This window comes from Prosopis cineraria, unplaced genomic scaffold, assembly GCF_029017545.1.
Source record: "Prosopis cineraria cultivar Desert tree isolate PC_DT_omini unplaced genomic scaffold, ASM2901754v1 PC4, whole genome shotgun sequence".
In the NCBI taxonomy this organism is placed as follows: Eukaryota; Viridiplantae; Streptophyta; class Magnoliopsida; order Fabales; family Fabaceae; genus Prosopis; species Prosopis cineraria.
This window is the reverse complement of record NW_026555335.1, coordinates 8,095,911-8,240,089: the sequence shown is the minus strand read 5'-3', so window position 1 is coordinate 8,240,089 and position 144,179 is coordinate 8,095,911. Positions and strand designations below refer to the sequence as shown.

The following is a 144,179-nucleotide window of genomic DNA, read 5'->3' as shown; positions in this document are numbered from 1 at the left end:
TTATAAGGATGTTAAAAATTGAAAGTAAAATGAAATATAACTGATACCCCGTTCTTAGCTTCCACAGGATGCTCCTCATCAATGTGACAGCAAAGCCCAACTACGTCATAATCCTCGGCACAGAAAGGACAGAGAAACTCCGCCCGTGAATCATCGTCTCCCTCCATATCATCGTATCCACCAAGGTACAGATCTGCGCCAACACGATTCCAACTCGTTCAATAAATCAAGACAACCATAATTCCCTAAGAGTTTCCCGCAATTTCTCGGGAAACAAACAGACGAAGACGAACAACACGGAACCGAATATTTCCAAGAAACAAAATAAAATAAACCAAAAGGAAAACAAACCAGATCGAGATTGATAGCGGCGTGAGGCAGCTGAGAGACGGGCAGAAATCCAGGAATCGGAGTCCATTATAACACGATTCGATCGTAAAGGGAAGAGCTGGAAATGATCCTTGCTGGACGCGACAGGGGCAGTTGGATAAGTTTGGTGGAGAACCGAGACTGGAAGAGAGCGTCAACGATAAAACCCTAATGAAGTCAAAGAGCAGAGAGAGGAAGGAGCCAACCAGATATTTACGAACAGGGAGAGAGGGGAGAGATACTCTCTACCGACCTTCTGGTCATGGCTGCCTCGATGTCCTCTCTTTTAAAGAACACGCAGGTTCCGTCAAATACCCACGTTTTTCTTTTAAATTACCAGCATGCCCTTGGCTACCTCTTCTTTCCCGGAGCCTATAGAAGGAAACCTCCATCCAGGTTGGGCGAGCTACGCGGTAATTCCCTTTCAGTCATAGTCATTTCTTTAAAGTTACAATTCCACCGCGTTGCTCTCGTAGCTCAGTTGGTTAGAGCACCCGTTTAGTAAGCGGGAGGTCTTGAGTTCGACTCTCAACGAGAGCATTTTTTTCCCCCCGGAAATTTAGATGGCCAGCCTTCAACTGTTTTTCATGGAATGAGCAAATTGACGCACAATTTCTTCTTGTTTTACAGCTTCCGTGTAGCTTATTTAACTCTGAGGGCCCAATGGCTCTCTGCAGAAGGTCACGAAGAGAAAGCTTCAAGTCGAACGCTAGTCGCCCAAACATTTGTGATGGCAAGTTCACATCTATGATCTAACATGACTTTATGATTCGAACTTGCTTGTGGAATTTTGTCATGTTCTCCATTCAAAAAAAAAAATTCTGAGAGACCTTTGGTCCTGTAAATAAAAATCGTGAATACAATTGTCTCAAAAAAAAATTATATAAGAAGATCTCAAAATGCAATTTCAGTTATGTGCACTGTCTCAATGTGGAGTCCAGTGGTTTCAACATGAAAAACAAAAACTTCAACACTATGTCCCAAGTATTGATTTTCCTGAATTTTATGAACATCATCAGGAGTATGCTATGCTCGTAAAATTGGCAGATGTTGAACAAGTATTGATGCTTCACCCGTCAATTGAATGCAACAATTCTTGGCTTGCATTACTTCGTTTCCTGCATCTAACAGCAACTCCTCTGGTTCTACATTCAGCTCCAGCTGCTATATATAGTAATAAATCATATATGTTGCAAAGACCTCCACAATAAGGCTCGTCAACATTGGGTCCAAGCAACTGAGTTTACAGCTACTCGAATTGAAGAATCTTGACATGCTAGAGTTCCCTTTTTAAAACATGCCTTGGACTGTGGATCCAGGGGAAGATAAATTACCCATTCTGCAACTGGCTAAGTGCAACTTGGAAAAGCTTGTCCTCACTTTAGTTTAAGTGAAATGGAAGTAAAGAGAGTCCACCTACTCTATGCGACTTTAGCGAATGATTTAAAATGAATGCACGGAACCCTTTGGTGAAAACCATCAACCTGATAGTTATCCAAAAAAATAATAATCATCCTAATACTTTGAGTGTTGAAATTTTTTTCGAAGAAACGCATATTGGTTTGTGATATTTTATGACTATGAGTGTCATAATTGAAATTAATCACAATTAAATTTATTTGCATAGAAAAAAGGAGTGAAGGACTTTATATGGTGTTAAAATTTTATTGGAAATATGAGAAGGCTTTGCATACCTTGTTTTGTACTGGGCTGTTTGTGCATGTGTTGATATGTTTGTAGTAAATTTAAAATTATGAGAAATTCTAATTTAATTAAAATGGAAGGAGATTATATGGTGAGATTCTGATTTAATTAGAATTATTGAAAACATTTTTCATATCATTGAAATATTTGAAAGTGTTTGAAAGTGTGGTACCTAATGTGGACGTGGAGTATCTTGGAAAAAATAATTTTGCTTTACTAAAAAATGTGCTGTGCCAAAATATTAACCTCATTTTATAAATGCCAAAATATTATTTTGTGTTGTGATTTAGAGGAAAATTAATTAAGAGGAGGCTATTATTTGCATGATGGTAAAATTTATTAATTATGCAATTTTTGTGGCTTAGCTTGAAACAGGCGTTGTGATGATAATGCAAAATTTAGTTGTTTATCTAGTGTTGATAAATTTCTTTTAAATAGGTGTATGATCTATTTATTTTGGCATAAATATTTATTATTGTTGACAATAATTTATTTATATGTGTTATGGTCTGTACGAGAAAAATAAAATATTTTTTAAATTATGGGATTGTGAATAATAGATCTGTTGCTCACGCAAGTGCACAGGTCGTAGCAAGTAATATAATGAAAGTAAAGTATCGTTCCCTCGAGGATTTGTTCAAAAACAATGATCAAGCAAAAGACTAAATAAATTCGATCAAGTTGAGCTACAAAAAGTTAGGTGAAAATAATTTTTCAAATGAAACTAATACTAAAAAATAAAGAAAAGTGAGTGATTCACAAACTTCTAACACAATTTAGGACCTAAGATTATTTATCTCCCTTTGCATTTCATAATACCAAAATTATTTCCTCTCATAAATGCTTTTAATGAAAATAAGTGTTAACCTAGGGTTCTAAAAATACTTGGACAAGCTCTCTTAAGTCATGAACAAGTGTTTAGTTAAATTGATTGCACAATCTCTTATTACAATTAATAAAACTCAATTTTAAATATCAATCTTAATGTGGCTATGTAAGGTTAGCAAGTATATCTCTATCTTACTAGCAAAACCATCCATTCAACATGCAAATATCAAGTTCTTACACAATTTTACCCAAGTTATACACTCAATCTAGCCCTCTCAAGCATCAATTAAGTGAACTCAATATCTAAATGGTGGCCAATCAAGTAAAAGCATTAAGGAAAGAGTAAAATAAACACATATATATCATTAATCACAAAAAGAGAGGAGAAATATAGTGTTAATCCATACAAGGGTTCTAAATAATCTTAGAACAAAGGGTTTAGCTACTCATAATCATCCACAAGCTACAAATATACAAAATAAGTGGACCCATTTCAGATTACAAGAGAGGAAAGGGAAGAGGAATAGAAAAACCAAAGAAAATGAGCTCCAAATGTCTTCAAAGCTTCAATCTCTTGATCCCAACTCTTCCAATGCCCAAACCCTAGCACAACCAAGCTCTAAAAGTGTCTAAAAGTTTGAAGAATGTGTTCTGGGTTGAGCTCTTAGCTTATATGTGTCCTAGCCAACTAATTTCTGATAAATGAAAAACAGCATTTTTCTGACAGCGACGAAAGTCGCGAACGAAAGTCACGACTTTGGCAGTTTTGCACTGTTTTTATAGCTAACAAAAATCATTCATTTTGCTCTTGATTTCTTCATCCAAAAGTCTTCCAAAAACATCCACAAAGCTCCAGAAATGCTTCTAATCAAAATAACATGAAATTAGGCTAAAAATATCAAATTAAAGCCAAGAACACAAGCCGAAAACAAAATGTATATTTTCCTAATTTTGGCAATAAAAATATATACAATTGAACTAAAATGGATTAGAATCTAAGGAAAATGTGATGAAATAACATGAACTTCTAGATGTTAACAAGATCCCTATTGTATAAAATATATTGATGTTAATTGAATTATATATTTGTATGAGAAGATCAACTAATGATTATCCACCTTTAGTGGTGATGGAAAAAAATTTAATAACAAGATCATAAAATTTATTACTCTGAAATTGGAGGCTACATTGTAAAAAATCTCCATAACAATAATTTTGGTGTAAATATGACATTCATTGTTGATGAGCATCCATGATATAGTTATGTTATATAGAAATTGAGCACATCAAATAGTTTCATGAGAGGATGAAACAAACAAGCATTTGAGAGATACCATAAATGTTGGTATCACATAAAATGGATTTCCATTGTATTAAAACAATACAATGATGTAGATTCAATTTTATATTCATAAGGAAAAATCCATTTATAGCCAAATAAAATATTATGCGAGCCAAAGTATATTACTCTGAAGTTGGTTAGAAATGAGGCTACGTAGTTGAGAAACTTCTTAGTGAATAATATTGCATTGAAAGTAAAACCGACACACATTATGTCGATGATTTCTGTAATTGCCAAATAACGATAATCATTGCAAAGAGAATAATGGCCAAGTGGTGATAGTCATTGTAAAGAGAACAGTGGTATAGGTAAATAACGTTTGAGATACAATTAAGCATGTTAAAAGAGGGAGCTATCTCAGTTGATTATGTGAGAACAAATGTAAATTTGACGGATTCATTAACTAACCCTTGGGAAAGAATTTTAATTGTTTAAATGTCAAGGAGAATGGGACTTGAGCCTATTTAAAATATTTAAAATTAATGGTGATGGATTGAAGATTCCATGACGAAAGTTCAATAGGTAAGAACAAGTCACTTATTAGTTTTGCTGGCACTAAATATTCTGCCCCTTCCTATGACTTGAGAAAGTGTTAGAATGCATTGATTGAAGGCTGAGCAAAAGCTCTTAATGTTTTTCATAGTTCTTATGGATAGTGCATTCATTGCAGATACACTTGATGAAACCACCTATATGAATGTAAAGTGGGGTCGCTCCTATGAAATCGTGACGAAATCTCTAGAACATTTGTTAAAACCAGGTGCACGTATGATCGATAACGTGTAAAACGACGTTAACAACAGAAATTGTGGGGGTATAATCCGACCAATAAGACTTCTAATACACGATCAAAATCTGTTAGTTCAATAACAAAGTTACACTGACTGTTATGTGCGCTAAGTGTTATTGGTCTAGGTTTGGTTCAAGTCGAAAGACATCAAATTCAAAGTGATTATCTTCCATGTGAATAACTCAAATGGTAATGGTCCTTTTGACACATGTGGGGGATTGTTGCAATTGTGTCAAAAAGGAAAGTCCCATATTGCTCAAATGAATGGAAGCCTTAATACATATATACCAAGATATAAGCTTGGGCAAATAAATAGGCTTAAAGGAGAAGTGGGCTTATGCAAATGCACTTACTCACACGTGAGCCAAATATGATATCAAACAGACTGGGCAATTTTTTTAAAGTTTTGAAAACAATTATGTGGAGTTACAAATTAGTTGTATAAAATAGTTTTTAAGAAAAATTTTTCTTCCTTTTGAAGTATGTGGGGGATTGTTGGATATTATAGAATATCTTTAGTATTTCAAAAAGAGTTACTATGAATTAAATTAATATTAATTACCATAACCCCCTTAAATATATTTATTTAACCTTTTTATTTTTTTAACCATTTTTTAATTGATATTAAGGTGGTTTTATTGCCTAGCATTATGAGATCTGCCTATAAAAGGCTGTGTTTGCCACATATTCAAAAAGAGCTTTAGTACTCTTAAACTCTGCCTTCTCTTCTATCATATTGATTCATTATTGAGTTGCCTGAATATATTTTTTTGTGTCCCTACTTTTAGTAAAAAGAGTCTGTTTAATTTTAGGGTGCTGCCCCACGATCAACTCGGTGTCGCGAAATAGCTCTTAAGGACAGTATCTTTGAACACAACTCAAATTATATTTTTACTTATTAGTGACAACACTTTATATGCCCCGTACTTCTCAATAGTTCAAACCTGCCACAGCATGAACGACAATTTTATTTTCTTGGGAACTAAATGTATATATTGGCTTTATGCTCTGTATTGTTCTTGGATCATGCATCCTTAAATATATCGTTCAATTTTGCACCGCAAAGCAATTGTGTAAATGGAAAATAAGGATATCAGAGAATCACTCTTTGAAGTCTCACCTTCCCCTCTTCTATATTCTCTCTTTTCCAGCAAGTGTTTTCTCATCGGTCCAGGTCCCGAGGTCATCAACTAAGCACAATTACTGCAAAACAGGAAGGGAAGTAATTTCAAATTTAGTCCACTACAAGTAAAAAAGCACTTTAGAGAGAAGTCAGAAAACAAATCATAGCCCTCAACTCCAATGTGGCAGTGACCAGTAAGGTGGAAATGTACACTACAAAGTACAAACCCACTAATTGAACGTGGCAGTGACAAAAAATGTAGAATGAACGCTAGATTACGCATTCAATGACACGAAATGGAGAAAGCAAATACGGACAAAAATTATTACTGAATTAGCAAAAGCGAAGAAAAAAACACACTGAATAAGAACAGGGCACCGATGAAATTATCAATTTAATAATCAATTTCAAGTTGCCAATTCGGTAATGTTGGAGCTAGAATCGAAGGGAGATTGAAGAGGCCGTGGAAACTGCGACATTGTCTACAAATACTCGAGGACATGGGCTTTTCAAAAATTGACAGATGGAATATTCTGCATGAGAAAGAACTGGAGAAGGGAACGATAGAAATTGAAAAAGAGAGAGGGAATCTAATTAGGCAAAATGGTGGAGTGAAACAGTATTGAATCCCACTGAGTTCATCTCGTCGCCCATGGTTGTGGGTGGCCACTGTCGAAGCTGGAGCTGGTAACCGTAATACCCACCGCGGGCTGGCGGGTGGGGTTGGGAAAGTTGGTTTCTTGGTGGGGAGGTATTTTCCTAATCTTTAGTTAAAATTCTCCCTTAGTTGTATTTGAAATTTTGACTGAGTTTTAATAATTTAAAAGGATTTTTATTGTTATTTTGATAATTAATTTTTTAAAAAATTTGATTTTATTTACCATAATAAAAATAATAATAAATTATTAATAAGTCTTATAACATACAATTGATATTAGTAATTAGTAAATTAATAAATAATAAATAAAGTTAGTTAATTAATAACTGATGTTGTTACTTGTCAAAAATTAATTAAATAATCAATGTTCAATTAATATTTAAGTCTTATGTAATTATTGATAGATCAAATTATATAATTTACAACTTATATTAGTAAATTAATAAATAAAGTAAAGAAATCAGCAGCTAATAATCCTGCATCTTAGATAAAATTAATAAGTAAATGATGTTTTGATCTTTTCATTATTAAAATTATTTTTATTTCAGTCCTATTAAACTAAATTAAAGTTTTAAATTTTTTTAGAACCCGTTAACAATTAAGTTACATTCCAAATTCTTAGTTAAAATTTTCCCTACAATCAAATATTTGCCACTTAATTCATACACATAACGAAAAGTTTAATCTAAACTCCACATATCACATAATGCAAGATTTGTTGTTTACTCTAAAGTCCCAAACTTATTTTTATTATTTCGGATAAATTTGGAACAAATCACCCCTGTTCACCAGGTTTTATTTTTTATTTTATATTATTTTCTTTTTATAATTTGTATCGATTAAAAGTTATTTTTTAATTGGAAAAACATGTAAACTTAATAAATCTAAAGTAAAGTATAAACTGAACTTGTTCAAATTTAGAGAAGTATTGGAATTTTCATAGATAAAAAATAAGCTCAATGTTTATTTGGTTTTAATAACTAACAACCATAGAAGATGAGAAGGAGTACAAAGAAAATCTAAGATAAAAAAAAAAAAAAGAATAGGCAGGCTAAATGAGCCGTGGATTAACCCACAAGGAGTCTGGGTTATGCAAGCATCTAAATGAGCGTCGTTTTTATTAACACAACTAGCTCTAGTCGAACCCTATTGTTTTCTTGCAAACATTTAAAGGCCTAGTGAAAAAGATATTTGCATAAATTGGACTCGTCGAAGAATACCAGTCCGTTAGATCCTGAAAATCAATCTCATACTCTTTTTTTTTTTTTTTTTAACTTCCGTTCTCACTTGAACTATATTTTTTCCCCTCCTTTTGTTGAGGCCATCGGTCGAATTATTATACTTAATCGCTAATTTTTGATCCCAGAAAGTTGAACGATCTTGATAATTAACAGTCAGTTCTTGATTTATTTGGACAAAAAGAAAACCTCAATTTATATTCTTGTGCGCTCTCATTATCTATAATTATACTGTGTATCTAGATATTTATAAATCTCTATGTAACATAAAAATTTAAAAACCTTATATTATTTATAAATTATACAAAGTGCAACTTATGTTGAGCCCCGCAGAAAGCCCAGTATCCCAAAAAACCAACTTATTACTAATAATACAACTTTTCTTTTTTGAACGAATACTAATAATTCAACTATTACCATTATTATTTGGGAGAATTTCAACATCGGCTCAAGGATGTGACATAATAATAAAGAATTATCATTAAGATCAGAAATTTCGATTCAGTCTAACAGAACTGAAATGAAATTGAGAGAATAAATGATTAATTAATTTAAGTTATGTTTTAAATGTTAAATTTTAAAAATTTATAATTCAATTTTTTAATTTTATAATTTTATTGTGATAAATTTTTAACTTATATTTTAAATTTTAACAGAAAAATAAATTTCATGTCAAAATTTGATAAATAATTTATAAATTCATCATAATACAGTTGTAAAATTGAGAGTTTAAGTTATAAATTTATAAAGTTTGGCATTTGAATTTAACTTAAATTAATTGATCCTTTTGAGATCTCTTTATTATTCTTTCAATGAAATTAACTTGAATGATAAAGGTACCAAAAATAGCCTTTATATAAATATTAAAAAAATAGCTGTTAAATTTACATGTAATGTTTGAAAATTTACAACTAAAGTTGCTTCATGGGTTACTTGTTCAATCAATTTATCTGAACTTATAAAGCAATATTAATTGTTAATTTTTCAACTTTACTTATTAATTTCTCAACATCACTTGTAAATTATTTTACTTGACTGGAATGATAAAAGTACCAAAATAACCTCTATATAAACATTAAAAAATAGCTATCAGATTTACATATAACGTTTGAAAATTAACAATTAAAATTGAAAAATTAACAACTAAAATTGCTTCATAAACTACCCGTTTAATCAATTTATCTAAACTCATGAAGCAACATTAGTTAATTTTTTAATTTTACTTGTTAATTTTTTAACAATACTTGTAAATTATTTTACTTGACTTAACAGTCATTGATATGTTCAATTAATTTATTTGGACTTATGAAGTAACGCAAGTTGTTAATATTTCAACTTTACTTATTAATTCTTCAACATTACTTGTCAATTATTTTACTTGACTTGTTATCTTTGAGAAAATAAGAAGATTTGTTTAATCAATTTATCTGAATTTATGAAATAACCTCAGTTGTTAATTCCCTTGCTCTATTTATTAATTCTTCAATGTTACATATAAATCTAACCACTTTTTTAATGTTTAAATTGAGGCTATTTTGATCTTTTATCATTTAAATTAATTTCATTTCAATTCTCTTGGGTTAAACTAAAATTTTAAATTTTAATGGGTCTTCTTTATTATTGTGTCACATCCATGGTGGTTTAATTTTTTGAAATTCTCCCTACCTATTTCATCATTATTAGTATAATGTCCACCATGGACCAACCAGCTCAAAGAAAATGAATCAAATTTGTCTGAACAAAAATAAAAATAAAGTTTACTTATGATAACAATAATAATAAGGATAATGATAATATTAATTAATTTCTTAGTTTTTTATTATAAAATCCAGTAATATTTAATTTCCAGATTCAAATAAATGACTTTCTATATTTTTTTTCCTGAACACATGACTTCACTCGATGTGCATCAAGTGTCTTCTACTTAATGAACTTTTTTTAAGTACCTTTCAAGATATATATATATATATATATATAGCTAGTCTTAGCTTAAAGTTGTTAATTAAAACAACCCAAAATCATTAAATTAATGCGTTTAAGTTAATTACCAAAAATTGATTATTTTATGTTTACCCTTTAAATCAACTGTGTGGACATATCTCTATGTGTGTGCGCGTGTGTGTTGGATCACCGTTTTCAACCCAGTATCAAATAACCTAGTTGTTACCAAAGTTGTGTAAGCTAACTTATATGTGTATATATTTAATAACCTGACTCTTACACGGTCTCATGTCTTTAACTTTGTTCTTTGAATTGCAAACACAAGATATTAATAGTCATTTACTTTGACTTCAACTTTGTATACTAGAACCATGCATGTATCCTCTCAGGCCTCGGCCTCTCATGCGGTCGCTTATTATGAAGTCTCTGGAATAATAAGAATCTATGTTATACGTGCAGCTCCTAGATATGATGTTTTGCAGGAACCAGTACCATTTATTAAGTCACGGGACTGTACTGATGGAAGATTGTGAGGGTAAAAAGCTGGAGCTGAGGAGCAATTAATATATATATACGAATACGGGTTTGACTTTTTGGCAATGATATGCGTGCCTGTGCAGACGCCATGATTGAAGCCACCACCTCACATTCCAACTCCACTCCACACTCTCACACTCACAGTCATTGCGAACAACACTATAATTCTCTTGCCCTGTTTACAGAACATTATTAAAAAAATTTAAAATTTATTAACTGTGCCTAGATTTCAATAAGTTTTCAGATTTCGTTTTTATTAAATAATATATATATATATATATATATTTTAATAACATATTTTCTTTCTCCCACATTAAATGAAGGATATTTTTTAAGGAGAATTTCAATAAATGATCCTTAACCAATTTTATTTATATTCTAGGAGTATTAATTTAATATTAATTTTTTTAAAAAAATAAAATAATAAAATTGCCCCTCATTTGAATTAATATCAAAACTTCTCTACTTCACTTGTAAAATATTATTAATTATCCTATTTAACTTATTTTCATTTTATGTGTTTAATTTATTTTAAGATAACTTATTAATTTTCATACAGTATGTTGTTCATGTACACTATTAAAAAATGTAAATTAGCGAGGAAATTTAGCAAGAGATCATCTATCCCTCTCTAAATATCAAATTAGTGAGGGATGTTGATTTTATAGCTTGACTTAAAATTAGTAAGGAAAATAAGAGGGACTGTCAATCCCTCTCTAAAATAAAACAATTGGTGAGAAAAATAGTGAGGGATTGATAATCTCTCTCTAAAATAAGACAACTGTCAATCCTGATAATCTCTCTCTAAAATAAGACAACTGTCAATCCCTCTCTAAAATGAGATAATTAGCAAGAAATTCTATTCCTAGCTAATTATTGCAAAAAAAAAATTAACTTTTGACAATGACTTTAAATTATATATTCAATTATTTTTATTTAAAAATAAAATTAAATTTAAAAATTAAATAAAATATTCATAGTAAAATTATTTAATATTTGATATTTTCTTTATTTTAAGTTGATTTTCATTAATAAAATAATATTTTATTAAAAATATAATATAAAAAATAATTTAAATAAAATATAAATATTTTTAATATATTAATAATTAGAAATAAAATTTAATATGTATATATGTGTGTATTTTTATAATATATTATTTGATATACTTATGCAGCTAAATAATATACATTTAATTTTTTTATATAATGACTGCAGGTACCTTTCAATTCAACTAACAAAAAAGAAGAGTATGAGACTTGAAAGGTATGAGGTCAAGAGTTCAAATGTTGGCTTTTGGTTTAAGTTTTGGATTTTGGCATGAACATAATAAATATATGACATGGTAAGAAGCAAGTGGCATGGTATAAGATGGACAATGACATGTCATGAGTTGTCGCACATGTGGTGGGTGATGGGATGTGAGATAGTAGGTGACATGATGGTTGATGAGGCATGAGGTTGTTAGTGACATGTCACAAGTTAACGCACACATGGTAGCGGCGGGTGATGCACCGTTGCTATTTTTAAATATAGGTATATTTAGCGATGGATTAGTAAGGGACCAATCTCTCACTAAATTTAGTAAATTTTAAATAGTATTAGCTAGAGATTCAATTCCAAATGAAATTGAGTGATGGATTTAATCCCTCACTAATTACTGAGGTAAATATGATTCCTCGTTAAATTTAGCAAGTCCTTTTTTAGCTATGAATTTGTCCCTTGCTAAAATGAAATTTAGTTAGAAAAAATGACATTTAGCAAAAAATTTGTCCCTTGATAAATTCTATTTTTCTAGTAGTGTTACTTAGGAACAATTGTTAATTTTCCTACTTCGTTTGTTTATTGTCAAACTTTCACTTGATTTTATTTTAAAAAAATAAACAAGTAAAATAGGGCAATTAACAACATTAGATAAGTAAGTGAATAAATGAAGCAAGACAGTCTAGGTTTTAATTTAAATAAAGGCTAATTTTATCATTTCCTCATATATTTTTTTGGTAAAAATCGGGGCAAAATGCCCAAAAACATATAGATTACAACTTCACATCTCTTGGGTACCTAGCACCCAAGGCATCTCTGTGTAATATCTCCATACAATCATTAGGAACAATCTCTAAAAAAATAGCATTAACATTATAAGCCAAGCTCATATTAACTAATCTATCTGCACATTGATTGCCTTTTTTATAAACATGAGAAAAACAAACTTTATTAAATCGCCTTAGCTCCTCGATCAACAATGTTTGAAGCTGATTCACAAGTTCCCTACCATCAAACAAATTCTTCAAAATACCAATTACAGCAACCGAATCTCCTTCTACGTCCAAATTCAACACCCTATAATTACTAGCTAGCCTTAAACCCCAAAAAGCCCCCAATAATTCAACAATAATAGCATCGCACATACCAATCTTCCTCACAAAACCACCTCTCCAACTTGCCTTCTCATTTCTCAATACCCACCACATCTAGCTAAATCAAAACTCTTTACAACCCCAACAAAATTTAACTTCCACCAACCACCCTTTGATCTTTCCCAGTGAACCAACATAAATTGCTTATACAATCCATCAGATCTAAAACAATTGGTTAGGTTAATCATATACTCAACATATTTACAAATAACCAAATCAGGCCTATTAGGGGAAAAAAAAAACATCTTCAAAACACCTATTCCTCCAATTCCACATAAATCAACAACAAATGTCAAAAATAATATGCTAGCTGTCACTAATATTTATAAGATTCTGCATTATCTAGTCCACATGATCTACACTAAGAAGGCACCACAAACTTCCTTCCGACCCAAAGCATGCCAAATTTTAAAAATTTAATATCAAATCAGTACTCCTAAACTATAGTGAAATTTCAAAAATTTAAGGATTTTGAATATAATTAAGTATGATCAAAGGATCTTTATTAAAATTCTCCTTATTTTCTAATAATAAAAAACATTTAATGGAGAGTAAGGGAGAAATTTTAAAATTTTGTGATGTGATTTATAAATGGGAATATTTTTACAAATATTTTTATATTTTTGAGCCGTAAAATATTTTTTTATATTATTATTGAGGTCTATTGTCTAAGATTTGCTTCATACGGTAGACGTTTCTTCTCTACTTCTGTGTTTCGAGTGTGCTTTTATTAAAAATTGATGTAATTTGTCCTTATTAGAAAAGAAAAAGATAAAAAAATTATGAAAGAAAAAGGAGAAAAAAGAACTACTAAGAGCTGGGTCTAGCAAAAAGTTTCTCATAATATAATGGATTAAGGTTCAAATTATGAATGAGAGAGCTATACACAATATTTAATCCCTTAACCGTATTTTTAATATAATTTTTTAATAAAAATATCTATATTGGGGAATTAAAAAAGAAAAAAGAAGAAGAAGATGAGAAGAGGAGGTGTTGGTATGAAAGGAGCATGTGCAATGAATGGGGATGCATGAGAAAGGGCATGCAAAAATTGGTGTTACTTGGCCAATCCCTGCCGCTCCCAACCGTACCTCTTCCTTAGCTAATTAGCTTCCCCTCTTCCCCACATTATTCAATCAAATCATAACTCCTTCATGCCCCTCTCTCCATTCAATAATCTTGCTCTGCTCTTCTTTCACTTTTATATACACCACGGTCAAAACTATATTTTTTCTGTTTTAATTAAAAGTAGCACTCATCACACTCTTAATTATGAATTTTTTTAAAAATATCATTAATTACATTTCAAAACATCTTATATTTTTTACCCATGATATTTCAGAAAAGGTATCTTATGATACTATGATACTGAATATAAAAGGTATAAATTCCCTTGCAAAAGTTTCATTTAATTTGTAAAGTGTTAGTCATTAGGGATAGAGATAAAATCATATATAATTTTAATGATGTAATTGTTTTTTTATGATTTGAATGAAATGATTAGAAATGACTTACGCTAACAGTGCCCGGCCAGCTCATGATCAGAAGCAGAAGGTGTTATCTAGTGAAGGCTTCACAACTCTGTCGGTCATCAACTCTCTTCCGATCTCCCTCATCATCACCAACGATCCAATTACTTTCTCATCAAATCAACCAATTCCATTCTGCTCCTACTTCAGTTACTTCACTTCCATAAAACCCACCAAAATATCTCGCTCCATGATCTCTTACTCTCAGACATATGAGTATATGAGTACACCCTCTAGTTTAAAACCAGATCCGTCATCATTAAAAAGCAGAGGTGAAAGGCGACACTACACACATGGCCATGCACCTTAATTAGAAACCTCTATATAATGCAGAATGGACTTGCGTGCCCATACTCTTTCATTATTTTTGACAAGTGTACTTGTGTTGGAGTCCCAGACGACCCGTGAAAAGGAATACATCACGTACCCACTGAATTAATGTGACCCAGATTAATTAATGTCGTGACATGTGAGTAAATTAGAAGAATAAAATTATAAGGAACGCATCATGTGCGCATGAGGGAAGGCTTAATTAAAGCTCAGCTTCGTCTATGTATTGTTTAATTTTATATGTGTGTCTCCTTTTAGGTTCCAAGTTGTCAAGCTGAAGAATGATGCTTTATGCAGCATGTTAATCGGCGGCACGCATGTGCGTGCTCTGATCTCTCCACCACCAATTAACTGTTAATTAAGCACTTGCTTCTGTGTCATTCCCTTGGCTTGGTTGCTGCACTGTTTCCCTTTCACTTCATCATTTGCGCCTAACGCCTCCTTTGCTTCATTTTAAAAGAAACCCTTTTGTTTCTTTCCCCTTTAATATTTCTTTCACTGTATATGTTTAATTCTACCTTTTTTTTTTTTGGATTGTGCACACTGTATCCTTTGTCTCATGTCAAATTGAGACGACTTAACAAGATTACAAACTAATTCGGAATGAACATTGACGGACCATCTCTACTATTGAGTTTTAATGCGATATCACTAATTAAAACATAAATATATTCTCATATTTAAGTAACATTGATTACCTTTTTAATTTCATTTTCTCCTAATTCCTTCTTGATTGAACTACAGGGCATGCATGCATACACATACATACGTGTATCTATAATGATTGCCCTTAATTTATATGGTAATAGTGTTTCGTGTTTTATCTCATGGATATTGTAATATCTTAAATGCCTTTGTATTTTTTCAATATAAGTCAAATTTATGTTAAGATAAAATGATTAGTATACATATATGAAAACCTAAGATATCTAGAGACATGAGAGAAGAGACACAACAAACAAATCAAAACCCACAAACACTGGGATGTATAAACCAACACATCATGACTAGATCAACACCGTCATAAAGAAGTTGCTAAGGAAATCAACACGAGCTCGTCTCATAAGAATAATTTTTTACAGTGATTATCTACGATTCTGAGCAGCAGGAAGATGTAACATGTTGAATTAACACGAGCATTCTCAATTGCATACAACAAAAACAAAAAAGAGCCATCATCAATATTTATTTAATTTTTTGTAATTTATTTTAAATTATAATTGAGTTGAATTTTAATTTAAGTTTGGTCCAAAATATTTATTTATAGATAATAAATTGTACTCTAAGTGTATGTCAATTCGCCCCCCCCCTTTCTTTTTCATATTCAATGGTTTTTGCTTGGACAACTTTTTTTACGGATGAAACTAGGTAATTAGTTCAAGTTTATAGTGTTGAACCAATTTACAAATTAAAATTAATTCAATTGATAAGAATTTGACTTATAATTTATAAAATTAAAAGATTAAATTATGTTTTTAATGTGAGAATCTTATTAATAAGTAATACGTGTCTATTAATAAAGGTCCACGCTTCAAAGCAGATAATTGGATAGTTGTCAGCAACTTTTAAATTTAGGAGCAGATAATTATGGGATATGTTGCTGTGCTATGTGCCGGGTTGAGAAATATTAATGTCCGCGAGAAGTTCACCAAAGTGGATATAATGACCACGTGCATCAGCTCTTTTCATGCAGATTCAAAATCATTATCAATGACTAATGATAAATTGTAGGCCAAAAACAAAAAAGACTAATGATAAATTGATAACAATTATTTATGTCTTACTCTCGTAGAAAAAAGTCTAGTTTAACTGGTAAAAAAACAAAAGGAAAGAAATAACGTGCAAACTAAACAAGGAAATCAAAATGCTAGCTAGAGCATTATTGGCTAAAGAGAAAGATCTGGTAAAGTAGGTTTTGAGTGTGTCTGCAAAATAGCCCTCTTCAAGCTACAAGTTGGCGTGGTTTAGTTGCAGTGGCGCACAATAGCAGGTACATCTTCAATTTTGACACGTGTTAATTATCTTGTTATTTAACCTCCTAGTCTTAGATTGAAGTATTTCAACTAAAATTCGTTGGATGCAGTGGATATATGATTAGCCGAAAATTATCAACAATTAACCCTGTGATAATGATTTTTTACCTTAAAATTATAAAGAGTCAAATGCATGGATATATGAGTTGTGAAGCTGTCGCGAGAGCCTTAGACTAATTCAAAGAGAAGCTCATCTTATGGTTAAAAAATACTCCATCTGTCTTCAAATATTATTATTATAAGTAAATTTTAACTGTTTCATGCCAAATAAAAAAGTTATTTATCTTAATAATTATGCTTCGGATTAAATATTTTAAACTAAAATATACTCATTTTGTTAAAAAATATAAAACATTTTTAACCAAATATTATCCCCAATAAAATAGTTACTTATTTTTAAAATAATTTTATTTTTTTATATTTATCCTTATTTGATAGAGTGACTCACCTTAAAATAAATATAAAGTGATTTATTTAATAAGGATACTTTTAAAAAATAATAATTATATTTTAAAAAAATAAAAATATTTTATATTTTTTAACGTTCAACCTCTTAAAAAATATAAAATATTTTTTAACTGAGAAGAAGAAAAGTCTGCCCCAGTGGAAACACAAAGATTTCAAATGAGCTAGGGGCATGTTTGAAAACATTTATTTGATGAATCTATAAATAGTTTTTGCTTATAAAAAACAGAAAATCAATTATAATTAAAGAGGGAGAGAGTATTATCCAGGGTCACTTTTTATTTGGATCAAAATTTCAGATGAGATATGGATGAATTCAATTTTTTTAACTAGATTTTGATAATTTTATCTTGAATGAAGTAACTAATAATATCAATTTTGTAATTGTTCTGATATAAATAATAATTCAATTTAAAAATGAACATCCTGATTCAAATAAACGGTGCCGTGCCGTGGCGAGAGCGGGGCTCGTGTGAGCTGGTTTCTGAAGGAGGGCAAGCCAGCCTCCAATCCTGCACGTAAAAAGTGGCTGATTTTCAGTCATCACTGTCCCACATCAGCTTTGTGGGACCCCCTCCAACGTGTCATTCACGGTTTCAGGCTTTCCGCTGATGTTGATGTTGACCCTTTCTAATATGGTCCCCATCACACCACTCCCTCTAATCATCAGTCTCGGCGTTAGCGTGGCTAGTGAGAACCAGCTACTCCTAATATTATTCTTGTAATTATTTTACAAGTTGTATGCTTTTGTACAGAGAGAGAGAGAGAGTGTGTGTATTACTCACTAATTAATATTGTTATTGATGATGATGAGATGAAATTAAAAAAAAAAATTCCTATTAAGAATATACATGCTTGTGTCTTTATTTTTATAAAATGTTTTGATATCACGGGCACTTTTGCCTGTTCTTAATTTTTATTACTTGACAGATTTATTTTCAAAAATCCATACATTATCATGCCATTCATATTTTTAATGAAAAGCATCAATATAAAGAAAATGCAGGAAGAAAAAATCGTTGTTAATTGATAAATCTTATCATGTAATACACTAAAATGTAAAGCTTTTCACCAATCAGATTATTATCAAGTCACAAATCATGCTTAGCTTTCATATTATTTATTATATGTATTTAATTATAATTATATAATTATAATTATAATTATTAGTTGATGAAGAAATTTGACATTTCGCGCCTTTTGGCTTTTCTTAATTGGATGCGAGATAAATCATACACGTATTGATTCTTTCTGTATGCAGCAAGGTTATTATAATGGAAGAACAAAAAGCTAAAAAGTCACACAAGCCTCTGATGCACGTGACAAATGAGCCTTTCAACCCCATTTGTAGATCGAGGAGCATATATTTTAAAATAGTTGCCCTATCAAATTTCTATGTGTTTCTCTTTTTTTTCTCCCCAATGGCATGAACGAAGGAAGTAAACAATGAAAATGAAAATTATATTAAAATCTATGATTTCATTAAATAATTAATATATCATTCACTCATTACTGATGGAATCTATTAAATAAAGAGTTTTATTGATGCATCAATTGAGCACGTTATTCACCTTGTCGATTACGGGCTTTTTCAATAATGACTGTTCCTTTCTTTAATTTATCTAGTCTAACATTTGCTATCCAAATATTGTAATTTTTTAATGAAATAGTTTTAAAAAGTCAAAACAGTTGAATATAACTAGAAAAAATTAAAAAAATATTTAATTTTATTTAATCAATAATTTCAGTGAGATTCTGCATAATCAAATTTTTGTTTGTTGATCCCAATGGATCCATGGGCAAGTTCTTAATTTTAACTATGTTTACCATTAAAGCACAAAATTTAAAGACGTACAATCCAGCATGAATTATTGCCGACCCTTCTTAAAATAATTATTTATGATTTATTTATATGATTATAATTGTGTTACATCCTAGTACTGCTGAGTCCAATTAATATTTAAGAGTAATTCTCCTAAAAACTTATTTATGTTTTTTTACCACTTGCGAAATGTTTTGTTGTATATAGGAGCTTCTCCCCTTAGCTTTCTAACATAACAAAACACATACTTTTTCTAACATTATTTATAAGTCTTTTCAATATGTTTCATTAAAAATAAAGAAGACTATCATTATTGGCCCAAAAAAAAAAAGACTATCATTAAATCGCTAAAAATATAATAACTTTCAGATTTAACCTATACTAATTATTCATATTTTAAGTAAATACTTTTTCTTACCAATATTTAATGAGAAAAAAAAACTTGTATTAATAAGTCAATGATATATCTTATAAATAGAATAAAAAATAAAAAAACTTTTTCTCTATGATATAAATAGAAATGAAGGGAATAACATGACATATGCATGTGCATAAAGTGAAAGAGGGTAAGTAAAAGGGAGAATGACAATAAAGTCTTAAAACAATGAATTTATAATAATTAGGTCCTTGATAAATTTTTTTATAAAATTACTTATAAATGTTAATTCATATAGTTTCAAATTCAGGAGCTTTAATTATAAATAAAATATTCAAAATTTTAAATATAACTCAATTTGTAATTAGCATTTTTGTTTACAATTATTTGAATTAATATTTATAATTATTTTTTTAAAAAAAATTTCGGAGGCCGAGTCATAAATTCTCTATTTCTTGGACTTTATTATCATTTTCTCTAAATAAAATCCAATTTGTGTGGGTGATGTAGGGCATGTTCGAATTTGCAAGAAGGATATCGGTAAAGAAATTGAATTGCTTTCCGGAGAAATGGAAATTGCAGTGATGTGGGGATGATATTGAAAGTTATATGAGGAATTAATGAAATGATTTAGCCCGAGCTTGACAATCATAAATTATTATGTTATGTTAAGAAGGGAAAATATAACCTAATTAAGAATCACTTTAGCTTTTAAATTGCAAAGAAGTACCTTCTAATTTTGAAATATCATTGCTGTTAGGGAGAAAATGCCTTATTATTCCTGTTAAGTGAATGGGAGAGAAAGCTAAATGTATATTCACTTGTGACTAATGTTTGGTTAATTCTCTATACCCAAATGATTGCTTGCTTATTCAGAAGCGACACTTGTATAATTATTACTTCTTCCTATTAGTTTTTCTAAATTGCTTACGAATGAATAGGTACTTATTTTTTTATGTATAGTTACTTGTTAAAATGTAAATGATTGTTTATTTATTTAGAACTAATATTTATGTAATTAAAGTCGTCTTATGAGTTTTCTAAGCTATTCATTGAATGAATGATGCTTGTTGCTTTTGTATGGTTATAAATGTTGGTCCCAAATAAATAAATAATTGTTCAAATATTGATGAGTAACTATATATTAGTGATAAGCGAACATTCATTTAATTGTGCTTTTATTTACTTAAAAGTTGAAAGGGCTAATCAAGTCTTTTCTTCCTAAATCTTATTATGAGCTAGGCCTTCGGTAGGATAGCTAGTAATATTTTAAAATTATAGGACACATCTTTACTATTAAAAAGCTAAAGTGATCCTTCATTAGGTGATATTTTCCCTACTAAGAATAATGTATAGGAATAGCAGGAGAAAATAGGCTGTGAAATAATGGAGAGATAATGCAGGTTTTGTAACGTTGCAAGAGTGTAATGAAGAAGCAGGTGTGCATGGCAATGTCAAATGAGTGCTTAGAGGGTCATTATTAGGTCTAATCATGAACTGGCTGTCACCATTTTCTTTTCATTATTCCCCCATTCACCCCTAACCTCCGCCTCTCCTCGTTTTCACCTCGCTTACTTGCATGATCCCTCATTTTCACACACTTCCTAATAATTTCTTTTCAATTTAAAATTAAAATATATGATATTTTCATCGGGTGGTGTCAGTTTAAAGTATTTTAAAATAATTAAAATGTATTAATGACTTTAATCAAAGCATTTTTACAGAACATATGGAAGGAAATGTGTCATTTACAAATAGTGTACTCTATTTAGTATAATGATGTCTTTTGCTTATAAATCCCTTGAAATTAGCACCCGTAAAATTTTTATACTCCTTTCATTTTTTTTTAAATATAAACAAGACTTTCATATGTTTTTTTTTATTTTTTTATAAGCAAAATAGTAATTTTCAAAAAGCATTTATGACATCCTTAGTCTTTAATTGTTTATTATTAAATGACAGTATAATTAAATTAAAAAAATCATTAATTACAAAACATTTTAATCTAAATTTTTTAATTTTAGACATAATTATTATATATAATTAACTAATTTTTAAACAATATAAGTTAATTAAAACTTACTTATATTTGTTATAAAAAAAATTTACTTACATTTAATGACGGAAAGAGTATATTATAACGTAGCCGCACAAGACAGAAGTAGGGTGAGAATTACATAATATCTAATACATTATTTTGTATTCATTTCTTTTAATTTCAAATCTGTGCCTGCATAAGCTGACAAGATTAGATCTAATTACTTAATTAAAAAATAATGAGCTAATCAGTGTATATGTGCAGGTCTAGTTCAATTTCCTGGAAAAAAGAGTTCAATTGACATTAAATATTGATTGAACAAAAAATCTTTAGAAATGCATTTTCATATCATGCTATTAATATACACTCCTCTATATATATATATATATATATTAATTATTAATATATAATAAATTTCTTTCATGCTCATCACAACACAGAGCAATAAACATTATAGAAATATATTATCCTGATGAATTATTGTGCAAGTTGAACTATATATTGTCTTAACTATAAATATAAAAATTATATGAAACTGTATTATTTATAAATTGTTAATAGTATGGTTTATCTTAATTTTGTTCTAAGTAACCACTCCAATTTTCTTCAAAATGGAATTAGTTAAAATTTCTATAAAAAAATCATAAGAAATTATTTAATTAAGTACAAGAAAAACAATTAAAAGACGATCAGTGATCAGTTAAGAGCAGTTTTATACTGACAGTGAGGTGAGTAAATTCACTGAATTTTACTAGTACCTATAAAGGAGGAGAAAAAAGGGGAAGTTTATAACAGTCGTGGCTAAAACTGAATTAACGATGGAGTAGATTTAGATGTTCGTTCGTTTGTTAATCCAATCAATGAGCTGGATACACTCTTTTAGGAGGAAGAGCGACCCAACTTTAAGTATTATATCCAGTGACAGCACTCAAACATTAAAAATAATCCACTAATTTATTTCTTAAATATTATTATAATCCCCCTCCAGAAATGCAGCCTCCAGCGTATACATGCCAAGTTTCTAAGCATTTCAAAGTTCAAAGCTTTACACATTCTGAACAACTCAATTTTTCTCTATACTAACAATTCTCCTTTATTGTTTTTTTTTCTCCCTTTTTTTTTTTGTAAATCCAACTCCCACCTCCCTTCTTCGTCGATTCCTGCGGTTTTTAGTTCGATTTGCTTCGAATTCTGAACTCACCTATATAAAACATCATTCACTTTTATCCCAAATTCGACTACGCCAAAACAATCAGCGTTCTGCTTCATGTTTTATGCGCCGTGATTCTTGAGGTGGGTTTTGGATCTCTGAAGGATGAATCTGAGCAACGCCAAGGGATCCATGTCAACGGCCTGTTCTAGCACCGCTAGGAAATCCGGTGGGGACGGCGCCGGTGGTGACCAGTTCCCGGCTGGGTTGCGAGTGCTGGTGGTCGACGATGATCCCACGTGCCTCATGATCCTCGAGAGGATGCTTCGTACTTGCCTCTACGAAGGTAATTAGTCAGTTTTTGTTCAATTGGGATTCAGCCCCCTGTCAGTCTCTTTGATTTTATTTGAGTAATAAATTGGTAATAGAAGAAGCAGGACTTCAACTTCCTTTATACGCTCATGTGGAAAACGAATAGTATTCGATGACGTTTAAATTTGAAATCTGTGGCATGAAAGCGTATTGCAGAAGTCCCTCAATCCATGCTCTTGGCTTTGGCTGCAGTGAAGTGAATCAATTCTGTGCGTTTTGTTTACCGTTGCGATTCACCTTGAGCTGTCAGATTTGTCTTTATTTGGTCTAAATTTTGATGCATGATTGGATGTCAGATTTGTGTGTTTCTTCCGAGTTTTCAGTTGGCTCTAAATTTTGAGAATTGATTGTAATTGCTTGATGAATCATTTGCAGTAACCAAATGCAATCGAGCTGAAGTAGCGTTGTCTCTTCTGAGGGAGAACAAAAACGGGTTCGACATAGTTATAAGTGATGTTCATATGCCAGACATGGATGGCTTTAAGCTTTTAGAGCACATAGGATTGGAGATGGACCTTCCAGTTATTAGTAAGTATCTCGTTTTACAGTATAGATGATTAGATCCGTTGATAAATTTCATTTTCATGGAGACTGACGTGTTTATTATATTTACAGTGATGTCAGCAGATGATGGAAAAAATGTTGTTATGAAAGGTGTAACACACGGTGCTTGTGATTATCTAATAAAACCTGTACGCATTGAGGCTTTGAAGAATATATGGCAGCACGTGGTTCGAAAAAGAAAGAATGAGTGGAAGGATTTGGAGCAATCCTATAGTGCAGAAGAAGGAGATCGACAGCAAAAGGCATCAGACGAAGCTGATTACTCGTCCTCAGCAAATGAAGGAAATTGGAGAAATGTTAAGAAGAAGAGAGATGAGGAGGAAGAAGAAGAGGAGAAGGATGATACTTCCACATTAAAGAAGCCACGCGTTGTTTGGTCTGTTGAGCTCCATCAACAGTTTGTGGCAGCTGTGAATCAACTGGGAATTGACAGTATGTATTCTTCATCGACACCCTTGAATGAATTTGTACTTCCAAGACTACGTTTCTACTGTTGAATTGTCATGCTAGAGCCATGGAAGCCTCAAAACAAGCTAGTTTTTCATGATACTTGCTAATGCGTGAAATTTAATATTTTGGCTACATTGGTCAGTAGCTAGGTTGCATAGATACGGATACGAGTATTTAATACAATAAGGCATAATATGGCGATATGATAAATTTTCAAAATTTTACAATATGGGTACTGTGATATTGATAATATACATTTCAACATTTTATGATATAGATATATGTATTTTGATTTTTAAATCAGAATTTCTGAAGTAATATGAGGATATTTATAACAATCAGTCAAAATATTAAGTTTTTTTTCAAGTTTTTAAGTGATATATTAAAAAAATTATTAGAAAAAAATTATATTACAAATGATAGAATATGGAATACATATACAGAAGTATTCCATAAATATTGTATCGGATACGTATCAAATACGGATACATTTATTTTTTTGAAGTATCTGTGTTTCATAGGTCGGTAGCATCATAGTTTAGATCCCAATTTATATTTAGGCACTATGAAGTAGTTTTGTCTCTGAAGTAGTTATTCTTCCCTAAAACATTGTTCACTTCTAGATCTCATCTGTGAAGGATTGCTGTATGCTGCTCTTGCCTGAGTCATGAGAAATTTGTTTGAGATGTGTACATATCTTATGCTTTCAAATTTGTTACTTTTATACAGAGGCTGTTCCCAAAAAAATTCTAGAATTGATGAATGTTCCTGGGCTCACCAGAGAAAATGTTGCTAGCCATCTCCAGGTGCTGTAGTTTACACTATCCTCATTTTCTTTTTCCTTTTTATTGCCATTCTTTCTTTGTTTTTTTTTTTTGGGTGAAATCTTTTTATTGCTATTCTATTAAGCAATTACTCGAAAGAACAACTTTTTTATTGTCTGGTTTTTGATACAGAAATACCGCCTGTATCTAAGAAGACTCAGTGGGGTTTCTCAGCACCAGAGTAACATGAACAACTCTTTCATCAATCCACAGGAAGCAAGCTTTGGAACAATGTCAGCATTTAATGGAATTGATCTGCAAGCTCTTGCTGCTGCCGGCCAGCTTCCAGCGCAAAGTCTGGCAGCACTTCAAGCAGCAGGACTTGGTAGATCAACTGCTAAAGTTGGAGTATCTGTGCCCCTTGTTGATGAAAGGAACCTTTTCAGTTTTGAAAACCCCAGATTAAGATTTGGAGATGGTCAACAGCAGCACTTGAACAGTACTAAACCGACAAACTTACTTCATGGAATCCCCACCAACATGGAGCCAAGGCAGCTTGCCAATTTGCACCAATCAACACAATCCCTTGCTGGCATGAATGTGCGGGTCAATGCATCTGCTGCACAGAGCAACTCTTTATTGATGCCAATGGCTCAATCTCAACCAAGAGGTCAGATGCTCAGTGAAAATACTGCTTCACATATTCCTAGACTTCCATTATCTGTTGGGCAGCCTTCTGTACCAAACGGAATTTCTAATGCCGCTCTGGGAAGAAATGGGATTGCTGGTAATAACAGAGGAGCTGCTTATAATCCAATTCCGCAAACTTCTTCAATGCCAAGTGTTCCTGTGAACCAAACTACAGAAATGTCTGCCAGCAGTTTCCCACTCGGAAGCACACGAGGTATATCCAATATTTCACCAAAAGGCGCATTTCAAGAGGAAGATACTTCAGGAATCAAAGGATCTGGGGGATTTGTGCCAAGTTATGATATTTTCGATGAACTGCACCAGCAAAAGTCCCATGCTTGGGGACAAAATATGGGCCTCACATATGATACCTCTCAACATGCAAATGCTTTACACGGTAACATCGATGTCTTGCCATCAGTTATAGTCCATCAGAGCTTTTCTTCCTCCACCCAACAGACTGGACAGAATAGAGATTCTACTCTGATTGGAAAAGCCGTGTACTCCCAAGGAAACGGTTTGGAACAAGGAAATCTCCAAAATATTGATCAAAACCTCCATCCACTTGTTGAAAATTCTGCAAGGGTTAAGACTGAAATAATTTCTGACACAAACTCTCATTCCAACTTCCCTGGGCATTATGGGCAGGATGATCTTATGAGTGCACTTCTGAAACAGGTTGGTTCTTCTTACCATTCTCTGGAATCTCTGTGATGTGTAGTTTTTCTATCGTGCAGAAAATTTATATAATTTTATGGGTATTGTTAGCAGCAAGAAAGCATTGGGGCAGCTGAGATTGAATTTGACTTTGATGGATATTCGATGGACAACATTCCTGTCTAGAAGTGGCCTGCAATTTGTCTTTCTGATTGCTGTTGCCAATGTAAATAGTTGCTGCTGTTAATTACGGACTTTATCATTCCACATTTAGCTAGTTTGAAATCGAGTTTATACTGCTTGATGTCATAAATTCAGTCTGCTATTGTGATGGTCTAGGTTGGATGATCAACGTCATCATAGTTGTCGATTGTGAAGAAACAACTATTTACTGCCACTGCATGTATGCAAAATGCATATGTGCAATTTTTGACAGCTTTTGGTAGCAAGATTTGTTAGTAAGCGTCGAATTTTAGATGTTTATGAAGTTGGGTTAGGGAAGAATTGAAGAAGCCAGGTTTACGTAAAACTGTAGCCGTGTAGGAACATTTCTGACTTTTTAACTGCAAATTATGGAACTCTTTTTTTGTTTTTTCCTACTCGATTTCTGAAAATAACCCGCTGCTAAGCATGTAAATATTTCATTATTCAGCATATCGAATTTTTGCTGGTCCTTTCTGCACTTTAAGTATTACAATTTGTTTTTCCTATGATAAAATCCTTGATTCAGTCATTCAAAAATACTGTCATTATTTCATAAATTTTTTTTTCATTTCAATATAATGCCCAAGTATAATATTGTTTTTGTTCCATATCAGATGTTTAATCTCTTGATTGTATGATAACATGTCAGTGCTTTTAAAAGAGTGAAACTAAAATGAAACTCTTACTTTAATATGCAAGTGATATAGAATATTGAGTATCGTATAGATTTACGGGGTATTTTTTCTGGGACTAGGACAAGGTTTGTATTGAGATTGGAGAAGATTCAGGCGACAACTTGTATTGTTCACAGTTTACAAGTGATGTGGCTCCTTGTACTTTTCATATAATATATATATATATATATATATGTTGACTGATTGATAATGCAATATTAGACGACTTCAACTGAGAATGGTCAATCATTTCATGTTTGGCATGAAGGAGCTATTTTTAAGAGAAATGGGAAGGGAGAGCGCGGAGAAGTTTGGATACTTCCATTTTTTAAAGAGAAGCATAATTCCTTGATTAAGATTAAGATTTCTCTGTTCTTCCCTCTTTCTTCAATCTTTCTTCATCCATGCCAAACATGACATCAATGTTGCTTTGTTATAAGGCCCAAGCTTTTCTTGAGATGCCCAGATAGCGAGACACTGATGGTCAAGCATTTCAAATTTATTTCAAGGGAGAATGACATTTAAGATTTTCGAGATTTTATTATTATTTTATAAAAACACATATATATTATTAAAAGTTGAACATTTTGTGAAATTTCTAAAGAAACACTTAAAAAATATAAGTCAATTCAATTTTTAATAACAACATATATGTATTTTTTATAAGACAATATTCGATGCAAAATTTATAAGCTCTTATTTTGATAAATTCACTTAACATGACTTTAAATGTCACTCTCCCTTGTTTTAAATTTTCAATAGCCTCTTGTAGAACTGCGTAAATTACAGTAAACTAAGGTCCCACTTCCGAAGAAATGTCAAGTCTATGGTAGATTTTTTTTTTTAAATTTAATTACATATTTTGTCAAATTTGTTAATTTTGAATGTCATCTTGAATAATAGTTTTTGAATTAACGAAAATTAACGATATTATTATTACACGGAAACCGGCAGTACTAAAATAGATTATTCACCATCTACATGGATTGAGTGGGGAATGTCAAGGATGATTCGTCAAATACTTCTGTGACCCAGTGACTTAATTAACTTCAGATTGTCCATTTAAAATGTTAATCATAGCTAAGAAGGAAAATAGAAAGATCAAGGGTTAAAAGAATTCTCACCTATGGCCAAATTGAGGATATTCCATGGAACTCTTGACCAGCAACTAAAAAGAATAATAGCTTCGATTAGCAATGAATAGAAGACCAATAATATGATGGAAGGTGACGAGGAATGATTCCAGTGTTTATAGTGACAACACAGTTCCATGTCATGTGATATTCCTCTTCTAACAAGACAAACAAGTGATGAGTCCTAAAAATCAATTTTACTATTTCATATAAAAAAAAAAAAGAATACATTTCTATCAACTAAGACATCTACATTCATCTGTATCACAATCACTCTGAAAAGAATCGTATCAATGGAACATGAAGGATAGCCAAGACATCAAAAACAGACATGACAAATATAGCATGAGACTCCCCTATTGCCACAAAAATACCAACAGAAGCAATGTCAAGATCATTGAAGTAGCCATGGAAGATTCCTTCTTATATCCATTGGTCGGATACACAGAGGGGAGAGAGCATTCCTCCCCATTGAAGAAGACTTTAGTAGGGAATCCATCTCCACCTGCCACATTGACTCCGGCAGTAGTTTTCTTTGTAAAAGAGATCACTGACTGTTGTTTGCCGGGCACCCTCGGATCACTTGCAGGGTTTGCACCATCAGTTTCTGCCACAAGGTAGTTCAATCCTGGAAGACCTTGCATAAATATTGTATTGTTAACACCATCCAAGGTACTTCCATTGAATGAATACATTTTCTCAAAACCTGCAGCTGCTTTGTCCATTTGCACAGCAGCAAACCAGTCAGCAAAACTAGTGTCACCCCAATTGAAAAGTGTGACCCTTGCACTCCATCCCCGGCTGTAATCTGTAAGAAGATGCCAGTTTATTGTCACGCCGCAGTTATCACCACACGGCAATGGCTTTGGAACCGATAGATGTTTGAGACTAGCCCAAGCAAGAGCCTTAGCAGTCCGATTCACAAAAGGAACAAGAAGTGCCTCTGGTGGAAGAAGCATAGCTGGTGCCGTAGTACTGCAAGTTTTTCCTGTGTTACTGGCGCACCCACATGCACATGTTTTGCAAGGAATGACAGACTCGTTGTAATATGCAGAAAATGAGACACAGCATTTACGCGGTGATCCTTTGACCTGTGTTATATTACACACAACCTGCCAGCTTGCCATTGCAGATTTGTTTGATGGTATGCCTGAAGGATCTGGGGTTTCACTAGGACTTACTCTGATGGGTGGGCCACACTTGTAGTCAGGGTTGAGTGTACCACTTATCTTCCAGTTCTGTGGTGGTGAAAGCTGGGAGCGATTGAGGTCTGGTGGCAATTTAAAGACCTGCATTTGAAATCTTGAAGATGACATACTTGGGTCCATCAATGGTGGCAAGATTGTACCATTCCGGCAGCAAAAAGGAATCTTCCCGAGGTCCGAGTCATTAAACTTTGTGGGAGGGAGATCAATTATCGTTGGCCTTCTTTCACAATTCAGTACATTGGCAAAGTCAAGATCTTTATAGTAGGTCCCTTGTGGACCAAATATACATTCAGAAGAATCCACATTAGTTGGATAAGCACCCTTCATTGAATAAATAAACTCACCCCTCATCCAGTCCCAGTTTAATTTCCAGTTGTCAAGACGGCCAAGGGGGTTATGATTAGAGATTGTAACCTCTGCCCAGTAATTGGAATCATAAGTTCTGGTCACATCATACATGATTGTAAGATCACCATTCTGGCGGGGCAGGAATTCCTCATCTGTAGTTATGTTTGTCTTGAATTTGGGATCTTTTGTACAACAGACTCGAGTTTCATTCTTACCTATAGGTCAAACGTATGTTTATCAATATTTAGTATAAGGCCAAAAGAGGATTAATTTATTCTCAAATTAAACAGACAGAAAGACAAACCAGAAGTTCTGCATATCAACCATCCTCTACAGCTAGGAGGAAAACACGGAGGCAAGTCACATACTATTCAACATTTAAACATATAGCTTGAATTCTAAGGGAAAACAAAGTTGATTCAACTAAATTTCAAAAACCATAGTATTCAGCTAATGTACAAGGTCGGAAAATATCAATTAGAAGTTCTCCAAGAGTACGGCAGCATGTTCGCAAGATGAACCGTTTTGACAGTTTAACCTCGTAAAATCATATAAATCAAATACCGAAAAACGGATCCAATTTAGCAACCATCTAACACCGAAAAAGCTGGTGACATTTCTTCACAAGAAGTAAAAGGGTGAAACACCAAATAGAATCATGAAATGAGCCAATGAATCTCAACAAAAGCATCGAAACAACACAAATCGCTAGCTTAGATAAATGACAACTCGAAACTACTGCAAATCAAACGAGGCAAAGAATAGAAATCAGTCCAATCACCTTGACCAATGGGCTTACGACATACGAATCCATCATTGGCGAGGGTGATGTTTGAGGGCATCGGCACGCTGGGAGGCGCCACACCGAACACCGTGCCGACCAAATCGATCTGAACCTGCATCTGCGTCGAGTCCCCGGCGGTCTCGACCGCCGTCTTGAGATCAGTCATCGGGTACCCAGCAAAAACGGTTCCGTTCCCGACGCCAGCTGGAAGGCTAGTGCCGTCGCCGAGCACCGCATTTGAAGCAGAGACTAAGAACTCGTTGTGCTGGAACCCCACAAACACCTTCCAGGACTTGAGTTCGTCGAGTCCATTGTTGAGCACAGTGATCGTGGACTCGAATCGGTACGGTTGCTGCGTGGGATCGGAGACATTGGGCGGCAGGCGTTTTCCGCTGGCATAGGCGTAGGACAAGAGTATGCCATTGCAGGTGGCAGTCTGGGCACGAGAAATGGAAGGCAGAACGAAGAAGAAGAGGAAGATGAGGAAGCAGCAGCAGCAGCAATGGGAATCCGAAACCATGTTTGGGGATTAATCACGGGTTTGAAATTCGAAATATGAAGAAGAAGAAGAAGACGAAGAAGAGAGAGAGAGAGATGGAAGCGAAGTAAGTAAAGTTAGCTTTTTTTTTTTTTGGAGAGAGAGAGAGAATGCGGAAACGCGTAGTAAGTTGCTAGCTCTAAATAAACAGCTTGGAGGAAGCTGTACACGACGAGTATGGGAGTGCAAAGGAGGACATGATGTGAAATTGAGAAAGGATAATTAATTTAATAATTATTTAGTTGTCTTTGAATAAATGAGTTCAAAATGACCGAAAGCATAGGTCGCATTCCAACCCGCTTCCGATACTTGTTTTCCCCCAATTTTTCTTTGGTGCACACTGCAGAGAAAATAGACAGGGAGGAAACGCTGTCATCTTAATTTTGAAAATCAATGTCAATATTCCTATAATTATACAAGTTTCAGGATTCATAATATAATATAATAAAATGATTTATGTAAAGGAGAGAGCTGAATTTGAGTTACTTGAATAATCAGTAGAAATAGGAACGTAAACAATGGCAACTTGGATAAAATTGTGCTATTGATTTATGTATGAATGAGGAGACGGGAAGCGTAGTCGTTGGGTGTTGAAACTTGAGGTGTGATAGTTGTTAGAGATGATTGATTACTAACAATGAGAACTTGGAAGACAAAACGTGTGAGATTCTCATTGCGAATCCGCGGCTTATGTTACGCGGGTCACTTCTTTGTCTCCCCCCTCTCCCCCCCCCCCCCGGGCTTTATTTTTCCTCCCCGTAAACAACAAAACTTGCTTTAAACAAATCTGACAATTAGCCGACTAACATTCTCGACATTATGCATAATATAAATTATTTTTAATTAAATTTTATTTTTTAATAAAATAATTATTTATTTTTAAATTAATATTATCTTTTTATATCCACTCTTATTAAACATTTCATAATAAATATAAAGTCATTATCAACGGACACTTTTAAATAAAAAGTAATAATTACACTTTAAAAAATTAAAAATAATTTACATTTTTGAACACCCAATCTCTTAAAAAATACTTTATATTTTTTAATGAGAAGAGTAATATTAGTTTCTAAACTTTTTTTAAAATCATTGGTTTTATTTTTTAAATTTTGACTGGAAACAATTCAATTATTTTCTAAAATTTGACCCATAATAATTTAATTTCTATAATTTCTTAACTTAAAATAATTCAATCTTTATAATTTTTTGACTCAATATTTATAATTCCTTAACTCAATGAATTATAAAGATTGAGTTGTATTAAATTAAAATTTAATGACAAAATTTATCATTAAAAAATGTTAGACTAAAATTTGATTATCCCTTAAAATTAGATATAGGTTAAACATAGATGAGTAGTAGTTATTGATGATTTTGAGAAATTATTTATCAAAAAAAAAAAGTATGAATACAATATTAGACAGTGTAAAACTTAAGAGATGTGTCTTTTTTTTTTTGGCTAAAAAATATTTAAATAAGTTAAATGCTGAAGGCTTACTGAAAACAAAGCATGCCTTTAGATTTTGAAAAAAAACGTTTTAGTATTAAAAAAAACGTTTACAAATACTGTATACTTTTAAAAAAAATACTTTACACTTTGATTACAAAAAAATCTCCAGTTTAACTTTTTGGGACATTAAAAACAAAATTTTCCGAGGCATTGCTTAGAGGCCACCATACTGTGAGAGGCCAGGCCCAAATTCAATTTCAGAGTTTTGCCATTTCTAGTTTGGGCCAACGTTTGATTCCCTTTAACAAATCATGGAAATTAACGGGAACATTTCAGTTGGATTCCTTAACCCCACTTAATTTCAGTCAAAGACCTTAAAATTTTAAAATTTCATTATACAAATGTAGGGACTGAAATAAAATTAAAAAATTGACTGAAATGATTTTATTATTTCTAATAAAACTACATGTATGAATAACTTATGTGAAAAAATTAACAATTGATATATAAAAAAATGAATAATTGATATAAGAGGAATTAACAACTCCTATTAATAGCATAACATTGTTATGAATTTATAACTCTTATTCTATCTATCAATTGTTCCTTTTTTTTATATAAGTTATTCATGTACCTAACCTCACTTGTCTATATTCATAGAATTGTTATGATATTAACAAGAGTTATAAATTTCATCTATATTAGTTATTCATTTTTCATACGTCATCTATTCATTTTTCTTATATCAATTATTTATGTTAGCCATCTTTTTAATTTTATTTCAATCCTCCACTTATACAGTGAAATTTTAAAATTTTAGAGACATTGACCGAATTAAAGTTGAGTCAAGGGACTGACTGAAATCTTTCCTAAATTATAAACAAAAAAAAAAAACACTCATTTAAGTTGTGACCAGAATTTTGGGCCTGGGCCTAAGATGAGAGCATCTTATGTTCATGGGCTTAGCTCCCCAGAGCTGTCATCAAAATTGGATGAGGCCATCAAGTCAAGACTTTAAGCCGAAGAAGGTCGGGACTGAAGACAACTTTGTAAGCAAATCCAAATAGAAATGATTTACTCTGCCCTTTCACGAGACCATCTTCCGACACATCTCTAAACTTGGTCACCTAAAATGATGAATAGAACTGGAGAAGGTTTCAACATTTGCTTCCCCAACATTTCTAATCATGTGCTTCAAACCTGCCAATTATAGAAGGATATGTCTCTTAATTTCAAGATGATCTTCAGCACATCATAATCGGATCATTCCTGTGTTGGAAACTTTCGGAAACAATTGCTGAATACTGTGCTTCGATTATCCTCAAACCATGATAAACTTTAGACCCCACAATTTTCTTTTGAAATAACCACACCATATCTCAGCAGATCATGCATGCTTTGTGTGGGATAACAACGAAGTGATCCAACCACCTTTATTAATTTTCATATATTTTTTTTAATGCTAATTAAGTAAAACTGGCAAGTATTATATAATGAACTTTTTCCTTTCCGTTCGATTCCGCGCTGGTGGCTTCCAGAGCAAATTAGAAGTGCTGCTTTCTTCCAAAGTAAAATGGTCGGTGTTATGCCGTCCAACGTTCTCTTTTCTGAGTTTTCTCTTTTCACCTCTCTCTCTCTCCCACCCCCTCCCCCTCTCTCTTCCCCCATTAACTCTATCATAGCCTCGTTGGTGATTAAAGAGATACTTATCTCTCTGCTATTCTCCATTTCCGGGTCTCCAAAATGTTCAGACTCCCACTGCTCTCCATGCTTCTGTTTCTTCTTACTCTAACAATGGCGGATAGCCCAAAGTCACGTCCAAGGATGACCAGATTAAGTGTACGTCGTGCTCTTCCTGTTAGAATTCATGCCACCAAGTTCCATCTCCGCCGCCGCCTTCTCACCTGCCGCCCGCCAACTCTTGCCCTCCGCCGCCTTCTCCTCCACCCTCCTCTTTCAACGTCTACTCGTCGCCGCCAGGAGGAAGCGGCGGAGCTGGTGCTTTAAACCCTCCGTCCTATTATATGAACCACCCGACGCCGCCGCCGCCCCCCAACCCCATTGTGCCTTATTTTCCTTTCTACTTCTATAATAAAGATAGAACTCATGTATCATTAAAACAAAAGATTGAATCTCATTATGAGCATGAAAACTTTGTTGATGGCTAATCTGTAGGCATTAATGTAAATTTTATACGAATTGTTAGGCTTGTTCCAAACGATCCCCTATGACCTAAATTTATCTATGATATACATATATATATATATATTATATATATAAAGGCTTCTTCCTCCATTTCCATCAAGGTCATTCCGTCCCTCGCCGCAGTTAAAGTAAAAAAAAAAAAAAAATTCTTTTATTGCACTCAATCATTACTAATATTATTATTTGATTTATTTACCGTTGGGGTTTTCTTTTTTTTTTTTTTTTTTGGTCGATACCGTTGGGAATTACTGGTGGGTCTCATGCAGGGAAGCAGAAAGAGCTGCTTCCAACATCTGGGCTACCACCATTTGTTGGTTTGCTTCCTTTCAAAATGATGCATTGTGTCGCGCGCGCTCTCTCTCAGAGATGTCAGTTTCATTCACGTCTCAGAGCATTGGCACATTCATGTATCTACCACAAAGATTACCCACAGACTAATAAACACTGTGAGTAAGGGTGGAGATAAGGGGATAAATAAGGGTCACGACCCCCTTTAATTTTTAAAATTTTTTCTTAATAAAATATATATGGTATATATTTTCTTAGCAAGGGCCATTGACACATTATAAAAGTTTTAAATATTAGATAAAATTTTCATTTCAATTTTATAATAATCTTTTATATATGTATAGTTCAACTGTTTCATAGTTTAAAATATAGCTATTATAGAATTTATTTATTTTTAACAAGATAATGTTACAGTTGTTCTAAAAATATTGATGTTATTTTATTTTGTTTTTATTTTATATTTGATGAAAAAAATTATGATAATTATTATTAAAAAATTTTGTCAAGCGCTGCAATAAAAATTTCAAGATATATTGAATGCTATGTACTTGATATTTATCATAAAATCACTTACTCAAAAGTTAAGATGTTATAATTATGATATGTTCTTCTAAAAAAATGAATTTTTTTTCTATAATAACCAAGCTATTGAAATTTGTTATATGAATAATTTTTACTATAACATACTTATATCTTATTGACATAAAGAATTAGTGACAATTGAGTATCATTACCATGTTAATATATTTATCTACTATAATTATCAATTTAAAAAATTAAACAGTAAATTTGTTAAGTAAGCAATAAAGTTTTTTAAATTAAACAGAACTTTAAATTTTAAGGATATATTTTAAATTATTCAATGCTAATGAAAAAATAAATTTTTTGCTAATTTAATGATAATTTATATTGAGAAAGAAATTGTTAAAAATGTTATCTTAAAAGTAATAATTAATTATTCTTATTTCATGAAAAATTAATGAACAAAACTTAAAAAATAAATATATGTATTTATTTCTATAATATATATAAAATTAAGTATAAATATATATGTTAAAATATTTATGTTATATTAATAATATATAAAATTTATTTTTTATCATATACTCTTTTCGTTTAAAATATAAGACATTTTTATCTGAATTTTACCTTCAATAAAATAGTTATCTATTTTTAAAATAATTCTATTTTTTATATTTATTTCTATTAAATATTTTATAATAAATATAAAATTATTATTAATAAAAATATTTAAAAAAATAATAATTATATTTTAAAAAATTAAAAATATTTTATATTTTTAAATAAAGAGAGTATATTTTGTCATGTTGGCCCTGTTAATGAAATTTTCTATCGGCCGCGGTCCCGCCCCTGATTGTGACGCAAAATGGACAGTGTTGGATTGGGTGAGCCTCCACGTGCTGGCTGAAAGCTTGTGCCAGACCAAACTTTGGCTCTCGTCCCCGTGACTTGTCTCACATAGTTTGCGTACGATATGACCTCTTGGTTGACACGGACCGATCGGATTGGGATCACATTTTAGCCTCTATTATTGCTTTCCGTAAAGCTGATGATTTAAATCAAACTAAATGATCAACCAAACTCATTTAAAAAATTTAAAACTAAGTTAAAAAAAATTATTTTTTTAATATTTAGACTAGTTCAAATAAATTTTAAAAAAATTAAATCAAGCTGAATCGAGTTCGAGTTTAATCCAAATACTCGAATAAAAAAGTATAATTTTAAAAAATATATAAAATATAATAACTATTAATTAATTTTTTAAATTTTATATCATTTTATATTGAAATATTATATGTTTGAGTGTACTATTATAGTTATTTAAAAAAAAAAAAATATTTAGTCATAAAAAATTTTAAAATAATATTTAAAATATATTCTAATATTTATTTTATATTTTAAAACTTAATTTTTTTAAATTTTTTGAGCTCCTATACATCATTTGCATATCCAAAAAAATATATTTATATTTTTATAAAATAAAACTAAAAATAAATAAATAAAAATAATAAATAAAATGATATTTTTAAATAATCATTTGGTTATTTTATATTTTTTTTATAAAAAACTAAAATAAATATTTTATAATTAATTTTAAAGTAAAAATAAAAATAAAAATAATTTTAAAAATAAAATTCAAGCATGTACAAATTCCTGACTTCACTACTAGATAAATATAATAAATAGAACAATATCTTAAATAATTATTTAGTTATCATCCACACCAAACTTAGTTAAAAATTAAGAATAAATTAGAGTAAAAACTCCTTGTATGTAAAGGTTAACAATATAAAAAGTTAAAAAAATAATTTTAAAAAAATAATATTTTACTCATAATTAAATAATTTTGTTTTATATAATATAATGATGGCTATTTTTCTCACATTCTTCAAAACAAAAAGTATAGTTTACTCAAAAGTTATTAAAAACTTTAAACTAATTGAGATAATAATTTTAAATTAGTAGTCTAACAATGATTGAATTGAGATCAACTTAGTTATAATTAAAATAATATAATTTAATTAAAATATATATAATATTTATATATGACCATGATAAGAGTAATATTTAAACAATTAAGACATTAATTTACAAGTGAAGGAAACATTCATGAATAAATTACACATAATATAACAAAACATTAACAGAGTTATTTAAGTTCAAATTGATAAATTATTATTTTTTATTTTATTCTTTTAATTTTAAAATAATATTTTATACTTAAAAGATTATTTAAAAATTAAAATTGATTAAAAAATAAAAAATATTTTTAAAAAGTTTTTGTATTCGAGCTGTCGAAGATATTAGGGTCGAATATACGATCTTTTTAGAAGAAATAAGATATTTTATTTTAAATTTTAATTTGAAATAAATTTAATTTCAAACCTTGAGAGTTTGATGTCCACTTGTACGCCCCTCTCAGATATTGAGCTCTGTTTTTATCAATTATGAAGAGTTTATCGTCATTGAAGAGTGGTTCCTTGTTTTGGTGTTTGTTTTGACATTTATTGGAATACAGTAACAACAGAGGCCGGCAACATCAGAAGGCAAATCACGGAAGGTCTAGACAGAAGAGACAAACACAGCCAAGTTGTGCTGTTCTGATCAGAAAAGCAAAGATTATGAAGCTACACCCAAATTCTCTCAAAACGCCTCCCAAATCATTCATGTCGATTGAGTCTTTTTCACACAGCGTTCTTTCTGAATTCTAAATGCATAGATGTAACATGAATGCGTATGTTTACGTGTGCGTTTGTATTGAGCTTTTAGATATACCGAAAGGTCTAAAATTCTATTGCTGGAACGAAAGATGCAGTGAAATTGACGTGTATGTAACTTGAAAGCTTTACGCGTTGTTCATTGAAAGAATGACCATCCATTTAAAGATATTACAATTACAAATTTAAAGGAAGAATCCAGGCTAAAAATATAAAAACTAACTTGAATGAAGTTCTTGAAAGCCCCTTTATTTGTGTTTTCAGTGTGTAACTTTAAACAATATCACCCTATCAATGTAGTTAGTGGTTCTTGATGGCTCCATTCTATGAAATTTCATTCAACCTCTTATCGGCTATAATCCTTTGAAGGTAATTCTCTCCATGATATCAACCTCTCTATAAAAATAAAGATGTCACAATTATCAGTCTAAAAGTCCTGAAAGACTAATTCATTACACTTTATGCTCCAATTCATTCACCTAATCCCAGTCATCCTTGTATTTCATTGGGCACTGGTAGTGGTCCTGTATTTTTTGGAAATGGGTTTACAAGTGTTTTCCAACATTACAATGTCACATAAGGATACTTTTGAAAGCATGTCGGCTAGATGGAATGGAACACTCATATGTCCGATATATATATATATATATATATATTTTTTTAATTGCGAAAAGTAGTCAATGCATTCCAACATAAACAATGACACCTGATTTTTTTGGAAGGTCATGCCTCATACAATATATCTGAGGCCATTCGTCAACAATGATACTATGCATCTTCTTGGAGATTGGTTCCTGTCTTTCTCAATTTTATATACATCATGTTCAAATCATTGTTCTTTGATTTTTTAATTAAAAAAAAAAATAAAAAAGAAGGAACAGAGAGAGAGAGAGAGAGAGAGAGAGATGTTTTGAAGGAGCCGCAAAAAAGAGTCAAAGGATCTGATAACAAATCAGATAGGGTTGATTTCATTGATTCATAAGCCAAATAGAGTCACAGCAGAATTTTACAGTTACTGTGTTTTCTTTATTCATTGTCTCATTGTACGTCTTCCCAACACATTCAATTCTGAAAATGACTTCTCCACCCCTCCCTTCTTGTTTAAAGTTAAGACATCCTCAACAAGAAGTTAGACATCCTTAAAGCTGACTCTCATATTCAACAAAAAAATCTATTCACATTAATTCTCATTTTCCGTTCACCTAAAAAATTATTCGTAATTATTTCATTTGTTCTTATGAACTTCAATTAGGATTTTTGTCATTTATTGACATCAACCTAATTTCCACTAACATGCAACTGAAAAAGTCCAACATATACTTTTAATGCAAAAAGTTGTGTGTGGAAGTCAAACAATGGAAAATATGAAATTTTACATTCCTTATCAAGGAACTAAAAATTAAACTGATAATTAAATCAATAAAGCACTATTCAAAAATTAATTGTCAAAAATCAAAATTATAACCATGATCATAAACAAAATATTTTATGAAACCTGTTAAAATATTAATTTAACAGTTTATCAATTTAATCATACTCAAATTTACGTATTATGCTTTATATATTTGCCACCTTCCATTCCATATCATCTTTCCCAAATTTTTCATTCACTTCGGTTCCAGATCCTTTCCACGCATTCAACCCAACCGAAAAAAAAAAAAAAATGACATTTCCAAAACCGAATTCCACACTCCAATTTCACCGAACTCAACAAACTACCCCGTCATTCATGTCAACACCTTTCTGTCCTTTTAAGCGAAGATGATTTTTCTGAACAACAACACTTCGCAGAGCAGAGGAAATGAAATATGAGATAGAAAATAAAATTGGGGACAAATGTAATCAAGGCTACATTATCAAAATTGGATTTGAATAGTTTCTTACAATTCTTGGTGAGATACATAGACGGCAACAAAGAAAGAGTCAGTGAGCTAAAAATAACGAGATATCACAAGACAGACATTGAAATGAAAGATACACTTCGAATGTTAAGGTGAGTGTATCCTAGAAGACCCCAAAAAAAACAAAAAAAAACTATTTCGTGGTTCTAAGCATAAACGGATCCATAGGAGAGAGCCATCAACAGAACTGCTGCTTGTTCTTCCTCTCCCAACTTGTTCCTCTGCATCGAAACCTCCCTTCCTAAAGCCATTAGTCTCTGCTTCAAGCTGTCCCCAATCTTGCTGCTTCGATTGTTATTATTGCTACTTCTCTTCTTCTCTTCGTTGCTTCCCTTGTTCAAACCCAGAATCGCTCTCTTCTTCTTCCTGCTTTTGATACCACATGCGTTGCACAGTGACTGCAAGCACAGCATTCAGAATCAGACAAAGAAACAGATCGATGATGGACACTGTTCATCGATCTATAACCCTAATCAATCACCTTTGGCCCGGCCGGACCACCCCTCCATAGAGGGGTCTTGCTGGTGCCGCAATCGGCGCAAGTCTTCTTTGGGCTTTCTTCCGACGAAGTCCCGTTCGGATTCCTCGCATTAGCGTCCTCGGCTTCCGATCCCTGCATCACACCACAAAATCAGCTCGATCGGCTATTATTGCCATGCAATCCAACACAAGGGACCAAATCCACGACAGGATCACTCACTTTCCCGCTCAGATCCACCATTTCCGAGAGAGATTTCGGAGATCTGAGAAAACCCCAGATGAAAAGTAGTGATTGTGGGAAGTGGGGTTGAGGTATTCGATCAGAATCAGAGAGAGAGAGAGAGAGAGAGAGAGAGAGAGAATGAAACAGAGCAAGAGTGAGGTGGGAGTGACGAATCTGTGAAGCGATGAGGTATGAATGAGAGTGAGAGTAAAAAGAAGGAATGGCTCTAAGAAACGAGAAAGAAAACCGACATGCAGCGAGCCAGAGAGAAGCGGTACCGACACACGCGCATAAGCCGCAGGCAAACCGAAAGGACCGTAGCCTTTATACAAACGGGCAGAAAACCATAACCCAGATGCTCTGAAATGACGATAATGCCCCTCCCGAATCATCGCCCACCAGACAGATTCTCCTGGGTAGGTTTGTATGCTTATGAGGTTGGATTGTTTGTTTTTAATAATATATATGAACATGAATATGATAAAAAAATAAGAACACAGAGGGCTTATTTTTACAAAAATTGAGGTGCGTTTATATTACCATATATGTCATTTTCTAAAAATTTATTTAATTTAAAATATAAAATATTAAATAGGTGTTATATATTTTTTTCCAATCACACAGTTATTCAAGTAAGAGTAATTAATGAGTGTTCTTAATAAAATATATTCTTTTCATTCAAAAAAGTAGTGTATTTTTTAAAAAATTAAATATAAAAAAATATAAAATATTTTTAATTTTTTAAAGTATAATTATTACTTTTTTTAAAAAAATATCCCTACTAATAAATAATTTTATATTTTTTTAGGATGTTTAATAGGAATAAATATGAAAAGATAAGATTAGTTTGAGAATAGGTAATTATTTCATTGAGAGTTAGACTCGATTAAAAATATTTTATATTTTTAAATAGTATGTTAAATTTATTATGTGCAATTGAACAAATATAAAATCTTTTTAAAAATTAAATTTTTAACTAATTTTTTAAATATAAATTAATTAGCAATAATTTTATGTTGTGATCACGAGGCGGAGGGAGCATTTACATGTCGAAGGCAAACTGCGCTTCCGTGTCTCTCTCTGTGTCTCCCCATCTTCGCACCTTTTCATTTGTCAACCAAACATACCTCCCTTGTTTTTTTATTAATAATAATAATAATAATAATAATAATAATAATCATCCCTTTTTAATAATATTACTGCTAATAATGATGATGAATTATTTTGTTTTTTTGCTTCCATTTTGTTTGCGTCACCACCTTTGTTGTCCAAATGCCATGGAATAATGTGTCTTGTTTGCCACTTCGAGTTCATGGAAATAGGAATACACTAAACAAATACGCCAAGTCAGTATTCTGTTGTCAGTTCTTAGTCTTATTCTCTCTTTGTGGGAGAATGATGGTTCACATATTTATAGAAATCAATAAAATTCTTATTTTGTTGAAGCAAGAAATTATCGTTCATAAGCACAAATGTGCTCGGATCCATTCGCTACAAGCATCTGACTAATTGCAAGCAATTTTCAATGTCTTTAATACGTGAAGGGTAAAGCACGACCAAACCAAACCTATACCCAAGTCATTTTTAATTATTTTATTAAAATCAAAAAGAGGTAATTAAGTAATTGATGCTATCTAGAAATAATGTTTTAATTTACCTTCATTAAATTATCATTTTTAAAAACACTTATTCTCTCATATGTGATCTTTTATTTTATTCATAAAAAATATAAAATGGTAAAATTAAAAAAATTAATTAATAATATAGTTTTTAATATAAAGTAATTTATAAAAAAGATCATCAATAACTTTTAAAAAATAATTTATATATAGGACAAGAGTGAGTATGATTTCATATATTATTGATGATAAAAAACTTGAGAATGAAAAGATGACGTGGGGTGAAAGAGTAAAAGCATAATTAGCAATTGGTGAGTTGAAATGAAATAAAAACAGTAATTATGAATGATTGATGATGAGGCGACGTGAGATGGTATTATATGATGGGTTTATCATAATAACGGAGTAAGGAAATGATGAGCCGAACCGTAGAACTGCCCAGCGACAAGGGGATTTGTTCTGATTACTAATCCAGATCTCTTACAACGGAGCCCCCCTTTTTGTGTTTCTTCTTTTAATTTCTCTCCAATCCCCCACTTTATAATCTAACAACTTATTCAATAAATTGAGATAAATAAATGTAATTTAAAACATTTACAATTTTCTCACATAACTGTACAAATCCACCTAATGTTGCGCTGCTGTATGTGTTTACAATTGTTTTGAAATGCCGGAGGATCAAAGTCGGATATCAAATTAGAAAAAATAAAGGATCACAATTTTTATGATTTAACTAATAAGATTGGTGATTGAACTGATAATATAAAAATTAAATAAAAAATAATATTTATATGTATAATTATATAAATAAAATATTAATTCATCAAAAAACCTTAATATATCAACTATCAAGTAACATCACCATTTCATGATATATATACATATATATTCACATATCACCGCAAAGTTCATAACATTACAAGAATCATCAAATTGTGTAGATGCAGCATTAGATGGTTGTTTGGATAACATTTTCTAAATATAAACATAGATTAACTAAGAATCACTAGATCGTCATACGAACAATCAAGCAATCATAATTAATTAAGAATATAAATTAAGAATCAGGCAGTCAATGATGCATGCAAGCACCAGAAATCGAAGATTGAAGAGTGAACTAGAAGCTAGAAGTGGAAGGAGAGCAAGGCACATGTAAAATCTCCAAATAAGGTTATCTTTACTAATCTTTTCTGATCTCCAAACATCATTGAAATTAACAAATTTTTCAAATTACACACAAATGGGATCCTAAATTTTCCATATTTATAATATCTCAAAAGATCTTTATAAATAAAAAAATTAAAGCTTGATTAATATGCAAAAACATGAAATCTCAAAACGGAATCAAGGTATTTGCTTAAAAATTGAAAACAGTGAATTAGTGTAGAAAAGAGGCATGTGCCCCAAATTGTTACATATGTATTGCAGTGCACTGCATGATTTTGACAATAATATTGCTGTCAAATGACAGCAACTGGGGTGAACTTTCAACGCATTTCATTTCTTCGTCTGACGTCTGATTGACGTAATCTAGGTGTCTACAAAGAGCTTTCTACTAGCTCTAACTAATGGCTTTAGTTTCACAATCAAATTATTTCTTATCAAAAGTTAGACAGTCATACCAAAATTCACACCTTTTCACAATGTACACATAACTTGAGTGTTCAAAACTCTTACCAAAAGCCAAAAGTGTAACATCTCAATTTAAATTTTAATAGTTAATTTAGGTTAATAGAAATTTTTAAAAATATTTAGAGGTAAGCAAATTAGTAGGAGATGATTATTAAATCTAACTTAGGATATAATTATAAATTAAAATTTAAAAAATTAAAAAAAATTAAATTAAAAATTAAATTAATTAAAAAAATTTAAAAAAAAATAAAAAAAATAAAAAAATATTATTAAATTATTATTATTATTATAAAAAAAGAAAAGGTATGAAAAAAAACAAACAAAACGAGAAGAACAAGAAAACTTTCAGCCATGCGCGTGTAATCATTATATTTATATAATAATAATAATAATAATAATAATAATAAAAAGAAAGAAGAGAGAGGAAAGAGGAAAATAATAAAAAAATTGTGGGACCCACATTCGTTTTTTAAAACCCACCATTCTCTTCTCATTTTTCCTTCATTTCTCTTCTCTTTCGTGTGCGATCAGAGAGAGCTTCTGTGAGTCAGGTCGCCGGTGCGAAAGATTTGAATTTTTAAGGTAAGAGTTTTTGATAGGATATTTAGGGTGTGATTTCAAGCTTTTCAAGACTAAATATGTGTTCTAAAATTTTTTCTTAGTCATTCTTTCTCTTTAGTTTCTGATTTTGTAGTGGTAGAAAATTTAGGATCTGAAAAAGGGATGAATTTATGTTGAATAAATATGGTTTATGAGGTTGTTAGTAGTATAATAAATGTTCTAGAGTATAAATTTGTTGATGATCTTTGAATTTGTGGCTTATGGATCAAATTCTAGACTAGATCTGAAAATATATGTTAATTTATTGAGATTTAGATGATTATTTGGGATGAGAAATGAATTATTATGGCTATAGGATTATGATTTTAAGCTAGAGACTTAATTTTTAATTTTTGGGTATTTTAGGTGCGAATTTATAAAATAAAAAGAAAATTTTGATAATAGAAATTAGTTTAAAATTTGATTTTTAGATTATTAATGTTTATTGATGAGTAAAAGAGGAGTTAAAAATTTTACTTAATAGTATTAACTTTAGATTTGTATTAGGATTGAGATTAAGAATTATGTTATATTTTTAATTCTATTATTAGAATTATTTTATTAGTTTCAAAAATTGAAACTAATATTTATAAATAATATGTTATTTGTAGATTGTATTATTGGTGAAGATTGTAGTGGGAGAGAAATTGTAAGGAATAATTTATTGAAAAAGCCACAAGGTAACCATGCTTTTAATTTGTGATTAGTGTTATTTTATGTTAATTGGGTGATTATTGAGAAAATTATAAATTTTGTAATATTGTATAATTGTGCAATATTATTATAAATTTGTTTGATTATTGTGGGAGGTGTTGGAAGACTTGCTATTATTGTTGTATTTATGTGCCACGTGGTACGCTCCTATTGGAGCTCAATAGGTGTCTTGTAAGGGCTCGGGCTAATTTACCTTTGGCCGGGTAATTTAGCACCGAGTGAGGGCTACGGCTCGAGGTTAATGGAGGGATATAAGGATGGTTGTTTGTATGTATTGTAATATTTCTTATAATTTTTGAAATTATATTATTTTTAATTTTTACTTAATAAGCACACACTTAACTGTTTGTATACACTATCATAAATTGGCTTTGGTTACTGGGACTTTTGAGTCTCATTATGTGGTTAACAATTTTCAGGAGAAGAGCCACGAGTGACACATGGAGGAGTCCTAGAGGCTTAGTGGCATAGATCCACTGTCTCTTTTAAGTATTTAATTTATGATTTAAAATGTGTTATATTGTCAATATTAGGGCTTTTTCTTTATTGTCAATTATATGAATATATAAATGTAATCATGCCTTTCAAACTATTTTTATTTTTGGTACAATTTGAATGACTGTAATTTTAATATTTGATTTACTTTGGATTGGTTAAAATGGCATGATTATAAAGACAAATAACTGGCTTGTGTTGAAAATTGACTAAATTGCTTATTTTACTTGTTGGGAGTATAAGGATGGACAAATGTGATTTAGTTTACTTGTTGGGAGTATAAGGATGGACAAATGTGATTTAGCCTAATGGCATGTGGGAGGTAAAAAGTTATCTGAAATGTTATATTGTGTGAGTTAAAGCCAATTATAAAATATTTTATATTGAAATTATTGATATAAAAATGTGTTGGGTGGCTATAACCCAACTATGGTTAAGTTAAATTATTTAAAAAAAAAATTTTAGTGTGTTACAAAAAGCTATAAGCACCACTCAGACCACTCTCAATAAACTAAAACGGATATGTGCAATATACCATATCTCACAGTGAACAAATACATTACATTTTTAATGCTCAATCCCTTAATCTAAAAAATAGAAGGGGGAGTTCTAATCATACATTTCAACAATTAATCGTCATCAATCAAGTATTATACACAACCTTTACTTGTACTAGTATTTTGAACCTGTTATATATTTCACAATTAGTATATATACACCCTAAGGCATAAAATACATGACATAGTTTAACAAAAAACATAATACAAGTAAGACACCACATGAATTCTCCTTAGTTGGTAACATCATTAGAATTATACACATAATAAAACCAAAGTAAATGAGGCCTACTAATATTAGGATCAAAATCCTAAGCCTCAGTCTATTTTCCTCATTCGTGTCCAAATGAGCTAGTTTCTATAATTTTAAAGATAATGAGGTGATTACAACCACTCAATAACCAATGTCCATCTAACTTATACTAATGCATGATAATCAATTTAAATGCAAATAGCAATAATATCATATTTAGATCATTTAATGTGCTCAAGATCACAATTCAAAATTTCTATTCATAGTAACACATGCTCATGAGATAATGGTTTAGTAATACAATTTCATATAGAAATAAGACTAATTACATGATTTGTTTTACTAGAGTCACAATACAGACAACCATGTGCCTATAACACTATATGTATGATCATACTTCCCTTATATCCTCCTTATGCCTCTAACACAAAACCATGGGTTATAACTCATTGGGATCATTTATGATATGAAACTATCTTAGCCATTCATATATGAGAGGCTACTCGGTCAAGGTTGCCTATCTCACTTGTGGTTTGCAGTTTCTCCCAAACTCTCACATTATGGAGTGTCATTTTTCCTAGACTAACTTTCTTGTTGAACAAGTAGATAACTAGTTAGGTTCGAGTCCCTCGTTGAACCAGTGGGACAGTCCTTCGTTGAACAAGTAAAACAATCAATATAATAAACCGAGGCAAACCATCGAGCTCTAATAGAAGTTTTACCATGTGGATTTATTTCTCTATTCCTCTTTTTAGGCGAACTCTTGGCTTTCTAGATCATGTGATGCATAATAATGCAACATTTCAAGGCATATAATTATTCAATATTCAGGCATGCATAACATTATTATCGTACTCATCTCATACATAAACAACACATTAACACGTATAATCAAATCATGGAACTCTACTTTATTTTATCTCATCAAACTTCTTATTTACACATTCATTGAACTCCATAAATAACACATCATAACACTCCACAAAATATTATTTCATTGACTTTTCACTTATTAACTTATTAAACTCCACTTGATGCAAAATCATTGAAATCCACTAGGAAAACACATCATTGAACTTTATAAAATTATTATAGTGGACTTTTAAGCAAGTCATGCCATACTTGTATCTCATTCAATTTTACACATTTAAATTATAAAATACAAATCAATAAATTAATTAACATATAAAAGTACAATAAAAAATTCTCTCAGTTATCTTAAAATTTTGAGAGGTCAAAGATTTTACCCCTTATTGATATACTCCCAAAACTTACACAAAGCTTGAATAGGGCCAAATATGCTCACTCTATAATTAATCACAATATAATTCTCAATATCCCTTTCTACACAATTTCCATTATCTAATTCAACCTTCATTCTTAAAATTTAATCTCTTCACATACAAAGATATCCATATGGCTTACAAACTTTCTCTAATTTTCATTAACCTCATTGAACTCTTAAATAACCATTAATGGAGTCATATTGCTCAAACCACCTAATTAATTATAGATATTCGTTCATTTATGGCCTCAACTAACCAAAAACACATAGAGTCATAAATGTTAGGTTTAAATAGCTCAATAAACTCCCATTAATTCTATTTAAGTCAATGGATTTGGACCCATATCCTTTATGAATCGAAAATCATCTTTCTCAACCAAAACCCTAACTTTTCAACTAGAAAAAAGAAGAAGAAAAAGATAGATTTAAGCTTGGATAACTTACTTCTAGTGTTTAAAAAGCTTTAAAACACTTCAAATTCTTGAATCCTCTAAGCCCTAGCAGAGCTCTTCTATTGCTCCTTCATTTTTCTTTTATTTCCTCTCAGTTTTTTTTACATATGAAACACTCTTATTTTTGTAGAAAAATGATTATACGTTGCAGCAGACACACCATAAGTCGTGGTGCATGGCATGGATAAGCCTATCTTTGCTGTTTAGCATCACAAGCCACGGCGTGTGATACAGAACTTCTTCTTTCATATTTTCTCCCCTTTTCGCATTTGAGCAATCCAACTTCACTTCAAACCCACATTTAGGATTGAAATTACAACCAAACATGCCTATTAGACCTCTCTCGCTACATACCTCACTAGTAAACTTAATTACCTTAGTTAAGCTTAGTTAACTAGGTTAAAATTTTAAGGATGTTATAGCACACGAATGACAGTGATGCATGAACTTACAACAACCATCACAAAACACTACCTTCACGTCATGATTTGCTCAATCAACTCAATTTTGCTTACAACAAGCTTGAGACCTTAATGCCAAAGGTAGAGACATGTCAGCTCGGGCTTAGGAAGATTCTGCGCTTACTTCAACTTCACTTAAAGACTATTACCATTTCTTGGTGCTCCTAAGCCTTGCAATCTTAATGCAAAACACTAGAGCTGGAAGCACATCATCATAACATGACTCATGAGCTTTCAATCTCAATACTAAAGGCTTGATCACTATAGTTGGAAGTAGAGATCGGTGGAGAGATTAGATATTAAGCCAGGGTTATAGAGAAGAGATCAAAAATTAGAGAAGAGAAGACAAAAGAGAATTAAAGATAAGATAAGAGAAATCATGAATTTGAGCTACTAAGCCTAAGTTTCCCTTTTTCCCTTTCAAGACTTTTGACTTGCTTTGATTTTCGGGTTAAATCTAATTCTCTTAAAACTACTTAGGTCAACTCAGTCTAAATGTTCAAGTAGTCAAAATTGTTGAACCAAGCTATTTTTTGGGTGATCAACAGTTGAATCATCAGTTTGATCCGAATTTCAAAACACTGGTCCCTACTCCCTATGTATTTTTCTTAATTTTATAGTACATACAAAGGATTCATAAATAATTTAACTTTTTTTATTCCATTGCCCACTTTTGGAAAACCTGTAAGTATTATTACTACCTGTCCAAACTAATCAAAATCCCCATTGTATGGCATCATTATTATCAATGTCAACCTCACAGTCATGGATACCACTAGAATATCCTTGTCAAATTTATTTAACGTAATTGTATATTCCAAGACTTGAATTTTGAGATTGCAAGATAATTTGGTTTAAATCCCTTAACTAGTTGAACACATAACTTACCCATGAATAGTTCAACTTCATGTAAAGCCAATTGAAGTTTACAATATGGGCAGAACAGAAGTTTAAGGAAGATTAACACTATGTTAGGTTGAAGATCTTGATAATCAAGGTTTGGATATCAATACTAAGTTAAAGATCCATGGGTCTTTATGTAGAAATATAGATTAATTTATTGTCCTGTGATTTCGAGAGTAAAGGCTAATATATATATAATATTGGGATAATTAATCTATAAGTCCTTATAGTTTTCTTCAATTCTAAATTAGGTCCTTGCAATTTATTTTGTTTTAATCAAGCCCTTATAATTTGATCTATTAAATATGTCAATCATTGTAGTTTAAAATTAATAATGAATTATTAAATTTCATATCAAATATACTTTTAGAGTTTATAGAAAATTTAATTTAATACTTTTATTCAAAGTCAAAAAAGAAAATTTGATTTAATATACTGTTGTAATTTTATTGATTTTTTATGAAAATTTTATTAGTATAAAAAATATTTAAAGGACAACCTAATTTTATAAATTTTGAGTTATAAAAATTATGTAATTAATTTTAAAGTTATATAATATTTTAATAAATATATAAAAGTTCTTAATTTTATTTTTGAAAAATAAAGATTTTAATTTTCCTGGGTTAAAAATTTTAACTAGTCAAATTATAATGACTCAATTAAAAAAAATGATTTGCAGGGATCTAATTTAAAATAGGAGAAAATTATTAGGACTTACGTATATACTTTTCCTATAATATTCCTAAACTTTCAATCATTTACATATCACCCCTAACGTTAATCAACTGTAATTTTAACTACAGGAAAGTATTTAGTCAATATATTATTTTAAACTTCTAATTGTGAATGGAATGGTCCTTAATTGACTCAAAGTTTGAGAAGATTATGTATAGTTTAGCCTGACATTAATTTTTAAATTTTTTCTTCAAACTCAAAATTAAATTAAATATTTAACAGTATAAAATACGATAGGTTGTGAGAAACTATGGTATCTTTATTTTTTTTATATGAAATACTTCATAATATTGCAAAAAACACATAAAAAACACATATGCCCAACAACAAGCCAAAAGGAAATGAAAAGCCAAAAGAAGTGCAACAGAAAAAACAAGCAAATGAAAAGCATAAAACACAAGGATAATCCAATGTCGGATTTACATGGTAGATAGTCAACATTAGTAGGGGTTCCTATAGCTTCCATGGCATCAGAGATTAGACAAGAAGATAAAGAGACTGATAGCAAATTCACTCACGTAATCGGGCACGCCCCCTTAATAACATCAACTACTAAAGAATTAGCAGCACAGTTACCCTTCCAAGGAGGAAAAGTAAGAGCCACTCCAATCTTTAAGGCCAAAAGAATAAGAATTTTCTAAATAAGGTCACGACATCTCCAATCATACTAGTTTGAACAATTATCGTTAATGTAATTCACAAGCATTAGAGAATCTGATTAAAAAATCATATCCTTGACAAGGTCATTAGCCAGTATCAAAGCCTTTCTCAATGCAAGAGCTTCTATTATGAATGCAGATATAGATTTGACTTTGTCAACAAAATCTCATTTGAAGTTACTTAGACAATCACAATAAATAATGCCTATAGCTACATCACCATTTCTCATATTATATGCCTTATCACAATTAACTTTAAGAGAACCTTCAAGAGGACCATTGCACCCAGAACAAACAACAAAAGGACATGTAGAAGTAATAGGAGAGTCATTAGACTCACTCATTTTCATTCAGTTATTCTAGTACTCATTATAAAGAAGTTTGGCCTGCTCAATAATTTCAAGGGGATTTGGCTTAATATAGTTAAGGAATGTGTTGTTTCTAGATTAGCCATAAAAGCTAAGATATCAAAGAGTTGTTATAATTGGATAAATTTCCAATTGACATGATTGAAGTCCACCAAACTTCAAAACGAGAGAAATTGAGTCTATCAAATTTCAAACTCAAATTACAACCGAACCAAACATATGAGACCTAAGGATAGAACAAAAATAAATGTTCAATTGTTTCCTCCTCCCTCTAACAAAGAGGACATACCTTACAGTGCCAATGCCTTCTTTTGACAAGGGCTTCCTTGGTGGCTAAAGCTTTTAATAGGATGTGCCATAGAAATTGATTCACCCTTGGAATAGTCTTGATTTTCCAAATCTATGTCTAGGTTGTAGAAGGAATGACAAAAGACGTGATCAGCTTGACTATGGATCCATTTTGTACTCCACAAGCTACTTTATAACTAAGTTTAGTTGTATATACACCATTACGAGCTGCAATTCACACAAGTTTATCTTCCATAGTACATGAAGGTTTTGGAAGTTGAAGGATAACATTGATAATGTTGTCTAGAGTTCTGATTGGAGAAAGATCTCAAGGACTATTAGAAACTAAATATAAGACTCTCTTTTTTTACAATATCTAGATCACACTCTCAGGGCATAGTAGGAAAAACAATATGTAGAACCCATGGATCCTTTAAAATGTGAATCGAATGACCATTTCTCAAAATCCATAAGTTCTTCTTAAAAAAATCTCTACCTTCAACAATGCTAGAATAGCACCAAGATGCTTTATAACCTTTTTTGGCCTCATAAAATTAATCTTTTAGGAAGTAAATCCCTTTTAGTACCCTCACATAAAGCGTATTAAGATTTTGGAAGAGTCACTACATAGTTTTTTTCCCTTCAAGAGGGCCTTGTTCATTTTGACAAAATATCTCTAAATCCCATTCCTCCGTATTTGGCTCCTGTAGCTTTCCCACACAACCCAAAGTGTATTTCCCCTTTTATCTAAACCTTCCCACCATAAATTTGAAACAAGACTACTCAACTCCTTACAAATTTGCAAAGTAAACTTAAAGCAATTCATGGGATAAATGAAAATGGCATTTATAACTACCTTAATCACGGTTTCATGGCTTGCATAAGAAAGCATCTTCTTACTCCACCCTTGAATTTTCCTCCTAACCCCTTTCTCTGACATAAGCAAGTACTTGATGATTGGTCTTTCCCCAAACATTCATAATGCCTAGATAGGTTCCCTAGTCATCCACTCAAATGCCTAGAATTTGGCAAACATGGGCTCTCTAATTGCTCAAGTATTATTTGAAAAGAAAATACTAGATTTATCAAAATTTCCTTTTTCGTCCGAAACTTCACAATAGACCTTCAGTGTACAAGCAAATTTCTTGCAATTATTAACATCTGCATTCATGAAGCAAAGAAAATACTAAATTTATCTAATTGCTTGAGTATTATTTGAAAAGAAAATACTAGATTTATCAAAATTTTCTTCTTGATCCAAAGCTTCACAATAGACTCTTAGTGTACAAGCAAGTTTCTTGCAATTATTAACATCTGCATTCATAAAGAAGAGAGCATCATCAACAAAAAAAACTTATGAGTCAATTCTAGGCCATTATTGCTGAGCTTGATGTCTTTAATCTCTTCCTATTGCTAACACTTAGTAATCATACAAGAAAGAACTTTTGCTACAATAATAAAAAGATAAGAGGATAAAGGATCTTCCTGTCTTATTCCCCTTCCTGGAGTCAAACTTGCCACTTTATCCCTTAAATACACAAATCAAGTGACACGGATTCAACACAATTCATAATCCGATTCACCTAATCACAGCATAAACCAAACTGTAGAAGTACCACGTGTAAGAAATCCCATTCAACTCTATCATAAGCTTTGCTTTTATCCATCTTGAGTGAAAATTCGAACTTATTTCCTCTATTATTTCTTCTTAAATAGTGAAAAACGTCATGAGCAATTATAATATTGTTGTGAATCACCCGACCAGGAATAAAAGCACTTTGACTTGGGAAGGTACAATAGTCAAGAATAGGTCTCAACCAGTTTGATAAGATTTTTGAAATAATTTTATAAGGGAAGCTATAGAGCACGATGGTTCTAAATTGGGATATAAACTCTAATATGTCAACCTTAAGAATTATGGTAATATTGGCGTCATTAATATTCTGTAAAGAAATCCTACCCTTAAAGTATTCAAACACAAAGTTGTAAATAGAATCATCAGTTTTAGATCATGAAAATTGATAAAGGGTACCTGTAAAGAAATCTCTTGGATAATTGTGTTAGGAATAACATATTAATTTAAGAGAGGGTTGTAATTAATTAAAAGATAATTATTCTTATTAATACTCTAGATTAACAAATTAATATTAATTGAATTTATTTGGATAATTGCATGCTCTATGAATTGAAGAAGGGATTAGCCACCTTAAGTTGCTTTAATTGTTTGTAGTTGTTGAAATTTTAATTTTAGTGCATTCATATAATTTCAATCTTTGTTTTACAATATCAAATACAAATTTTGTTTTGCTTGATTTAAATAAAATAAAAATTTATTATTTAATTATCAATTAACTTGATACTCTGTAGAATCAACCTTGATTTATCACGTACTATTTTTATAACTCGTACATTCATAAAATTTGTTACATAATTATATGCATCAAGTTGTTAGTAACTAAGGGCTTCACCTACAGGTTGATAGCCCGAAGCAATGAAGAGCTGAGAAAAGAATTGAGAGATGTGATCTGCAGTATCATTTTTATCAGTGAACCAATTACCTGCAGCACCTTTCAACCGCAGAATCCCATTGAGTGTCTCCTCTGGAGTGTAGATATATGGAAAAAAGTCGAATTCCTATCCCCTGCTCTAAGCCAGTTAGTTCTCGATCTCTGCCACCAATATCGTTCCTCCAAATCAATAATTCGTTCTGGATCCGCCACCAAGCTTCTATATTCATGAATGGTCTCGTCATTGATCCCAGCGGAATTCCACTCAGCAAGGTGCCCTTTCAGAAGCTTGATTTTGTGACGATTATTTTGGTGCTTTTGAAACAGAGATGTAACGTTGGAACATTAATTAAGAAAATAAATGTGTATGTAATTTTTTTTTGACCATGCTATCCTTTGTTTTTTCTTGTCTCTCTTTCAATATTAATGCATGTTAATCTTTTTATATATCTTTTTTCCAAAATATCAAACTATATATTTTTATTCTTATTATTTGACATATCAAATTTTGTATTTTTTAAATTTTTATCACAATTTTAAAACATTTATAATATATTATATTTATATAACAAAAATTATAAAGGATCATAAATCAATGTTATTTATGGTAATTGTAATTTCAAAAATATGTTTCATTATATAAAATTTAAATAAATTTTAGTTTATCAAATTAATTTTAAAAAAAATATATCTAAATGTAAATTTTATTATAACAGTTAATTTTTACTAAATAAACTTTTATCAAATTGAATTTTGAAAACAGAAACAAAACAGGCACTAACTCACAAAAGCTCAAGAATGTATATCCTCGGTAGTTGTGAATGCCTCAGCATGACAAATTTGTTCGGACTTTAGAGAACTTCGTGGAGGTTGAGATTGGCTTCGACTTCATGGACCACTCTTCAGCATGTACTTTGAAAGGCTATCACTTACAAAAGTTATCTATATTAAATACATATTGGCAATTAATTTCATCTTTTCCTTTTTTTTTTTAACCAAATCTATACAAAAAGCAAAGGTGATTGCTGACACTAGCATATAGAAAAGTGCATATTTCTGCTTTGCAAGTGGCAGTAGTTGATGTCAATCGTAATTGCAAAAAATAAAAAAAGAAAAGAAAAGAAGTCGTAAGAACTTCACGTTATTAAACTCAGGATTTATGTTTTGAATAACTGTTGTGATGGCTGTTGGTGTTGGAGTAAAATTCTATAATGTGGGGTCGCACATATAACTTATAAAAATGTGGTTATTATATAACAAAGCCTAATTTGACCAGAGGCCAAATTAGAAAATCACAAATTGAGTTAATTCAAAAGACTGGTCGCCAAGAGTATTGTTTGTGGCATGCCATTTTTTCCGTTTCTTCTTCCAAAGAATGTCTAGGAGTTCTCATCAATTCCGATTGGAAGAATTTTCAGCCCGAAAACTCCTGCAATCCTTTTCATCAGCGATGGATTCATATATGCTTTTGCTTTAATTTATAATTAGGGATTATGGAATCGGGAATTTAGTTTAGGATTTGGAATCAGAAAACCAAATAGAGGTTTAGGATAGCCAAATCCCACAATAGAGTGTATGTGGGTGATGAACTTAAAAATATCAAGAATGCGAGAAACGAGAGAAGGACCTTGAAAACTATTGATGGGTTATAGGAATGAAAGCCAGACGGGGAGGATGAGGCCAGAAACAGAAGCCCCAAAAGAAGAACTTGTGCTGGAAGATGAGGACGACCAAGGACAGAAAGGAGTCATGTGACGCACAGCACAGCATGTAACAAAAGAAAGGAACAGCGCCAGAGAAAGAGACTTGCAATATTACTACACATTTGCCACACAGATTGTGGTGATGCTCTTGCAACCAAAATCAAAGCTCCCAATACCCGCATCAAGGGACCGCGCCCTGACTTCCAACCCTCTCCTTTTCCTCATTTTAGTTCCACCCTATAATATCAACCGTGTCTGCCAAATTGCTTATCCACTCACACATTTTGCTTCTATGTTTTCAGCATTCATGTACAACTTCAACTCAAAAAATCCTGATACTCTCCCACGAAGATATTATACGAACTGGTGTTTCAGTTGCGTCGTAAATTAATTAAACATCAATTTGCAAAATTCCAATCCGTTGATTGGCTAAGGGGCATAACAGAAATTGGTTTCATACGCATTCAAGATACCTGTATCAACGACAGAATCTCCTATCAACCTATAACCAACTTAGCCATAAATAATGTTAATCTTGCCTTTCAACGGATTCACAATTTAAGTCAAAATAAAGCAGTTTAAAGAAGTCGCAAGCATTCTGCAGAACTTATTTCAGACTCGCAAATTAAGACCCTCTTGACGGATCGATCATAAGACACCTCTCATGCGGTGGAAATAATGAAATAAAATTAATCAGTATAAAAAAAATCAAATTACTAGAAAAAGCAAAGCCCGTGCTCGCTTTGCACCTCTCCCTTTATTCTCACTTCTTTTATCTAGTTGGGTGGCATTTTAACAGAAAAATCCAGACTCAGATAACAAATGTCTAATAATTACGCGTAGCTTAGAGACCAGTTAAGTTATTGGACTAAGTTTATCGATCCTACATCGCAGCCTAGTAATTCAAATAGCTTCGATGTTAGACCAAAAGCACTAAGCGTGCCAGTTCACTCGCTATAAAAGCTAAAACCCACTTTAAATTCCAGGTACTACTGTGGAGCCTACGAAAGTCAGAAACAAGAGCTTGGCAGTAACCAGCAAAATATTAAGCACAAAAATAGCACTAATTCCTTGGAATACACTATATAGGAGTTTTTAAATACTATACGCACCCAAATTTTGAAATACCGACTCAGCAGGAAAATACAATAAGACTCTTTTAAAAAAACGACTCAGAGCCGCACTCAAGAAAACCTTCCCATTGCCACATAATCCGGGTCCCTGCTAATGCAACATATAACCTCCTGGACACTTTCTCCCAGGCATATATAGTTAATACAACAAACACCGCTGACTAGGCCATTATGCTGCCACCGACCCCCCCCCCCAAACTCCTTATTTGGACATGGCAGTGTAGACTGATCCACCCACCCCCTGCACCTCATTAGACCACGGACACAAGACCAGACTGAAACCTCACACCATGAGGTGAATGACCCGACCCCAACTCGACCCCAACAGCCACCCCAGACTCAACCCCTTCTTCATCTGACTAAGTCCCTGCAATTGTTGAGAACAGATTCAGATGATACTGCCAATAGTTTAAACCATACGAACAACGCAAAAGTCGGTGTCAAGCATAAAGCATTTACCCTCTCTTGAACAGGTCTTCAACTGAAGTTGAATCCACCAGATGGGACTGGATTCTCACTGCCTCCAAAATTGAAAGTAGGTTGAGCACCATCACCTGAAGGTAGCGTCTCATCCTCTTCTTCCAACCAGTATGTCTCAAGAATTTTTACAGCTTTCTCATATATTTCATTGTTGTCATGACTCTGAAGGTTTTCAATCTTCTCCAATCCCTCAGCGTCATCTATCATCTGTGCATACAAGTTGACATCTCCAGTGTTGCCTAGGCTCTTCTCAGCTTCCCCAACCTTCAGAATATTCTCCAGGCCTTCTAAACAAACAGTGACAATTCTCGGGTCCGGACAAACAAGCAGATCGCAGAGAGGCTTTATGCAACCTTGACTCACCAAATACCTTGTAATCAAGAAAGAGCAAGTCAAAATCGTAAAATCAAAGCTAAAACACCCAAGCAGCATAGCCAACAAAATAAGCACATCACATACTTTATCTGCTCATGAGTACCACCAGATGTAGCATTTGAGATTGCCCATGCAGCTTCCTTCTTAATATCAAACTCAGCATTTTGAAGGAGATTGACAAGTGGTGCAATCAGACCAGCTTCAATAACCGCCTAAATTATAAAAAGTAAAATTCCTGTGAGCTCTTCCAATATAAAGATCAACAAGAACAAATTATACTTAATAATCAGAAACAAAATTTCATCCAAGATACATTAAGGTATCTGGCAGCTTCTTAACATAATGGTTTCAAAGAATGTTCACTATAAATTTCATTCACTCAAGCTGCCTCTCAATAGTTTATGAAAATATAATCATGCTAGGTCTGGGGAGGACAATAAACTATCATCATTCTCTTTAGTTGGAAAATGTGAAGACAAAAGGCTATATAAAACTAGAACCTTTTCCACCAGATCTCCAAGCATTTGTTGTGCCCCACATTCGTTAGGACCAAATCAGCAAACAAGGGGCGTCAATCACCGGTTCCAAAAAAAAAAGTCTATTCATCATGAAAGTTCAATTTCTCCAACCGTAAATTCAAGTAAATACAAAACCTTTTTTTTTTCACCAACAAAACAAAATCAGAGAAACTGCTTTTTTAAAAGAAAAGAAAAAAGGCAAGGATACTAACAAGAGAAATACTTAACATGAACTTCAAATGGTTAGCAATAATGGGCTCACCTGTATCTGTTCTCTGTTTCCAGCAGTTATGTTTGATATGGTCCAGCAGGCTTCTTTCTTAATGCTTTTCTTATGATTATGTGTCAACAGGTTCAAAAGGCACGGCAGCGCACCATGATTAATAATACTCTGGCCCAAAAAAAAGTCAAATCAAACTGACGAAAATCAAAATATAGAATCAAAAGACCAAATAAATCAGTGAAATCATTGAAGTGGAATATTATAACCAGTTATGCACGATCAGATATTTATTCAATGGACACACAATGACTCATTTGAACAAGTTTAGAACTCAGCCCACATCTCCCTTTCTTGTCCCAAAAGATTAAGTTGAGACTCTAAACAACTACGCAATAAGCCAAAACAAGCCACCTGTACAAATAAAATTAATATAATTTTAAACATTTTACGCAGTCAACTAAGTCATCATCACATTGCAGCCTCAAGAGTATATTAAATCAACTCATATCACCTAGGCATGGCCTGGACATCCCAATTTCTCTACAAGTTTTGCTTTGTTTCTGTTTCAGTATGATAACTTTAATCATGGGTAGACTTATGGCATTTTGTGTGACATTTTTGTTAAGATTAGGCTCAATCTTTCTAAGAAAGACAAAAGTTAAGCCAGCAGTCCACAGATAATCAGCTGATTAATTAATGACTTTGTCCTTTATAGTTTGACAAAACCAAGGAAAAACTCAAGTCCCAGACATTTTCCAAGTAAAATTAACAGCAAATTGAACGAAACAGCTTAAAAGTAAATCAACATCATTATCTTGCCTGAAACCATCCAAGGAAAGAACGAAACAAAAACACGGGGGGAGGGGAGCTTGTAGTTATATTTTTAATAAAAATAAATTACAATCAAATTATCACGCTTCAGGATTTTTTTTTTTTTTTTGGGGCTTTGTTACAATGTAGTTCGGTGCCTACCAACCCCTACAACAATTCCACAACTTATACTGATGCAAACTCAACTATACTCTCGAGGAACCTTAAATATCCTCAGTTTTATTCTTATTCCTAGTCAAACAGAGTTCAACTGCCCAAGTTCCTCAATATGTTAATGTCAATATAGATGCTAAGCTGCTGAGAAAGTTGCAGCATGACGAAGTGGCACAGAATTGCTAAAAAGTGAAATAAATTCATATTACAGAATAAATGTATCAAGTAATTACGCAGATTTGACAAGCCCTTACCTGTGTCTGAATATCATCTCCGGTCACAATATTTCCCACTGTGCGAAGAGCAGGAATTAGAACTGAAGGAGATGGATGCCTGAAAAAGGATGTGTCCAATTTTATTGCTAAGACGAGAAACCACTAAAGCAACAAAATCTTTGTCAATGAAGTACAATTAATACTCACAGAAGGAGCTGCACTAATCGGCCACAAACACCTGCCTCAATAACTGCTTGGATTTTGTCATTTGTTCCATCGGATAGATATGAAAGTGCCCAGCACGCATCTGTCAGGACTTCTTCATCATTGGAAAAAACCAAACGCTCTAAAGCTGGAAGTGCTGGCCTCACCTGCCCGCCAAATTTAGAGTAAAACAAATACGCCAATTAGGACTTGAACAATATTTTGTTTTATGTTATAACAATTAGGAAACGACCATTACCAGCTCGAATGGGTGTTGTTATAACAATAAATAGGAATCGACAATTACCTGCTCAAATGGGGGTTGGGGCTTGCCCCTGCAAAAATTGGATAGCGTCCACGTGGCATTTCTCAACATTGAAAGCTTTGCATGCTCATTCAACTGGGCCAATAATGGGATCAGAGCACCATGACTGAGAACAAGATCGCGGCACCTAGGGGAGTCACCAGCAACATTTCCCAGTGCCCAAACTGCCTGCAAGTTCAGAATATATGTGTTCACAAGAGTTCCATAAAATATAAAAAAGACAATTATTGTACTGCCATATTCCAATATCAATATACCTGCTCCCGAACATCATCACTCGGAGAACTGAGTAGCTTAACAAATATTGGGACTGCCCCGTGATCAATAACCACCTTGGTGTTCTCAGATGTCCCAGACGCTATATTAGTAAGAGCCCATGCAGCCTCAAACTAAACACATACGCGTAATACGTATATCATTAGCAACCATAACAAACTTTACACTGAGTAAGGATTCAAAAGAATACCACATGATACCCAGTCAAGGAAAATCAAACCTGAAGTTGAGGGAAATCTTCCCTAACTAGAAACTCAACAAATCGCGGCACAACACCGGATTGGATAACTTCCTCAATTGGAGGGCTCCGCTCTATAGCAGAAACAGAGAAAATACAGTTCCTAATTACCACAACAACTTTATCACATAGAAACAGCGGGAAATATTAATGGAGACAGAATCCAGAGGTACCAATAGAAAGCAGCTTCCGAAATTGTGTAGTCGCTTCCAGCTGCAGACTACTGTCATCTGACCAAACACCAGAAACCATGGAAGGAAGACTCTCCAACTGTAAATAGGAAATACCGTAAAAATTATCCGGCAGTTATTAGCTTATTACATTGCCTAACAGATCAGGCCCTATCCATATGAGCGACTTAACGAAAGAGACAAATATTAAGCACACAACGTTCATCATATCAAAATGATCATCCCAGAATCTCAAATCCACAGATCCCGATCAAGCCCTAATTTCTACCAAGCAACCTAGGCGATTAAAATGCATATATTATACAATAGAAATAGAGATACGAAGAGGAAACCTTTTTCTCAACAGTCGAAGTTTGAATAGGTGTGGCGAATTGCTGCTGAGCTTGCAGGCCTTCGCGACGCTTCTTCTGCAGACTCTCTTCTCGCTTGCTCTTACGGATCTCGACCATGTTATCTTCTCTTCTTCGGCGGCCCTCATCAGCGTCCACCGCCACCTTGTAGCGGTTGCGGCGAACCTCGGTTCTGGCATTCGGCCGGAGCGACATCGTTTTACCGTGAAAGCTCGATGAAGAACCCTAGCAGCAATCAGCGTATATATATACACGCAAGAGTAACTAGGAATCCAAAGATCGAGGAATGGAAACGAAGAAAAACCCTAGACTTTGGATTGAGAAGGGGCAACTGCAAAAGCAAACACTGATTTGCGAGAGAACACAGCCTCCGATTTTTTGAGCAAATTTAAAATTAAATAGCACTGTAGGTCGCGCCCGTTCGGATCTCGCCTGGATGGATCGGGTCAGAGATAATCATTAATTACAATGATGATTGGATTTACCTGGACGGACGGTACGGGTCACAACGATCTGTTTGTTGTTTTAGAGATTATTTGCTGGATCCGACTTCCATGTTATATTATTTTTACCTATTTTTTGGCTGTGCATTCAAATGACATTATTAGCCTCATACATCTTCTGCCATAAATACCATCAATTTATTTGCTCAATTATAATTATAATTGTAATGACTTAACTTGGACCAACAAAATTAGAACCATATAATTTATTGTTTGTATGTGAATTAGTGCAGAGACATTTTTTCTTTGAAATATGACCAATTGAAGTGTATATCATAACTGATAATAAAAAAAAATACTGCATAACATGATTAGAGTGTGAGCCCATATTTTACATAAAATTTAAATGGATATCCCCACTAATTTAATATTTTACTATATAGATATACATGTATAATTTTTTAATAGCAAGTTAATTTTTCTGTATTTTAGATTTTTCTCATTCGTTGATGTGAAATTATAGCTTATTTAACATATTATTTAATATTTAATATTTCAGTTAATTTGATGCGAATTAAAATGTATAAATTAAGGTAGATTAATCAAACTGTGCATGATCACTTATCTTGAAGAAAACTCGATTGAGACTAGAGAATGTATAATTATAATAGGCTTTTTAACCAACAGAATGATTATAATAGGTTTCGATTGCTCATATGTTTGCATAATTTTTGTCAATTTGGATATAAATTTTTTTCTGACGGGTAAAAATAAATTGGATTTGCACAGTTGGAATTGATTTTAATGGTATGATCATCATCAAAATGTGTAGATGAAAGAACACACACAAAGGTGAATGCGACGTGGCAGTTTACTAAAACAGCAATATCCATGAGTTGAACTTGTCCCCGAAGTTGTGTAACTTCGTCATTAAATTAACAGATGACTAAAATTCAGATTTGAAATACTTTAAAATTGATTTATCTGTTATGAGAATTTGTTGGAATTTCTTTAAGTTGGCTTGGATTTGAATTTTAATTTCCCTAGTAGTGCAAGAAAAGCTGAGTCATGACTCGTGAGCGATGAGAAGTTCTTAAATGAACCCAATGTACCACATTTTTTGTAATTAATCCAATAAAAACACAATATTTAAATGATATTAAATATAAATTAATTTTAATATTAATAATAATAGAGAGAAAATATAAAAATTTAAATAAACATTATATTATAAAAATAAATTCATTAAAAACAATGACACATGATATTTTATTTGATTAAATTAGTACAATTTTATTAGATAGATCATGTATGATATCTAAGAAAGAATTTATCGGTGAGGAGCTTGTATTGTTAGTTGAGAAACATGATAATTAAGATTTTGAGAATTATTCTGAAGTCTCATAAAACACAATTGAATATCATAAGATTCATTGACAACTTAAAAAGAAAAAATGACAACACATTAGACTTTGTTGTATTTGAATGTATTATGTGAAATTTGGGTGTAATTCTCCTATATTAAAATTTTTGCCTTACACAAACAAAAGAAAAAAGAAGAAGAAACCTAACAATTAATTAAAAATGTGGGTTAAAAGCCAAAATTTGCTTCTAAATTTTTTCTCAAGGTGCAATTATTATACTAAAATTTTAAAAAGTACAATGTTGCCCCTCACCTTCCAAAAGCAATGCAATGTTGCTCAATTTTAACATAAACGTTTTACCATTAGTCGACTTCACTGAGTTTAGGTAACATGCTCATGTGTCATACACCTCACTTTTTTTTCCTTTCATGTTCCGCTAGTAGCCATGCATGTTTTAAAAATAAAAAAAAGCTCAATTCTCTCCTTCTTCCTCATGCCTCCTTCATCCTCCAAAGCTTCAAGAGTGCAGGTTCAATATCACACCTATTCATAATTTATTTCCTCAAATTTCAATTTTGAAACATGATGTTCGAAGAATCCTTTTCTATTGCTTTTGCCCTCAACTTGTTCGTCAACCCGAGCTTGAATCCTAACCTTATTTCAAATTTGGTTAAGAAAAGGAGAAATCTCCAAGGGATTGACTAGCAAGTTCATAAATTCATACTTTTTTCTGTAAATGCATAAACCTTTCTTAGAGTTATTTTAATTTCACTCAGTGGGATTTCCAAAGTAAAATCGAGGTGCAGAGTGATAGATTGTCTCCGAAGCCTCTCATGGCAAAGAATCGTTTCATATGGAAATCTAATCTACAATAATGGCTTCTAGATATACCAGAATTTGCAACTGCACCGCTATGGGCATAATCTTTTGTGGAAGCTTCACGAAAGAACCAACAAAGAATTGAGGAAGGTGTATGTTTTCCCTGAGAAGACATGCATGTATCACAACCCCTCTAAATGTAATATCCGCCTCGACATTACTAAACTAACACTCAACACGCCATTGTGATAATTAAAATTAGATAAAATCCCATAAAGAAGTTATTATAATCTAAGGGTTTAAAAGATAATTAATTTAAAATATTGGGATCCTAAAAAAACCCTTTTTAAAATATTGTTTGAGCTCAAACTATAATTAAAAATTAATTAAGAACAAGTAAGGAAGTATGGAAATCAAATCACTTCAAAACAGGCTAAAACAAGCCTTTTTGAAAAAATTCTGGCCCGTCCACTACGGCAAATGGCACAGAGGGACAAGTCTCTCGAAGGTCGCTTGCGCCGCGACGCGCACTTGCTGTCATGATAGCTCTCCAAACTTTCAGAGTGCGTCGTTTCGCTATTTGAAGCCCAATTTGGGTGTTTTAAATATTTCAAGCCCTCTAACTAATGACACTAGTCTCACACTCAAATAATCATTCATTTAAGAGAAGGACACCTAAACCCAAAATGGTTTGTTTTTACTTTAAAACACATAGAAGTGTCTAACTCATAATGCCAATTGCCATAGCCCTAAAGACACTTTGATCATTTCAAATGGACCATACACAAACATGACAATTCAATTATAACACACAATTAACCATTCATACTTAAAATGATCATTAAAACCTTAATTCACAATAACATAAGGGGTGGATAAAACCTAACACATATATTAGCTTGGTCATTTTGGCACATTAATCATTTGAAATATATCACATGTAAGTATAACTTAGCTAAGCACACATACTTAATCCACAACATTAACCTTCAACCAAGATACACACACTCTTACCACAAATTCATATCAAGGGGTAATCACAACAATGTTATATTCCTAGTTAGCATTATATATTGACAATATTTGTTACAATACCCAAAAAGAGGAAAGGAAAGAGCTATACAACTATGTTTTTCACTCTTCAAACGCCCCTTCCTTTTCCTTGCTCTTATCAGAGCCCTCACTTGTAAAATATAACCATGGGGTGAGATAAACATCTTAATAACAGAATAATTTACTACTATTAATTAACATGCACAACCATAAAAGAGTAAAACTATAAAAATCCAAAATATACTTTTAGCATATCACCACATACTCTTTCCATCAGTACAAATCTTTTACCACTAACATGATCATTCTACCATCCGAACCTCCATATCATCCCGACTAAAACTATAGGCTATTGAACTAAGTACACATTCACAACGATCCGAGCTCACCTTTAGTGGTAAGATCACATGGCCAAAGATGTCCTATCCTACTTTCGGACTATGGTTTCCCCCTATCGTATATGAATTGAGGTGTCATTACTCCATACCGCATCGTTAATGTTAAGGAACATTACTCTCCTATGCCATATCCCACATCGACACTAAGGAGAAAATCTTCAACACCGTACCTCATTAGACACTAAGGAGATACATGCTATGTGAACTTCTACTACTTCTTTCTACGGGTGAACTCCCACCCCCTAACATGATCATGCCCACACTCAATATATATATCACATATACATTTCAAATTTCTCAACCCATTCATATATAACTTTTATCATCCTCATCATTTGCAAATAGATTTTTCATGCACAAAACCACATTTCATAATATGTCAGGTTATCAAACCTCAAGTAATAGATTTAACATATATATTCATATACAGTTAAGCAATATAATTGAATAATGTAAATCATTCCGTTACCTCAACCCTTTGTCATGCAAAAGGGTTACCGTGGCTCAACGTTAACTTCACATATTCTATACGCACAATATAGCTCGAACAATACTCAATCTACATAATTAAGTAACAATTATCAATTATCACTCTGGATAACTCTGAATTCACTAGGTTTTAAGTGTCTAAAATACTCAAATTTCTTTTTCAACAACATCAACCATTCCTAAACACTCTAACCATCTATTAAACATCCCAACACACCAAAATCACTAGTCGATTCCCTACATTGTCTTAAAATCTTTAAATTATACTTAGGGTTTATCCAAACCCTAACTAAAAATCTCAAATCACCATAACACTTATAAACCTAGAGTTAGAAGCTTGATTTAATTCTTCAAGACCTTAAATAAATTAATAGGTTTGGTATAAACCTAAAGGAATTGAAATTAAAGCTCTCATTATCCTAAATGTTTAGATTTTCGCATAATGAGGGAGAGGGAGAAGAAAGAAAGGCGTACACAATGTATATGAAGCTTGAAAGGCCTCCAAAATCACGTTGCAAGCAAGCCCCAGTAGCCACAAGTCTCTCTCCATCGTTGCCCTCAAGTTCCTTCTTCCTCTCTTCTATTTTTTAAGTTTGATTTGCGATTTGATAAGTGTAAATTTTGCACATACACCGCAGCACATTGACACGCCAGCCATGGCACATGGCACAGAAAGTCTCACCAAAATTTAAACTCCCTTTCGTGCCATAGCCCTCTCAAACATCGACCTAGCCCTCTTTAAGGTTGTCTAAGGATCCAAAAATTATATTAATTTTTCATAAACTTCATTAATCAATAATTTATTTAAATTGAACAGTTTACCCTTAGAAACATTGAAATTTACAAATTGAGAAACTTAGGATGTTACACTAAAGCCCTCAATTTCTCTTCCGATTGCCCTTTACTACTTATGGGTTTCACTTCTTTAGCTTCAATTTCTCTAAAGTGCGAAAGAATTTTTCAAGCTCAGGTACTTTTAGGTTTCAACAAATCAAGCCCTGAATCACAATGCAAAGATTTCTTTGACTTTTAGGTCGCTTTTTTGACTTTTCCACTTCACCTTCTTCACTTCCTTTAGCACCTCATTGTTTGGCTATCAGTATGGCCCATATCACTTCTCAAGCCTAAATCATTTGCTACCAAATATAGGGGGAGGCCATCAAATCTTCAAGATACAGATGTCACTCAATAATCTATGGCTTGATTTTTAAGTTTTTATGTTTTTGCTTTTGATTCAAATATTTTGTTCTAATTCAATGGCTTGTTGTTGTATTCTTGATTTGCTGCTTCTATTTGGTATTGCTTCCTCTCTGATCCTTGATCTCTCACATCAATGGCCAAGGATTGGGTTGTGATGAGGAAGAATTTCTCCTTCTTCTTTTTTAATTTTTTTTTTTGATAATAAGACATGTGGTTGCCAACTATGTACTTAGATTGGAATGAAAGGGCAAAAAAATAAGGTGGATAACAAATGGACATGCCAACTAAGTTGAATAAAGTCAAATAATGGTCAAATGTTTGCTTTTGTTAAAATTAGGTAACATTGCATTGTTTTTAAAAGGTAAAGAGCAACATTGCACTTTTTAAAATTTTAATATACCAATTGCACCTTATAAAAAATTTTAAAAATAGATTTGCACCTTAATCCTAAAAACATTAAATGCGTGGACGATGGATGGGCCTTTCCCTTCTGCTAAGAGTTTTCTCGGCTCATGTGATGTATCTAAGCACATTAAGAACAAACCTCCTTGTCAAGCTAATAAAATATAAAGTGATACGTATTAGAGTTGGGAATAAGAAGATTCACTAATCTTTCTTCCCATCCTCTTTCCCTTTTTACCTAATTTCTAACTATTAGATTAAATTATTGGATGGTCTAAATTTAATTTCATATAAAGTATTTCACATTATTTTATGTTTACTATATTTTTTAATTGTTCATGTTAGCTTTTAGTAGTTTGAATTTTATTGTTTATATTTTTTAATAGCCTCACATTTTAATAAAAGATCAAATTTAAATCATCTAAATCTTGATATATTAGAAAAAGAAAAAGAGGGGAGGGAGATGGGAAGAAAAAAGAGAAAATTCTCCCCCAACCAAATCCTGAAAAGATTAGGAACTGTTTGAAACCATTTTTATTTTATTGTTCTGAAAATTAATATCTTGTAACACATATTCTAAGAACAAAAAAATAATAAAAATAAATATTTTTCTTATTTTCTTTTGTTATTAAAATAATAATTTCAGAATACTTGAAAGCTATTTTCATTTCTCTATTTTTTAAAATAATATTTTATTTTTTATTTTTTAAAACACTTTTTGAAAACATGTTGCCTAACAGATTTTTTTGTTTTTTGTTTTGAAGAATAAAAAATTGTTCCCAAAACAATTTGCCAAATAGGCCATAGATTTGAAATGTTTTATATATATACTTATATTTATAAAGCTTGTTCTTGCTACAGGCTTCTTAGAGCCTAGGGACGGCCTTCGGCTCATATAAATAAATTTTTAAATAATAAAATTAAAAAAATTAATTTAAATCATAAAATTACAAGTTGTATAATTTCAAAAATGTTAACACGTAATATAAATCAACTCATTATCTGAAGTCCAAAGTAAACCATTTTCTAAAGTTCATATAAATAAACCATTATCCAAAACTAAACCATTTTCTAAAGTTTAATTTTACAAATAAGTTTGCATGACAAAAAATATACAGGTAATAATACTATAGCAAAACAAGTATAGATCACCCTAATATTCAAAACCATGCAACAAGTGTCACTCAAAATAAGAGAAATAAAAGGAAAAGAAAGGGTAGGATTTGTATTTTATTCCAATGGCTTTACTTTTTTTTTAATGTATATAACAATGGTTTTACTTTTAAGTCATAGAATTTTTTTTAAAAAAAATTGTCATATTAGTTAGGTTCGGTTTCTTTAATATGCTTTGTGCATATTTTCTTGGAATAAATAGCAACACAATCCATTTGCTTTTCTCCACTTCGTAATCTGATCAAAACGTTTTGGTGCGTACAATAACATTCTCACAATCTGAGGCATCTTCTCTGTCTTGCTCTTCAATACAACGCCGTGGACCAAAACATGGTGATCCCAAGTTCTTGTCAGATTTAAGAAAAAGCAAAGACAAAGATTTTCCAAAAACAAGGCAAAGAATAACTTTTGCATGCCGAGATAAAAGATTCTCCCTCCGCATTCCATTACTTCCCTGGAAAGATCTCTCAAGAAATTAAGCGATCCAGCGTCAGCGGCACTGACAAGTATATATATAAACACGTTGACTAATATACACAGCACAAAGATAAAGCTCCACGTACTTACAGTATTCTGGAGGTTTTGTTAAAAGGGGTGGGAAACACAGACAAAAGATGATCACTAGCTTGATTCTCTATTGTGGGTATGGGGTTTTCCCTAGGCATAGTAGAAATGGGCATGATTAGGGTTCTGGGAGATGTTACAGGAGAAGAATATAGTGCAGATGTTTCCAGAACTTGTCGTCTAACGTTCTCTTGCTCCAGAGATACTTTCTGGGCACGAACAGCAGTTAAGTATAAAGCAGATTCAAGTAACACAGTGGTCAAGGCAAAAACTCCGGCTGCTGCAAATAAGCCCTGTTTGATCACAAGGCATGTTGTTCTGGGATTGTTCCAGTTTCTGAGATGTCCTGATTCCACACTCACTCCTGCTAGTAATAGAATCTCCCCTACTGCAAAACATATCCTAAACACGCCAACGCCAACTTATTTGAATATCTGATGAGCATATCTTGCATTGGAATTCCAAGGCAAGAAAGACTACGGATATGGGACATTGATTATGATTGATCTTACTTACCAGGTTGAAATGAAGAGGAACCCAGTTTGCCATGTTAGAAACCTTGCAGAAGAAGAATCAGGCTCCCACGAAAGTAAAGCTGGTGATTTACTAACAGAAATCATCAAGTAAGCATGCTCCACAACCATGGCAATTGCAAGACCAACAAAAGCACAAGCAGCACATAGCAGTGGCACTTTTCCACTATCATTGTATACACACACGGAGTTCTTCCCTCCCTTTTCGTCTCCTTTGTACATTGCCTGCCACATCACATACCCCCACCATATCAAATTCTGGTACACATGACTCACCATTATAAAATATGGAATGATATTATAATCTCAATTGTCACATTGTATTTGATACAGATATCAGGCTATTATGGGTTACAATGCACATACACTTTAGCCATGTTTTCAATGTGTCCAACACATGAACCATACATAACACCAAATTTCAATTTTCACGTAACAAAATTCCTCAAATGTCATCTCGTCACTATGATATTGTTCATAGCATATTGGTGCTTCAGATTTCCTCAAATGCTGGTGTTTCCATAGGTTTCCTAGTGTATAACGTATGATGACAACTCGACAATGTCAGTTTAATGCTATCAACACTATCACAGATACGAAACGCAAAACAGCACTAAGAATATGGCAACATAAAAAGAAGCAGAAATTGTACCTCTGAACGCGTGGCTTCTGCAACGAGACAGAGAGTGAAGCAGACGAAGCCCAAAAGAATGGTCAAAATCACAAGGCACGCACCAGTTTTGCTTCTCAAATCGATTCTGCTATGGCCTGGTTCAAGATCAGCATGCGTGACTGCCATTTTTCGAGGCATATTGAAGTCGAAACAAAACTGAAGAGCAATGGAAGAAAGAGAAGAGGGAACCGAGGGCATTTAATTAAGTTCAGAGAAAAAGAATATGGAGAAAGAAGGAATTGGAGTTTCAGAATTGCTTGGGGTAAAGGTTGCTTATGATGAAAGATTCTTAGGTTCTGGGAATATATACTAAGCATTCACACAAGGGAAATCGTTGCTTCACACTAAAAAGTTCAGCTTTGAAGCTATATTTGATGATAATGGTCAAAAGTTTGTGCTTGTCTACACAGCTACACGTGTATGTGTATGCTTGCCTTTCAGTTTATTTAGTTACATGCAGGCGTTGATGGAATTTCATTCAAACCCACCTTCAAAATATGAAAACAATCTTGGGTGATGTCATTACATATTCATATGATCCTGCAACGCATTTTTGGTGGCATGATCAAATATTTCTGGAGAAAGGAGGAGATAAAGGGAATATATATATAAGAGAGAGAATGAATTCTCTCCTTCGATTTGAGGCAAAGCAAATAAAAAAGATGGACGGCTTATAAATTATTCCGTGGGGCTTAATAGTTAATATTCTTCGTTCAAGCGTTTAAAAGATAAGCGCTGTGTTGAGCATAACCACAAAGTTCCAGAAAGTGCTTTCCTGATAGACACCTAATGATTGACGTTGACATGTGTGGAGGTACGTGGGAGGGTAGTGCTCTTGGAATAACGAGTATGGTTTATCTGCTGGATTGCATATATTATACGGGAAATAAACGTAAAAAAATAAATTTTATGCATGCTATATTATTCTCTCTTCTATCCTGTTGTAACACTATAACTTTTTTTTTTTTTTACCCATGTCATTATAACACTGTTGAGATCATAACCCAACATTTTGATTCTGGTTTTGAACTGACTATGGAACATAAGAGAGTTTGATACAAGGAAGTTAAATTTGGGAATAGCACATATCGGATGATGGTTTTCCTTGTTGAAAAATACAAGCTCTCATTTGAATATGTGATCATCTCCTATTAAAGCCATGAACTTTTCCCTACAATGACTGATTCAACGGAGCTTAGCTTATCAAATCAAAGTAAGACTATTTACTATTTAAGATTTGCATGATGATAAGATAAAAGAACTTCGTCTAGAGGTGAAAGTGTTGCGAACCACTCTTTTTAGTTTGCAGAGTCTCAAAGTTTCAAATATTTAATGGAACGAAGCATCCGACTTGTAAAAGGCTAGAGAGAGATCGCATAGGTGGATCGTATGTGTAAAATAGAAAATGCTACAAGTGCATATAAATAAATTTCTTAATATGAAAGGCAGCCAAAAAACTTATTCCCTGAGTTATGAATGATTCTTTTACAAGTGATTCCTTGTGCATCCCATAAAGTCGGCTCTTCCTGTGAACCCACCGGTTCCCTTCATATATTCCCTTCGAACGCCTATGGTCTGTAATCAATGAGTGGAAAAAAAAAATCTCCAGAAACCACCTTAAAAGCTGAAAAATGCCCCGCTTTTTCTATCATCGCTGATTCATTAGAGTTCATCTTAGTTTCTTGAACATCCTGCTGTTTCTGCATCTTGGAAAGAAAAAATGGCTTGCGAGAAGGACAGGTCAGGAGGGCTCGATACTAGCAGCGGTAACAGCAACATCAAGCAAGGAGTCTCTCTTGAAGAAGCTTCTCATACGAATGGCACAACCAAATCCAATATGGGGAAGGAATTGGCACGAAGAGCTCTTCTGAGGTCTCATCAGCGTCGTAACGGAAGAAGGAAAATTGCAAATAACAGTGTCAAGTCGTTGCCAAGCAGGTTAAGCAAAGTTTCGCTGGCAGAAGATTCAGGAGAATGAAAACCTGTAGGTATGGCACAACTCAGAATGTATAATTTACATATCTTGTTAAAAAAAAAAATGACAAGCAAATTGCCAGTTACGTGGCAACATGGACATGCAGTTATGGAAGTCTAAGGTAAGATTTATTTTGCGAGTGAGATTGGCAAATTTTAGAATCATGGAAAGCTATCGGGCTTTGAATATAATAGTTTATGTTCTAGAGATGAAAAGCACAACCAAACAACGTTGAGTGTAATGATGTATTTAAAGGCAAGTCTTTTCACTAATGTTTTTTTTTTTTTTGGACGTATTTCACATCCCATACAAGGAGAAACCTAAACCCAGTTTCAGATATCGTGAGACGACAAATTCTTGGTAATCATAAACCCATTTCCAGTTGAAAGTACAGGTAGTACATTATATACAGCAGGTAATCAATCATCACATTGCATATTCAGATAAACATGTCCGGTAAACCATGATCATCCACGAAGCATCTTATGTTACCAATAAATTCATATCCAAACTTGGATTCACAAGCCACGATATCCATGATTACAATCTGACGGCCCAAGCGTAATGAGCACCCAATTCTTATTCTCGGTAAATGAAATGCACGAGAATATAACATTCACCCATTCCCGTAGCTAAGCGATTGTGAATGATCATTAAGGTAACCAGAATCGTGCTGGTCTTTTGCTCACATTTCATAATTTGCGTTACTATCAAATTTGCAGGAGCTAATGCACGGAAAAAGAATAATGGGCATTGAAATAAATAATTCACTAATTTTGTACATGTGGTACCACTTCCCCTCACTCTACGAGTAACCTAGTGCGTCCCCATTCAAGTTATCACCAGCCATTGTCGAGCAATCAGATGCATCATGTCCGTAATGCCCACACAATGGCCCTGAAATATGTCTCCGCTTCCTACTTATATCAACTCCATCTCTTGCCCTTCTCTCCTTTAGTTTTCCTAAAGTGATGGAATCATGGGGATTTGTAATCGTAAAACCATGAATTATACCATCAGCATCATCCACCTCCGGCAGTATCAGTGACTCTGATTGATAATTATATGCAATGCCATTCACCCCATGTGTTGACCTAGGAAGGGTTTTGATACGCGATAAAACCATGGAGATTTGCTCGCAAGCAGCACCAAGGCGTTCCTCTGTTTCAATGGATTCCATGACAAGTGTTGAAACCATGGATTCCAACAATTCTATTCTTTCAGAATGATCCCTGGAAGTTGTAACCCTGAAGGGGTTAGCAGAAGATGAACAGGTACCACGCCAACGGGTAGGTACATATTGGTCAGGAATGTGAAAACAGTTATTATTTGACATGACTCTTAAAATATGTCTGCATAAGATGCCTGAAAACTCAAACAGACGGCAGCTGCAGCTCATGTGTTCTGGCAAGGAACCCAAAATACTTTGCACCCTCCATCCATCTGAGTGTGGTGTCTGACCTGAAAGCAACCTTCATCAACCAGAAATGATGCATATTGTGGTGCCAAAACTAGCTCATCCTGCAGTTTATTAAAGGCATAAGGAGTAAGCATTGTAGCAGCATGGGATTCAATAGGTGAACCGGTTTTAAGGCACACTTTCTGCAGTTTTCGTTGCATCTTTTGCTTTGACCCAGCCCGGTCATTAAATTCAACAATATCGGCAACCTGTTAAAATTGGCATTTGAGTACAACATCAGATATGAATAATTAATAACTGATAAATAAATATAAAGGACTTCACTGAAAATAATAAAGGAAAAGAAGTGCGTAACACATACATGCTCTACAAAGCGATTTAGTTGAGACTGGGCACCCAAGAGCCGTTGGACGAAAGCATTAATGGACTCAGATTGGCTTGTGCTGGTCAATCCTGCAAAGAAGTAGCACCTCAAGAACGGTAAAGCCCAAAATGTCCTTAATGAGTATAAGCTAACAATGTGCTTATTCGCATGGAGTGCATATTTATCAACCATTTGCCCCCAGCCTTCCTCAAAATCTTCCACCAGTTCCAAATTGTAGAGCCGATGGAACTCAGCTTTCCACTCATCATAATGTGATCCAAGAAGTACAGAAAACCAGTCAGAGAACTTCGCAATAATGTGCCATATGCAAAAGGCATGTTTGGTTTCAGGCATTTCAACAGCAATGGCTTCTTTCAGCCACATGTTATGATCAGTTAACATGGTCTGCGGAGCCTTTCCTTCCATGAAGCTTAAGAATGCCTGTGTATTTGTCAATTAAGGGGGAAAAAGTCAAATGGTGTGTACATATAAAGGAATTTTGGTGACATGGAACATCCACATGAGTATAAATGTATCTAAGAAGGAAAGGACCACATGCATTGAAAAGAAAAGTTCCACAGAAATTATGCTGCTTTACTTTTTAGTAAATTCATCTATTGTGGAAGAAGTGGATATTTATTTATTTTGGCAGGGGGGCAGTAATCAGATTTCTCTTAATGGTGCGGCAGTTATCAAATTTCTCTTGATTTTTTCCGAGCCCTAACATCAAAGTAGATTAAGCAAATGATTAAGCTTGCATTAGATAGTATACAATGGAGAAGTAAAATATTTGACCTTGATTGTTAACAGGATAACTCCATTAGGTTCTTAATTACCTTTAGAGCCCATGAAAAAGACTGAATATTTTCATCCCGCAGAAGGGTACAACCAAAGAAACAAGTCATTCCATGATTGTCCACTCCAAGCCAAATTCCCAACAACATGTCATAGGCATCCAGACGATGCGTTGTATCAAAAACCACAGCATCTCCAAATGACTCATACAATTGAACAGATGAAGTGTAAGACCAGGCAATATGCTCTAGCCTGTTATTACTATCAATCTTAAACTCATACTTGAAGTTGTGGTTTTCATCTTTTAGTCTCTTGCACATAGCAATAAGATCAATAGCATCATTGTCTCTATCAACATTTCTAAATGACTGCAACAAGTTTCTCACGTCAATCTCTGTGAACGGTAAACAACCAAGTTTGATGCCTTTCTCAAGCTCCATCAGTCTTAACATTTGCCTCACTGACATTCCAGCTTTAGCAAACATGCAGATACGGCTCTTGTCATCTGGAGATATTGCACAATATGCTGGAAGAAGACGCACCTCATTGGATTTTAATAACTCATGATTATGGATGTTGCTAAATCCCGTCACTCGCCATTCAGGGACATCAAAATCTGCCCTTTTGACAATGCGCATGTATGCTTGACAGCCGCAACGAGAAGACTTGCGATTTCTTTGCATCTTTCCATCATCAGACGGCTTAATCTGGGGATAACCACCACGATGGCATGTGAAATCCCGTCTAGTAACTCCCCGACCAACCCCATCCTTTCCTCGAGTGCGATGCCGTCTAATTGAAAAGCCACATTGTTTCGCAAAACTGCAATAAAATTCATAAGCAGCTTCTTGAGAAACAAATCTTTGACCGATAAAAGGAAGAAGGTTCACAGAAGTTTGTCGTGACAAAATTGACTCTTCCGGGGTTTCCTCAATGGTGCCAATATCATCCTGAGACAAATCTGTGCCATTTTCAGATGAATCCAGCACTAGACTAGTTCCTTTGGACATTCTGTCCCTTGCAACTCCAGCTGGAATGATTGGAAGATTTTTCAACCTACAAACCAGGCAAATGAGAAAGATAACCACTTATACATGATATCAGAATATAAAACGACTTGACAGGTGGATGCCAGTATGTCTCTCAAGTTTCTCTTACAACAAAATAAAAGCAACAAAAATTGATAGTTTTTATTTCAATCTATGAACTCCTTTTATTTCTTCACAAATAGTCACAGTTTCAATCAAGCAGATAAGCCCAGCACCAACTATTTTGTTATCCCACGACCCGTCTGGACTCTGGATACATCAAACCCCCAGACCTGGAAGAAGCAACGCAGGATAGGAGCTTCAACCTTTCCAGCTAGTATAAACCAAGATTGGCACAGAAATCAAAACATATTTCTAGCAATGAACTAAGGAACATGTGAAAAATCTTTCGAGTAAAAGATATCAGCCGCTTAACTAAACAATCTAGTCGGAACGGGCTCATTTATATCATCTATTATAGCTAGGAAGTTGATAAAGTGAGAACCTGGTGGAAAATGGAACAAAGCTAAGCCAGCATAGATAGTAGATACTTCAAGAAATGAGTATTACTTCCAGTTACCAAACAAAGCTCATAGTAAAAAAAAAAAACATAGATTCTAGTTTACATATCCGAAGAGACCAAGTTAGATCAAATTCAGAATAAACATAAACTAAATAAGCACATCCACATCACTTACAGTCAGGTTTTTCACTGTGCTTCCATTTACCACACATGTGGATCTTCAATGTCCTGAATATTCACGGGGGTCTCGCCAAAAATAATCCATATCCCAAAAATTACAATCTATGAACTCGGTAGCAGCTTTCACAGATCCAACAAAGTACATGCGGAGTCTCATCCAATCCCAACTCCTCCCAGACTCCAAGAACAAAAAACAACTGATCATACCGTGTGGTACGATACAACCGAAAATTTCCGAGTTCCTAAACTAAACTAATTGAAACGCAGAGGAATTACAATATTCCATAGATCGTTAGATACAGTCAAATATCGGTCGAAATAGAAGTGCAACAACCGAAACATCGAATTGCTCAGGACTCCTATGCCGGTCGCTGATGTGGATGGGTAGTGCGAAGAAATGATGACAAGCTAGAACTCTCCGAAGTTCGAACCCTAACACGAATGAGGAGGAGCAGGGCGATGAGACGAAGCGAACAAAACTGACGAAAGTCCAAACGTATCGTTGCGTTACAGTGTATAGCTTTTTTTAAATCTTCTCCGGACAAAATCAACCCCGCAAATAAGAAATTAAGAATCAAAAGATGCCCCTAAACCCACATCCATAGTTTGGAGAACCCAATGACATGCATCAGTCGTTGCTCCAAGTCTGATGATTGTTTAACTTTTTTTGTTTTCTGTTTTTTTTCCGGTGACCAACGTCACTTCACTTTTTTCTAATGTTAATCTGTTTGGTTTACCATGGTACATTGTTTTGATGTAACGTTAATATCTGTTGGATGATATAATTAATTATAGCTCTTTCCATTTAAAATAGCAATAAATTGCAATCATTAAATTTAAAATTTTGGTTAAATTGGGAAAATTGGTGAAAAGGATTTTATTGGAAGGGAAATTGGTCCAATGATCAAATGCGATTGAGGAATTAAGGTTAATATTTTATTTATTAAATAATTTGAACAAATGACCATAATGCTCCTATGTGTTAATTAATTTTTTTTTATAAAAAAAGGCACAAAATCAATCCACTAGAGCTCTGTTTACCGGAGTTCTTATAGGTGACAGTGTGCTTGCTGGAGCTCTGGCTAACAGGTCGTTAGAAAGTGTCAACACCTCTTAAGTACATGTAAACATCAAGGATTACATGTAAACTCAATCACTAGAGGGTGCAAGGATTTTGACTTAGTATGTAAGGGTTATGGCTTGCGTGCAAGGGATTTGGCTTGTGTGCAAGGCTTCTAGTTTAAGATACAATGGTTATAACTTGGGTGCAAGACTTCTAGTTTGAGGTGCAAAGGTTATGGCTTAAGTACAAGGTTTTTAGTTTGGAATACAAGACTTTTGGCTTGAGGTGCAAGACTTCTGACTTAAGGTAAAAGGCTTTTAGCTTAGGATGTAAGGGCTTCAGAGTTGGAGTGGAAGACTTTTGGCTTGGGTGTAAGCAATCTGGTTTAGGGTATAAGACTTCTAGCTTGGACAAATACATGTAATATCTTGTGAATTATATGTAAATCAAATGCACAAAAAGCACACCTCTATCAATCTCCCAAAATTACATAAAAATGACTATGAATTATATGTAAATCAATATGAAAAAAAATTCTTAAGCATGCCTGAGGAATAATTTACATATAATCTCTAGCTGATTATGTGTAAATCAATCAAAGAGAGAGGATGCCCCTAGTAGTGCCTCAAATTTACATGTAAACTACTATTGATTACATGTAAATTAATGTAGGAAAAAATTTACGAGCATGCATGAGGAATAATTTACATGTAATCTCTAGCAAATTACATGTAAATCAATCACATAGAGAAGATGCCCCTATTAGTGCCTCAGATTTACATGCAAACTACCATTGTTTACATATAAATCAATGTAGGAAAAAATTCGCGAACATGCTTGGAGAATAATATATATGTAATCTCTAGTGGATTACATGTAAATCAATCACACGGAGAGGATGCCCCTGTTAGTGCCTCGGATTTACATATAAACTACCATTGATCACATGTAAATTAATGTGGGGTAAAATTTGTGAGCATACCCAAGAAATAATTTACATGTAATCTCTATAGGATTACATATAAATCAAACATACAGAGAGCACATCTCTGTCAATCCCCTCGAATTATATGAAAATAACTATGGATTACATGTAAATCATTATGTGAAAAAACTCGTGAGTATGACTAAGGAATAATTTACATGTAATATCCGGTGAATTACATGTAAATCAAACACACAGAGTGTTGGATAGGGAGGCACAGCAGAAGGTTAAAATTTTAAAGTCCCTATCCTGATGTGGACTGAACGAACTCGTTTAAGTCAAGGTGGATAGAAGAGTTGCCTTTTAATTCTTTGAACTTAGAGCACGTTCTCTTTAAGAGTTTGGATCTTAGGAGCTAACAACGTAAATCTGCTCTTTCTACCGGTATCCACACGAACAGTTCTCTAACTTGAATAACGTGCTAGTACTCCTAGCATCTGTTCTTCTTTGAACGTTAATTTTTCTTTTTATACGGTATTTCATGGCTCTAAAATGTTTTTGCTATCAGAACTTTTCTAATTCTCTTCACCTTCATAAATGACATCCTTATCTATATATAGCATATGGATTATGGTTTTTGTCTTTCACTTAAAAACCCACAAAAAATTAATTAAATTTATCTCATAAATTTAATCTATAATATCATATCTAATTCAAATTTATCTTATAAATTTAAACTATAAAACTAACATGATATTTTCTCATATCATGTTAGTTATTAAATTTACTCTATCACATAAAATTAAATTTAAAACTAACATAATATGATATAATATATATCACATACACATATTATATTATATATATACACGAATATATATATATACATATATATTTTGAAAATATATATTATATATTATATTTAATTTTATATACCATATACATATATCATATATATATATATATACACACACATCTTATATACACACACACATATGAATATATATATATATATATATATATTTCAAAAAATATATATATAATTATACTTTGAATTTTATATTTCATTTAAAAAAATATATAAATATTTATTAAATAAATATTCAAATATATATATATATATATATATATTCATTCACGCTATATTACATTCATTAAATCTAGACATATTTTAAATTCAATGAACTTGAACATTATAGCTCGAGTTGAGATGTTTTTGTGTGTGACCTTGTAAGCCTATATAAAATTGGCAATAAGCTAATTACGCTATTAACCCACAAGTCACAAGTGGCCTCTAACAAGATATTTGTCATGCGATATTTCAGTTAAGTATGAGACATGAAATTATCATTCTCCTTTACCTAACAGTTACTTTCTCGATCTCTGAGTAGATTGACAGTAACAATGGAAAAACCCTTTTTATTATAGTGTAGCCATACATTTTCTCAGTCTTACTCATCGAGGAGCCTAGTAATAACTCTCACTTAATGCAAGGGACAAATTCTATCTTGACCACTCATATTCCTCTACATGATTATCACTAAACTTAATCATAGCCTTTATGATCACCTGATCAAAGGTGACTTTTGATTAGGTTAAAGTTCAATAGTCATCATGTGGGAATCCATGATGATCTTAAGTCAAAGGGCTTAGTGATATAGTTATATATAAGATAAGCTTATAACTTGTATCATGCAGTTTTCTCATAGTGGGTTGTGCCAGCACCTTATGCTCTTTCAAGTGCCTATGACTTTAATTTGTATCTTTATAATTAATCAAAGTCATACTAGTTTTATTTCATCTATGATTCCTCAAAGATGACCAATCAAGGACATATAGGACAATCACTATAGTTTGTCCAAGGATACAGTTATCATATTAAACATGCAATTGTTATGAAAACAAAAGAGAAATTCATTAAATAACAATGTGCATAATACAATGATTGGCTTTAGGGCACAATTTCCAACACAGAGAGCATACCTCTGTCAGTGCCCTTTAATTACATGAAAATGATTAAGTTAGAAGCTTTGCACCTTAAACCAAATCTGTTGCACCCAAGCTATTACACATATACCTTAAGCCAGAAGCCTTGTACCTAAGCCATGCCTCTTGCACCCAAGCCAAAACCCTTGCACCCTTTAATTATGGTACCCTAAATCAAAATATATTATGGGAAGTAAGAACAATATCATACCCATATTAAACTACATCATAATCTATACAAAAAATAAATAAGAGAACACTTATAATAAGTTCTCTCTTTTTTAAATATTAGACATCATATAGCAAGCCATGTTAACCTGTAAAAGATGCGGATTCAATAATGTAATATTGAGAACAACTGAATTATCCTGAGAAAACAAGAAAATGTGAAAAGCGAGAACAAACAACAATAATTTTAATGAAAGACCATTAATTCCATTAAGTTTGTTTATCTTTTTGTCAAGTACAATCAAAATGATAAATGAAGACTATAGGGCACCCCATATCAAAAGATATAATATGGGGGTAAGAACAATATTATGCCCATATTAAAGTACATCATATCCTGTACTAAAAACAAATAAGGGGGACGATCATAAATACATTTTAAAATACAATCACATTTTTATTTAATCTTTTAAGGAAATTCCTTGATCAGCATTTTTTTATAGCTCACTTGAGTTATAAGATGTATACAAGAGGTTCTTGACTTGAACTTATTTTTCTTTTCCTCTTCAGATAAAGCCTTATACTTTAGTGCGTCTAAAACATTATGCCTAAAATGAAAATTAGTAGCATCATAAGTGAGTCATTCAAGCATTAATACATGACATCTACAAAATTACAACTAGCTTCTCAACACTTTTTTTGTGGCCTTTCAGAGAGTTAGTAAAAAGTTAATCCCCAATAAAAGAATGGATGCCATGTAGAAATTTTTTGGCTCATATTAACATAGATTTATAACAAAGTAAATTATAAACTTTAACCATATCAGAGAATCAACCGTGAATCTGCGACATGATACAAGCCAAGACTATAACCTTTAATGGTAGAAGACTTAAAAGAATAGTCCAATAAAAAGGCAAGTGAAACACATAGTTAGTCAAGCATATCTAAATACTTACATGATTTCATTATGATGTTAGGAATGATTTAGTCAAGTAGATCATGATCAAGTATTTTATTTACATTATATCTATTGGAAAATAAAGTAATTCTAGACAAAATGATTGCATTTTGTATGTATATGACAAAATGAAAAGCTCATATATATTTTAAAATAAGCCATTTGAAATACAACATAAATTTATTTGAATAAATAAGATCAACAATAACGTATGTATTGCAGTTTTATAGTTCTAGTACAATTCCTCCATTCTAGCAGCAACATTAGAAGGTAGAGATCCTTTTTTTGCTTCTTTCCTAATTCTTAATAGAAGTTGTACAAAAATACAAGAAATATTCAATAATAAAACGACTTTTAGGATTTGATGTAAAAACTATGCTAAAAAATAAGAGTACTATAAGAACTGAAATTTTACATAAACTATGCCTTAAAGTGTTAAATTCATCAAGTGGCTATATTTAATAATTAGACGACTCTTTCAATCTTTACACAATATATTAGAAAATTTTTTAGTTTCTGAACCATTACCTTGAACTTCATATTGTAAAGCAATTTTCATTATGTGATTTGCTTTTAGTTTTGCTCTAGACAATAAAAACATGTGGCAATTATATCAGAAATAGATAATTTACAATTATATCATAAATTGATGGTTTACAATTATATTATAATTATTAAACCAATTAAGAAATAGAATTAAAACCATAAGAAGATTAAGCAACAAAAAATAATGCTATAAAAATGGTCAATAATTTCACAATGATATTTAAACTATAAAGCAAGATAGTTATATCAAGATCCCAAAAAACAGATGACCAAACAACAAAATGAGTTGAAACAAAAAGGAGAACTAGAAACAGTTGCCAAATGTCCTTCAAATAACTAAGGAAAGGACAATTATTATAAAGCCTCAATAAATGGCATAAATTCAATGTCACTTGTAAAAGTAAAAAATATACTCCTATGTGATGAATTGACCAAGATAACATGGATGAAGAAGAAGCATCTCTACGTCACAAAAATTCTTACCTACAGTGCCTCTAAGCTCAATCATACAAACATCTGCCAATCCCTCCTTCCCATCCACATGAATTACAGCAACTAATCATACAAACATATGTGATGTGTGGTACCACCTATATTAACATCCCAAAAACTCAATAAACTGCTCCCTATCCATATAATATGAGTATGCAAGAAACACATAATAGTAATTCCTTTTGAAGATGTTCTCAATTTTTATAAAGATGATTTATTTTAGGATTAAACATTTATTTCGTGGGACGTTTACAACTAATTATACGACAATAATGTAATCACAAACATATTAAATTCCATCTTGCAAAACGTACTGGTATATTCATAATTCATAAGTTTGAGTGTTGCTTCCTTGTACCCAAACCTGTTATAGTTATAGTTCTTACACCTAGTATGATTCCTTTAAAACACCTTAGCATCAAAATCGAAGTCCACAAAATCAAAATAAAATGAAGAATCAATAAAGCATCGAACAGAGAGAGGTTTCTAACTCTGGAAAGAACCCATCCTACAGAAGCTCAATGGCAGATGGAGGTTAGTGATGAGGAAGCGATGTTGAATTGGTAGAGAAACACAATCAATGGTAATCGAAGGGAGAATAGAGAGAAATGGAATGGGGGAAGCACTAGCCCTGAGAAAAAAACACCATTGCCGTATCCATTTTTGTTTTCATTCCCATTCTCCATGTGGACCGATTCGAAGGGAGACCGAGAATAATTGGGATTTGGATCACTAAACCCAAGGATCTCTGGTGACTTAATGGCGATATGGTCAATAGCGACATTACCATTGGTAGGAAATCTGCCAGAAAAGCTGGAGTAGCTATCATCATAGCTAGAGTAGGAGCCATCTTTATGGTAGTCATCAAAGGGATGAGTAGAAGAGGAGTTGACATTCAGCTCCTTGCTGTTGACGTTGAAGGTATCGAAAGAAAACATCTTTAATAACTTTTCCCTCTCAAGAATGTTGAATGGGTTGAAGGAAATTTTAGTCCATTCATCCCATCTTTTTTTAATATTATAATGAGTTTGGTTCTTAACTTTCATTTGGTCCTAGAATATAATTTCCTTCCTAAGCAAGTCCTTTTTACCAATTCTCCCAGTTAAATATGTATAAAAATATTATTTATAAATTATGAATGCCATAATCTATCCCCATACAGATGTACAAAAACTATTCTAATTGCTTTTAATTTGTATGGATTTTTTTTATTGCATATGTTCTTTTTTTTTAAAACTTGAATCAAATAGATTTTTGTGTGATCAGTAAAGGCTTGGCATATGAAAACCTTGCCCGCCTGAATCAAATGGAATTTTTTTTTACACGTATTTGAATTAACAATTAAATAATTAATTAAAGAGGTCAATGTTAGATCTATTTATAGCTCATCTGGATCTTAATTTGAGAACAGGTCAAATATATGTCTCTCCTTATAACTTGGGACTATAAACCATGCGTCGCACATAATACTTTTATGATGTTAAAAAAAAAAAAATTTGATAGCACAAATGGCTTATGATTAGCCTGATAGCCAAGACATGTTTACGTAATATCGGGGAAAAGTGAAACTTTCGATGAAAATGAATTTAATATTTTTTTTAAAAAAATAATATTTTTAATTTCATTTAATGATTGGAATTCCGGGGAAAAAACTCCTTGGACCTGAGACCATAAATGAATTATTTATTTCTTTGAAATAACTAAAAGTATAACGAAAGCAAAGTCTGGAACAATCAAATTAATAATACTTAAATTTCAATAAAATCTTTTAAAAATAAATTATAAATATCAATTTAAATAGTTTTAAATAAAAATCTAAATTTAGGATTTAAATGTCTAGTTTATAATTAAAATTTTTAAATTTATAATTATCTAAATTAATATTTATAATTTATTTTTAAAATACTATCAAAAATATAATTATCAATATTTTTTTTTAAATAGTTAACTGCGACTCTCTCATGACTAAATAAAAAACAATGCCCCCAAAAAAGGAAGATTTTAAGGAAAGTCAATTGGAAAAAAAAAAAAAAAGCCAAATCAGAAAACAGGGTTATAGATTTGACATGATGAGGCGTCAAAAACCGTTCATCATTCTAAATTTCGATTCTTCGCCTAAAGAAAGCGAAGCCCAGATAGATGAAACCAACATTTTCCAATACCAATTGAGAGCTTTGCTGTAGCCTCGTCAGTCCCACAAGATCAATCCAAGCTTGGCCTGTCTCTTATAATATAATAATGCAACACGAGAGCTGCACTGAAACTCAAGACAAGGTAATTAAAATAGGAGACTAGGATCTAATTCCTCCTCTCCTTGCGCCGTCGGCAGAAAAGTCAGAGATGGAAGTGGACAATTACTATGGCAGCGGCGGCATGTGGGGCGTAGACAACAGCGGGATGAGTGGGAGGTGGCGCGTGGGGAAGGCGCCGTCGTGGAGAACAGCGGGGAGAGGTTACGTAGAGAGTAGTCCATTAAGCAAGGCTGAGGTGAAGAGGAAGAGGAGGGTGGCCAAATACAAGTCTTATGAAAGGGAAAGGAAGGTTAAGTCTGCTTTCAAAAATGGGTTTCGTTGGTTGAAGAGGAAGATTGAGAAGCTCGCCCACAGGTTCTAGACTCTTAATAATCACCACTTTGTAATCTCTTTTTGCCATTTTTTCCCTTCCATTCCATTCATCAATTCTTACCCAGACATTGATTCGAGATTACTAGCATTTGTATGTATGATAGTTGAACCAAATTCCATATTTTGTTATCTAAATTACTTTTTTTTAACAATCAACATTAACATAACAGATTGGAAGAACAAATAAGCGATCATACGAGTTCTTAAGAATTTTAACTTCAAGCGACGGGGACTTTATTGAGATAAAACATTATTATTTTAGATAGGTTGCCAAAGGCCCAAAAGGCCGATACTCATTCCTAAAAAGGGAACAACTTACAAGGGGAAACATTCTTTAAGAAGTTGACGAGGGAAAAAAGAAGTAGATATTTTGATTTTTGCAAAGACAAAAAAATGTTTTCTTTGGAGCAAATGCATTATAGGAGACATCATAAAATGCACTAAATGTCACTAGTACAGAAAATGTTTCCTAAACTAATTAAAAATCCTTATCAACACTAATTTTAGAACTGGTTTAGATAAAGCCGGTTTAGAAAGTTTGGACTTTCTAAACCGGTTGTATAACTGATATAGAAAATAACTTTTTATATCGATTCTTTACCCAACTCAAAAGATTATCCAAAAAAAATAAAAAATAAAAATAAAGCATATTCTAAGCTAGTTTGAATAATATAATCGGTTTATAAAGTTGAAATTTTAAACCGATCAAATTGAAAACTATTTTTTTCTAAATTGGTTTTGAAATTGATCAAATTGAAAACTATTTTTTTCTAGATCATTTTTGTTCAAAACTGATTTAGAATATAAATATTCTAAATCGGTTATGGTTATAACGTGTTTACAAAATAATATTTTTTTAATATTTCATTTGTTTTATCTATAACCCCCTTTTTTCAAGGTAAATTTTTAATATTGCCTACAAATAAAAACTAGCCAATCCAGTCTAGTATAATTTAATATAATTGAATAAAAAATATAAATAAATTAATTGAAATAATATTCAATTCATATATGTAACTTATAAATTGTAAACTAATCAAACGATATACAATTGCAACAAACTAACGAAACTATAAAAAAAACTTTATAAAACCTATGTACTACCCTATATGAAGCTTCATAAAAAAAAAACTCCATTCACCATTGTTTGACATCATCAATGTCCTCCCTAGGGAATGGTTCAATAAACTCGAACATCTGAAAGGAAAACCAAAATATTAGTAAATTTTAAAGGAAGAAAAAACCAAAGTAGATGGACCAATAAAAAAAAACCAAAGCAATACATTTATCTCTTGGGTGAATGAAGTCATGCCATGCTTGATGATGTTAAAAATGTGTCGCATCACATACATGCAACATGATTGAGATTTCTTCGGCTGTCTGAGACTTTATAAATGAACAACAAAATGAGTATTTTTAAAATCAAGTAGGTTAATCTCTAAAGAAATATGCCCTTACTTTTGCATGATCTATATAGGGTCTTTAATCTCATGGATGTGCTTTCCTAATTCAGCATGTTGGTATGTCCTTATAACCCTATTAATAAAATGACAAAGTCAACTATCACTAATTAAACATGACAAATGATGCTTTATAGTGAGGGGATACTTACTGGTCCACTATCTTCTTTAAATCCTTCCCTACTTTATAGTGAAAGGAGTACAAGAAGAGAATGATGTTGCTCTTCATGGTAAGGAGTGCCAACTGCATGTGGCCACTGTATAAAAAACATTAATGGGAGTTAGAGAAAGTAAATTCAAGTCATACTAATAATGAAGCAAATGAAAGAGAAGATAATGAATATCTTGAGTTCAAGACTTGAATATGTGAACCCCTTTTGTACTGGAGAAGTGAACCCCTTCCGCTACTAAAGTAACTTACTATTTTGCATAGAACTCTTATCATCTAAGGACTTTATGTAGAAGGAATACCAATTTATACTCTATGATGTCTAACCATTCACGTGATACTTAGGACCTCGTGCCAACTACCTAACTATATTATTAAATCATTTCTCCATCTTAACCCTTCGTTTGAACTAAGCTGCAAAACTCTTGTTGTGCTCCTTAATCAATTTTTGCTCAGTTATTCAAGTATTTTCTTTTCTTATAAGATCTTGATGAGCATATTTATACTCTTGAACTTTATCAATATTGTTCAAGATATATAAGTGAACTTGTTGTAATTGATCACGACTTACACTCTTCATCATAACCCCAGGTTTACCCCCATCTTCATCATGAGAGATATTAAGTCTAATAGGTCATACTCTATTCAAGTAGTCTCGATAAAATTCATCCACTTCTTCAGAAACATGTTTTTGAATAATGGATGCTTTCGACTGATATGGATTCTTCACGTAACCTTTTAGAATTTTCATTATCTTTTTAATAGGATACATCCATCATGAGTAAACAGGACCACACAATTTTATCTCCCATACTAAATGAATGATTAGGTGTACCATGATATTAAAAAAGGAAGGAAGGAAGAGCTTCTTAAGTTGTCATAAGATAAAATGTGCCTTAATTTCTAATGCATCAAATTTAATGAAATCAACGAATTTACTATATATAGCATTAAAGAAGAAATAAAGCCTAACTATAATGTGCCTCATATCATCTTCTAAAATGCCTCAGATAGCCATTAAAAGTAGTTGTTGCATTATAACATGGTAATGATGAGATTTCAAGCCTACCAATTTTAAATTTTTCATTGATACAAGCTTCTGAAGATTAGAAGAATATCCTAAAGATAATTTGATACCATGTAAACACTCAAAAAAGCTTCTTTTCTCAACCTTGGACAATGTGTGTTTCATTGGTGAATAATAAGTTCACTTACCATCTAGCCTTGGATATAAGTCTTCTCATATTCATATTTCTTTCAAACCTAATATTGCCTTTACACCATCTTTGGACTTTCTTGGTATGTCGAGTAGTGTTCCAACAATACTATCAGACACATTTTTCTTAATAATCTCATATCAAGATGGCACCAGTATTGAAGTTAAAAAAAGATTGACCTCTTCTTCGATACATTCCTTTTACTTGTACTGTTCATCTTCTTTCTAAAGATAACATTAATGTCTTTTACCTTTTCATAAACTTACTCTCTGATCATTGGCTTTAGGGCATCTTCACGGATGGGGCCTTACCACTTAGATTTTATCATCTATTCCTCATCCTAAGGGAACTCCTGCCTCTTAAGATCATGCAATGCACATTCATGTCATAATTTACACATACAATTCATAAAACTTCACATATTAATTTTCATTGAATTTCGTCATTGCACAATCATTGAACTTTCAATCACATTTCATGGAACTTCAAAACAAATAAGTCGTTAAACTCTAACTTTACAATCATTGTACTTCACACTATCAAAATCATTGAACTTCACTATTTTAAAACATCATTAAACTTCACTTAAACAAAGATTCATGTTACTTCTCAATTTGCAAAAATCATTGAACTCCCAATAAACATAAATACAAAAATCCACCACTATTATTCTCAAGGAAATTTTACATCACAAAGCATGAAACTCACAAATTTGATCTAGTGGATTTCCTAACAAATTAAGCTACATTTGCATTTTTTTTATTTTACACATTTTAATGATAAATCATAAATCAATAAACTAGTAAACACACACGAGCATAAGATAGAATTTTCTCGGTTACCTCAAACCTTTGAGAGGTCAAAGGTTTCACCCCTCAACTATTCACTCTTGAAACTTTTTAAAAGATTGAATGGTGCCAATGGTAGTTACACTACAAGCATTTACCATGCAAATATCAATATCCATTTTGAGTTATTTTTCATTAATATTTCATCATTTCTTAATACTCAAGATTTATTCTAGACTCATGTAGAAGTACCCATAAGGCTTCTTAGCTTTCTTGAACTTTCATTAATAATATTGAGTTCTTAGATAGGCATTAATGAAGCCTCATTATTCACAACCACTAAATTTATGGGAATTTTTAGACATTTAATGTCCTCCAACTACCAATCATCATAAAATTATAAATATCAAGTTTACTTAGTTCAATCTACTCCCTTTAATTCTATTTAGGTTAATGGGTTCGAACCCATAACCTCTATGGATCAAAAATTATCATTAACAATTAAACCCTAACCTCTACTATAAAGAAAATGGAAGAAGAGAGGATTTAAGCAAGGAAGCTTATCTTTGGTGTTTATGAGCTCTAATTTACTCCCAATAATCAGTTTCCTTAAGCCCTAGCTCAGCTCTTTCATCACTTTCTTGATTCCTTTTGTTTTCTCTTATTTTTTACTTCTGGTTCGTGACTTAATATTATAAAATTTTAACTATGTATCACAGCGAACAGCAAACACATAATGCTCCGCCATGCATGGCATAGAAAGCTTCTCCTAGGTGTGTTATTATGCATGCACCGTGGTGGACTAACTATAAGCTGTAATGCATAGCACCGAATTTCTTCCTTTAGAAATTCTTTCTCTTTCATTCTCGGGTGACCTGATTCTCCTTCGGACCTGCGTTTAAAACTGAAATTGAGACCAAACACGCCTGTTAGGCTTCTCTGGCCACACACCTCACAAATACACTTGATTGGTCTATTTAAACTTAATTAATCTTGATTTAAAATTAAAGATGTTACATTATTAGCTCTAGGGCATCTTCATGCTCTTAATTGCTATAAAAGCTTTCTTTAATTTATGATAATGATTATTATGTTTAAAAAATTTTCTATGACCAAGGTAGACGTCTTCCTTCCATATTGAAGTTGATAATAACAAGTGCCTTCTTCACAAATAGGATATGCTTTGTGCCCCTCAACATTATACCTGGATAAGTTTTCATATACAGAAAAGTCATTTATAGTGTAAAAGATCATAGCATGTATTTGAAGGACTTCCTTCTGATTAACGTCAAACATATCTACACCTACCTCCTACAACTCTTTCAAATCTTCGATTAAAGTTTTAGATAAACAACAATATTTTTCCCTGATTGTTTCGATCTTGAGATTAACATAAAAGTATGATATGTTTGCGTTTCATGCACAATAGAGGAGATAAGTTGTAAATCATAAGAAGAACGGGCCATGAAATATGGATGCTGCTAAGGCTACCGTAAAGATTCGTGCCATCCATACTAAGTCCTAGCCTAAGATTCCTTGGGTCATTATTAAACTCAAGAAATAGTTGATTAATTTTCTTCCACTGTTTAGAATTGGTTGAATGTCAAATCTTTCCATCATTAATCTTCTCATCTGAATGCCATCTTAGATTTTTTGCATCCTTTTCATTAGCAAAAAGGCGCTTGAGTCTTGGTACAATCGAAAGATACCACAACACTTTCGTAGAAGCTTTTTTCTCTTTGTATATTGGTGTCTCGCATATTGGACACTGGATATCATCTTCAAACTCTTTTTTATAGAGCATGCAATCATTAGGGCATGCATGAATTTTTTTGTATTTCATGCCCAATAGACATAGTATTTTCTTCGCATCGTAGTATTGATTTGGCAGCACATTTTTATCCAAAAGCAATTTCTTAATTAACTCGAGTAATTATGTCAAACTCTTATCGCTCCATCCATGTCTTGCTTTCAAGATCATTAATTTTAATAATGTAGACAATAGTTAGTATTTTTCACATCTTGGATATAAAGGCCTCTCTACATCATTGCTCATATTCTTATATGTATGTGATTGCTTAAAAATCTCTTCTCCAATATCACGAATCATGTCCTTTAACTGATCCTCCATATCATTATCAACCTTCCATTGTTGAGATGTATTCGACCTCGGCCTTTCCACCTCTTCACCATGCCATATCCATGTTGTTCAACTTTTGCAAAATCCTTTACAAATCAAGTATGTGTATATTTCTGTAGAATTCGGTCTCCTCTCATTCAAGCAATCCATACAGGGATAATAAAACTTACTACTATTATCTTCAACATTTCTTTTAGCAAAGTCTAAAAACCTCTTTACCCAATTATCATACTCTTTGGTATATCATTTAGCATTTATTCAACTTCAATCCATGGTTAAATTCTTAAAATGTAACAAAATTGAGAGATTATTATTGCTCATTTCCATAATTTTCAATTTAAGTTGAAATTTTCAATTCTTTGGAGAACACTGAGTAATATTATTTAGAGTTGGCTTCCTTTTATGTAATAGGCACAAGGAGAGAAGTCAATTCTATATTTTTTTGGCCCTTTTCATATAAATGAAAAGGCCAAATAATAAGTTTTTCAAGAAAAATTGGCAAAGTCTCCCATACAAGTTGAACATTTCAATAATTTTACAATTGAAAATATGACCTTAAGAGACAAAAAAACAAGTCATGCAATCTCTAAAGACATCTTGCCTCTTCTACCAGCATTCCACTAAATTACATAAAATAAATCAGTCATGAAAGCACAATAATTCAATTTAAAAAGCATAAAGAATTCAATGTTACATTTGAGACAACATCAATTCCTAACAAATTTAACTAATAAGCTAGCAAATTTAGCAATTACTCATGCAGTCTCTAAAAATTAAACAAAAATTTCACTATCAAATTACAAGTTTATAAAAATTTCAGCGAAGTTATACCTAAAAGTTGCCTTATCATGTATTCAAACTACATTCAAATTCAAATCAAAAGTCACAGTCCATAATTCAAGCTCATCCAGTAGCAATCCCAAGTATTTTTGTAGCAATAATCAAGATATACATAATTTTAGCTAGAATTCAAGCTTTAACCAAGTTAAATTATGATCAAGAGTAGGTTAAAATAAAATTTCAACTTAGCCAACAACAATCCCAAGCATTTCAATTTATAATTTAAGAAATTTTAATTAAAAAAAACCTACCTGAAGCTTGAAGGCAGAAGAAAGCCACTTGAGAAGGAGTTGAAAGCACGAGGAATCTAAAGGTTGCAGAGCTTGAAGAACAAGAGCAACCTAGAAAAACATGAGTAGAAGAGGAATAAGATAAGCATTCATTCATTAATTAATTAAAAAAATTGTTTAGACCCACAAGCTTGGACCCACGAAACCCAAAAGAGTAATGGAGCATTAGGGTAGATTTAAAATTACTTGAGTGGAGCAAGTTTTAGATGAAGGGAACTCAAGCTTTAGATGGAGAAGATAAACTCAAAGCTACAGCACAAAGACAAAGAAGAGGAATCCAAGCTTTAGATGGAGACGACGCCAAAGATGAACAGGAACCTAAACAGAACTCAAGGACGAAGAAGATAGATTGAAGACGACGACAGGCGCAACGTTGGTTTTCTGCAACGTTCAGAAATTTTGAATAGGGAGGGAAGATGAAATCTAAGAAAATAGAGGTGGATAGGATTTTAGAAAGACTTTCTAAATCGGTTAAAATGAAAATTTGGTCAAAAAAGTAATTTTTTAATTTTAAAATAATTATTATATCATTTTTTAAACCACTTTAATACGAGATTGGTCTAGAAAATAATTTTTAAAAAATTTGAATATTTCTACACTGGGAGATTTAGAAAGTACAAGAATTTAATTTTTCTTAAAATAGTCACATATTTCAAATCAGTTATATTGTCAACCAATTTAAAAAATATTATTGAAACTAGTTCTAGTTTTACCCAACTCAATATCTTAAACCATGCCAATTAATTGCGACAATGTCGTCACCTTTTTTTTTTTTTTTTTCATACCTCATTTGCTGTAACCGGTTTAAAAAGTGAATTTTAAATTATTATTTTTTCACCAGTGCGTTAGTTGCGTTAAGAGCAAGATTCGTTAGACTGACAAAGCCAACCAAAACTTTTAACAAAATTGTCAAATTTAGCTTCTCAAGATCATAATGGAATCGATTAAACAAGCCAACTGCAACTAAACTAATTGTTATTTCTATAGTTTAGCTTCTCTAGTCTCACATTCTCCTCTATCCCTCGTCCTTTTTTTTTTTTTTAATGAACTTTGGAGTTCAAGCAATTTGATTTATCGGCTGTGTTGAGCCACAGTCAAATTTACAAAAAGTGGGTCTCAAATTGAATTTTCAAAACTCATTTCTCCGCATCTCTTGCTGCTGGACGCTACAAAACTTCCAATTTCAAAGTTGTGCACCCTGTCACTTATAATTATAATCTTAACTAAACTTGGTCCCCCCCCCCCTCTTTAAGAAATAAAGTTTAAATTAAATAGGTTGACAATTTCTTTTATTTCAACATACATTTGTGTCTCTTGCTGTAATTAATTGTTTTTATTGGTTGAAACGTAAATGCTACCGTGGAGTCAAGTATGTCATTGTTTAGTATTTGACTGTGTGCAAGCCATCAGGGACCATGGAGAACCATCTATAACTTGATTTCGTTGGGGCAGCAAGAAAAATTATTGCAAGGAACTGAAATGTTGATTTCATTTTCTTTACAGGGTATATTAAATGTGCCGATATCCCATCTAAATAGGCTCGCGAACTACATGTTAATTTTTTGTATTTTTAAATCATCCATCATCTTGCATTGTGAGGATAGTTGATGATGATAATAAAAGAATTCTTGGATTTTTTTAATTTTATGTAACTTCTCTTGTTTTTATGTAGTTTTGATTTTCAATCAAATAAATAAATGCTATGGGATTCCATGTAACAATTTCTCATATTGTTAAGGAGAAGAAGAAGGTGATTTTTTTTTTGGTTGGAAAATAAGGTAGGTTCTTGTATTTTAATTTTGTTTTATTTTTTCTATAATTTTATTTTGGTATTCTTAGTCCTTTTAGTTTAAGTAGTATATAATATTAGTCTGAACATAAAAATCACAAGTTAGCATTAACATGGCTAATTTCATTGTGATTTTACTAGCCTTTGCTGACATGGTAACGATATGCTAACATGAAAATTAATAACCAATTATAATTAAAAATAAAGGATATTCCTTTTATATTTGATTTAAACAAAATATGAGAGATGAATGAAAGATTAAGTACACGTTAGTAAATGGGTTAATATATTAAGTACACATTAGCAAAGTTAATTCTGTCTACACGAACTCATAATCATTATGTGTATTTTTTTACACTTTAAAAACTAAAAAACAAACTCATCAATGATGTTTTTTTGCTAAAAGTGTATCTTTAATTCTTTAGTTTTATATAAAATTTTAATTTAATCTTTTAATTTTATAAAATAATTTTTTAGTCATCTAATCCTAATACTGTCACTTTCAAATTATTTTTTTGATCAATTATTGTTATTTTAAAAATTAAACTTATTATGTTAACATTTGAGATCGTTTTGTCAAAATTTCTTAATTTTAAAAATGATGGTTTTAAAGTTATAAGATCAAAAAGATATTTTATAAAATTAAGAGATTAAAATAAAATTGAATGTAAAGTAAAAGGATTAAAATAAAATTTAACATTTTTTTTAAGCTTTGTGCATAAAGGCTGAAACATGATTAATAAGGAGGAAGAACTGATTTCAATTAGCCCTCTTAACCTAACATAATTTTAGTCAATTTTTAAAACTCTAAGATTACATTGCACATTTGAGGGATTGAAATAAAATTAAGGAGTTAGCTTAAATAACCTTTTTTTTTTATGGCAAAGGTTAAGTGCATGAATATTTTGTGTAGAGAAAATAAATAACTAATATATAAAATAAACAATATATAAAATTAATTTATAACTCTCACTAAAAGTATAACATAATGAATTTATAATTTCATTTCACCCATATTAATTATTTATTTTTTATATATTAATTAATTATTTATTTTACATGAGTCATTTATATACCTAGCTGCACTAAAAATAATAAAATTATTTAAATTATTTTTTTAATTTCATATGCGGTGAAATTTAAGAATTGTGGAGTTGATTGAAATTATGTTGGATGAGGGGTGGATTGAAATTTTTCCAATGGTATAGGATTTCATGATATGTGTCAGTCAGATACAGGTGCGTTAGTGCTCCAAATGCACCGCCAGGGAACTTTATCAGGCTCCCTTTGACTTCCGTTTCCCGTTTGGGATTTGAAATTTGAAATCGGACCCCTCTCCAAAGACAAAGAGACGTTATAAACTCTCCCACTTCGCGAATACAAAATTACAAACGTATTTCAAAAATATATATGTTTTTTTTTTAAATACTAATAAACTGCGCCCAGTCTCGCTCGACTCGCTTCTCTCTCAACGAGCCACCAGTTATCAACACCCTTCTTTCCCTCTCGCTCCTACTGTCCTGCCTGACAAGTTTCCCATCCCCATTCCTGTGGTTGCTGATTTTCTCGCTCGCACGAAGGAATACTGAAACGCTGCTAATTGAAATCGCGGCTTGCTAGTAAGAGCCTATTGTTTTCACTTGTTAAGTTATCAGTTCAAATGGGCAAACGGCAATGAATAGCGTTCCTTTCAGTCTTCTCTGATCTACCCCTTTTTCCTCTGTAAGTTCTTGCTTCTGCGCCACTCTAGAGTTTATTTCGTTCCTCATATTCTTTTATGGGTTCTTTTTATTTATTGGCATCTGGCTTTTCAGATTCACGCTTTGTCTTTGTCACTATTTTGTTGAATGAAGTAGCAGATCACCTATTGTTTTTGCTTTTCTGGATTGTGTCACTGCTTTGTATCTCCTTCCTCACTCTGGTGTATGCTTGCTTGATGAGATTTTCAAGGGCAAAAACGATGAGTTGAAAGAATACATATATATATTAAGTTTTCTACATTTATCTATCTCCTTCCCTTTCACTACATGAAGTCATTTGACTGGGGAAATAGATTGTGAAAGACGTGAACATTTCTTTGGACACTCAAGTTTCTCTTTAGAAGACTATTCAGCTTATATTATTTCTTTATTAATATTGGTAGCATACTTGAGTTTATGCTTTATGTTCGAGTTCAAATTAATGATCGCTTAATTTCGCCAGTTGGTCAGGTGACTCAGATTAATTATACTGGTGTCGCTGACAGGTGGCTGATAGTTGCTTAGATACGAAAAGTAATAGGATGTTTTTTTATTATTGTTATTGTCGTTTTCCGATTAAACCTATTTGATTGATGGATTAATCTGATTCTGTACCCTAAAGCCTGAACTGGTACAACTATAACGGCAGTTGGTTTGCGTGATCTGCTACATAGAAGTGGCATTCGTTGCTTGTGGCAATTATGGTTTTATTAAGAAGAAACTTGATTAACGTAATAATTCATATTAAGTTCACATGTCAGTGTAATTATTCAGGACCAGATGCTTGATTGGAAGGATTAGCAATGGCCGTATCCATGCTTTGCAGTTTGTGTGGCACCATATAAGGCTGCTGGGATTATTATTGATTTCTCTCACACGAGACAGGTAGTATGGTTTTTAATTTTTAAGGATTATCTCCGCATTGGTCTCCTCGCGTCTGGTTAATCTGCAGTTTCCGTTATTCTAATTCTAAATTCCAAATGTATTCAAATTGTTAACAATCGACTTATTGCACACAAAAAATGAACATAAATGCACAAAGAAGATTAAGGGGCACACAAGCGAACCTATAAAAAACTTGCTGTAACAGTTAGGTTTAGGTTGCAGCAGTAGATAATGGATGAAATCTTCTGGCGTTGCTCTTCTGTGCCATGGACACATCTTGATTTATTACATTTATTCCAAAGTATTATGGTTTATTATAGGTTTCTAGATCGACTTTATTTTTCTCTGAACTTTTAGGGAGCTATTTTGAATCAGATGGGTTATAATTATAATTTTACCTTGAATTAAAAGTATTAATGTTTCTGTATTATAAAAATATATTACATGAAGGTCTATTTACTTTTGCTTCAAGAATGGGAGTTGAGAAAGCAGGAACAAAAAGTGGAGGTGGACACGTTGGTGGGTTTTTCCAGTTGTTTGACTGGACTTCAAAATCTCGGAAGAAACTGTTTGCTTCTAAGTCAGATGTACCAGGTACATATTCTGTCTGTTTTGAATAAATGATAATATGTTCATGCATTTTGCTTTATGCATCCCTTCTATGAAGGTTTTATGGCGTAAGTTATTTTTTGATTTTGGCAGTCTTTTTTTCTTCTTCATTTGCAGAATCTTTGAAGCAGGGAAAAAAAGTTGATGGCAACTTGGCAATGACACGGCCCTATGTGGTGGTAATATCACAATCACTTGCTCCCAAAATTACAGTTTCTGGTCATGAAAGTAAATTGTTACTTTGTTAAATATTCCAGATGAATGAAGATGAAATTGGAGCCGGGGCAAGTGTTAGAGGAAGTGATCATAGTTATGCTTCATCAGTTACAGATGATGAGGCATGTGGAACAAGGGTCCCAGGCGTAGTTGCTCGGCTTATGGGATTAGATGCTCTACCCCCTTCTGGTTTTCCTGAGCCCTATTCTTCTCCATATTTTGATACCCCATCCCTTCAAGATGCTCAATGTTGCAGGAAAAATCTCAACTATCAGTATGATCATGCCATTTATTCTGGAAATTTGGGTGAAAAAGTTGAGAGCTCTTCGAGGAACTTCATGGAGCCAAAGCCCCGGAAGACCGTTAGCAGGCCAATTGAGAAGTTCCAAACAGAAGTATTGCCACCTAAGTCAGCTAAATCGATTCCTGTTACACATCATAAGCTTTTGTCTCCTATCAAGAGTCCTGGCTTTGTTCCAAGCAACAACCCTGCTTATATAATGGAAGCAGCTGCAAGGATTATCGAACCTCGGCCCCAAGCTACTGTAAAGCCTAAAACTCCATCGATAGCTTCGTCTTCTGTGTCATTGAAGGTTCGAGGACTTAAAGAAAAAGTGGAGGCTTCACAAAAAGGACCTCTTTTTGGGTTATCTACAGTAAAATCCAGAGCCAGAGATTTGAAAGAAAAAAGAGAGGTTTCTCAAAGAACAATTAGGCTTTCCGAACGTTCTCAAAAATTGGTTGAGTCAAATGCTGCTATGTATCTCAAGGGACAGTCCTTAAATAAAAGTTGGAATGGATCTACGGATTCATCCATTGGATCAACGGATGCAGGAGAAGATTTTTCACTACAGAATAAAGGAAAGTCTATCTCGCTTGCAATCCAAGCAAAAGTGAATGTTCAAAGGAGGGAAGGCTTGAGTTTGAATGGCAGTAGAGGTTTGGTGGGGCAGAAAGAACATCACGAGCTTAAACCCAACCCACCTTTGAGGACTAATGTTCAAAAGAATTTGCAGAAAAAATCTTCTGTGCAGGGTACTAATGGTGTTCTCCGAAAAACAATCAAAAACAGAATTGTTCGGTTGATAAGGGCAAGCTACCATCAAAGGCATCAATTTCCAATGATAGGAAAGTTCTGTCGGGGGGCTCATCCTACGGACGTCATAGAACTTCTAGTAGTAGATCTGCCGGGAAACCCAAAACTGGTACAAGGAAGTCAAGCTTGGGTGCCTCAGATTGTGAAAATGAAGTTTTCTATACCAGTACAAATAATTTCCCTAGAAAGAAAAGGTCCACCGACAAGGACTGGAATGATCGGGAGGTAGATAATTTGTTCATTGACAAAACACAGAAGCCTATTGAGTCTAATAAGGGCAGCTTTAATTGGGCAGGAGAAGGCAAAAGAAAAGACATGGATGTTGTTTCCTTTACGTTTACCACACCATTGGCAAGAAATAACACTGGTTTCGAGACTTCTAGGCAAGTTGGCCAGAAGGGTAATGGTTGTTCCTTGGATCACCACGTTAAACAAGTGTTGATTGAGTCAGACAGTGCAGCAACTCCAGTAGGATATAATGTGATTGCTAGTGATGCTTTGAGTATTCTTTTAGAGCAGAAACTAAGGAATTAATGTATGGAGCTGATACTCCATATAACAGCTCTTCTAAAGCCTGGACGTCTTCTAGTATTGCATCAAACTCAGTAGATCCGATATCTTCCCCTAGTTTAGTTAATCCCCTCCCAAGATTCCAACAAAAGGACCAAGACGTGATATCTACAGATACCTTATGCACCAGGCAATATTCTGACATCTCTCCCACTAGTCTTCCAGATGTAACATCAAAACATAAGTCATTGGTATGTGGCAAGATTATAATTCTTACTTAGAATGCTAGTTTTATTTATTCTGTTTTTGTGAATGATGACTGATCGGTTAAAAAGAGAGAACATAGAAATTTAGACTTGATTGGTGTGAAACTGGGCTTAAAAGAACAAAATATGTGATAGGCTAATTACTACTCCCTTTGGCCTGTTCCAAGAAACAAGAGTCAAGAACCAGTTCATCCAAAAAGCTTGAGTTGATGGGGAAGGAGTAAACTTAGGTACACTTTTTAGGCATTTCATAACTGTCCAGTAAAAACTTGACATATGGAGGAAACTTTTATTATAGAATATAGAATTTGGTTTGATGAAAACACTTCAGAGAAATTTATCGTCATTACTTATTATCACATGTAACATATCTCTTCAAGCCCATATCAAGATTGAATACACCCCAAAAGCTTAAAGAATGGCTTGCATTAGTATCTAACATATGGATCGTCCTGGCTTCTGTTTATTAGTATTTTGAAAGTTTTCTCACCAAATATTTAATTATTTCCTAGCAGCATGGTGTTTGAAACATTTAATTGTAACTAATGTATGACAAATTTGAAACATCGAGAATGGCACTGAAGTTTGCAGTGTTACAAAATTGAGTCTTCCATATGCAAGTCCATGTAGTAATAACTAACGTGAATATACTACAGGTTGTTGATGGGATGAAGGAGTTTAGGTCCAATCATATGGAATCACAGTTATTCAACTGTCGACACCCAAGTCCAATCTCTGTTCTTGAACCTTCTTTCTCAACTGAAAGTTGTGAATCTCTAGTCAGCACAAGTGCTATTAATAGCACAGGAGGTAAAAGCAGCACCGTTGTATGTGTATATATTTATAAATTTGCTTATAGTTATAAGGATTGGACTGTTAATCATCTTTATTGAATTTAACTATGACATGACTAATCATTACTGCTAAATGTGATATGATTAGATCAAATAATACAAGTTGTTACAAACTCAAGGGCATCTTGAGTTTGAGTGAGGGTGTTAAATGTGATCTAATTATAATTGATGCATGATTTCCATTTATTATAATTTCCTATTCGGTTTTGGTTGACTGATCACATTTAATAAGATTGTTGTTGGTTGATTTGATATTTATTAGGATATCCCACATTGTTCTATAAACCCCAAGATCTTGACTGAATAAACACGGCGCAATTTACAATCTTTGTCTCTTGCATGTGCCTTTCTAGAATATTCTTTCTATGACAATGATTATTTCTTTCCATTACCTAATGTTTGCTATATCCAATGTCAGAAAGCAAGTTGTGCTCATCTGTCCAAGCTCAGGAAGTCTTTGGTCCGAACACTTCAAGGAAGTTTTATCATGCAGAAGCTGACACTGAGTTATCAGATTCAGCTTCTTCAACCTCATCTGGAACTATTTTAAAGAAGCATACAGGTACATTTTCTGTAATGAAGTTTGGAAGATCGAGTACATGGGAATTGGACTATGTGAAAGAAATATTGTGTAATGTAGAACTGATGTTTATGGACCATGCCCTTGGTCAAGCACGAGAGATTGTGAGCCCCCATCTATTCAATCAGTTGGAAAGCATGAAAGAAGGGTTTGAGAATGTTGGTGGTGAGTCAAGGATAAACAGGAAAGTTATGTTTGATTGTGTGAGTGAATGCATGGACACAGCGTGTAGGCGTTATGCATGTGGGGGATACAAAATGTGGGCCAAAGGGGTCATGAAGGTGAGAAAGAATGAACGGTTGGCTGAGGAAGTGTACAAAGAGATTTCTAGTTGGGGAGCCATGGGGGATTCAATGGTCGATGAACTTGTAGATAAGGACATGAGCAGCCAATATGGACGATGGCTCAATTTTGATGTTGATGCTTTTGAACTAGGAGCAGAGGTTGTGGATCAAATATTTGATTCTTTGGTCAATGATTTTGTCGCTGAAATCTTGCAAAATTAACATCCAAATGCTGTTACAATGGTGGGCTGAAGGGGGTTGCAATTGTGAGAAAGAATGAACGATTGGCGTATGAAGTGTCCTGTCCAAGGAGATTTCTGGTTGATGGCTTGTGGTGGATAAGGAACATAATAAGCTAATATGGAAGATGGCTAGATTTTGATATCGGAGCTTTCGAACAAGCTGAGGTTGAGGATCAGATATTTTACTCTTGGGTCGATGATATTTTTGCCGAAACCTTGCGATATAACATCTAAATGATTCTTCCTTCCTGTTTTAAATCCCTATTTCCCTACCCTCTGGGGTGTGTGATTAAGATTTTTGGCATTGTCTCAAAGTGGATTACAAAGTCATATAAATATCACATAAAGTCATTTATTTCTGTTGCTTCACTGTCCTTTATTGATATCTTGATTTTCCTTGTATCAGTCACCATAGATGTGACTCATTGCCAATCAAGCAGCGGTTTTCATTCTTGAATTTAATTTACAAATGAACAAGAGCCAGAGCCAGATCCAATAATGTGAAATTTATTTGAGAGCCTCTTGAATCATGTGGGTCAAATGCTAATTAGCAATTGTTGCAATGTAACTTTATCAATAGCCTGACTGTCAAATTCGAAAACCTCTTGCAAATTAACATTCCCATAATGTGCTTGCGATTAATTATTTTTAATTTTAAATTAAGCTTGTCACACATGCCAAAATAAATAAATAAAAAGAGAGAGACGCAGGTAAAATAAAGACGCGCGTAACTCTTTCACCACCATAGAGAGAGAGGGACAGAGATGTGGATCTCTTGTTGGAAGCAAGAGATAAAAACTTGAACTTAAACCTTGTTTAGTATGTAGAATTAAATAAGTGGGACTCAATTTGGAATTGGGTAATACCACATGTTTATGTCCAAATTCAATCCCATTTAGGTGGGAATACTTGGTACCACCTCCCTTTGGTACTGGAAAATTAATCTTAAGATTGAAAATTTTCAAACCAAATTGTCCCTTCGCACCATGACCTCCCTCATCTGAGTCATCTCCTATCTCCACCTTTGCCATTGATGGCAACGTTGTGCCCCTTGCCATTGATACTGTGCTCATTGCCCTTGCTGCCGACACTATGCCCCAAGATTGAAAATAGTAGAGATCTTCTTCCCCCCATTGACGTCCATGGTAGAGGGTTCAAGTTTGAGAGATCTTCTTCCCACCATCGGTATTGCTAGTTCGAGCTTGAGTTCAGCGTTAATGGGTTTGAGTTTGATTTTGCTAGATCTGGGTTCATCTTCCTCCTATCATTGATGTCCACAGTAAGTCATAGGTTCAAATTCACCATTGATGGTTTCTGAGTTCATCTTTTTCTAGACTTGGGTTCAAGATAAAAATCAATGGGTTCAACATCCCACCATTGATGGGTTCGAGTTCCAGATGTGAGCTTAAATCTTCCCTCCCATGTGATTGTGTTAGATTTGGGTTCAAGTTCATCTCTTCCTCATGTATATCTATAAAATTAATGCAAGTACTTCATTCAAATATTGCTTCATACCAAACATACTTTTAAAACTTCAATTCCAATATCAATTCCAATCCCAATCCAATCCAAATCTTGATATCAGCCCCAAGTTTAATCTATCAAAATTCATAGTTGTGTACCAAGTAGGGCCTTGTGCTTCTTATAAATCAACCAATGATCACTCTTGGCTACTCATTATCTCTCTCCTTAACAGTAAAATAACGGTATGACCTAATTCAAGTTCTTTTCATTTTTTCTAACCGAATTTGATTCCAGTTCATAATATATCTTGACATATTAATTAGAAAAGTTGCTCCTCTCCTCTGGCATGCATGCATATTCAAATTTTTCAAACTGAACATGTTATTCAAAATGTTCAATGAACAAGCATCAAACCATTTTGACATTATATGATATATTGATGACTGAAACAATGATTTAGTAGCACAATATGGCAACAGAATATTAGCTATTGTCAACAACTTTCCCTTTAGCAATCAAAAAATTTCTTTGTTTTGAATTTAACTTTGCCAAAGTAGGACCACCTTTTTTTAACTCCCATCAAAGCCATAACACTATCTTCGTTTAAAAATATAAAACATTTCTTTAAGTTAAATTTTTAAAAATATAAAGTATTTTTAGTTTTTCAATATGTCATTAAAGAATTTTTTTTAAATATCCTTAATAAATAAATCACTTAACTGCTTACCTCTAAGTGTGACACCCTATTATTAAATAAAGGTATACATAAAAAGATGGTGTTAATTTAAAAATAATTAACTAATTCATTAAGAGTGTAAATGTTAAAAATGCCTTTGATTTTTTAAACGGAGGGTATCAAATGGATGCTTTGAGTGGATCCCAACTCAGATTTTTCCATACTCACTCCGAACCATAATATAGAGTATCTTTTAAAAGTCGTATTTGGTTTAAAATATAGAGCATTGATTAACTTTTATAATTATTTTTTTAACTATATTCATTTATTATTTTTTTATAAAATGATATATTAAAATTTTAATTATCATTATTAGGGCGCTTATATAGAATATTTAATGAGGGTATAATTGAAAATATATAAAAAAAATTAAGAGATGAAGGTTTCTACTAAATTTTTTTGATAATTGTGAATTAGCTAGTAATGCCTTTATATTTTGGTCCAAAAAATGTATAAACTCCTTCCGAATCACAATATAGGGCTTCTTCTAGAATTCTTACTTGGTCCAAAATATAAGACATCAGGTAACTTTTATAATTATTTTTTCAAATATACCACTACTTTATTTATTACTCTTTTTGAAAAAAATGACGTATTCCAATTTTAATTGTCATTATCAAAACAATAATATAGGATATTTAATGAAAGTAAAATTGGCTTGATATAATTTTTTTCCAAAAAAACTAAAGTTTTAACTAACATTTTCTAATTCTTATTATATGAACATTTTTAATCATTTCACGCATGTTAAAAAAATTTAATTTTTTCCTTGATATCATAAAAAGTGAGATCTATTTTTATTTTTACCATCAATTTTAAATAATAATACAAGTATATTAAATACCTTTATATTAATAAAGACGGGATAAAATTAAAAAATAATTTAATTATTATAAGATGTTTTATATTTTGGATTAAAAATTATTTTATAAATAGGATAGGATGAAGTATTTTGGTACAGAGGGAGTAAGCACCCCTTGAGTGACTCTACTTTGAAAGACTCGTCAATCCGCCGTTAAGATCTCTCTTCAGTTTTTCCATCGTTAAATCAATAAGTGTCATTAAATGAGAGGCCCCATATGGGCCATGATAAGCTTAAGGTAGCTTTCATTCGTACAGACAGGAATGACAAAACGAATTAATTCATTAAATGAAAATGTGCAAAACTTTAAATAGATAAATAAAGGTATAATTCATGGGATTGGAACCATATCAGCGAAGGGACAACAAGGCCAACACGAAGTTTCTGTCATGAACTCTGAGAAATAATAGTTTGTATTTTGTATAATGGTTGTTATTGTATGTGAGTGTGGGTTTCAGTTTAGGGGCTATATAAATTGACCCAATGTGCTTTGTAGACTTGTCTCAGATTAATGAATTACTTTGATTCTTTCAAGGTCAAGCGTTCTCTTGAGTCCACAGACTCCTTTCTTTTGGAAGAGCTGAAGGATAATATTGTGAAATCGTAGCAGCTTTATTTTCAGATTAAAGAAATAACTAATACCTGGAAACACATTGAAATATGCTTCTCCCTTACAAAGTTACAATATATGCACTAAGGATTTTCTCTCTCTGAAGGACTAACTCTGCAACTGAAACTACCAGATCCCATGAACCAGGAAGGAAAGAAAACCAAAATGCTTTAGGGTATATTTAAAAGACTCGAATTCCCTCACATGAACGCAACTCAGTGGAAGTTGTATGCTTCACTATTTGCAGTGGCATCCCACAAACAAGTCATCATCTGGTTTTCTTCAAAGTGCTGCAGGTTCCATTGATTATGATGGGACTCAGCACTAGCTGAAATATCCCAATCAGCCCACTGATAATCGTAAACAGAATTCACTGATGATGAACTGCTGCTATTATTAGGATGACCGTTATGCCACTCCCTACTCTGATCTGAGTAATTTGATACTGAGCTCCAAACACCACTTTTACTATCCTCGCTTGTTGGAATATGTATACCCTTTTCACCACCCACCTCTCCGTACTCATATTCTCTTCCCATACTGTTATTTCCGCTACTGATTGGGTTTACAAGCATCCCACTTTCAAACATGTAATTAAGTTTCATTATTTCTTCATCTAGCCATTGAAATGGCCCCAAGGCCTCACCTTCTCCATCCATGTTGGGGCAAAATGCTGCTTTTCCGTTTGTAGTATCATCACTACTCATCATACAATATGCATCCAAACCAATACAATCAGCGGTCTCTTCTTGGTGATGATTCTGGCTCCAAGATTCATAACCGACCATTGAAGTTGCCTCAGCTTCATCTGGACTCGTTTTTCTTCGATGCATATTGTTAAACAGATCGTGAGCATTCGTACCCGAGTGCGAGAATTGGTTTGAAGCGATATTGTTCTTGTCTTCTTCTTGCATGGGCGGTTGAGTTGGTCTGCCTCGACCGCCTCTTCCTCGTTTGGAGGAAGCGGCGGCGTTCAGAGCAGCAATGTCAATCGGTGGGAGAGTGTCATTGGAGTTTGAGGTTTTCATGAAGCAGTAAATTTTTCTTCTCAGGTGAGAGTTCCAGTAATTCTTGATCTCATTATCTGTTCTTCCGGGTAGCTGCCTCGCTATTACAGACCACCTACAAAAAATAACCAAACAACAATTCAAAAGATGAACACGAAAATCGAGTTGTCGTGAATTATATAATTATGGTGAAATACTTCCCCATCACGAACAGGATATTTCTATTAATAAAAGAATTCTGTCAAGGTCAAAAAGATTACGATGAATATCAAGAGCACGGGCAAACATGCGCGAGAGAGAGAGAGAGAGAGAGAGAGAGAGAGAGGGAGAAATGTCCCTCTCAGACAAAATATATTTTTACTCTTATATTACAAAAAGATTATTAATTGTATGTTTTACTCATCATTTTCATCATAATATTGATTATAATATTATTAAGGATAAAAATAAAAAATATTATAATTTAATTAAATAATAAAATTTTATTAGTATACAAAATTTGATTAAAAACATCTTATATATAAGAATGGAAAAAGTTAAAAAATACTATGATCAATATTAAATAGTGACCATTTTACGCGGGAGAACTTTAGAACTTTAAAATGTTACGTAAATACCATAATCCTTGATACTGGAATTAGAAAAATAATTGATGAAAATGCTCTTTTCCGGCACAAGTTGAAAATCTTATGTCTTACTTAAAAGCTAAACTAGAAGCTGGAAGCCTTTATTTAATATCGTTTTTAACTAAACATTTTTACATTTATTCATTCTTCAATTTTAGAAGAGCTAGAATAGTTGGAAAAATAGTATACAAGTTGAAAATGCTAGAAGAATGAATATGAAAATTTTCCTAATTAAAAATATTCCATCCAAAGCTTTTAAAATTTCTAACTTTTGCTTTCATAATTTCCAAACGAAACTTAATTTTTATCAATATTTTTTTTAAAAGATAGTAAGAATCGAAGTTTATAACTTACATTTTCAATTTTTTTATATCCTAAAGTGTCATTATCCTTATCCTGCTTACTTAGTTCCAAAGTATCATTTCTCCCCCATGGTAAATTGATAATCTCTTGGAAAGAATATCAAGTCATCGGGATACTGATAAATTACTTTCTTTGACAAAACTAGACAATAATTAAATTTATTTAAAGAGATAACAACTTAAAAATTGTTTAAAATCAACATATTTTTTAATAATTAAATCCGTTTTTGGCTAAATAATATTTAAACCCTATTATAATGTATAAAAATATAAAAAAATCATGTATGGATGTCACTAAAATATCTAAAAAATATTGAAAGAATAAAAAAGTATAACGCATAGCTCAATAGAAAATATAACTATTTATGACCAATAAATAGTAAAGCTCCTTTTATATTTTAATTTTTTTAATTAAATATTGATATTGATTGTTACATGATCCGAATGAATTATAATGATTGAAGAATAATCAAAGAAGATTGATAATTCCTATATTTTTGTATTTGAATGAGCCGAATGAATTAAAATTAATTGAATATTTTATATTTTTCATTAAATTGTTTAGGTTAGGTAGTAGTCCTCATCGCCCAGATAACTTAATTACTAGTTACATAATTTTTGTAGAAAATAAAAAATGTTATATCTTTTAAATAGGTAATAAAATGAATAATTTTTTGTTTAAAATACAAAATACAGCTAGTCTCATTTATGAGACTAAATTTATATCAAAGTCTGACAAAGGAATGGTACGAGCATATGGGGCTGACAATAAATAAACAAGAAAGCGAAAGGGAGGTGGACAATACGAACTACGGGTGCGTTTGAATAGGGGAAAAAATCAATTTTTTCCTTCTAAAATTGATTTTTTCAGTAAATCAGACAAACGGTTTGAAAAGGATGAAAATCGATTCTGAGCTCATACATGTGTTTTTTCGTAAGCCACTTTGATCAGCTTTCTGGTAAAAGTTTGTCAAAAATGTTGGGAAAAAATTATAAAGACAGGCCCAAAAAAAATTACAACAAAATACATAATTTAATAAAAATAAAATTAAACTCTCTTCTTTTTCCTTAATAAAATTTAAACTTTATATATTTAAAAAATTAATATTTGATATTTAAAAATTAAATTATATAGTAATTATATAGCTAAAAATTAATTTTGATTAAATTATCCAAATATCTTCAATTCTGTTAAAATCAATTTTAAAAAAACAGTATCCAAACAGATTGCGTTATAATATAATCAATTACGATTAAAATTTATCACTTAATCAATTATTTTCATAATCTATTATACTCAATTGAAATTCAAACGGACTCTACGTTCGCTTTTGCTTATTCCAAAACATGTGTATAAAATGCGGATAGTTAAAATTAAATTTTATTATTTTTATGTCTATATTTTTAAATTTTAAATTAATATCATTTTTAGAAAAAAATTAAAATTAAATTCGCTGTATTCAACTTTTATTAAAATAAAATACTCATTCCATTAAAATAACTGAATTTTACCTCTTAATAAAATAGTTACTTGTCTTCAAATTAATCCTATCTTTTTATATTTATCCTTATTTAATAAAATGCTTTGTTCTAAAATAAATATAAAATAATTTATTTAATAGAAATACATTTAAAAAAAAAAGATAATTATTACACTTTGAAAAACTAAAAATACTTTATATTGTTACACACTTAATTCTTAAAAATACTTTTCACTTTTAAACTGAGGAAGTACATACTAATATTATAAATAAACATACAATAAAACTATGGCCTATTTAATTTTAACATTCACGATCTGAATTAAAGATATATAAGGACTTAATATATATCTGTATCTTTGAAGGTCAAAAAATATCTATATCATCAAAACCATTGAAATAGCACTATGTATTAAAATAAAACGCTTGAACGAGTCAATGAGTAGTAGGGCTTATAGTGATAAATAAATTTTAAGGAGATTTCGAGTAAAGTATAAGAATTTCATTTAGTGACAGACTCAGAAAGTAGGGTCAATGATATTTCATTTTCTGACGAAAAAAAAAAGTAGGATAAATTACTCAATTGGTCCAATCATCTGGGACTTTTATTCCACGAAAGAAGAAAATCAGATTTAAAATAACCCCACGTTATTAATTTTGAAACTGTGGATGAGGAGAGAGTGAGTTAACAAACCATGTACAGTGTGTACAGGATTTATCTCTTATAATTTTTTATTTATCTTCAAATATACACTATCAATTTATTAATTAAATGCTGAATATTCAAATCCCTTTGAGATGCTTATAATATGTCTGGTATTTTCTTCAACTGTTTTTCAATTGAGGTAAGAAAATCGACGATAAAGCTAATGAGGGCAAGGAGAAAAAGTAATGATGAAGGCTTTAAATTTTCTTTTTTAAGATATCAGCCTACTGGCACTGTATGTAATTCAGTGATATTTAATTTAATTTAATTGGATGATATGTATTTTCTGTTCTCATAGCTCTGCTTATATTGGCAAGAAATAAATTAATTTGATAACAATTAAGAGTCATGTACAAGGGAAAATTAGTAACAAATTGGAAGGCGTATACGTGTTTTCATTCTGCAAAAAAAAAAAAAAAAAGAAAAAAGAAAAGAAAAGAAACCATGCCCAGCATCACCATGATTTTCAATTCTTCTCTGAGCAAGAAACTGATTAACCAATGAGGTGAGTTCTGCATTATGTATTAATTACATTGTATATATTGATACTAAAAGTAGTTTGTTTAACAAAAATTAAGCAGGAATTAAGTTAATTTATGGTTGGCCTGGTCAGGTTTTGGTGCCATATATAGCTTCAAAAAGTCTCAGACATTCTTTAATTTACTTTTATTATTAATGTAATTACATAAATATAACAAGTAGCTCACCTATTACCGATGGCACCATGAAGCTTCACAATGATGGCTTCTTCCTGAGGAGTGATGTTTCCTCTCTTCAAGTCTTCTCTCAAATAGTTGATCCATCTCAGTCTGCAACTCTTGCCACACCTCAATAACCCTTCATCAAATATCATCAACCATTAACCAACAGAACTGCTTTAAATTGATCATGAGAGACAAGTACATAGATGTATAGATAGATATAAATTACCTGCATTTTTGGGCAAGGATCTCCAAGAGCCTTCGCCATGCTGCTGGATATATTCGGTCAAGATTCTATCTTCTTCAGAAGTCCATCGTCCTCTCTTGAGACCCACTTTATCGCAGCAAGGAGACTTTCCAGCAGATACTTTCTTGGATCTTAATATTGTATCTTCAACTACTGCGGACATGTTGATGATGGAGAGAAATAGTATAACTGAGATGGCCTGCTAGGAGTTGGAAGGTAGTTGTGAAGCTAGCTGTTGCTATAACCATTCATTCACTCGCCAATGAAGAGACAAATGAAACGCCTTTGCATGGGCTGGCTCGCTGCTTCTTCTACACGGTACTGTAGCAATATATATAGTCACTGTGGGATCTGCGATAAGGACTTGGATAGTAAGAAAACTTAGCAAAAGAGCCCTTTTTATGGATGACCATGTGGTAAAGAGGTAATTCATTGATGGCGGTAGAATATTTCTAAGGTTTTTCTTGTCAGAAAAAGTGAAGGCTTTGTAAGGTTAAAGTACATCACTTTTTGTTTACCCCAAAAAAAAAAAGGGTACATCACTTTTTAACGCGTACGGATTCATGCAAAAATCTTGTACAGATTGTTATTGCACCACGTCCCCTTCTTTACCACCACATGATCAACTTGAATAGTGTACAGCATCTCAAAGCTTTTTTTTTTTTTTTTTTTAATGATTTCTTTCCTTTGAGTCTGAGTCCTACGTAGCCACCGTATTAGATATATTTGCCTCTTTCGTTCGTTTTCACACAATGCACACATGTTCCATTTTGTTTCTTCTCCTGTCTTTCCCTTATCATTCAATTTCCTTTCTTGCGGGTCTGCATAATTTCTTATTCTCAATTATTCTTACAGCTGATACTAGCCTGGCAAATTAAATAAGGATGATGTATAAATTATTGACAACAATAACCAATTGTACATTAGTACTCCATTGATTCTCTTTATAAGTTATTTCTTTCAAATTTATTAGTATTAGTGTAAATAAAGTAAAAAGAATAAAAGTATAAAAAACTTTAAATATACCCCTACATAAAAATTTAAAAAGTGATGTCATGTTACTTTTTTTTATGAAGGATAATTTTAAAAATATCTTTAAAATATTATTTTAAAAATTATATCATGACTTATAAATGAGACTAAATATATTTTTTAAAATGTGTCTTATAGATAAATAAAATTGGGGGAAGTACAGTATCCTCATCATTATTTCTCTCTCCAAATGCAAGTGCCTACAGAATACTCAAAATGATCAAGAATTACGCATTGCAAGGTTTGTAAAAATATAGGGAAAATGACAATTAAAGACCCCATAAAAAGATTAATGACAATTGCAAATTCTAAATTAATAATAGGCTATGGTCCTTACTTGCAATGGACTTTTGTAAATCTTAAACTAATGCTATAAAAATTCACAAGTATCTTTTATCAATTTCTCAAGCAATAAAAAAAAATACAAATGATTGACTTATTATTTACAATTGACTTTCATAAATTCTCAAACAATTTATTTATATATTGATAACAAAAAAACTTACAAGTGATTTGGCAAGCGATTCACAATTAATTCTCACAAATTTCTAAACTAAAGTTACAAATAATCCCAAGCATATTTTCTTAATTTGTGTGTTTTGTTAATTTTCCAACCAACTATTAGCATTTTTTTCATTGCAAGTAAAGACATCTATTATTAGAATTTTAATAGTTTAATTTTTGTAATTATCATTAATATTCTTATGGTATCTATAATTATCAATTTTCCCAATATAGGGAAAATGACACACAGAGTTGTGAGATTCACTAGAGACTTGAGAGGTAGATTAATTCGTTTAAATATGTGATGTTTTCACTTTGGTTAGTGATAACTCTCCCGAGAAATGACAAAAAAGAATGGGATTTTAAAAAAAAAAAAAAGCAGAGAGAATCCAAAGCAACGCAAGTAGTGAGATGAAGTAAAATAGAGTGTAAAATTATGTATGCACTGTACATGTACCTAGTTGGTAGTGGGGAAAGTGAAGAAGCACGTACAGATAAACCTAACCTAACACACGAAAGCAGAATCATTTTATGTAAGGCCCCAGAGGGCAGGTAAAGGGATCTTTATTGTTGATTGAGATAAGAAGATCATTCCTGGCCAAGAAAATTTCAATGAAAAAAACTAACACAACAACCTTCAATGAAGTGGATAACAACCAAACTTGCAAAAACTTGTGGACACAATTGTTTATCTCAGGTAGTTTTTCCACTTTCTCTCTAGGATATATATGTGTGTGTATATGCGCGCGGGCGCTTTTAAATTTGTATGTGTGAGTGTCATGTGTACCATTGTTCTTAAGTATCAGTGTCACTATTTTATACTGATGTGTGTGTATGCGCGCGCGCTCTTTGTTTTGGTTAAATTGGGGACCCAAAAACACTATACGCAACAATGACAGGTTAAATTGAAGGTATGCGCAGTACAAAGACAATTAATTTTTCTTGTCGTCTTTCCGATCATCTTTTTAAATACAGTTTTAATACTCCCATCTAACCTCACCTCTCTAATTTATTTCAAGAGTACTAATTAATTAATATTTAAAATCCATATATATATATATATATATAACGAGTGTTGTGATGTTTATGTGCTGAAAAAGATACAGATAGATAATCTGTTCACATTGGTCGATCGTGGACTTGGTTTACAAACAGTCCCTAGTGTTGAACTGATTGCCGACAATAACTTTCGTATATTATTTTGGTTTAAGGAATCACTTGAATGTTCTCTTTTGGGGGTGGGGGGGGGGTGTGGAGGGAGGGACGGCGGGCCAGATTGCATTTATTAGATTGACCAAACCAAATGCTGGCTAGATAATTGGGGGAAATACTTATTGATATTTTCTTTTTGAAGGAATAACATGTATTAAGAAATTTCTTTTGCGAAATAATTCCCGGTTATTTTAAAAAAATATATTAAATGCTGCCAGAAGATTTGGGGAAAATGGATCTTCTGGCCCCTAGAATTACATTATTCAATATTTTTGAATTGAATTGATGTCCATGTGGTGTGAATTTTTTTTAAAGCAGTCCCTATAATTTTATATGCTCATTTTATTAAAAGATATTCCCTCGAGTCTTAAATATAAATTCCTTTGAATCACCCTCAAAGGCAACAAGGAAAACAATTAAAGGTCATTTAAAATATTAACCTTATATTGTCATAAAATTTATTTTTTTCAATATTATCTGATAAGTGCATATTTTATAATTAAATAGGTCCAGATTTTGATTTAGATTTGATTAAATTTATCAATATTTCATACCTATTTAACTAATATTTGCATGTTTTCCTCTCATCATTTAATTATAATTAAGACAAAGAGAAATATTTGCTACAAAATCTACTTATATCTTTTTGTTTTTGCATTTTGTAGGACAAAAGAACAAATCAAATTGAAGAAAAGAAAATAAAAAATAAAAAATAAAATCTGAACAGAAATTAAAAAAAAAAACTCAACAAAGCTTGCGCGAATCCCACGCTGAAAATTTTAAGATAATTATTTACAATTGATCTAAAACAATATCAAGAGAAGGCAGTGTGAATTACAGGAGGTAGAAGATATAAGTTGAAAAATAAGAAAATATAGAGAATAATCTTACGATATTTTAGAAGAAATATTGAGCACAAAATATTATAAATAAGAGTGTTCATATGATTATTCAAAAAGATTCAATCACTTATATGCATACCTTAAGAATTCTTTTTAACATATTTGAAACTCGTAGAAGCATTTTAAAGGTTGAGAGTGAGATTGTTGATGAGTTCTGTATATCATAATTATTTTTTTCTATTTCTTAATTTTTTATGCGGTTGTCTTTCATGATTGGATTACATGTTAAAGCTAGTTTTCTATTTTTTTTATTTTGATTCTTTACATTTATATTTATAAATATATTTTCCCTTTTCCAACTATATTTATTTCCTTTTTTCTTCATATTAATTTTATGACTCACCACTATTTAGTTAAATTTATGGGTAATTTTGATAGAGTAAAAAATAAGAGAGAACCTAGATTTAGAGAAATAGACATATATAACTAGGTTAAGGATAATTTTAAAAATTTTGATGACTTAAACTATAGCTGCATGACTTAATTAATTGTTTAGGCATTGTGGGAATGAATTCAATGCTAATTTAAAATAGACTAATATTTTGGGAGAATATTAGGATATTATAGAAATAGTTATTATTATAATGGATTAAAAAATTAACTCAAAGGGTAGAAACTAACAATCTATAAAGCAAATTATGAACCCCAACACTTCAACTGATTGTGTTTTCCTTATTATTATTTTCTTGCTTTATTTTTATTCTTTATATTCTCATCAAAGAATTCATTTTATTTATTTTTCTTGAACTACTAATTTTTTAAATTAATAAAAGAAAAACTTTTCTATAGGTTTGACACTTGAAATACTCTGTGTAATTTATTACTGTGACCCTCTTACACTTGTAGGAATGATCAAGTTTTTGGTGTCATTACTAGAAAAGTTACAAATTTACTAACATTTAATTTTTAGTTCATTTTTTTATTTTTCCCTTTTAATTTATTTATTTATTATCTTTTATACAACTAAGGAGTTTTGGTGACTTAAATTCAATTCCTATTAATCTAGAAGTTGAACGGTTTTGTAGAAAAATAGATCTCAAAGAAGAAGAAAGATAGGTGGCAAAGTGCTAAAGCGTGTAATTATAAATTTAAAAATATTCTCTTAAATATGCTACTTAATTTCAATAGGCATTGAATTGAAGATGCTTTAGATTTTATATAAAAATTTTATGCTATAATTGACACATTATGGCTAAATGTCCTATTGGATGATGACTTAAAGTTGTGTTGCTTCCCTCACTGTTTAAAGGAAGAAGCTTATCAATGGCTTATACATTTATCGAAAGCTTCTATAATATCATAGATAAAGATATATAAGCAATTTATATTACAATATTATTCTCCTTAAAAAACTTCGAATTAAGGGACAAGATCCACTTTTTCACACAACAAGATGGAGAATTGTTTTATGAAGTTTAAGAGCATTATAATCTCTTCATAAGCCAATGTCTCCATCACCAATTTCCACATATACTCTTGATGGATTGTTTTTCATGATGGGCTCAATTCTAAATACCAATCAAAAGTTAATAATGCACTCCGTAATGATCTAAGTAATATGACTGCTGAAGAAAGGGATGACATTTGTAAAATGCTACTAGCAAATTTAAGGCATAAAATAGTTTGAGGAAGGGGGCGATGATTAATAAAGTTTCTGCCTTAGATATCTCACATGAACTATGGGATTTAATAAAGAATTTAAATTTATTATTGAAAAATTTTAGTTATGTGAATTCCCTTTATTCTTCTTTATCGGTAAATTCCCTTTATTCTTCTACTAATAATTCTCTTCATACAAGATATGATGGTGACTATGTAGAGGCGGCTAGTTATATAGGAGCTAGTGCTAATTGAGTTAATCCAAAAAATGACTCGTACACCAACACATATAACCCCGAATAGAAAAATCATCCAAATTTCTTTGGGAAAAATTCATCTACTGAAGCACCACAAGTATCACCAGGCTTTTAAAAATAGGGAAACACAATTGAGGATCATACAGTAAAGTTGGAGGAAGCTTTAGCTCAAATCGTGACTTACTAAGTGAATAGTATGAAGAGCATGAATTAAAAGATTGACCAACTTAAACAAGTGGTTGCTTCAACTCAAGCCTCTATGAAAAATATAATATAAATTGCAAATAGGTAATTCACTGAGAAATATGGAGACTCAAATAAGCAATTTGGCTAGCTTACTCATCGAAAAGAGTCAAAATAACTTTTAAACAACATTAAAGTCAATTCACTAGAGCAACTCAAAGCATTCACCCTAGGGAATGGAAAAGAACTCCAAGAGGTTAATAATAGTACTAAAGAGATATCTAAAAAGGCAAGTGAATAGAGAAATAATAAAGATGATGAGGTAATTGAGATATCTAGAGTTAATATTGCAACTCAAATTGGCACTTCTCTTCGAAGTTAAACCTTATATACCTCCCATTCCATTTCCTAAGTGCCTTCAAGAAAAAGATCCAGATTTAGGCTTTCAAAATTTTATTGAGATGTTTAAGAAAATTAAAATCAATATTCCCTTTATAAAGGCATTAGTAAAGATGTTTACTTATATCAAATACATCAAAGAACTGGTTTTAAACAAGAAAAGGTTGGAAGAATATGCCACGATGATACTTACAGAAGAGCATAGTGCAATTCTACAAAAAATGTAATGTTCTATTTTTAAATAAGGAATATATTATAGAATTGAAGTTTTAATAGAGGAATGCAAATAGGTATTAATACTATTTTAAGGATTTATTAGGGAGATAAATGTGTATTTGAGGTGAATTGAAGTTAATAGAGTGTTTAAGCAATTAATTAAGACTTAAATTGGGCCTGGAACCATATTAGGACACTATATAGGTCTAAAATAGGTAATCGAGCTGAACCGGGGCCTAAAAGGATAGGTTTAGGCCATTTGATACTTGATTGTGTGTTGATAAGCATAGAGGATCGTTTCATTCCACTTAAGGGTCATCTATGCGTGGACAAGATTGTAAATGCCTCAACTGCATACAGATGAGGCTTTTATAAGCCATCCTTGGTGCTTTTTATCTGATAAAAAATAGAGGAAAGGAGAAAATTATGGGAGGAGCTCTAGCATGGCTTTACTAAGGCACGATTTTTTGATGAGCTAAGGCGGTCTTCAAGCTATGAAACCATTTGAGGTAAGTTCCTAGTCATCTAATCTACCATTCTACCTAATTTTCTTTGTGATTTGGGATGATTTTCATATTAGAGTTTGCTTATAGGATAAATAATCTGAACCCATAACGGTTTATTATGTTTATTGTGGTTGTTAGGAGTGTGATGAGTGCTATAGAACATTTGAGGTTAGAATGTGAATTTGAGAATTTTCAATGAAACCCTAAGTCTTTTGAGGATTAATCCAAATTATTGAAATATTTTTTGATGCCTAGTTGTCTGTTTGAGCATAGATAAATAAATGTTTGTAAGATGTTAGAATGGTGATTTAATGTTTGAGGATGATCTTTTATTTTTGGAGGTATTTTTGGATGAATTTTTAAATATGTGGTAATGAAATATTGATGTTGGGAGTGATTTAAGAATTTATTTAAAGTGTAGAAGTGTAAGAAGATTTTAGAGAGAATTTTCAGAAGGGTCAAGATGGATCCTAACCTTAATTTAATACTATATGTGAGTTAGGCCTATACTTCCCTAACTTTATAATTAAAGTTAATTATTGAATTCAGTTGTGAAATTAATGCTATATATATTATTAAATTGCTATATAGATTGTATTGACAAAAAAAAGTAGTGAGAAATCACATGTCTATGAGATTTTGATTTGCTTGGAGTAAAGGTAACCTAAACTAATTTGTTACAATGTCAATGGGAGTTCTATGATTGATTATGTGTAATTTAATGAAATGATATATTGTTTGAAAAATATTATATTTGAAAAATGTATATTTATTATCTAAAAAATTAATTGCTAAGTGGGTTATTAAATATGCAAGTAAATATATATTGATATGAATTTTTTCTTGAGATATATTTATCTAGATTGAATTGGAAATATGATTCTATATGGATTCATTATGCATTACTTGTCAAGTTATTTTGAAATTGTTTGGTAGGGATTTTGTCCAATTGAGATTTATCACGTGGTAAGTCCTCATTAGATTCAATGAGTGGCTAGTAGCTTAAATTGACTCACCTTTGGTTAGGTGACTCGATGCCGAGCATGGAGTACAGAGGGATATAAGATGTAGTTATGCACATTTGTTTTTTGTCCAATTAGATACATACATACATACATACATATATATCACTTGTACGGAAATTGATTTTCATATGCTCACTTAGCACTCTCATGATTAATTGCTTTGCATGTATTGTAGCATTTTAGTATTGGTTACTAGGACCTTCATGTCTTATCTACTATGGTTAATATTTTTACAGAAACAAGTGTAGTTGGAAGAGCACCAAAGGTGTAGATTGGTGTATGAGACACCATCTTTTTTTATTGCCTTTTTTTTAGTTGATGTAATGTATATTGTGCCAATCTAGGATAATTACGATTTTTGTTGAGTATGCAGACTCTACTGTTGATTAACTGCACATATATTGCTTTGAGAATTCTATCTGTCCCTTATGGTCTAACTATTTTACTTAAGACATTGACGCTATGATCAATCTTTAAGAATATTCAATAGTAAGATATGACATGTTTATTCAAATGTTGCTAAATGCAAAAGTGCGGTGAATATGTAAACCTTTGGAAGTGGACTTTAGCTGGATAATGTTGTTAAGTTATGAAATTAATGTTTGGGCCCTTTTTGAGTATTGATGATCAAAATTTATTGTTTGGAAAGTATGACTTTCTAACAAAAGTTTAGTGTTTAGTTTACAATGTATTGAAGTCACATCTGTAAGTCATTAACTGTATTAAATGTATCATTTGAAACAATGCTGCCTTGAAAACCATGCTTTTATGCTTGTTTATGATTGTAAAACAATTGTTAGATTTCAGATATGGGTTTTTCAGATGGGATCCTAATAGGTACATTTGAGGTAACTACTATTTTAATTACCATGACAATGTTAATTTATTATGTTTAGTTCTATCTATCATGATAGATCCTTTCTGCCATGAAAGTTTATTTGTGATAGATTTCAATTTAAGTAAAACTTTTTCTATTATGATAAGGTTTGAAAAAGTATGATTTACCTATTTTATGACCATGGTAGACCTTTTTCTACTATAATAAGTGTTCAATATTATTAAATTGGTTTTATAACTTATTAGTTTATGAAAATTAAGTTCCAAAATTTGGAGTGTTACATTTTGATAGTAAAGCCTCAAGTTTTGAAGCTTTGTTTTATTATACCAATTTAAGCTTTTGTTGGAAATATTACATGTTGTCTGGATTCCATACATGTTTAATTTGTGTTAATGGTTGGCAATATACATTTTGAATCATGGTGCTCTCTCTTGGCTTCAATTGTTGTTAGGATTAGTATAAACTTATTTTATGTATTGTACATCCTTTAGGAGGAAAGAGAGGATGGCAACTAACAATAATCATGACCCTAATGAACAACAACATGGGGATCAAAATGTGTAACCCCAACCATTACCAGAACCCTAATCAATGAGTAATGATGCAACCCTCTTGAAAATGAGGGACATGTTGAGGAACCTAAATGAACATGTTCAAAGACAGAGACATGAAATGGTTGAGATGAGCAAGCAATTCATCAATACCAAGGGCAAAGGACCTAGAGTAGGGAATTGTTTAGGGGCTCATATTTTGAGTTGAGCTAGAAAAAGACATCCTAAATATCCACCCATTAGTCTTCACAAAAGTTCAAGCACTCACATATTGAAATTAAATTGAAAAGTCCCCTGCTCATTACCAAGAACTCTCTCTAAGAGGAGAATGTATGTTAATTGAGATAGAAAAGTGTCTTTTGATTTAGTAGGACAATGATTCATACTATATTCAGAAGGCATCTCTTGATTTTGCAATTTGTCTAACTAGAGATATTAAATGTTGTGTTTATTGGGAGGAAACCCAATTTTTTATTTAATTTTCAATGTTATTTCAATCCATTTTTTACCATCTATTATCTCATAAAGTTTTATTTGTTCACTAACACCCCTTCTAAGATAAATTGGAGGACGATAGTGTTTAACAAGGAGCTTGTTGACAAATCCCAGAGTTACATCAAAGCAAATTACACCACGAGAGTCTGGATTCCTTTATCTTTATCTTTTTCTGCAAACATTGAGGATAATGTTGAATTTAAGTGTAGGGGATAAAATAGATCTTATGCTCTCTTAAAAGTATCCTTGGTAATTTTTTTTTAAATTTTTTTAAGATAACTTTGCATTAATTAGATGTTAGAGTACATCCTTCCTCTAGGTAGATGGTAATTATTACTCTTTGAACACTTAATTTTATTTATTTAGGTATGGTAGTTCACTTATTAATCAAGTAGCAAAAATTTTGGGCTAATACATTGAATCACAACTAAGGTACTAACCACAATTGATTAAGCTATTGGTGTGGATGATTATGATATTTGTTTTTGAATTCATGTACTTCCAATTGATTATCGCTAGGACCTCTCTAGAAAGGGATGAAAAAAAATAAAATAAAAAAATGAATTGAGCAAATCAAAGAAAAAAACATATATATATGCTCAAATTTGCATTCCGCTGGTTTAAGTTGTGTTTAGTAACCGAGGGTTTTCAGCACCAATGTGAGTCTTTGTTATCAAATGGTACAGTAAGAACTATGAGGGTGCTAGTAGCATCTTGGTGCCAATCATATTACTAAAGCTTAAATAACTAGGTTTTTGTATCACTAATATGAAGGTTCGCATTAAAAGAATCATATATAACAGGCCAAGAAAGAAAGAAAGAAAAAATATTCTCTATGATAAAAGAAAAAAATCATAAAGGGAGAGGTGTAAAAAATGATCTGAACCAAAAAAAAAAAAGTTGGTCCCAGTGTGCTTAATTGGAATGTAATAAATTTATAAATAAACATTATAATTTTTCATCCTATCACTTGGCTATTTGAATTAACGTTATATATGCACACATGCACTAGATGCCATGTGATGATCATGAATTGATGATTGAGTGGCTACTTATCCTTGTACCTTTTCTATGGGTGTTCTTTGGTGATAGTCCATCTTGAGTGAGGAAGGTTTGTACGGTACCTCTAATTAAGAAATTAAGAAAATATTTGTTATTCGAGGATAAGTAATAAGTTAAGTGTAAAAAAATTGATAATTATATATATTTTATAATTAAATATGTATAGATTTTTATTTATATTTGATTAAATTTATTAATATTTCATACCTATTTAATTAACATTTATATATTTTCCTCTCATCATTTGATTATAAGATAAAGAGAATTATTTACTATAAAATATATTCATATCTTTGTGTTTTTATATTTTATAGGAAAAAAGAATAAATCAAATTAAAGAACAGAAAAGCAAGAAAAACAAAGAAAAATATGAAAATAAATAAAAAAAAAAACTTGCGCAGATGCCATGCTGAAAATTTTAAGGAAATTAATTACAATTGATCTTAAACAATATCAAGGGAAGGCAGCGTGAATTACGGGAGGTAGAAGATATAAGTTGAAAAAGAAGAAAACAGAGAGAATAATCTTATCTTATCTTAGAAGGATTTGAAAATATTGAGCACAAAACATTATAAATAAGAGCTCATAGGGTTATTCAAAGAGATCAATCACTTATATAACTAGCTCAAGAATTCTATCTAAAATATTTTCAACATGTAGAAGCATTTTGAAGGGCAAAAGCGAAATTGTTGGAGAATTTTGTATATCATAATTATTTCTTTTCAACTCTTTAAGTTTCTCTATAATTATTTTTTATGATTGGAGATTTCAAAAGAGTGTTATTGATTTCATTATGTGTTTTTAATTTACCTAATTGGAGTAGGGGTTTAGCCCAACTAGAGAGTTAGCTTTATATATATATATATATATATATTGACTTTTTGCATTTATATATGTGTATGTATGTATATTGCCTTTTCTAATTATATTTATTTCTTGTTGGTAAAAAATTATAATTATTTTTCTTATTCTTCAAATTGATTTTATGACTCACCACTATTTAATCAAATCTGTGCATAATCTTAATAGATTGAAAGATGAAGAGAGAACCTATATCTAAAAAAATAAACACTAATAACTAGATTATGGATAGTTTTAAAAATTTACAGTTTCTTAAATCCTAATTAAAAAGGGACTAATAATTTGAGAGAATATTACTACTTTAAAAATAATTATCACTATAACTGATTAAAGAATCCATTCAAAGAGTAGGAAACTATCAACCTATAACACTTCAAGTGATTGTGTTTTTCTTATCATTATTTTCTTGCTTTCTTTTTATTTTTATATTCTCATCAAATAATTCATTTTATTTAATTTTATTAAATATTAATTATTTAAATTAGTAAAATTGAATTCCCTATAGGTTCAGTACCTAAAATATTTCAAGTAATTTATTGCTATGATCCCATATTAAATTCTAATGCTTCAAGTGATTGTATTTTTCTTATCATTGTTTTCTTGCTTTGTTTTTATTTTTATATTCTCAACAAATAATTCATTTTATTTATTTTTATCAAAACTATTAATTATTTAAATTAGTAAAATTGAATTTCCCATGGGTTCAATACTTAAAATATTTTAAATAATTTATTACTATAATCCCGTATATTTAGGGGAGCAATCGTGATCCTTATTAAATACACCAAACTCTAACATTATAATTTTTTCACTCCTTTTTATAAGACAATTATTTCTATTTATGAGACAATTTACAAAATCTATGCATTCGAAGATGCCCTTTGAAATGAAAGATTGCATGCTTTTAATGAAGTAAGAAGGGAGGTACGCGAGAGAGAGAGAGAGAGAGAGAGAGCGCAGCATATAAAAGTGGCTATTTATGAAAAGATAATGAACTTTTAAAAGTATTAAGCAATTTTCTTGATTTATGTAAAGTAGGTAATTTTGTCTTATAAAAAGTAGAAGCGAACGAGGTATTAATTTCTACCCTTTCTTGCTAATACCCTTGTTAATTAAGGGTATATATGAAAGAAACATAATTAATGTTCTGAATATGTATTTAAAATGGGAAAAGTAGCGAATTTTTTTAATATTTAAATAGAGTTAATAAATTTAAGGCTAGAACTAATTCATAATGAGATCAAAGGAAAATTAAATTGACTTGCTGTAATAAAGACAAAAAAATATAGTATACCCTCTAGGTCAATTATATTCGGAACCAAGTGAGTAATCATCAAAGTTTCTAAACATTAAAATATGTACCCCTCTAACTCCTCCAATATTTTCAAGCTGAGTTCGTTTGACTCATAAAATTTCTCTGAAAGTGGTTAGTAGCTAGCTGGACATATTATTTCTTTGACTAGCTTGATGGACCAAAATTCCCAAGAGTGTACTTTGGAATTGATCAGACAATTAGCTAAGAGAAGAATATTAATTGAAGATTTAAAAGATATGATTAATCAAGGAATTGTACGTTGTCTACGTTTTAATCTGGCAGATCGTTGTGCATGGTTTGGTTTAGTTCATATTATCTTATTTTGTCCTTCCTTGATTGGTCCATAAAATAGTCCGCCCACACATTTACATGCATTATCCATCTATATATGTTGGGAAAGAAGGCTGAGTCAGCTTCAATCTCTCCACGTGTCATGTTAAGTCACCCTATCAAGTATTTGTTTGTGGGTAACACTTCTATATTTAACTTTATATACTTAATATATATATATATATATATATCTAATTAAATCATGACAAGTGAGTCTTAATATGTTAATAAAATTAAAGTTAAATTACACACAATTATACTAAATTTTGACCTGCGTACAAATAACCCTCTTAACCTTTAAAACTTAATAATAAATCTCGCTTGAGCTTATAAATTTATGCAAATAGCCTCTAACTATTAATTATATAACCCCTTAAACTTTATTTTTGTATGCATTTAAGCTTTCAAACTTTAATTAATATGCAAATAACCCTCCTAAACTTTAAGTTATGTGTAGATAATTAATACATAAAATTAATCACATAAAGTTATCAACATAAATATAAAAGTTGAGAGGGTTCATTATAAAGTTTTAAAAGTTAAGGAAGTGATGTATACATAATTCAAAGTTTAGGAGATTAATAGTGTATAATTTAGCCTAAAATTAATAACAAGAATTTATTATAGAATAAATATTTTATAAAAAATCCACATGTTTTAATTTAATTGAAAAAAATACATTATTATATAAGGCTAAGTATATAAGTTTTTTTTTTCACTATGGTCGTGGAATTCTCAAGGAGGCTCCTGATAAACTTGCCATAAAACGCCATGCATGTCTTCTATTCTTAGCAATGTAGATTAATTTTTGTTCCCCTAAAACTAATAAAAAGGGTGATGCCCCATCGGATGAATCTGCCACTTAACCACGTTTACTTTCATCATACCCGTAAAACATGCAGATGCATATAACGTGATAATCATATATAAATATTGTTAACATTAATATCTTAATTCATAAAACTCAAGAGATTAAGTTAAGTAATAAGTGTACCTAAAGAATTTATAATTGCAAGTTATGACTCATTGATTACCTCGAATCTAGGCAAATTCACAACCTACTAGATCCCCATAATTTTTTCATAAGTGCAGAGATAATGGAGAGAATGAAAGGAGACATGTGTCTTATAGTTAGTGACTGATCGCATTATATGAATCATATCAACAACCATCTTAATAATTAATTAATTAATCTCTCATTATCATTTACTTCGTCAATTAAGATATAAAGAATAACTAACTGTTACAGAGTTGTAAATTAGGCTTTGCCCATTGAGCTTACTCTTATAGTTCACCTATCACAGTACATACAAAATCACAAAAACTAATTGTTTTGAGCTCAATATCTAGGTAATACAAACTCACAATAAATACACACACATTATAAATATATTTTATAAATATTCCAACAAACAGTTGATGTAATATTTTCTGATATCAATCCCTATAATTGGCAGTGTGTGTGTGAACCCCATATGCTGCGAACGTAGCATCCCGATGTTTTGCTCCTATTTACGCTGCTTAAGAGCAACAATGGATCTTATCATTTTAAATTACTGTTGTTGTAACAATTTTAGCTATGTAATTTTTTCTTTAAAAGAAACAAAACATTAAACTTCTACCAAACAAAATCAATCAAGATAAAATGCGATATATATGTGTGTTGACAAGTCATAGTACATACATACATTCAGGGGAGAACTCTCGTTAATGGTAAGGGGGTCTCATATATATACATGAGATGCCATTAATGCTAAAGTCTTGGTCTCTAATACCCCTTCACGCTATAGCCAAACGAACCCCCACTCCTTACTTCTTTGCACATAATTATATTAGGAAGGTAAATACATGTATCACACATTACAGCGCGCGCACACGTTAAGTTATAATCTTACTAACCGAACTAACAGAAGTTATCTCTTATTTTTACTAACAAAACAAACCTCTCTAACCTTTTTTTTTTTTACTACAAATTTCCTTACTGTTATTTTTTAATTATTTTAGTAACAGAAATTATCATATAATATTAAAAAAAAAGATGTGTAGCAACTTATGTGGTATCTAATGTACATTAATAACAACTTTATAAAACTTTATCCATATTTTTTTATTATTATTAGCTTATGTCAAATGTCACATAATTGATATGTGTTTTTTTAATATGATATGACAACTTTTATTATTAATAAGATAATTAAAAAATAACAACAGAGAAGTTTGTGGTTAAAACATAAAAAGTTAACAAAGTTAATTCTAACCTTTTAAATGTGAAAAAATTCTGTTCAACTCTCTCAAAAGTTAGGAGAAGTTTGTATATTTTAGCCAAAATACATTGTATATAAAAGCTTAAATATTTGATTTATTATTATTATTATTATTATTATTATTATTATTATTTAATTAACTAACTTAAATATCAAATCACTTCTATTTAGCACCCTTAAGTCCTATTCACTTTTCTTATCTATAATTTCCATTAGCTTTCCTATTGCTCATAAAAGATTTTTACACTTTTAAAACCTTCTAATTAGGGTTAAATTGAGCTTATAACTCAAAAACTCAATCACTAACTACCAAACTAGTCACAATTCTTCGGTTTAACTTTCAAGGATCCTTTTATGACTATTAAGTTAGAAAACAACCTCTCAAAACTACCCAATTCAATTTCTCTATATCTGAAACTAAGAAAAATTATGATAGAATAGAAAAGTAATTAAGAAGGTACGAAGCTTACCTGATGAGTAATAGGTCAAAACTATCTCTCAATTACCTAAGATTGCATGCTCTAGCAAAGCTACCTTCCTCTCCCTCTCCTTTCGTGTTTCTTGCCCCTTTGCCTCTAAAAACACAAGCTGATCCACATAATTAAACTCAAAATTTTGATCTATATGCCACGATGCATTACACAAACATTATTACAAAATATACATTTACTACCCTCAATTCGTATCACTTTCTATAAATAGGATGTAGAAAATTGAAATTGTGGCAATTTTATAAATAAATGGTGTTTCTGGAAACATTTTCATGTCACTTTATGTAAAAAACGACGTGGTTGAAATTAATTACATTGCTTTATTAAGTAAAACGTGGATCTTTTTAATAATTCCACAACATTTTTAATGAAATAGACGTGGTTTAATTGATTAAAATTATGTTTTTATTAATTATATATAATATACCACGTTGTTTATTATATAAATGACATGGTTTATTGAATCCACGTCAGTATTAATTAAAACGACGTGAAAATTTAATTTATTTATTATGTCAATTAATCCACATCATATATTAAGGAAAAGCAACATGGATTATCATTTCTCTTATGTTAATCCACATCCTTTATTCATAAAAAGGTTCCTCTCTTCTCACTTGTGCTCCGGCGTTGAAGTTTTCTCCCGCAAGCTTATCTGCTCTCTTCTCCCTCGTGCTTTCGCCGTGTTTTCTCCAGCGAGCTGCTCCTCTCTCTTCTCACATTTCCAGACGAGACCCACTCCGTGTCTTCTCCACTCTCGTGGTCGGCGCCTTTCTCTCCACTCTAGAGGAGACCCACTCCCTACTCCCCTGCTCCTCTCCACTCCTGATGAGACCCATCATTTGGGTTCAACTTTTTTGAGCTTGCTCACTCCAGGTGAAGCTGGTTGGGTTCTTCTACCTTGTAAGTTCTTCACCCATTTTTATTTGGATCGTTCTATTACCTATATTATTGATTGGACTGGGGAAACGTTGCCATTTTGTGCTCCATTATTGTTCTCTGTGTCACTTGTTCTCTGCATGGTTGTTCTAGGTTTGTTTTAATTTTTTTCAATTTAATTTGTGTTTGAATATGGTTTCTGATGGTTTGAATATTGATGCTTTTGAATTTGGAAATATTTACATATTTAGTTTAAATTTTGTACTAGTTTTTGCTTAACTGGTGGGCAACGGGCTATTATACTTCTGCCTATGTGATTTTTTATTATTTCTGCCAATATGTATTGAGTTTAATTCTTAGCTGGAACCCTTCAAGTTGAATTGATATAGTAGGATTATTTTTGCAACTATATGAATTGCAAAAAACTAAAAGAACTCGATTTGATTAAAGAGATCTTTTATGTCTTGATTAAGGTGATGAGCGTCAGCTCAACTTCACCTGAATGAAATAGCTTGTATGGTTTCCTATGTTCTGTTGCGGAAAAAGATGATAGTTTTTTTTCTTCTTCTATTATCATCATGAGCAACAGATGCATGCTTACAGATTTTATATCAAAGTACAAAGGATGGCTTGTTCTGACGGAAAAAGATGGATTAACTAAAATGTGCACATGCTGGCTCGTCTTTTGGCATTAATTAATATCTACTCAAGAAATATGCTTCTTCAAATTTTCATCCACAGAGCAACTCTTATCCAAGAGAAGAATGTGATAACAATATAACATAATAAATAATGGCCTACGTACATTGATACCATAATTTTTTTAAAAGAAAGTCTATGCATAAATCAGTGTAACTTTCTACTATTTGAAGAAACCACGTCCCTTTATTCATGTGGTTTTTACAGAAACCACATTTCTCCTTATTGAAAGCGATGTGATTTTTATTATTCACATTCCTCAAAAAAGTAACGTAGATAAATTAACTTTCTAAGTCAACGTGATCCATGTCCTTACAATAGGGATGTGAAATATTTTACTGATTTATGATAATGAAATATTTCATTAATGTCGTAAAAAAGTGATGTGAAAAACTTTTTTTATAGTAATGAAATGTCATAACAGGTGACATAGTAAGAAAATTCTCACTTTAGCTCACACGCTCTTCTCTAGAATCACAATTCTTTCACTCAATCATGATCATAGAACTGCCCAACAATTCAAAATATCAATTTACCATCTAAAATCATAATTAACATAATTAACCTATTAATTTACTTTTAATTAGCAATTAGTCTTCAGATTGAAGATTTAGGATGTTACAATTATCACCTCAGAATCACTAATCTAGTACTGCACCTCCGATTTCTCATATGACCAATGCAAAGGGAGAAAGGGAAGAGAAGGGAGAAGGACAATTGGGTTTGATGATTTGTTGGGGCGACAAAGTATTTTTCATGTTAAGATTAATTGACAAATAGATCCCTACAAACTAAATAATAATTATCACATTTCACAATACTTGATTTTCATTTGGGTATTTCGAAGATATTTTTCTATCATTTTCCTTTTTTGAAAGCATTATTTTAAAAAAAATGAAAATATTTTCAAAATTTAATTCTAAAATAAAAATCCAAAATATTATATTAATATTTAATGAAATTTTAAAAAAATACTGACTGACAATTTTTTTTCTTAGAAGCACATTTTCAAAAAAAGTAAAGTGCAACTTGTTTAACCACATTTCATTCCATGTCTGTTTTATTTCCCCTTTTCTTTTTGTCTATCGATTTCATTAAATGCCATAACTTTTTTTTTTTTTCTTTTTGGCCGTGGGGGCTATCGTTTGAATTCATTCCATACCTTTTGGTTTCAAATATATCAACAAATAAGCCGCGTGGTCCTCCCATACAATGACATCTCATCTATTTGGTTGCCATTTAGGAAAAGGCATTGCCTTGACAGCTGACACACCCACCCACATGTTGCCAATTAATTTTTATTAATCAAATTAGTTTGTATTTACGTTAAAATAATTCGAGCACTCAAAACAAGTCTAGAAAAATTCTGACCGAGTTCGAACTTGAATAAACTTAGTTCAAATAGTTAAAAATTTTATTATTAATAAATAAAATTAAAATTGACTAAAAATAAAATAAAATAATATTTAATGAAAGGCTAAACTATATGATTTTTTTTTTATATGTTTGGATATTTTAAATCTGATCTAAATAAGCTCAACCTAAAATAAATCTGAATCAAACAAGTCTGGCTCGCAAGAATTATTGGCTCTAGTTTAATTTTGCAAAAATGCAAACTATTATTTTTTTTCCCTACGCTACAATTTTGAAATATAACAGCATTTCAATTTTTATTTTTAAAAAAACACAAGGGAAAAAGAACATATAGATAGATGAAAAAAATAATCTTTTAATCCTTTAACTTTTAACACACTTATAATTAGTCCCTCAATTATAACTCGTTCAACTCAATCCCTTAATTTTGACTCATCTATAACTTAGTCTCTTGACTTTTGACTCACTTATAATCCAATCCCACAACTTTTGTTAATTCTCTTTTTTCATATTAGCTTAGATCCCACATCAAAAAGTAAAAGGAGGGTATTTTAAAGTAATATGTGATCTTTTATCTCTTATTTGATAAGGATAATTTAAAAAAATAAAAAATAAGGATTAAGTTTTAAGTAAGTCAAAAGTTAAGGGACTGAATCACAAACACAGTAAGTTATAGTTGAGGGATTGAGTCATAATAAATTATAATTAAAAAATTAAATTATAAGTAAATTAAAAGTTGAAGGATTAAAAGATTAATTTTTTTATAGATAAATATATTCCTTCAACTTATTATAGACAACTAGACGTGGACCTATATTATGATTTTATGAATATGTATGTATTATGACTTGTCAACACACACATATATCCTATTTTATCTTGATTGATGTTGTTTGGTAGAAGTTTAATGTTTTGTTTCTTTTAAAAAGAAAAAGAGTACATAGCTAAAATTGTTACAACAACAATAATTTAAAATAATAAGATTCATTGTCGCTTTTAAGCAGCGTACTCCCAAAAAAGAAAAAACGTGAAAGGACTTCGTACCAGCTACTTGGTCTATTTATATTTTAAATTTCTTTTAAACATGAAAGGAGAAAATATCACACATATATAAGACACAACAATAGAATGGATAGAAGCGTATATGATTCAATTTTTTTTTCACCAATCTGTTCTATTGTAGTCCCTTCTCACTTTCAATTTTTATTTTTAAATTAACTTAAATTGGCGGAACCACTTTTCTCTCACTATTAATACGTGTGAATGTACGTGGTGAAAATATTTTTAATTTTTAAAGACATATTTTTCGAAAACACTTTGATTGCCAGCTTGTTCTAATATTTGGAATTAAATTCATATATATCAAAATTTCAAGTTCAAGTTTTGTGGATGTCAAACTCAAAACTATGTGTTGGAAGAGCTTTTTTCTCCAATATTTAACAAATAATCTCAAAACATTTAAAGTGATGCATGCGAATCGGCTTTCAGATGCTTCCCAGCTCAATAATTATTCAATTAATCTGAATAGTCTGATTTCGTTGAGGGGAATTATTTAATTATTAGCAAGAAATAATTTTTTTCTGGACGGACTGATGAATGTCTGGGTTTTGCTTAAAATAAATCATTTCTGGATGCTCAACATGCGCAACATGCTCGCCACGTCATTGCCAGAGGCAGGACGTTACAGTCAGTGCCACTTCATTGTGGGCACGTAGACATTCAATAGGTTCACATTTGTGATAGATGCGCATCGAACGCCACATGTACACGACATCGGAGGAGACACGTGACGATAGGCCATGACATTTACTCCCACCACCTAAGAACACTCAAGTCTATGAAACAAAGTCAAGATGTGAACATTGTAACGTAGTGCTCACCTTAATTAAAATAATAATTCGGATGAATGGCATTAAATGAGCAGCTAGTTTTGGTGGCTTATACTGTAATCTCTCCTATCCTTGTTATAAAATATTTTTTAAAGGAGAAATATAATCTTGGAATATTAATTATTTTTTTAATATTACTCTTGTTTACAATCTTTAATTATGGAATTGAATAAATATATTTTTAATTTTTTATTTAAATATGAGTAAAATAAAAAAATTTCTTTTATTTTTAGATAAAATTATTGATTTGGCTATTCTTATTTAATTCCAGCAAAATGATTAGAAATATATTATAATAAGTATAGGAGGAAGCACTTGTTGCATTTGCATAGTAATTGCTGCGATTGACGGATCCCATGTCAAAGCCAATTGTCAATCAAACAAATTTAAAGCGAATCAATGCCCTTTTTGGTGGACCAACCTCACAGGCGGAGAGCCTCTGCCTGGGGCCAGTAATTCCGACCAATTGAGAGGGAATAGTGTGTCTTCCCTTTTAATTCGGCGTGTTCGGTCCAACGGGGTTTGTGGGGCCTAATGGTAAAACTGAAACAATACTGCATGGTTGTTGTTTTCGCACCGACTTGGGTGATTCGCTAGGTTTGTCTTGTGGCTCACAAGAGGACATGCCATTCAAATTTCATGCACATGTGGGGATGCAGTACGTGAATGGTTTAATACAAGATCTAAAGGATTGGATTTCTACAGTCTTATTAAATTTCATATGCCGGGCTTAAAATGAAAAAAATTAAAATAAAATAAAATCGGCTACTTTTGTGAGGGCCTTTCAATTACATGTCGAATACCTTAAGATATCATTTGGTTATTAGAATGGAATTGGATAAATTAAAAAAATTAAAAAAAATGAACTAAATCATCCTTCCCCATACGGTAAGCATGATAAAGCTCATTAATATATACTTCCTCCATCTCTATATATAAGGTGTTTATAACTGAATCTCACATACTAATAAAAATTTGTTATTTAATTAAATTCACATAAAACACAATTTTTTAATTGTACCCCTAATAATATCATAATGAATATCATGATGATAATAGAAAAAATATGCAATTAATGATCTATTTTATTTTTTAAGACAAGAGTAAAATTATCTAATTACTCAAAAATATAATTGTTACCTCTTATATTTAGAGGCAAAATAAGTTTCTAGAAAATACTTTATATATAGGGACAAAGGGAATATTACAAATTTGAGAATCATCACACCTTCTAAAAATATCATGAATCAGATTCTCAACTCCATAAATTAAATTATCCTCCCCTTATGAATGTGTTAACTTATTTCATTTGATTTTTTTTATTTTTATCTTTATTTTTTCATTCTAATAAATAAACAAACGGGACCTAAAGTCACAAGAATGTCTCCTGGATTTTGTAGTTCTGTCCTCATGTATGTATTAAGAACCTTCGTCATTTTGGTTACAAAAGGGTAATTCCCCTTAATGAGAAGGGAAAAAACCAACAAAACTGTTTTTTGTTAGAGCTCTTGGCATGGCTGATGGTTGCTAATTGATGCATCTTGTAGGGCTGTCAAACAGAAAATAATATTCCATCCATCTTAAATTATAGAATACTTTTGAAAAAAAATTTCCATCCTCAAATATAGCACTTTGGATAAATTAAAATTTTATTAAATATATCAATTTCAATATTACCCTTTCTTTCTTTATAATTAATTTTGATCCATTTTCTTTCTAATATATTAAATAATGAGTGTTTTTAAAAAAAATTATATTTATATTTTAAAAAAATAAAATTGTTAAATATATTTAATAAAATTATTGATATGTAAAATTTTATTTAAAATTATTTTATAATTTAAGACAGAAAAAAGGCGGAGCTTGTATTTTCCAGTTCAGCGGGCAAAAGCAATCTACCACACCACATCGAGTCATCGAGTATGCTCAGTTCCACATTTGAAATCGTCAAACCACAGTTTTGGTGAAAGTATATGACTACTTTTTCCATTAAAACTCTGATTTTGGTGGCTTCCAACATGAATAAAACACCACGATGAACAATCACAAATAAATGAATAATAATTCATTAACACTAGTTTTAATCCTTGTACTTTATGATCAGTGAACCACCAAACACCCAAAAGAACGAAAGAGAACAGAAGAGCGAACCAATGACAACGAACATGTCTATACAACGAGTTCGCCGTAATATTAGCCCGGTGGGCTTGTATCTGATGGCACCCATCTAATTCACCGATTGTCCCATCTTGCGTGATAACAGTAGTCATATTTCTCGTTTCTTCACCTCTAAATTAAGACCACTATTTACATAATCATCTTGCCTCTACGATACAATCATCTCGTGCAATTTCCCTGCTACAATACAAAATCTTGAGGTGCATGATTAGTTTTCTTTAGCTCATTCACTGAATACAAAAGAATCAGCATGAAGTTCAATTTTCGAGATGGCAGTCAGATAAGAAAACATGCAGTTCTTGTTCAACTCTGGAAGGATGTTCTTCCGCATGTCTGCAATCCTAGAGAAATCATCTCTGTCGAAGGTCAACAACATCAAACTTCATGTTAGCGTTCATATAGACATGAGAGCAATGCTCATAAATTGAACTTCCATCAGAAGGCTCCTCATGGGGATGGAATCCACGTTGCTGACAGTTGCGAATTACTGACACACCACCAGGATCAGACAGATGAAATATGCCGTGCGGACTGGATCACCACCAAATGCAGAGTTGCAATTAGCAACAGTAAAATGTAATAAAAATATAATCAGCAAATGCTTTCAGTTCCTCTGATTCCAAACAAGTTTCATTTTGGTTCCTCTAGTTTCTAAACAGGCACGTTGTTTTCCTAATTTCTAAACTAAACCCAATTCTGCTCTTTGTTACGTCTCCATCTAAACACCAAATCAAATAGAATACTTAACTGGACCCTAAATTTGAATGTGAACTTAATGGTTCTATGCAAATAGTGTCTAAATCAAATTGTGAGGTTTCACATTAAATTTAGATGGATGATGCAATAGAAGAGAAAAATCAGGTTATTCTAGAAATTAGCAGGAACAGGACAACATTGCTTGCTTTTGAAATAGAGAGACCTATTGAAACTAAAAACCCAACAGGATCAAGAGTATTTAAGCCTAATATTAACAAAAGATGGTGATGCATAATGTAGTAAAATTAGGCATTGTGATTTCAAATTGAAGGCCACCTGCTGCACACATAAAATCTTTAAATAATTCCATAAGTTCAACTGAGAAGTTACATCTCAATACAATTAGTAGGTATCAAATGTCATAATCTACAACGTCTGACGTTGAGTAACTTGAATAGGCTTAAAATCAAGTGAAGTTGCTCCTTTTTGGACCCATGTTGAGTTTGAAGCTTGCCCCTTCAAAGGGAATGTAATATTGGAAGTAGGAGCCTATATCTTTTGAGAACTATATTGCGCAGTCAGTCTCATTTGATTACCATGCATAATTAGAAAAGCATTAAATATCAAGGTACCATATAATTAATTTGTATGTTTACCAAGTTCTATTGTCCTTGTTTTCATTTTTCTTACTCCTTTCAAAACCAGTAATGTCTACTCCAAAATCGATGAACAGACCATTTGTTCTAATCAATTTTCTATTGATGCAAATGGGCATAAAAGGCCAATATAGATTTATCGGACAAGAGTGGGAGTAAATTTAACATCTATACTATTGATCAATTTTCAGCTACATATCACGAAAAATTTAACAACCAATCAGATTAGCCAACATAGGTCACAACCAATTTCAGTAAAGTGCAATGGCCGCTCTAAATTGAAAGGGAGCAAAAACACAAAAAGAGAATGCACCTTTTCGCATCTGTAGGGGCCATGACAATTGCAATTGCCTCTGGTAACATGATCTAAAACAAAGGCATAAAATATATTATTTCAGCAAAACAAAATCACAATAATATACAAAAAATTCTTTTACTAAAGAAATTCTACCTGAAGTTGCTGATCAAAGTCAAGGTCAGATATTACAAGCTGTAACACTATCATGCAACCATAATTGAGGATCAATCAGCTGATAGGTTCCTAAGCAAGCTAGGAAATCCTCCCCCAAAAAATTAGCTATTGGGGTGGAAGAACCAACATGCTTAAGTATGTTATTGAGCAGCCCATATTACTCAATGTGAGACTTAGGTATCCCATACTTCCTTTTCCATATCATTAGCTAATAGCAGAGTAATTAATTCATTGGGTTCATAAATTCACCAAGAAACCCCCCTTGAAACCTACCATCCAAATCACTCATAAAAAATTTAAAAATTAAAAAATCTACATGAGGGAGGAAGAAAAGGATAGGGTCCAGTAAAACTGAAGAATAAAGCAAGCAAAGAGTACAACATCAACATGAGAATAAGAATTAAAAAACAGTAAAGTAGAATTAAAGAACTTATTGCCACATTAGGGCTACAAAAGAACACTGCATTTGAACCTAAAAAGTGCAACAGAAGAAACAAAATTATAGTCCTGTTACCTGGTATGAGTAATGTGTATGGAGATCCACTGATGACATGAAACAAGTCTGTGATGGGTGTGTCTGTAATCCAAATGAAAAATTAACAAGACAAAAAAGATGACATTAAAAGCTTTAATGCCAAAAAAATGGATGAAAGAATTGCTCAAGGGAAGGGAAGAAAAAAGGATGAAAACATAAAATATGCTAAAACATTTGCCACAGAAACTTGCTCTTTCTCAGAAGTGCCCGTCAATTCAATTGCATAAAAACTACTAATACACTTACTTATCAACAAATCATCATGTTAAGGGATCATCTCAGGCAGCATTAATAGCATGATTCACACAAAGGAAGGCAGAAACGATCACCTATGATGTGGACATAATAGATCCAAAGATATTTCAATAGAAGCATAAAAATTCTTAAATTTGTTGGGGTTAAATATCACATCTCAAAGTTTTTTCTAACCCTTCATGAATTCTTTTCTTGTCAATTACCTTCCTTTTATTCTCACTACACTCACATCTGTTGCATTCTATGCACTTCAGTATAATTTCCACTTAAGCTCTAAGCAGGATCAGATACATGATATAATTCTTGTTGCCACCTCACAGATACAGATAACAAATTCTTTGATAGAATTAAACTGAAAAAAGAAAAAGAAACAAGAAAACTTCCGCTCATGAGGATAAAGGAGCACTTACGTGAATCCAGCCTAAAGGAAAAAGTGATAAACGGTCTTGAACTTCAAATATCTCTTCCTCATTCAATGTTTGACACTGAAAAATAAGAGCAATTAGCTGCATAGTTATAGAATGGGAAAATATTTAAAAGACACAAGTAGATTAAGATATTAATGAATGATAAAACTGCATTTCCTTAATCTTGTATTTCAAACTGCTAAGCATTGAATAATCAAATAATCCTATTTATAAACATGGCATTTGATAAGCAGTATCTTCTTTCCAATAATTGGCCATACCAACATTTAAGTTCACTAAAATAGAAAACACAACTGGTTATTTGAGCAAGATTCTCTCACATGATCTACAGTAGCAATGGAGTCTCAAGCAATGCTTCCAGTTAAGTAGTTGAGTTATCAATAATATCAATAGTAAAACATGCAAGACCTCTCCTACCCAAAAAAGATGCAAGACCTCACCACATCCGTGCATCTCATAGTCAATGTGGAGTTAAACATTATACTATTCACCACAATGGGTCTAACTGGAATTATAGCCTGTTTGGTCGGAAGGTAATGGAGAGGAGGGGAGATTCTCATGAATTGGATTTAAAAGAAGAAGAAGAAGAGGTGAGGTTAAAAGATTTAATTAATTTTCCTTACTCTTTTCATTTACATCTTCTCTTTATTAAAATTTTATAATCCCACTTGTCTATGTTTTCTAAAATCGAATTCATCAAAATCTCCTCTCCATTCCCCTCTAACCAAGCAGGGAGTTAGCCTCTAGACATGAGAGTTGCCCTTTGAAGGATTAAATAGTAAGGGATTAGATCACACTATGATCGAAGGAAAGTAATATAGATCACAAAACTTAGGCAAGAACTTAAAGACAATTATTTTCTTACCGAGTCAGAAGTTGATTCCTGCTTGGGGATTATAAGAGTAGTAATATGGAAAACCCTGTTTTTCTACAGTCCCACGGATTGCAAATACCAAAAACTATTATTAGCAATCAAGGCATCTCCTAGAAAATGACAACACCATAAAAATTTTGACTGCACTTACCAAGGACCCCGCAAGAACACCACAAGTCTCTAGGTTCTTCTGTGTATTTCCCAGAGCCAATCTCAAAAAATCATCCATCATTTTGACAGGCTGCGACAGAAAATTACATGAAGCTAAGGTGACTTTGACACAGTCTAAGAAACAAGTAAAACTAACTACAAAACAGAACAAGTATGATAATGACCAAGAAATGCAAAGAAGCATATATGTTTTCTAACAGAATGATGGCACTTACAATGTGTAGGTGCTGATATGCAGCAGGACCAAGTGGAGAATCTGGAGAAGATTTGGCTGGTCCAGGTCTTGGATCTGCAACTCTTGAAGGAGGAATCGGGGCATACTCTGGCTGAACCTGAGCAAGAACAGGAGGAGGTGAAGGTTGCCTAATGTTGAGCAACTGGAAGTGACTGTCCCCTGATTCATTCAGTAGAGGAGGACATGACTCATCAGCAGGACGTGACCAACTTCCATCATCCAAGGAAAGCACTGAATCCATTGTGGACATGCCTGTTCCTGGATCACCCTCTTTAACTGCCACAAGATCATATTTTCCAGCCTGATTCAGACTATCATCATTGAAAACAAAAGAAGTGTTATAATTTTACAATTAGCAATATTTTCGGTAGAAAGCAGTATAAAACACAGTGACGTGACAATTAACAAACAGACTAATTGTCTAATACAATTACTTTTTAAAGTAAGAACAATTTAGATAAAAGAAAGGGGGAAGGGGAACTTCCATAAAGGAAGTACACCAAAATAGCCAGCGTAAGAACCATTGAAGTAATGCCAAAGATTAGAAATGATTAAAAAGGCCTACTAATTTCATTCTGAAGAAAGAATGGATGTTCCTAACCTTGAATTCTCAGGAATAGTCAAATCATTACTGCTTGGATAGTGAACCTGCAAATACCCAATATAATATCTATATTTTATTAAAAGCCTACACTATCTTAATTTGCACAAAACTAGAATGCCACCCTGTAATAGTACCTTCATTCCTGCAGTTGGTCCAAGCCACTGGCCCCGAAGACCATTTGGTCCAAAAAATGAGTGTCTGGATAGTGTCTCCTCTTTTGGAAGAGGTAAACTAAGAGATCTGCATATTCCCACAACCAACTAATATATCCCATCACCAAGCATATGCCAACATGTACTTTTTGGAAAATAAAAATCAAAAGTAAAATGTGGAAAATAAAAATCAATAATCAAATCAAAACTCACAAGATACAAGCAGCTGAAAAACAAAGAGAGGGAGCAAACTGAAGATGTTCAGAGTGAAATGAACTTGAGTTGAAAGAGAATATATAAGCAACCAAGATATGAAAACAAGGCATTAATACTTATTATTGAGATTTATAGAAGAAGTATACAACAACTTTTCAAAAGCTATAACAGAAAAGACAATCAAAATCCAATACTAACTTCTAACTGTTCTTTTCTCTTTATTTATTTATTTATTCTTTCATTTTTCCTTTTAGAGGGATGGGGGAGAAAGTGGACACAAAGGAATGTAAACTGTGAAACATGTAAAATTAAACTTATTTAGGCGTAAAAACCACAAAAGAATTTAAAAATGAAAAGACAAGTCAGGACATTGAAAACCAGCCAACCAAGGTCAAATTTGATGAGCAAAGTAATGATGTCAGAAATGGCTAAAACCAAAGAGGTTCCATGTAGCTCTAACTTACATGCAGGCCTCATATATAAATAGTCCAAAAGAATAGAATAAAATTAGAACAAGAAACATACAGTTTCTGAAGCTGCTTGTCAATAGGAACAGCATTTGAAGATACGTAATGACCAGCATTATAATTATATTTCCATGAAGACTGCAGACCCAATCCAGCAGGCTGCAGCTGCAACAAAAGGAAAAGCGGGGTTAATGGGTATGAACCGCATGTGGGCAAATACAGCACAAATGTTTGAAGTCTTGAGCATTAAACAACTGCATCACAGGCATATCATGATAATTCAAAAGGAAATGAATAAAAACTATTATAAAATCTCTCAAGAACACAAATGGTATATTGATCAGACAAAATGGAAAGCAAGAGAATGAGTTCATTTGTGCAGCACACAGGAAAAACAGCCCAAAAAAATGCATCATCAATTGCTTACCTGTTTAGAATCCATGCTTGAGTAAGAATTATTACTGACAGCAGGCCATTCCAAAGATGAAGTCATTGAACCATGCAAAGCCTTGTCGGAATCACCAGCTTTAGGAAATTGGGCATTCCCATGTAACTCATTCAATTCATTAACCTTTTGTTTGAATTCTGGCTTCAAAGATTCAAGCTCGTTCAGTACAGCTGGCAATCTCTGAGATGAAGGAATGAAAGAAAAATTAGAAAATTACAGCATATTGGAATGTATTTAAAACCAAAAAAGATAAAAGATAAAAGATAAAAGACATCCATCCAACAAAATAGCAAATGTTGCAGTTTCTTACCTTCTTATATGCTGCTTTTTCTTTGGAAAATGAAGCTTGGTAATCTCGATGAAATGGTATAGTTTCAGAAACCAAACTTAAAAAGAAAAAAATCATGTACAGTTAGAGAAATATATAAAAGTTTAAACACAATTTAACAGCAAAACCGGTTCATAACTGAGGAAATCAAAGGATTTTTCATCATTTTACCTTGAAAATCTGAGAAGTATGATATACAAGTCGACTATATTGTTCTCTTCCCGGTAGATATTAGCCTAATTGCAGGATATAAAATAACTATTCCATCAATCACCAAGGAAAATAATGAAAATCCAAAAGCAAGCACCAAATGAATAGGTCGAAGTTAATCTAAATGTTACTTACAACGCTATAAATTATGACAGTAAAAAAAATTTCTCCCATGCAGTTACAAGCATCAGTTTGCACGTGTCATACTCAATATAAAGATATTTAAAAAAAAAATCAATGCAAGCACCAAATGTACACCGCCTAAACAAACCTTAGTCACATGGTAGACATATCTTGACATTCAGATTTGTTTGATAGAAATCATATTTCTACATACAGCAATTTAGCATGCTCGTAGATGAAAGGCTTTTCTATGTGAGAATACAAGTCATTCGCCAAAAGCAACAATTATCTAAAGGTGATTGATTCAGTCTTCGATCTACTCTCAGCTGTGAAGGAAACTATTGATTTTGTTACATCGAGATGATTGCCACAATAGGTTGTGTTGCTTAGTATATTATATTGATTAGCATATTTCGTTTATCAGTCCTTATCGATCCATCATTCTATTATTTTCAAAGTCCCTATTACTTTAAGTCCTATGTACGACTACAATAAGCTAATTATTCCATGTAGGTTCCCTACACTCATCTGGATGTTGTCCCATCCTACACTCATCTGTATTCAGCACTATCCGACCTTAGCTTATTGGAAATCCACTAATTTTTTCTTATACCAATGGCGATCAATGATAGGTCATAGGATATAAATTATAAACCAAAAAAAAAAAAAACACCAACATTCATATAGCTGCAAAACAACTGAAGGCATCTGCATGAGACGCAGGAATAAAAGGACCACATTGCTCTTTAACAATTGAATTTGTTATCCGCAATTACAAGAGACCGCTTGCATATGCACGAAAAAATCACGGGTTTCTCGTCACAGCTTCGAGAAACTTCGAGATGAAATCACTAACTAAAGACAATTTAAACCCTAATATCCCTACAAATCGACGATCAAAAAAAAAAAAACCACGAAAAAGAGAAGAGGAAATCAGAAAAACGCTGGAGAAGGAATTTCAAACGATACCTGTTTGAGGAGATTATCGGCAATTCGGTAGTAATAATGGAGGGGTATGCGATTGTCAACCTCGACTTTGCGAGCGACGGAGTTTACGTTGATCTTCATCTTACCCGGCAAGGAAAGCCAGCGCCCCAAAGCTCCAATTGATGATCCCGCGAGCCACGCGTCCGTGTCTCTCTGTGAACGAGTACGGTTCTGAGTTGAATGAAGGATCAAGCAGCGAAGCGTGTGAGTCAAGTTTAAGTGCTGAACTCGTTCGTCGTCGTTTCGAAGAACGAAGCCGCGTCATAGACTCATGTCTCACAATATGTCGAAAATTCACGACATCATGAGGTAACGGAAATTAAAAGTTGAAACTTGAAACCTGCCAGTCATTTTCGGCCGCTTTTTTTTATAAATAATTGTAAATTGTAAATATTCTTCTATTTATTATTATCATCGATATAAAATATTAAAACATTATGAATGGCATGAGGCATCTATTTTCTTATTCGGCCGAGAGGTATTTATTTTTAAAATCGCTTATATGTCGCTTATATATCGCACAATGCTTCAAGATTCTTACGACCAGATTAATGATTGGTAACATGACATTTAAATCTTAAAAGAAGAAATTAATGACAATTAAGTTTTGATAAAATATTTACAAAATAAATTATAAATATTAATTCCAACACTTACAAACAAAACAATCTAAAAATTATATTTAATATTTAAATATTTATTTGCAGTTAAAATTCACGTATTTATAATAATTTAGATTAATATTTTTAAATTATTTTTAAAAAAATTATTGAGAATTTAATTATTATTAATTCAATATTTTAAGACTTAACTGTTATTTTCTTATTAATAATCTCTGCCAGCCAATGCTCAATTCTGTGACGACATCCTTGATCAATGTGTTTACTGCTGTACAGCTTTTAATTCCAGAGCTTGTACCGCTTTGGATTTACCAATCCTATGGGATGTTTTTTTATCCAAAATGATTTCCATATTTCACGGAAATCAATTGGCTTCTTGACTTGCCTTGTTTTTAAAAACTTTTCATGGATCAATTTTGTATTGATTCTTGTTTCCTCTCTACGAGCTCCAAAACTCTTTTCTACGTGTTCCATAATAGGCCAATGGGGTCGTGTTATATTTATTGCTGGTTTTTTATTTTTTTGTCACCATTGGATTTCTATTTGAAGTTGATAGCTTCAAATAATCTAAATTCAAGCATTGTGAGATCTCAAAGGGAGTTCATTGTCCTATTATCTTAAGGATCGAACCCAAAAGTTGATGGTTACAAAAACTCAGACTTTTTGCCATATGAACCAACATGCCTTGATTATATTTAATGTTGGTTTCCTGTGGTAATCTGTTTCTGCCTTTATATATATATATATATATATATATATATATATTTTCTGTTGGCAAGTGTTATTTTCTTTGCCATGTCGTTAGTTTTGGGCTTTTAATTTGTTGTTCTAAAGGTCCTTTAAGTTGTACTCATTTTACCTTGTTATAAAATTTGCCTTCATTTCCAAAAAAAAAAAAAAAAAACTATCCTCGATCAAAAAGAAAAGTCCAATACGACATCCCAGACTTCAAAAGTAGATCATGTGAAAACGTTGGAAGGCAGCAGGTTATTTTTTATTTTTATTTTTTTAAAATATAATTTTTTTTATTTTATAAAAAATTAATTTTTTAAAAAAAAATAGTGCATCTGATTTCTATAATTTTATTTTATTTTTAATGTGACATTCATGGTCTATAAATTAATCAACGAATATTTATTACAATTCACAAATTTTTAATTCAATTTATGAAGCTAACATTTTTGTCAGTTTTTATTAAATTTCACTAGTGTAACTAATTATATATAGGGTCCTCTATTAAAGCTTTTTTTCATAAAAATATCACTTATTTTTTTAAAAAAAATCTATTTTATGAAATGTTATGATATCTAATCAGTAAAGGAAGGTGCATAAGCGTCTCTGAACATGAACAAGCTGGTCCTATTTTCAGATTTAATCAAGCTGCCTCAATTGTAAAGGAGTACAGGATGCAAATGGATGGGTTAAGGAAGTTAATTGACAAATTAATGTTAAAAATTCTGAAACACAAAGAGCTGGAAAAGCTCCACAGAACAATTTGGATCAAAACTATCCAAGATTGTGTGTTTCGGATGAGCTAGGTGAAGCAACGTTAAAGTTTGTTGTCTAGGACTAGGACTCTAGTGGATGATTCATGCTTGCTTGATGGAGCATACTTCAAATGTACATCTGAATCAGTGGCTATATCTGAAGCTGCGCTAAATATGTTGCGGGAATTCAAATTGATGAGGCAATTTTTCCATCTGAAAAGTCCAGTTGACTGTATAAATCAATAAGAACTGTTTGGCTTAATAATGGAAATGTGTCCTTTTCTCAAAAAAAAAAAAAAAAAAAACAAAAAAACAAAACAAAACAAAATCCACATATATATTAAGGAGAAATCCTGGCTCATTTATGTACACATCGAATTAATTCACTGTTTTACTACCCGGCCCAATTAAAAAAGAAGAGAAAATAAAGACCAAATTCTTGAAGCTAAGAATGCATACGGATGTTGCTGACTGGGATATTCTATCTGGTGTCATTGCTTGGAATCTATATAGCCAAAACATTTTGGTATGCCACAACGGCTCAAGACACCTTTCAATAATAATGTGGCTGCCTTTGGGGTTAAGTTAAATTTACATGATACATGAGAGCTA

At 32.0% G+C, this 144,179-nt stretch overlaps 10 protein-coding genes and 2 non-coding genes across 14 annotated transcripts in view; 3 read left to right on the top strand and 9 right to left on the bottom strand.

Annotated features, from left to right (window-relative positions):
- The window catches only part of LOC129309067 (protein DEHYDRATION-INDUCED 19 homolog 4-like), a 3,477-nt gene extending 2,833 nt beyond the window's left edge, over window positions 1-644 (bottom strand). The window contains exons 1-2 of the mRNA XM_054950413.1: window positions 352-644; window positions 48-193 (exon numbers count right to left, since the gene is read on the bottom strand). Coding sequence (XP_054806388.1) covers window positions 48-193; window positions 352-418 — 213 coding nt within the window. The 5' untranslated portion in view covers window positions 419-644. The remainder of the gene's footprint in view (window positions 1-47; window positions 194-351) is intronic.
- A 191-nt stretch (window positions 645-835) lies between these two features.
- Window positions 836-909, top strand: TRNAT-AGU (transfer RNA threonine (anticodon AGU)). The gene has a single exon. It is a non-coding gene; the product is annotated as a tRNA-Thr (tRNA).
- Window positions 910-22,549: 21,640 nt separating this feature from the next.
- On the top strand, window positions 22,550-26,721 carry LOC129309949 (two-component response regulator ARR2-like). 2 transcript variants are annotated; one of them, XM_054951734.1, is made up of 6 exons: window positions 22,550-23,036; window positions 23,438-23,590; window positions 23,678-24,058; window positions 24,806-24,882; window positions 25,033-26,208; window positions 26,299-26,721. In XM_054951734.1, exons 1-6 carry the CDS (start codon window positions 22,856-22,858, stop codon window positions 26,371-26,373), a joined length of 2,043 nt encoding a protein of 680 aa, XP_054807709.1. In that variant the 5' UTR covers window positions 22,550-22,855; the 3' UTR covers window positions 26,374-26,721. The 2 variants fall into 2 exon arrangements, with proteins under 2 accessions (XP_054807709.1, XP_054807710.1); XM_054951735.1 differs by having other exon boundaries at window positions 22,552-23,036; window positions 26,302-26,721.
- Window positions 26,722-28,376: 1,655 nt separating this feature from the next.
- On the bottom strand, window positions 28,377-31,190 carry LOC129307915 (COBRA-like protein 7). The gene is made up of 2 exons (XM_054948870.1): window positions 30,536-31,190; window positions 28,377-29,969 (listed from the first exon to the last, which is right to left on the bottom strand). Exons 1-2 carry the CDS (start codon window positions 31,056-31,058, stop codon window positions 28,555-28,557), a joined length of 1,938 nt encoding a protein of 645 aa, XP_054804845.1. The 5' UTR covers window positions 31,059-31,190; the 3' UTR covers window positions 28,377-28,554.
- Window positions 31,191-40,087: 8,897 nt separating this feature from the next.
- LOC129309768 (GATA transcription factor 15) lies at window positions 40,088-41,181 on the bottom strand. The gene is made up of 3 exons (XM_054951481.1): window positions 40,863-41,181; window positions 40,644-40,775; window positions 40,088-40,560 (listed from the first exon to the last, which is right to left on the bottom strand). Exons 1-3 carry the CDS (start codon window positions 40,881-40,883, stop codon window positions 40,309-40,311), a joined length of 405 nt encoding a protein of 134 aa, XP_054807456.1. The 5' UTR covers window positions 40,884-41,181; the 3' UTR covers window positions 40,088-40,308.
- A 15,939-nt stretch (window positions 41,182-57,120) lies between these two features.
- On the bottom strand, window positions 57,121-61,986 carry LOC129309323 (importin subunit alpha-2). The gene is made up of 11 exons (XM_054950864.1): window positions 61,591-61,986; window positions 61,241-61,337; window positions 61,050-61,141; window positions 60,811-60,942; window positions 60,536-60,721; window positions 60,232-60,395; window positions 60,064-60,142; window positions 58,865-58,993; window positions 58,169-58,296; window positions 57,689-58,079; window positions 57,121-57,596 (listed from the first exon to the last, which is right to left on the bottom strand). The coding sequence occupies exons 1-10, from the start codon at window positions 61,801-61,803 to the stop codon at window positions 57,707-57,709; spliced, it is 1,593 nt and encodes a 530-aa protein (XP_054806839.1). The 5' UTR covers window positions 61,804-61,986; the 3' UTR covers window positions 57,121-57,596; window positions 57,689-57,706.
- A 7,384-nt stretch (window positions 61,987-69,370) lies between these two features.
- Window positions 69,371-70,933, bottom strand: LOC129310142 (uncharacterized). Its single transcript, XM_054952009.1, has 3 exons — window positions 70,699-70,933; window positions 70,030-70,271; window positions 69,371-69,915 (listed from the first exon to the last, which is right to left on the bottom strand). Exons 1-3 carry the CDS (start codon window positions 70,915-70,917, stop codon window positions 69,513-69,515), a joined length of 864 nt encoding a protein of 287 aa, XP_054807984.1. The 5' UTR covers window positions 70,918-70,933; the 3' UTR covers window positions 69,371-69,512.
- Window positions 70,934-73,161: 2,228 nt separating this feature from the next.
- On the bottom strand, window positions 73,162-77,616 carry LOC129309100 (protein FAR1-RELATED SEQUENCE 11-like). The gene is given in 5 exon segments (XM_054950477.1): window positions 73,162-74,095; window positions 74,098-74,362; window positions 74,476-74,919; window positions 75,315-76,329; window positions 77,000-77,616. Coding segments are annotated over 4 exon segments (2,274 nt in total). The 5' UTR covers window positions 76,284-76,329; window positions 77,000-77,616; the 3' UTR covers window positions 73,162-73,499.
- An 18,300-nt stretch (window positions 77,617-95,916) lies between these two features.
- LOC129308462 (uncharacterized) lies at window positions 95,917-102,109 on the top strand. The gene is made up of 7 exons (XM_054949573.1): window positions 95,917-96,181; window positions 96,973-97,677; window positions 97,810-97,871; window positions 97,950-99,229; window positions 99,498-99,765; window positions 100,437-100,590; window positions 101,053-102,109. Exons 2-7 carry the CDS (start codon window positions 97,500-97,502, stop codon window positions 101,718-101,720), a joined length of 2,610 nt encoding a protein of 869 aa, XP_054805548.1. The 5' UTR covers window positions 95,917-96,181; window positions 96,973-97,499; the 3' UTR covers window positions 101,721-102,109.
- A 3,286-nt stretch (window positions 102,110-105,395) lies between these two features.
- LOC129309998 (transcription factor MYB111) lies at window positions 105,396-110,892 on the bottom strand. The gene is made up of 3 exons (XM_054951806.1): window positions 110,525-110,892; window positions 110,302-110,431; window positions 105,396-106,534 (listed from the first exon to the last, which is right to left on the bottom strand). The coding sequence occupies exons 1-3, from the start codon at window positions 110,703-110,705 to the stop codon at window positions 105,628-105,630; spliced, it is 1,218 nt and encodes a 405-aa protein (XP_054807781.1). The 5' UTR covers window positions 110,706-110,892; the 3' UTR covers window positions 105,396-105,627.
- A 4,656-nt stretch (window positions 110,893-115,548) lies between these two features.
- On the bottom strand, window positions 115,549-115,655 carry LOC129310231 (small nucleolar RNA R71). Its single transcript, XR_008593068.1, has one exon. It is a non-coding gene; the product is annotated as a small nucleolar RNA R71 (small nucleolar RNA).
- A 17,820-nt stretch (window positions 115,656-133,475) lies between these two features.
- LOC129309068 (AMSH-like ubiquitin thioesterase 3) lies at window positions 133,476-141,741 on the bottom strand. Of its 2 annotated transcripts, none has more exons than XM_054950414.1 (14): window positions 141,443-141,741; window positions 140,312-140,376; window positions 140,123-140,198; window positions 139,792-139,992; window positions 139,423-139,529; window positions 138,664-138,769; window positions 138,527-138,573; window positions 137,906-138,236; window positions 137,671-137,760; window positions 137,511-137,573; window positions 136,628-136,702; window positions 135,942-136,004; window positions 135,269-135,321; window positions 133,476-134,134 (listed from the first exon to the last, which is right to left on the bottom strand). In XM_054950414.1, exons 1-14 carry the CDS (start codon window positions 141,539-141,541, stop codon window positions 133,954-133,956), a joined length of 1,557 nt encoding a protein of 518 aa, XP_054806389.1. In that variant the 5' UTR covers window positions 141,542-141,741; the 3' UTR covers window positions 133,476-133,953. The 2 variants fall into 2 exon arrangements, with proteins under 2 accessions (XP_054806389.1, XP_054806390.1); XM_054950415.1 differs by having other exon boundaries at window positions 139,423-139,523.
- Window positions 141,742-144,179: the final 2,438 nt, after the last annotated feature.

Bases quoted from the DNA above. Each gene is read 5' to 3' on its own strand.
- LOC129309323 (XM_054950864.1), bottom strand. From the start codon at position 61,803: ATGTCGCTCCGGCCGAATGCCAGAACCGAGGTTCGCCGCAACCGCTAC. The intron at 61,338-61,590 runs GTTTCCTCTTCG...TCCTATTTACAG, and splicing joins CTTCGACTGTTGAGAAAAAG to TTGGAGAGTCTTCCTTCCAT. The intron at 60,396-60,535 runs GTAATTGTCGAT...TTTGGCGGGCAG, and splicing joins CCCAACCCCCATTTGAGCAG to GTGAGGCCAGCACTTCCAGC.
- LOC129309998 (XM_054951806.1), bottom strand. From the start codon at position 110,705: ATGTCCGCAGTAGTTGAAGATACAATATTAAGATCCAAGAAAGTATCT. The intron at 110,432-110,524 runs GTAATTTATATC...TATTTGATGAAG, and splicing joins ATCCTTGCCCAAAAATGCAG to GGTTATTGAGGTGTGGCAAG. The intron at 106,535-110,301 runs GTGAGCTACTTG...TATTTTTTGTAG, and splicing joins CATGGTGCCATCGGTAATAG to GTGGTCTGTAATAGCGAGGC.
- LOC129309949 (XM_054951734.1), top strand. From the start codon at position 22,856: ATGAATCTGAGCAACGCCAAGGGATCCATGTCAACGGCCTGTTCTAGC. The intron at 23,591-23,677 runs GTAAGTATCTCG...TTATATTTACAG, and splicing joins GATGGACCTTCCAGTTATTA to TGATGTCAGCAGATGATGGA. The intron at 26,209-26,298 runs GTTGGTTCTTCT...GGGTATTGTTAG, and splicing joins TGAGTGCACTTCTGAAACAG to CAGCAAGAAAGCATTGGGGC.
- LOC129310142 (XM_054952009.1), bottom strand. From the start codon at position 70,917: ATGCCCTCGGTTCCCTCTTCTCTTTCTTCCATTGCTCTTCAGTTTTGT. The intron at 70,272-70,698 runs GTACAATTTCTG...GTGATGTGGCAG, and splicing joins CAGAAGCCACGCGTTCAGAG to GCAATGTACAAAGGAGACGA. The intron at 69,916-70,029 runs GTAAGTAAGATC...TGGCGTGTTTAG, and splicing joins TTCCTCTTCATTTCAACCTG to GATATGTTTTGCAGTAGGGG.
- LOC129309068 (XM_054950414.1), bottom strand. From the start codon at position 141,541: ATGAAGATCAACGTAAACTCCGTCGCTCGCAAAGTCGAGGTTGACAAT. The intron at 138,237-138,526 runs GTTAGGAACATC...CAATGATGATAG, and splicing joins ACTATTCCTGAGAATTCAAG to TCTGAATCAGGCTGGAAAAT. The intron at 136,005-136,627 runs GTAAGTGCTCCT...TTTGGATTACAG, and splicing joins TTCCTTTAGGCTGGATTCAC to ACACACCCATCACAGACTTG.
- LOC129307915 (XM_054948870.1), bottom strand. From the start codon at position 31,058: ATGGTTTCGGATTCCCATTGCTGCTGCTGCTGCTTCCTCATCTTCCTC. The intron at 29,970-30,535 runs GTGATTGGACTG...TTTGACCTATAG, and splicing joins TCGTAAGCCCATTGGTCAAG to GTAAGAATGAAACTCGAGTC.
- LOC129309768 (XM_054951481.1), bottom strand. From the start codon at position 40,883: ATGGTGGATCTGAGCGGGAAA. The intron at 40,776-40,862 runs GTGAGTGATCCT...GGTGTGATGCAG, and splicing joins TGGTGGATCTGAGCGGGAAA to GGATCGGAAGCCGAGGACGC. The intron at 40,561-40,643 runs GTGATTGATTAG...CTGTGCTTGCAG, and splicing joins GTGGTCCGGCCGGGCCAAAG to TCACTGTGCAACGCATGTGG.
- LOC129308462 (XM_054949573.1), top strand. From the start codon at position 97,500: ATGTTTCTGTATTATAAAAATATATTACATGAAGGTCTATTTACTTTT. The intron at 97,872-97,949 runs GTAATATCACAA...TAAATATTCCAG, and splicing joins TGACACGGCCCTATGTGGTG to ATGAATGAAGATGAAATTGG. The intron at 99,230-99,497 runs GTAGATAATTTG...TGATTGCTAGTG, and splicing joins AGGACTGGAATGATCGGGAG to ATGCTTTGAGTATTCTTTTA.